The following is a 126,062-nucleotide window of genomic DNA, read 5'->3' as shown; positions in this document are numbered from 1 at the left end:
ATGATGGAAGACTGCTGCTCAATCATTTAGTGGTCACACACACACGCACACACGCACATGCACACACACACACACATTCCTTTCCTCTTTCTCCCTGTTATTTTTATCCCTTTGCCTTTTCCTTTGCTTGCTTCCTTTTCTTGAACATGTTTAATATTTTTCCTCTGAATGTTCCACAGCAGACGTCGTGATGCGTTTGACATTTTGACACTTTTTGTCTTATTTTCATCCTTTGTATGACTCACAGGAGAGCATTAAGAAGCACAGGAGTGAGGGTGAAGCTGCTAAATCAGAACCTTCACTTGCAGGTGAGCCCCAACAGCTTCATTCTGTCTTATCTGCTGCCCCCTGCTGGCACATTGTAGTCTGACACATAAGAGGAACAAGAGGAAAAGAATCTCTATTCTGTGTAAGTGTGCAGTCAAGGCATTTACTGGTGATATGGGAACACTAATGATAGGTCTCCCTCTCCCTCCATTAGCTACTAAAACTCTGTCACTCTGCCCTGAGACAAATCTCAGGTAAAATAAAGATCGAGGGTCGTTGCCAAATGCTCATCTAACTCTGGAGTAAATGGCACAGAAATGAATTTAACATCACCAGAGAGGCGTTGAAGCGAAGCAGCGATTGACTTCACATCTTCACTGCTTCAAATTGAGTTGTCCCTTTTTTTTGCCCTTATCATCTTAAGTGACATGTGTGTTATCTCCTTTGAGGGCTTTCAGTGCTTTTGTATTTGGTATTGTACTGCGTTGGATTGAATTGTGTTTCTGTGCTGTGTGTGTGTGTTTTGTGTGTGTGTGTGTGTGTGTGTGTGTGTGTGTCTCTGTGAAGAGTTGAAAGACCTGAGAGGAGCCATCCAAATGGATTTCGAGCTGTACCCCTCTTCTTTCTCCTCCTCATCCTCGTCTCCTTCCTTACTCCCTGTGAAAAACAGATTTGGGTTAGTATGTTTAATTATTTATCACACCGTAGGCTGGATTCATATCACTTCAATGATTTGCTCTTTAATTTGTGCATACCCACAAAGTGAATGAGAATGAGAAGTAATGCAAGATGAGTTCTTCTTTCAATTCTGACCTTATTCTCATTCTTTTTCCCTAGGACATCTGCAGGACTAAAGGCTCCTGACAAGACTCTGCGACCTCTGACCCCTACAGCAGACCTTCGACCTCATCCGCCTCCTCTGAGCCAGCCTAAACCCAGCCCTCCACCTGGTGCTCCTAAGACGTCTGCGTCAATCAGAAAACTCTCTGTTCGTTCGCTGGTGAGGAGTCGAGATCAGCAAGGAAGCGTAGCAGGTTCCACTGAACCGAGGGAAACACACGCACCTCTTAAGCACAGACTTGACACTGCTGGGCGTGGGAACACTCACCTCACCACTTCACTGTCACGCTATTCTGCAGAGCGAGAGGGTGATCTGAAGAACTCAGGGACTCAAACAAAGTCACCCATCCTCCAAGCCCATTTGTTCAACCCTTGCGAGACGATCGGGCTGAGCACAGATCGTGTTTGGTCACCACAGACAGAGACAAGAAGCAAGCATGTCTGCAGGTCTGAAAGTGCCGCTGTTATCTCCTCCTCCATTCCGGCTTTGAGCTCTCACTGCGATGCCGGTGGGAACATCAGCGACATTAGAACTGACAGCTCAGTGAGAACAACTGGAAGAGCAAAGACCCAAAATGAGCCACAGAGGAGTAATGGAAGTAGTTTAGTGACAGTGATCACACAGACAAACGCACTCACTTCTCCCACTCACACACTGGTGAAAGCATCACACATTTAAAACTACAACTAATGCTAAAAAATGTCACGGACTGAAGCGATGGGAGAATCTTCAAACATGCAGTCTTGAGTGTTTTTCGTCACACTCCAAACATACAAACGGACACAATGACAAACGTTACATCATCTCAGTATTTATCTCCGATGGGAACACGACTCTGGGAACTCTGTGTCAAGCAGAAACATTTTTTACAACTTCTATTTTCCGCTGTCAATACTTAATTACTATCATTGTGAAGATTCATTGAAATCTCATTTTGCAGCTTAGGGTATAATAGATCAAATGTGTTACTATTTTCACATTTCAGTGTCGTCTCTACACAATCAAATGTTTCTGTGATGCCACCTCATCTTAACTGTAAACAAACTGTCTTTCAGAAACTCTTTTTCTTTAGGCAATGCTGAACTGGGGATCTTCATCACTGTCCTCTATCCCCTCCTCCTCCTCCATTATCACCTCTCTGTCTGCTCTGTCTTTCTCACTGGCCTGGATGTAGTTATCCTCAATGAAACCATCATCATCCTCATACAACTCATTGTGTGTCCCTCCGATCCTTCGAACTCTGCCTGCCATCACATTGTCAGGAAAACAATGGAAGAGGCGGAACTTCACAGCCTGGGCAAAGGTGAGGCTGAGCCAACACACCAGCCTACCTGCTTAATTTTGACTTATTCAATCAGGGGGCTCTGAATTCAGCATTGTATTGTATTATCCTTAAATAAGTGAATTTTCTAAGCACAGCTGGATTTTTAACCTGACCAATGTACTTAAACAACAACATGATTCATGATTTACGCTTTCAACAACTAATTCTCAGAAGAAGTCATTAAAATGCACTAAAATTCTTGTCACAATGTGTTGCATTTGAGTTCAAAGACCAGCAAGTGGCGCTGTTGTCACATAGATGAACGTCCACGTTGGAAAGACTTGAATGTTAATGTCTGGTTTGCAGGTTTAATGATTAATGAGGAGTACATGCTGCCTTTCAAGACACACAAATAAAAGGTTTGCATTGTATTTGTTATCCACACTCCACTATGATGAAGAAAATCCGCCCACATGCCTGGTCCTGATCCCGTTGATTCGGCACCGGGACCGACAAGTGCGCCAGTGCATTTAGATTACTTCCGGCCACCGGGACCACGGTCAAAACCATCAGAGTGCCTGGTGCCCCCTGTAACTCCCCCTGAAACCTCGGGTTAGGGACTATATTCAACCCGGAACCAGTTTTGCGCGCGCGGGCGCTGGGAACGGACAACATGTTTTTGCTTTTAGACTATTTCCGGCCACCGGGACCAACGTCCGATATAACCAGCGTGTCTAGCGCCCCCTGTAACTCCCCCTGAAACCTCTGGTCTGGGCGCTGGGAACGGACAACACGTTTTTGCTTTTATACTATTTCCGGCCACCGGGACTACCGTCCGAAATAACCAGCGTGTATGGCGCCCCCTGGGTGCCCCCTGGGTTACAGGGGGTACGATATTAAACGCGGAACAGTTTTGCGCGCGCGGGCGCCAGGAACGTCACGGACAACACGTTTTTGCTTTTACATTATTTCCGGCCACCGGGACCAATGTCCGATGACCCCAGTGTCCCCCAGTCTGGCGTCCCTTGTAACTCCCCCTGAAACCTCTGGTTACAGGGGGGTTACAGGGGGGACGGTATTAAACCCGGAACCAGTTTTGCCAGGTTTAATACCATCATGGGATGCAGGGAAGGCTCCCATTTTCCTCATATATTCCGTAGTGGCCAAACAATCAGCCATCTGCCCCTGGGACTCCACCTGCACGTCCTTCATGCAGAGCGGCATTTCAGTAAACAGTAAATAGTCACACCACACGCCAGGCACGCCACATTTCTCATGCTTTAATTTACCTTTGGGAGACATTTGCTGAGCATCCACATTGCTTTCCCCACCCCTGTTCAGTCGCTGTATAGCTATCCACTGATAGCCTCTTAGCAGTTGAGCGGGAATAATTCTAATCCTTTGATCCGTGGAACACCCCAACAGCTGCTGTTGAGAGAAAACCTCATTTGCTCACTTTTTTCTTCCAAATTTTGCCAGCTGGGCCAGCCTCACTGTGCCACCCAGGGATCAGTAACCGTGAGATCAGTTTATCCCCTCTGGTTGGTGTAAAATTATCTTTGAACTTCACATTTTCCAACTTAAAGCTGGTCTGCCAACAATGCAGGAGTAAATTATTTCATTAGTTGTTTAAGGGCTTGGGGGGAAAGCTTTAACCACAGATGGCAGCAGGGATGGACAACATGATAGACAGGTTGGCCTAGTTGTACTCAGAGAGCCAGAGTGTGTGTCTGGACTGTTAAAGCCCTCCGTCACTGTTATGTGTGTGTGTGTGAAGCAAACTGGAGGCAACAACCTGCCTGTCATAATGTAAGGTAAAGATAAAAGGCAAGATAGATAGATAGATAGATAGATAGATAGATAGTATTATGATGTAATGACACAGATCTGCAGGCATGGTGAGCAAGCATTCTTCTCACAGAGCAGCTGCAGCATTCAGAAAGTGCCCATTGTGGTCACAGGCCAATTCAGTGTGTGAATGACGTTATCCTTAGGATCACAGAAACACCATTATGTTCACACTGACATCACTCAGCTCTTCACAACAGCAAGGCAATATGCAACCACCACTTACACACACACACACACTACCACTACCCATCCTATGTAGCACAGTCATTGTGTCCGTAGCTCAGCCCATTGTTTGTCTGGGGGCATTGCGGACAATGTCGCCAATCTCCTTCCAAACCATGATCCAACACTACTATTGTGAGCGGCCTTCTTTTTTTTCCACTTAACCAGACAAGACGGTGTTCCCATGTGATGGGTGTGGGGGTGTGGGGTTGCTGAGGTGTCCTCTGTCCTGCCTGGCACTGTGTTAGAGTGTGAAGAGGACACTGATTAGCAGGAAAGCAGTGTGTGATGCCAGTGTTGACAGCGTACAGTCACTGTGCTGATGGAGGCTGATGAAGCACGTGGATGAGATACAGATACATGATGTCAGGGTGCAGAATGATCTCCACCCATGGGACTCCCTTCTTCTTCGTCTTCTTCACTTTTGCTTCCTTGCTGCTTTGCTGTCTTGTGCTTGAAGACGGAACGCTGAGTTTCATCCTTGAGCTAAACATCACCAGCTGAATCTCTCCACTGGACACCAGGAGACAGAGTTTTGATGTTGGACTATCTTTGGTCGCTATGGACACCTTGTCTTCTACATGATGATGCAGCAGGACTACACAGCTGTGAGGTCGTGCGGGGATTCTTGCAACCTAAATATTGTAATGCTGTGATCAAGATGGGATGGGAATGGATGGACAACAAGATGTGGCATTCATGAACCACCAAGTGAGTAGTACGTTTTCACACATTTCTAAGCATTCCAGCATTATTCCATTGTTTGAACCCTTCATGAAGTGACTGTTAACCCAAATTATGTTCAAACTTACAAGGTCTCAGTTGGATTCTGCACTGGCTAACCTGTAACACCAGAAAAAGAGGAGGAGGAGGAGGCTCATCCGGACCACTGCCATGCCTGAGATGCAGCCGTTCTACCAGCAGCTCCACCCCCTCCGTCGCTCTCCGAGCTTCTACCTGGACCCCAACCTGATCCAGCGACACGTCCTGGAAGATCAGGTGGAGCTGTGGTGGTTCAGAGAGCCACGTCGCTCCCTGCTGTGCTACTGTGCCTCAGTGGCCCTTGTATTGGGACTCGGCCTCGGCGGCGTGGGCATCCTGTCCACCACCACCAGCCTGTCCGGGGAGTGGCGCCTTGGCGTGGGCACCACACTCTGCCTCTTGGCCCTCGTCATTCTGCTCAAGCAGCTCCTCAGCTCTGCCATCCAGGACATGAACTGCGTGTACAGTCGCCATCGCATCAACCAGCTGAAGAGCGGCGGGCAGGTTGACCCCGCCCTGATCCTGGTTGTGGGTTTGTCTTTGATGGTGTGTGGGGCTGCGCTGCTCTGCGTGGCCGTCATCAGCAGCAAGGACAAGCGAGGACAGGACAGCAGGGAAATGCTGCTGTCTGGCGTGGCCCTGATGGCTGCTGGGGGAATCATGGCGCTGGCTGTGCTGAGCTACAGCGGAGTAATCTACCTTAGGAACAGAAGAGAGGAGAGGAGGAGAGGGATGATGAGGAGGAGGAGGGCGAGGAGGCGAGGGACTCGAGCTGTGCGGGTGTTCAGCGTCTCAGACGGACACAGAGACTCGGTCAGGAGAGAGACGATCTCCTCCAGCAGGACGAGTCTCATCTGAACATAATGAGACGCACAGAGGAGGAATCACAGAGTTGCAGGGGGCGTGATTGATGCAGCTGCACAAATCAAAGCAATTCATTGAGGTGTAGAGAAAAGAGCTTACAACCCCATTTAAGACAAACATCTGACCTCTTCCTGTTGCCATGACTCTGGACATGACTGTTCCTGGATATTTGCAAGATATCTGCAGAAGAAGAGGAGACTGGAAGAGATGAAGACTCTTATCTCATCATGTTTATTGAAGGAGACATTATCAAAACATCCAAACAACCACTCAATTAGTGGCCACATCAAGTTAAATCATTAATGTCATGGAAATATATTTGTGTTCGTAAAATTTCTGTAATACAGAATGTGCAAAAATGAATTTACTCAAAGACCTTTATGCGTCACTGAGGTCATTTTAGATTCTAACTATACAAATGTTTGAATATTCCTCCCTGCTATCTTACACAAACACACTGAACTTCCTCTCTCACACACTGGTAAAGCATCACACATTTAAAACTACAACTTATATCGTTTACAAGCAGTAGAAATGTCACTGACTGAAGCGATGGGAGAATCTCCAAACATGCTGTCTCGAGTGTTTGGTCACACTCCAAACATACAAACGGACACAATGACAAACATTACATCATCACAGTATTTATCCCTGATGGGAACACGACTCTGGGAGCAGTAACTTTTTCAAAACTTCTATTTTTCAGCTGTTTATACTTAATTATGTTTTTGTTGAAATCTCATTTTAGGGTATGATAGAGCAAATGTGTCGTTTTAAGTAAATGTAGCTCTGAGACATTTTCACATTTCAGTGTCAACTCTACACAATCAAATGTTTCTGTGATGCCACCTCATCTTAACTGTAAACAAACTGTCTTTCAGAAACTCTCCCTTTTCTCTAGGCAATGCTGAACTCCAGATCTTCATCACTGTCCTCTATCCCCTCCTCCTCCTCCTCCATCACCACTGCTCTGTCTGCTCTGTCTTTCTCACTGGCCTGGATGTAGTTATCCTCAATGAAACCATCATCATCCTCATCCAAATCATTTTGCGTGCCTCCGATCCTTCGCACTCTGCCCGCAATCACATTGTCAGGGAAGGAGACTTCCTCCTGGCCATACTGGCTGAGCCCGTCGGCCTCTTGTAGCAGAGAGTGACGATAGCTGGCCAGGAAACGATGGAAGAGGCGGAACTTCACAGCCAGCACGAGAACCAGAGAAATGGTGACGGCTGTGGCGAGTCCTGCAGCCAGATAGGAAAATTGCGGGGCTTTTGCGTTTGTTGCTGTGTCGTCCACCACTGAGGAAAGACAAGGAAAGCTGCATGTGAGCAATAAGACATGAGATGTTTCCTGTAAATGAAGTGTTATAGAGATCAAAGTTCATCAAACACGCCTGGTTGTAAATAGCAAAGTGGCTGTAAATCTCCATCCCAGGGTGCAGAGTGCTGTTACTCACTTTGTTTTGAGGTTATGTTGCCGGTGGGGTAGTCTTCCTCAACCAGAAGGTGTCTGTGAGAGACCCTGTGTCCCCTCAAGTCAGACAAAGGAGCAGTGTGTGTCTCTCTGATGAAAAGCTCACACACAATAAACAAAACAAAAGCGACGCTGCCTCTCAACTGGCCCATTTTTTCGTCCTGGAGTGAAACATGAACAAACCAAAACAGGATTAGGATTAAAGGATTCAGTTTATAATTATAGTGCTGTGTGTTTTCCTTTGACTTTTAATGTAAATTATTACTCATGAGACATCTAGGGCTTACTTCTCTCAATGTCAAAGTCATTCTTGCATTTTGACTTAACTTAACTTAATTGTACTTAATTGCACTTTACACACATAACACTCAACTGTACTTTAACAGTAAGGCCTTGGGTCAAACTTTGGGGGGTGGGGGTCGTTAAGATTAAAAATCAGAGTCTTTGGTTAATGTCATCAGCATGTAATCTTGATTCACACATATGACCCTGAACCTTTGGTTTTGGGGAAATGACTCTTAGCTTTAGGAATCTGTGATCCCTCATCTGAAGCTTCAAGTCTAGGTTATTGTACTGAAACCCCAGGAATCCTTTTTTTTTTGCATTACACTATATTATTTTGTGAAGTTTGTATGTTCTATTCTATCATATATATAAATGTATTATTTATGTATCGAGAGAGTTAATAGAACACTCATCAAATTGTGTTGACAATGACACTTGCATGTCTTGAGCAATCTTCATTAAATGTTGACTTTATAACTCTGCATACACGTACATGTATTATAAACAGTAGATACATACAGAAAGGTCATTAATATGAATTTCATACTCTATATTTTGGTTCTAGTCACTACAACAGGTCAGCTGTTTCTAGGTCAACCACTGAACTCACATGACTACAGTAGATAGAATCCTGTCTCACCTCTATGAACAGGAACTCCTGGTAACTATTGTCTATGACATTACACGAACAACAAAAACACAAAGGAAAGACTTACCTGTCAGCTTCGGTGTTCTTAACAGTGCTGGTGAAGATCCTTTTAGTTCTGAAGTGAAAGCTGTGTTTGTCCTCTGCTCCTTCAGAGAAATAAGTGACTAACCGGGCAAAGGTGAGGCCGAGCCATCACACCAGCCTACCTGCACCAGGCCCTTAAGGCAGACATGTTAATGAGTAACAGGTTTGTCATACATTGATCCTCTTTTATTCGTTTGCTTCACTTTTTCAATCAAGCGGCTCTGAATGCAGCATTGATCCTTAAATAAGTCATTGTCAAATTGTATACGCACAGCTGGATTTTTAACGTGACAGTTTTACTTCGACAACAACATGATTCATGATTTACGGTTTCATTAACTATTTATCAGAAGAACTCTCAATTCTTGTCACATTTGTGCATTTCTGCTCAGGAACAGTAAGTGGCGCTGTTGTCACATTAGCCGTAGGATGAACGTCCACGTTGGAAAGAATTGTTCATGTCTTTACTGGTAAATTGATGAAACATTAGAGTACATGCTGCCTTTTAAGACACAAAGATAAAGGGTTTTTATTGTTTTCGTGATCAAGATTCAACTAAATCATGAATAGAATGGATGAATCAATCTGAAATTCTGTTTCCCTCAGGCTGATGACTCATAATTGCCGCTCCTGTCTGTCAGCCAGTGGGGGAGAAGCACTTTGGCTATGGCTTCAAGCTGCTGAGCAATTTAGATTTCTTAGTTGAGAGACGAATGAACCTCTCCATATCTTATTAATTCTCCACCATGGAGACCACCATGGGAATCAGATTGGACTCTATGGTTCAAGATGTTCCCTGTATAGAATGTTTCCATCCCAATTACTGTATGTTTGGCAGAAACACTTTTAATGGATAAAAGGTTTGTAGACATAGATGATGGAAATGGAAACCATCTGTAATATTTTACAAATGTCAGCAAAGTGCACTTTATTTGCACTTTAGCTGGGGAATTCTACGTTTTGAAAAGCAATTTGGACATTTGTAATATCAAAGCCCATGGAGAAGAAATGCCCTTTGGGAAAGAGAGAGAACAACAGCTTCAATAAACAGTGGCTCACCCTTCTTCATGAGAGAGGAAGAGGAAGAGGAAAGGGCATAAACCATCTGCTCTCATGCAGCAGTCTGGGTTGAACATGTAGATGAAGCTTACATCCTTTAACTAAATGGATCACATCTTGTTTGCCTTGTTTTCCATCAACACCAACGACTCCAGTAAGTTGTGTTGTGTTTTCACTTAACCTAAATGTTAAGATTTAACTTTAGGTATGAAGCCAATATGAATTACTTCCTCTCCAATAGATGAATACATAACTAGACACTGATTACTAATTAATTAATAATATACTGTTTGTTAAACACATTCCCCTCAGGTATTATATGCAAACAAATGCTAGAAAGGACAGAAGCCTTTAATCATTTGTTTCTATGGTGATAGCATGCAGGTTTACCATTATGTAGATCTAAATATAAAGAGAGAGGCGTGTGTATCCATGATTATCAGCACTTGCTTTCCTGCTTATGGTGAGTTTTGCATAGATAGAAAATAAAATAACAAAAAAATGTAGATGTTTGGATAAACATTTTATTGATGCTCTTTGAAGAAATGTGAGCAAAGGTCACATTCATAAAATGCATTGCACTTAAAAAGCTGCCATGAACGCCAAACCCATGACTGAATGCATGTATTCATTCATCATCATTCACATGGGAGTTATTGAACCATAAAGTCACTGAATTGCATGAAGCATTTGTCAAGAGCATAGAAGAAAGCAACACAGGCACCACAGGAACGTCACACCTCCAAAAAAACACATCAATACACCAGCAGGAGGCATTTTATAGAATTTGGAGTTAAATTAAAAATATTTTGTTTAACGAGGTCCTTTGTGTAGTCATTTTGAGAGACATCTTAGTAGTACAAATAGTGAAAATAATAATAAAAGTAGCAAATTGCAAGCAATAACAACATGAATACAAGACATTTTGAGTTATGAAAAACAAGGGCACTTGAGATCGTTGTCTTTGATGGACTTGACTCGTCACTGCTAACATGGTTCCAGGGCTTCAGCACAGTGGTTTGTGGTTGTCTCGAAAAACATCCATAAGTTGTATGCATCCATATTTTTACCCATATCCAACATATGGGTGAAAGGTGTCTTTGCGCTATAGGAGAAGCGGTTTGGTTCTTTGAGCAAGTGAGGGAGATTGTTTTTATCCCTCCTGCTGCATCCTCTCTCGTCTCACTACTGATCTAAGAGGTAGGCTGCTCCGACATGCTCAAAATCACCACAAATCCATCGCTCCCTGAGTTAAATAAAGCAGATGTGGCAAAAGAAGTCAACAGCCGCCAAACTCCACATGAGTGCACCCCAACCTGCTGCCAGCTGTCAAGACTGGAGCACAGCATGAGGTCTTGTTTCCTTATTGTCCTAGTGTATTCTTCTATCTTCTATCTCAACAAAACTTGCATTAAATAAAGTAATAATCTGTAACTTTTCTTGCATTGTAAAAGCTACTCCGGCCCAGTAGGTGGCAGCGGAGAAGTTTTTGTGCGGTAAACAAACAAATATATGGCAGAAAATGTTCAGGTGATGTCTGTGAGGGTCAAGAGTCTAAGCTGGACCCAAATGCAGCACATCATGAGGCAGGAGGCAGAGGTTTGGCACAATGAGAGATGCACATGCAGGCTGGCAGGTTATGGCGCCCCCTGACCCTGATCAATGCACAGGCTGGCTAACTGGCAAATCAACAGAGTGGCTGGCTGGCTGACTGCTACTGACAAACAGGCGGACAGGAACTGCCGAACAAGAAAATGGGGAGAGTAGACAAGCTGTAAGCTATAAAGGCATCTGTTGACGTCAGATGAGGAACAGGTGGCGGTCAACCAGGTGAACGCCATCTGCAATATGGAGAGAGCGCATCACGGAGACAACACACACACATACAGAGATACTATGGAGCTGCGACAAAATCCGAAGCGAGAGGAGACCCAGGAGTGCTCTTCCTCCCTGTCCACCAGGTGCAGATGGAGAAGACTAGATCCTGGTTGATTGGAGGATCTCCCAAGCGTCTTTATCCAACAACTGCCAGAAATGAAGATGGAGAAGGGCAAGTGTCCTCCCAACTCAGGGACAAACAGTTTGACATCCAACAGCTCCTGATTAAGGATGGAGCTTGTCATCAATAGAAGAGTGTTCCATGCAAGAAGTGCAGCTACCCTAACATCAGCACTGCACTGGGTCTGGCTGGATGAGGATTGTTTTGCTTTGTTTGCTCGTTCAAAACTTTATAGCTACAGAAAAGAACAGTTTTGAGTGACATCACTTTGCTGCGACAGGTGCATTTTGCATGGGATTATGGGAGTTGTTGTTCACCAAAGTGCTATTATTAATACCATCAGTGTATCAGTCACAAGACAAAAACAAAACAACAAAAACCCATCTAAACTAAGGACTATCTATTTCAAACTTCCTGTTAATGAAGCCAGCTAGGAGATACATTCCATTATTTAGCTGCCAGTGGCTGATGTTGCAGTTCTCACCAGCATCCAGCGGTGTCAGAGGATTGGGAATGTTTTTGCACAGAGATCAAGGGGTAAAACATAAGCGTCTTCACAGTATGATGAAAGGTCTGCAGGTCGGTGAGCAGCGCTGCAACACGGACCACTAGTTCAAAGTGTTCTTTGAAACAAGGCTGCCAATTAAACTGTGACCTCTGGACACTCATACTGCTGCTGGTGTTGCTGCTGGTTTCTTCACATTTCTGTACACAACACCTCCCAGCATCCTCCGCAGGACAGGTGACGCCGTGCGAGAGGTGATGTTGTCACTGTAGCTTATTCTGTCTTCATTATATGACTGTACATATGTACTTGTGTGGGTTGTGCGGTGTCCCATACATGGTTTAGTGTTAAATGGCAACGTCAGTGAGTGTTCCTCCCAGTGTCCCAACTGTCCTCTTGCAGTTGTACCCTGTTAACAGATCCAGATCGATCCCTTCACCTTTGACGCCTCTGGTCCCATGAAATAGAAATGTCTATTATGAAGGACTTTCCACTTTAACACCAGTGACAGCCGCTGTGAAACACCGCTGGAAAAGTCGTTCGGGCTCAGATGATTGGTTATCACAGTCCAGCTTCCTGCTCATGAAGTGTTTCTTGAATCCACGCGGGCCGACGGCACAGGCTGCTTCAACATGACTGGGTCCCTCGCTTGGATCTACAGCTGGAAAATAAACAAGACAATTATGATTCGATATCATATATAGCCTGATAACAGACCGCATTGGTGCGATTCCATTGTCAGATCTTCCACTCCCTTCACACACACACACACACACACACTAACCTGGGGCTCTGAGTGGCAGGCCGTTGTCAAGACGACTGGGTTTGGTGGTGATGAAGAGGTAACAGAGGACACACACAGTAATGAGGAAGGCTAGGAGGACCACTGCTGCTATGGACAGACCAATCAGAGCGCCAATACTGAAGAAGAGAGAAAAACAAGGACCATTTGAGGAATAAATAAATATCTGAAGAAGAACCGCAGTGTAACAGGTTGCAGGTTGCGCTTTAGCAATTGTTGCCAGAACTGTCAAAGTAAAGCAACAATAACAACAAACAACTCCTGGATGAGAATTCCTGCTATATGTCAGAAATGTGTGAATATAAATGAACAAAGTGACATTTGCTTTTGTATCTTGGGTTGATAAGGGTGTCAGTTGTTTGCTTTGTTACACCCCAGGGTGCCGTGGAAGATGTAAGGAAGCAATGTGATTAAATTTAAAGATTGTCTGTCACAGCTCTGATCACTGAGGGATTGGTCCCAGTGGTTATTTCAAGTCATTCATCAGGTGCAGCGCCTCACATGAATGAGCTGTCAACATGTGTCAATAACACAATGAGTTACAGCTGGAGTGATGTTTGATCAGACAACAACTTCAAAATAAAAGTTTAAAGGAATAAAGACATCAAAGTTCCCATAAACCACAATTTAACCGGCGAAAAAATCTAATTAAATAACATATATGTATTTAACTTACCTAAGCCACCACATGTATCCATATTCATAAGGGAAAAAGCTGTTGGGATCATCGCAGCAGTACTTGTAGTCGTTGAATCCGCAGCAGTAAACAGCAGCGGGGTCGTTCCCGGGTTTCGGACATGAGAACGCGGCCACGAACGCACCATCAGCGGTGGAGTAACCTGAGCAATCAGCGCTCATGCTGCCAAACACTGGTGCAATAACACACACATGCACACACACCACAGCCACACCTTTAGCCTGTCGTGGATCGTCTCATGCCGCGATGAGTCTGGGCCAGCAGCGTGTATGAGCGTACGTGTGTGTGCGCGTGGATGTGTGTGTTTCTGCGTTTCTCCTCCTACTGTGTGAGGGAATAAGCGCAGGAAGGCGAAAACTTTGGAGAGGAGCGAGTCCCTCTCTCTCCCTCTCTCTCTCTCTCTCTCTCTCTCTCTCTTTCTCACCCCCCCTCTCCCTCCCCCTCTCTCACTCTCACTCCCCCCCGCTCTCTCTCTCTCAGACTTTCCCTGTCCAGCATCTTTGGTAGGAATGAGGCTTTTATAGGGCCATGATGAGCCTCTTCTGTTGCGAGATTAGAGCCAATACCTCCAACAAGGCCAAACCAGCAGAGAAAAAGAACTTCTGGCTCAAGGATAACCTTTTGTTCTGAATTTAAAAATAGTAGCTGTCACCAGTGTCTCACTGTGCTGCTCCATACTTGGTAATACTTCATATAACTGGCATGATCTTTTGGCTCCAGATTGAATAACAACCCTATCAGCATCAGCATTGCTATGCAGATCTGCACCGAATCCCACCTATCGGATCCGGTTAACAAATCAACATATGTTAGCTGAGGTAATAACAAGAACCCTTCTGGGACGGATCGATCTTGGTTAAGATCACAATTAAAGATGATCATTAACCTGTAGCCGAAAGGAGGTCCAGAAATTTGACATAGGCAAATATGTACTTTAGGTTTATCACTTTAGTTGCCGTTAAGACAGATAAGACAGAATTCCCAATTTGCAGGCACTGGAAGTTCACAGTCAGACTCACCTGCCAACATCGGTACGTCTTCACTGAACCTGACAGATACATTCAGCAAAAAATATTGAAAACCAGCCGCCAGCCCACGGCCTGTGTAAAACATTAATGAAGCCTGTTGTTGCCTTGTTGTGGATAGATGAAGGATATTCATGCTTTTTGACCTCTTTATTGATTTTTTAGTCCTCCTGAAAGGAAAATCTGAGAAGAACCCTATTGCATTTCTCTTCATAACATTCATTGTATGCAAGACAAACATCTGAGCAACATATCTTAATAAGTCACATGCTTCTATTTTATGACATAAAGACCAATAAAATGTTTAACATTATTGTATCTTATATCTGAAATACAATTCATGGAATATCAAGGATCATTTCAGAGGACTGCAGCCTTTAAAAGTGTGTTTGTTAAACTATTCTCCTCCAAATATGTATCTTATATGAACTTTGTACCTGAAAATGATTGTGAGAAATCTCTGTTTATTTATCAGTGCAAGATTCTTTTATCTTTTGATTCTGTTGATTCTTTGGTGTATTGTTATTGATTCGGCTGTAATAAGGTCAACGGAAGCGCAGCCCCTGCAAGAAAAAGCTCATTACTTGCTCAGTTCCTCCGCAGGAGCTTGTGCAGCCAATTAAGAATAAAACAGCAGTCATCAGTGTCCATCAGTAAACGAATTGGAACTCTGCTTTGAAGTGCACACCTACTGATGCATATTTAAGTTATTTGTTCGGAAAGACAATAGCTAAAGGCTAATCTGTTTTCTCAGTCATAAGGTGAAAATAACATTTTAAAAGGAAGAGGAAGCTCCACAAATGCCAGTGTTTCCTCCCATCTTACAACTCAATGCAGAAATGAGAGTAAATCATATGCGTTTATGACAATAGCAGGATTTGTTTATCAAATTGAAAGTCCATTATGTCAATTCAAGTCTAATTATTGTGATATTACATGACATTTGTAAGCCATTATTGGAGTATACTCAAAGTACACATAATGTAAGCGTTCTAACTACTGATGTTTTAAAACCACAGACAGTACGCTCCTTGTAGTGAATCACTCTGCTTGGTATAACCCTCCATTTATGGGTCCTAATGGAAGTAAATGACACAAGAACAAGCTCTGTATAGCAGAGATGTGAAATCTCCTCTTATAAATGAATGGCATGGCAACCAAAATGTCAATGTCAGTGTGATCAAAGATTAAAGAATATGTGTCATGTCATTCTAATGAAATATTGGACATTGAGCTACATTTTACCTTTTAAAAATACAGGTTTTTTGCTGCTTTGCTGAAGTCATCATTACATGCCGATGGGAATACAAACATCATGTCCCTGTAGCCTCCTGCTGTGGGAATCTGATTTGGAAAAAATGATTTGCGCTCCTTAAAAAGGCCACATCACTTTCCACAAGGTATAAAGCTTCCTCAATGGCCAATCATTTCTAGTCATTTTGCATATATGTACCTAAATGTGTTATATGGCTTTGTACTACAGTGAGCATGAGGGCATGAAGAATTCTCATGAGACGGCTCTCTGACAAGACCAGAAGCTTCCATTAATAAGGCTTCCATTAATCAATACTATGATTGCAATGTCTGCTGTATACATTGAAACATAAAGGAACACATATAACATACACGGCATAGATTCGACCTTTGGTGTGGTTGGCCTCTTAAACACAGAGTGACCAAAAGGGCTCAAACCCTTGAGCTCCATAAAGTCAAATATCATCACTGCATGTGTGGAGATGGTCTTTGTGGATTCAGGATTATGCTTCATGGAAGTAGCAAATCAATAAAGTACTTCTGTCTGAAGGAGCGAGTTTGAGGATCACAGAGCTCATACTGTGTGCTAATTGGACCCAGGACAAAGGATGCAATAGTTTCCCAGCTGAGACAGAAAAACACAGTCATGGTGAATTGTTGATAAGAAAAGCAGGTTATTTGTGAGTGTAGCTGTATTGTGAATGTTCCCCTCAGATGACATGTGAAGGAATATGTTGTGGCACTCATCAGCTGATCTGTGGATGTTGAACACGTCTGTCCTTCTAAAATGAATGAGGAGCAAACTAGGCCTGACTGCTCGCTCTAATCCCAGATTATCTCTGCCAGTCCAATCCAGAAACAGGGAAAAATTGGCAGAAGAAAAGGGATTATTTGACAGTGGTGTGGATTGGTTGGGAGAGAGTCCACACATACAAACACACAATGATTCAACACATGACCTCTGTACCACACTCACGCAGGAGGAAATGCACATATGTGAGTGAGGTCATCCTCTATCTCTTGTTCATTCATGAAAGTGTTGACATGAGGCTGGAGGGATCACAGCCATGACCTCTGTGGTTCCCTACCCCCACACCTCAGTTCCTTGCTTTCCCTCCCCCCACTATCGCTCTCGCCCATCTATCATTCCTCTTCTATCAGCACGCAGAGCCATTGGTAAACATCCTCTATCACTGTGCTGAACCACATGACAGATTGCGGTGACCTCTCATGCTAGTTTGCATGCACCTCAGGGAGAGAAGAGCCACAACCCCACAATCATTTCAAATCCTTGGCTACACAGCACACTCCTCACTGTCTTATTATGCAGCAGAGTGTGAGGCCTCTCTCCTATATGATGCATTCCATTTCCCCCGAGTCGTTAATGAGACGTTAATGTACTGCGAAACACTTTGATTCCTCCTCCTAATGTTCTGTTCACACTCACAGGTTTCACAGTGGGGTTGTGAAGGCTTAGAATTGGCTTATCTTGGGTTCAAGACATTTCTCAGTGAGTCTATATCTCATATTGTGTTCTAACATGGAGAGCCAATAGAGCTAATAGAATGGTATGAAACACTGGGCTCCTGCAATCTATATAATAGCACCACCACAATAGCATTTGTGCCAATACTTCACAGCCACATCGAATTTACTCAACCTTCATCTATACAGGCTCATCTAATGTGAGCCTATACGTAAATACTCCATCCACTCTGGGTTTTGGATCTTGGTGTCGGTCTGTTTTTACACAATGGATCCAAGCAGGTTCAAGCTCTGCTCCTTTGTTACACGTGTGTTCTGCTCTTGGGTCCATTGTGTGATGTCACATTATGGATGAGGCCTAGTTATCCTCTATTTTCAGACCAGTTCTAACAATCTCTTTTGAAAATTGATTTATAGATATGGAGGTTGGGTAGTTGCATTACATCTACATACATCAATTTTCAACACAGTGAATTGCCTGTAACAACAGCAATTTCCACCTCCTGCAGATAACACTAAGGCAGGACATGAAATGGGGGGGGAATAATGGAAATCATTTATTTCCAAGATTTTCTGTTCCTGGCATCATTTCAGACTGATTCTACATGCGGTGGTCCACATCTTTTCCAGAAATCCTGCAGGACAGTCCTGGATTACACAGAAGCCTCACAGCAGATGTGGCATGTAGGATTACAATTAGAGTAATATCATCCATCATGTGAAAGCTTGTTATGTTAATATAATAGGAAAGCCTTGGGTTTTCCCCTCTGTGGCCCATGTGTCACTGTTGATGGAGATGAAAATAAGCTGTTTGTTCAAGTCACCTCCTGTCTTTTACAAGGACATCACCCCCTCCTCTTTTTAATTACAATAAATTGTTGTAGATTGATGTGACTATCTAACAAACACAATCAGGTTTGGTAAACCAGCCAACCCTGTCTGTAATCTCAGGGTACTTCAAATTTCAATACACAGTGGAGACAGTTGCTGTATTGAGGATGAGACAGTTTATTTTCCGCCAATGTTTTGTTTGTGTTTCAGACTGACAGGAAGCTATTCATCTATTCATTCTCTATACTTGCTTATCTGTTTCAGGTTCACAAGGGGTTGGAGCTCATCCAAACTAAGAGCTCACTGACATGGACATGGACAGGCTGTGTTTACAGTAAATTGTCTGCCAGGTTATGATTTTGCACTAGGTATGGATGTGACTGTGACAATAAGAGAGAAAGGAGAGCACACACCCACACACACACACACACATTGACACCCACTAAATGTTAGCTGTTGCATGCTCCCAAACTGGACCATGCATACACCAGTTTGAGGCTAAATCTTTAGTTTCATTCTCATGTGGTAGGTAGATCATTGGATTGCAGGTGGACGATGATTTTCCCTGAACAGAAACCAAAACCCTGTAGGTCAGGGGTCTTCAAAGTTTTTCAGGCCAAGGACCCCCAAACTGATGGAGAGATGGAGCAGGGACCCCCTACTGTATAAATTGTATAAAATTGTGTTTTAAATCAAACTGGGCCTGGTGCCATGCATAAACGTAGCTACCCTGTTATTGTGCATTCAATTCTAAGCTATTCAGTGACGTGCGTTGAGGTTCGTGGCTGGAGAGGCACTGACTCTTTCAAAATCAGATTTACAAATATATGAATTCAGCAAAGAGAGATGCGCTCTCTCAAATGCAACACATTCAACCACATCTAGATGAGGTGGTTGAATTGGCCCCAAACTTGCAGCAAATGATCTTAGTGCCATCTAGATGAGGTGGTTGAAATTCTGGAGCTTTAGTTCTTTCCTTGTCTAAGATATGGGCCTTTCACAAAAATGACCCATTTGGTCCATGGTTACTATGACATTTTTCCCGAATATGACCAATATCTAAATTTGCCCCAAACTTGCAGCAAATGATCCTAGTGCCATCTCGATGATGTGGTTGAGATCCTGGAGCTTTAGTTCTTTCCTTTCACAAAAATGACCCGTTTGGACTCCCTAGGGGGCCCCCTTTGAAGACCTCTGCTGTAGGTGCATGCGTTCCTCCAATGTCTCTGTTTGTCAATTTAGTTTGAGGTTTGCAGACTTCTAAAGCTTAGATTTGTGTATTATAACTAAATACCTTGTTTGCATAGCTTATTTCAGTCGAAAAACATATGCAGTAATCTACAGGCACAGGCATTTTCCTTTTCCTCCCTCTCCTCCTTGGATTAATTATCCTGTTTTATAACAGTCAGATGTCGGTATGACAGGTTTAACTCAACATCCCTATTCACGCACACACACACACACACACACACACACACACTGCTGAAGATGGAATCAAAGGTCCCTTTTATGCAATCCAAAACATCTTGCCACATATATGCGTCTTCATTAGATGCAATGAAATTAATGAAAATGGAATTATATTATCTTACAATTACATACATATTTTGCTTTCCCCACCATAGATAGATAGATAGATAGATAGATAGATAGATAGATAGATAGATAGATAGATAGATAGATAGATAGATAGATAGATAGATAGATAGATAGATAGATAGATAGGAATACCTCGTTTCACTCATTGTACTATTTTTTTCTCTTTTTTTTGGTGGTCTGGAACAATCCCATGTCCAATTGTTCAGAGAGCTCTCTAATCCAGTCTTAGATCTCAGTCGTGCAGTGGGGCCTAATAGGATCTGCAGTATTAACTCTGATGACAATACTACCAGCTGTCGCAGAGCCCCCTATTGGCCACTAACAGGAACGTGTCGGGGCAGAGAGGGAGAGAAGGAGAGGGAGAGAGAGACCAGTGCAGTGTGTCACTACTCGTCTGATGTGGAATAACCAAGGAACAACTCTGAAGAGGAACACAAACATCCCAGAGTTTTATTTTGGATGACTACCTTTGACCTCCTGCACTTTATTTTCCACTTCCCACTGCCAAACTTCTCTCTACAATTTCTACTTGCTACTTGCTACTACTAACAGTAGTTTTTTTTTCGCTTTTCTCTCCTCGTCTCGTCCATCTTTCCCAGCTCCTCTTTCATCTGTTCTGAGAGCTCATCTATCTCTCTCTCTGCCTGCTTTTTACAGTCCTGCTGCGTCTGCCAGCGTGCAGGCTCTTAGCTGTGAGCTGCAGCTCTATGGCTGAATAAAGGGTTTGGGGGGGCTGCTGTGGTGGTTTTCACTGAGGGGGTGCAAGTTGCAGTCAGGACCAGGACAAGCAGGAGGAGGAGGAGGAGGATGGCGGTGGCTCTGGATGAGGTGTGGGGGCGTGTGAAGAATGTCTGCAAGCAGAACGGACTGCTCATCCTGTCTGTGCTGGCCGTGGTCATTGGCTGCCTCTTGGGCTTCTTCCTCAGAGGCAAGCAGCTCTCCGAGCAGGTCAGTCTGCCTGGTGATGATGATAGTGTCAGATCCTTCCTCCGTGCTGTCTCCCGCACAAGTCTCCTGCTGTGACCCCCCCATCTGCTTCTTTAAAAGAAATTGATTCTGACACCCTGACTGCTGATACTTTAGATTACCCAATTCACTGTTCCCTGCATCTGCCACTTACCTCAGCTTCCTGTGCTCCACACACACACACAAATACACACACTCAAACACACACACACACGCGAACACTATCAAATAAATTCTGTCAAATAAAAGCATCCCCTAGCTAAGAAGAAGTAAAATGTGTTCTGGATGGAACAATTGAGGAACAGATCATGCTGATCTTCATCGAACTTCACTAAATGACTGATGTAGTGCACAGAACACTATTTTGCGTTTGTCATGGGAACAAACGCAACAAAGGCCTTTGCTGAGTGTTCAAGAGCTCAGAATCCCAATAGCCTTTCAGATGGAAGGAGATTGCTGTTGAAGAGATTAGTTGTCAATCACTCACAGCGACAGATTCAACAACATTCCAGTCATGCTGACTTATATAATTCACATGAGACAGAATGGGGAGTAGAATTGAATAAATGAAATGTAGAACAAATACCTTACAGTGATGATGAGAAAGTCCATGGACCATCACTGACACTTCAGCCTTAGTTGATCATAATTTACGTGAGATTAGCTCAAATTCAAGTAGTAAAAACAAAAGTTCATGTATTTTTCAACTGATCCTGATGTGCAATAACATCAGAAAAAATTACTAGTTTAGCTGCAGTCCAATCTAAATCCCCGTCAAAGGACCTGCCAATCAATGTGGCACCAATCAATTTAGCCCCTGGCAGTGCACACACACACTCATGTGTTGTTTATCTTCAGCAGTATCTTTTCTATGCAATTTATTCTCTCCTGCCTCCAGCTCCTATCATTTCACCTAGTCTCGCTTCGAATTGCTGTTTTCTTTTTTTTCTGAAACGCTGTGGTTTTATGGTCGTTCTTCCTCCTGGGTTTGTTGTGTGGGCATGTAAAGCTCATTCCAGACATCGCAGGCTATGTGACATTGACCGATACAAATAACTTAATTTGACTTTGTGGGCAGCGTGAAAGCACATCTGCACTAATGACTGGAACAGAATGTGAACAACAACACTGCAAGCAAACATGACCTTAAATGGAAAGTGATGTCTTTGTAGTAGCGCAGTAGTGCAGTAGTGAAGAACTGACAGCAATTACAAGAAGTCACTGTGTGTACCACATGTGTGAGAAACGTATTCCTCCTTAATATGAGCGTGTTCTGAGGTGTGAGGTGAGCGTGTGCTGAAGAGTGAGGTGAAGTGGAGGTAAGACGGGTGCAGAATCTGCAGTCTCACCTCAAAGATTTTGGCAACCTGCTGTTCATACTTTCAACCTTAAATTAGGGTATTGTGTATTCTGTTGATATATTCAGTGACACAATCTACTCCTTTACCTGAGAGGGTAAAATCATCACATGGTGGTGATGAATAATTTCCGTAGCAACTGGAAGGTGATGACAGCCGAGGTTGCACCGCAGTCGGGGATACGAGGCGTGAGCATAGACTGGCAGTGTGTGTGTGTGTGTGTGTGTGTGTGTGTGTGTGTGTGTGTGTGTGTGTGTGTGTGTGTGTGTGTGTGTGTGTGTGTGTGTGTGTGTGTGTGTGTGTGTGCGTGTGCGTGTGCGTGTGCGTGTGTTGCAATTGTTAAATGAAATTTCTGGCATACACTCACAGTGATGAGAGCCGACATGTTCCGACTGCTCTCTAACTCAGAAATACGGAATGATAATTGACCCTCTGGGAAGATCTATAGCACTTCATGTCAAGTAGTTAATTTCTTCTTGCACCAAAGATTACAGCCATATCTACTTCTGCTCTGATCAGAACCGAGGAGGCTTTTCAGATGTTCGACAAAATGTCCACAAGATGTTCAGTACAAACCCTCCATTATCTCCATTAGATCAAGCTGTTATTGGAAAAGGCACTCAGACCCCAGGACCATTTTGTTCTTGGTTGAATGACTTTTTTGACAATGTGTGCCTAAACAGAAAAGAAAAAATCTTGTTTCATCCCATATATATCAGTGTTTTATTTCATTTTTAAATTGCTCTCCATACTGAACCTGACTTTGTAGAATCTAAATCTGTCATTCCTTTCTATCAACGGCTTCTATCCACACAGGCCACTCCCACTTTCTGCCATGTAAGATTTTGCCTCAAGATGTAGGATGTCTTCTCCAAGTCCCTTTAACAAAATGGTCTAATGCTGTAACCACAACATGAAAAACAGACAATACTAAGAAATGGCTCAGAATAAGACGATTTGTTTGGTGGTTGGGTTTCCATATGGTTTGTGTCGTTTACTGGTTGTAAAATACTGATTGGTCCAGCTGTTGTTTATCCACAGACATTTGTGTGTGTGTGTTTGTGTGTGTTTGTGTGTGTACAAGTGCATGTGCATGGTGTGTGTTCCGTATGAGTGGTATTCAAATGAGGGAGAATTATCAACAATTAAGGCGTTTAGGCTTTGTGGGGAAAGTGTTTCCGGCTTTCTGCCTGTATTCATAGTTGTCTGTGTTTTTGTCTCTCTGCAGGAGGTGAAATACTTCCAATTTCCTGGAGAGCTGCTAATGAGGATGTTGAAAATGCTAATTTTGCCCCTTGTAGTATCCAGGTAAGAGCCTACATGACACACATGCATGACAACCACACTCACTGTTATTTCCTTATTTTGGTGAGTGTATCCTTCAGATACCTGCTTCTGAATCCTGTTATATTAGACCTCCAAAGATGGTTCAAACAGATTCAATAAAACAAGAATAAGAGAGACTTATCAAAGGATCAACAGTGGAGTGTCCTTGGAAAAAGTATGCATGTTAAGTGTTTATTGGTCATTTATGATTGACCCTCAGCGACTTCCACTGCTTGGTCCTTAATAAGAGCTCTGACAAGCATTGGTGCATATGAATGGATATATTCTCACCCACTGTGACCTGAAAGCATAAAGATTTTAAGATCTATTTGCAAGAACATGAGGTTGGTTACAGTTAAACAAAGATGAATAGCACGCTGCTTCACTGACTGCTTATGAATTCACCCCAAGGAAACATGTTACAGCAAAATGTAATGATTTATCTTGAAATATTCTGATTTGCGCATTACAGTTTTTGTGTAAATGTAATGCTTCAACCAGGAGTAGAATCGATGTTTTAACATGTATGTGTAACAGACTGTCAACAGCCTTTAGTTGTGACATGAGGTCAGCGATGTTCAAGATGTTCAAAAATCATGCAGAGGCATCGGTGATATGCAGGCTGATTTGTGCAAGAAGATACTTAGTAAAGACTGGATGAGAGGTTAATCCTGCCTCTTCCTCTTCAGTTCAGCGAGTTTTTCGGTTATCAACATCAGACGTGTAGTGACGCACTGGTCTGTCTCTGTCTCATGCTCAAGGTCTAATCAGGTTTCTTGGCACACCTGAAGCATAAAAAACAAAACACGCAGGCAACCAGACTAAACATGGCTGTTGTGGCAGGCAGGTTTTGAGTGCAGCAGTAAACCATCATCAGTCTGTTCCTGGTGTCTGTCTGTGACTAACACTCGACAACAATGGGTAATGAAGGCAGATGACTCTCTGACTCACTCACTCTCTCTGACTCTCTCTCTGACTCTCTCTCTCTCTCTCTCTCTCTCTCTCTCTCTCTCTCTCTCTCTCTCTCTCTCTCTCTCTCTACGCTACAGGGTACAGTAGAATTAAGGGGTCAAGGGGTGAAGATCCGTCGCAGCCCTATCGACTGCATGTCCACATGTCCCTACACCCCCCTCCCCACACACACACACACACCACCACCACCTGCCCAACAGCAGAAGCAGAAACCAGATTATCCAATGAACGTGTCATGCATAATCAATGCACCCTTCTCCACTCGCTGCCTTCTTATTTCATATATTGTTTCTGTTTTGAAATTGGAATCAGACTTTTCTGATTATTACAATGTAAACTATTTAACAGATGACTAAATATTGTCGATATTGTTGAGGCCGTTGCCTGAGTGCTTCTTCAGGTCAAAGGAGATGAGAAGTCTTAGAGATATGCAGCAAACATATGGACAATCCGGCCAGTATCTTAAGTGATCAGAGCTGACAGTTGGATCGGTCATCGTGGGATGTTATTCTCGACACTATGATCGTTAACAATGCATGAACACTACTCTCCTCATTTTCTGTCAGAGCAGCAAAGTGAAGATGAATAATTGGTATAGAGAATGAACACTGCGGCACAGATCTGGGTGGGTGCGATTTAGTAATAAGGTAATGTTTTGAGAAAAGCTTTGGTTTTGCTGAAGCATTTTAGCTTTTCTTTAGAACAGGAGCTCAAAATAATGATCTTTTTGAATCTTGTTTTTGCAGGTTGATATCTAGTCCTGACCTTTGTTTAATTGTTGCCTTCCTAAAGTGCACGGTTGTGATTTAATTGGTAGGCAGATAATTGCATTTATACGGTGGGCTTAAGGATACTTGGGCTACTATTAGATATTTGTCCTGAAGCTGAATGTGTAAGAGCACAGCTTTCTCTGAAATCAATCATTGACTAAAATCATTCATTCTTTATTCCAACTGTAGTAGGACTGATGCTTTGCTTCTTGAAATCACACAATTTGATTAATAAAAGATATAAAATTATCGAGGAAAAATGAGTAATACCACCTAGAAGTGATGATAAATAATTGGATAACAGCGATGTTTCAGGCAGACTTCTTTCTTTCATGGTATCAAAGGTGGTTTCATAATCTGAGAATTAGTCACATTGTCTATTAAAATGGAGGAAATGTCTCCCTGTGCTATCTGGTATCATTGTTTGCACCACACTGAACATAGACATGAGAAGTTTAAGGTTCAAGCCAACCTACATACGCACGGTTTGTTTCTTTGTTTATAGCAGGGGTGGGGAACCTCCGGCCCGCAAGACACTCTTTCGATGACGTCTTATAAATGATTATACTGTTATTATAAATGAAATGTAGCTAAGCTAATGTCAATGAAAAGGTTAATTAGTCTGACATTCCAACACACTTTCAATCATATTAAAAATGGCTTTTATCCACAAATAAACCCGATACCAAATGTGTTCTGTTATATTGTTACACCATGAAATGATTTGCACTTGTTTGACCTCCTTGAGCTTCTTTTCGCACCTATTGTACGCAGAAAACGTTGAAAGCCAAAGGAACATGACATGTAATATCACACAATGCTGTTTATTAACATATAGATTAATGTGGGTGTAGTTGCTCGGTGCTGCTCAAGCAACAATCACACTGTCAGTTCCTCATGACATGGTTGCCAAGGCTATAAGCCCGACCTGAGGAGCCTCCTCTTTTGTATCTAAAGAAGGGATTACTGTAATGCTCCTGCTCCACAAAGGTGCAGCCAGACCCCATATGGTTCCTAAACCCTTGGGGCAGATCTTCTGTACGTGTGTGCTTCCCTCACGATCTGTGCAGCCACACATGGCTCCTGTAATCCCATGAATCAGAGAGAGATTTCTGGCCCCATCCCTCTCTCTCCCTGTCTCTATGCTTTAAATGCCAACAAGGTTTATTTGCTTGTTCTGACTTATTATTGTGGCCAAGGTCTTTTAATCCAATTTGTATTGCATGAGACAACAGTAGGAAAATAGCAATTAGTCAATAGTTTAAAAGTTCAGTGATTGAGATCTTTTGACTTTTACCAGCCAGTATTAACTCTATGTGGCATTTGTGATCTGTTTTCATGATGCAGACACATATTTTATAGTTTTCCTCCACTCTGCTCTTACCAGCCTGATTGTCATTTGATCAGCGTCTGTGCAAGATTGTGTTTTTACCATCTGCCGGTGTGTTTACATCTGTTTTGCTTCAGCTTAACAGATGTCAGTACAATAACAGATATGCTTCATCAGTTTTCTTCTTTCGCTTGCAGCTTTGCCATTACTCTTCACTTTATATAACAAGAAAAAGAAAAAAGCTCCTTTTAGTAACAAGGAGAGGTCGATACGCGTCTTACAGCTAGAAGACTTTGTTGCATGGTTGCAGACTTTCTGTGTTGTCACTTCTTTGAAGGACTGTGGTACAATCATCAGCTTTACATTATGGCTATTCAAGAATTCTTTTTCAGACTAGTCCCTCCTTTTGACTGTCTTTGATGCGTTTCAGTGGTGTGTGTTGTGTTTTCATGCAGGAGCTCTTCTAATCCTCTGACTTGCTCTGAACAGTGCAGCAAACAAACCCCTTTGTTATCAATGCCGCAGCTGAAAGGTTCGATCGTCCAATATATCCAAGGGAGCACAAAGGTGTTGATCCATCATTCTTATTCCAGTCATAGCCAAACCCTTATACCTCCCAAAAAATAAGAAAATAAAAGGTCAAGCCCTGCTGAACATGGATTAAGGAGCTTGTCTGGGCAAGGGGGCAAACTGATAGATGGAATAAGACAACCAAGCAATCCACCTTAATGTATCTGACAGGGAGATTGCAGATCACAAAGGTCACTCTGCACACCTCGGGCAATCAAAGAGGTGATAACATTGTCGTTGGCTCTAGACAGGTCCCTGCTGGACAAATTCCACACATCTGATTGGAATCTTTTGAATGCACGCAGCAATTCAAATGACAAATACGCTTTGCATTCATTTGATGGGATTGGACAAAAATTTGAAAACTAGAAGAACAAATATTTAACATTTGCTTTGGACATAAAGCAAATGGTAAGCAGCAGCCATACATACATTCACGCAGGCAATCCTTCTATAGCTTTAAGGCTTCACCATTTTCCTGGCCTTTTAGATGTCAGCCATGGCTCCACATTAAGACTGGACCTTCAAGAATGCTCAAAGCCTTAAAAGGCCTGAGTGGTTTGAAGAAATCTGTAAATACAGAGTTTGTCTGAGTCTAAACAGTAACTGACTGAAGCTATAAGCTCCTACAGGTATAGCCAACATAAAGGAGGCACATAAACGGTATGTGTGCAGACGATGGAAGGTAATCACAGGTGGTAGTCTGTAGGCATGGCAGCTGTTGTCGTTCTTAGGAGGAGACATCTTCAGCCTGGTAGAGTGCTTTCGCTAAATGAAAGTGTTTCTGATTGGGATGACGATCAATCTTTGGAACAGTTTTGGAGATTTTAACCAGAGAAACATCATCCTCTACAACAAACAGTCATCTAAAAGCACAGTGGAACGGCACTCAAAGTCCAGGCTGGCCCTTACTGACGTGCATAGCAGCATGCAGCAGCTCATTGGTTGGTGTTAAGTGCTTTACTTAGATTACTTGCAGCTTTCCAGTTGACTGTAAAAAGACTGTTGAAGAGATATACTGTGTGAATCAGTGGCCTTTGGACAAAAGCTTTTCTCGCCCTCCGCCCAATCAGTCACTACATCTATTTCAGTTCTACTTGAGATCCTGACCTTTCATTCACAAGAACAGAGAAGTCCGTTTTTATTGCATTTTTGAACACTGAGACGGTTAATATAGAATTATATTTGCTCGTTGACATCATTAAAGTCTAATTTGATAATTATGGTTCAAGATATTTAGATGGGAGTGTACTGCATTTTTTAATGTATTTTTTATTCTGCTTGTGCTCATACTAATGTGTACTAAACATGTTGCTCCAAATAAAAGTTCTGCTCTCTGTGGTGCCCAGTTCTGAATGTACAATCATGGCAGTCAGGTAACAATTGTATTCTTAATAATGCATGCTGAGATACATTACATTACATTACATTACGATCATTTTCGCTTTTATCCAAAGCGACTTACAATAAGTGTGTTCAACAAAGGTAGATAAAAGAACTTCAGGTCACAAGAAATCGTAAGCGCATTTCCTTCCTAAACCAACAGCTAAGAGCATAACTAGAGCTAGAGTAGAAGTGCAATAAGTTAGGTTTGAGATGAGATAAAGCCGCACTCAACCGGGTGCAAATAGCCTTATGTGATAATTACAATGCAATATTCTGAGCTGATAAAGTGAACATAAGCAATCCATTTAAATGCAAATGGCCTTGCTCTTTATAATTGCAGTCAGTTCTCTTTGAGCTTTGAAATTCAGTTTTCCTTTAGATTGAAGAAAGTTGCAGATGTTTTCATTAACTTTCCATAAAAAAACAATGCATAGACGAACACAAAGAAAGACAGCCTGCTTTGAGATGCTGCTTTGATGGAGTAGTTTAATCACATCTGTGGGCGCTGCAACAGTACCTTAGATAAAAGACTTGTTTGAACAAAACCGAGGTCAGCAGAAACCTTCTAACAACCAGCTCCATAGAGAAATGCTTTACTGAGTTTGATGTGGCCTGAGCAGAACCCCGACAGAACCCTGACCGGGCTTGAAATTGTTATTTAACAGCTGGATGCATCCCGCAGCCATTTTCCATCTTTCCTGTTATGTGTTTTTCATACACTGTATAAGACTAAACTCAGTCAGTCCCAGAGCCTTACCGCATTTCACCTTAAAAAACCTTGACTATAATTTTTTGTTCCCTCCTTTCTCTCTGTTAGTTTAATGTCAGGCCTGGCAGCCCTGGACGCAAAGTGCTCCAGTCGCTTGGGCATCATGACAATCTCCTACTACCTCTGGACCACATTTGTCGCCGTCGTGGTTGGTATAGTCATGGTGTACATCATCCACCCGGGTGGTGCTGCTCAGAAAGAGGACTCTGGGGATGGAAAGAAGCCAATGACGAGCTCCGCCGATGCCCTGCTGGATCTCATCCGGTAAGAGTTTGCCAGTCAGTGCACACCAAGGCCGTTGGTTAACCTTTAATCATACTAGAACAAATGTTGAATAGTTTAATATTGATTCACAGAATGTGGTTTTGTATGTATGAGACTTGTATCGACAGTGTGTATGTGTGGTGCGGCACAGAGACACGACCTGCATGGATCCACCTTACATTTGTGTCAATTTATTACCCTATTTGCCCAAACTAATCAAAAAATAGAAGAATGAAGAGCTGTAAAGAAGAATAGAGAAGGCTCTTTGTAAATCTGAGGAACCGAAATAAGTGTCGGTTAAATTAAAGTTACATTATCCTTCCTCCTCCTGTTTGTACATGTAAGATAATAAAATAACTTCTGTTGTTGCAGAGGACCCTATTAAACGCTCCATAGGACCCAAATTAAAAGCGACTGTTTGATAACTGTGATAAATCAACTCATCTCACTCACTCACTGCATGCGCACTGATCTTGATGACTGAAGTGATTCAGGTCACGGCATTAAACCTGGAGCCTCGTGAGTTTGTGGGTTATTGTGTTAAGCTAATTAGTGCAGCTGCGGATATGAACCTGCTGTGACCTGCAGGGGGATGACGAAGGAACGAGAGTAACTGTGTCACTGTGACAGAAGGTCAGTGTGCTCAAGTCAGCAGGCAGCTTGTAATGAATGACTGAACGTGCTGGGACGGCCACTCCACTCCCAGAATGGCTGATATTATAATCACTGTTAATGAACAATGACCTAACATTAACACGCAAAAAAATTTTAGACATTAAAATAAATTTTGACATTTAATGTTTTTATAATTAATATATCTTTTCATAAAAACCTGCATTTGAACGTCAACTCATGAAATCAACTGATGTGGCACAGGCGAAGCTCTCTGAGTGTGTGTGTGTGTGTGTGAGTGTGTAGGTGAGTGTGTGTGTAGGTGTGCGTGTGTGAGTGTGTACGTGTGTGTGTTACAAGGCACAGCTGTGCTTTGGATTTATCTCACAAAGCTTCTTTAAAGACCTCATCTATCATGTCGCTGTACACCGGTGCAAATGTGCTGGAGGACTATAGTCGTGTGTGTGTGTGTGTGGGGGGGGGGGGGGGAATTCGTGCCCATTGCACGAATAGACATTTAGTGTAAACCTGCGTGTTGTGTCAAATAACAGGAACACCAGTCTGCACAACATGGAGTTGAAATAGCAATTGGGATAAAAAGCCATAGTGAGGATTTTGCACATTGTTGTAGATTTTTTCCCGTTTTTTTCTAGTTCTATACTCTTTTTCTGATTGCTTTGAGCTAAATCTGACTAATGTTTTTCTTCACCCCTGACCTTTTTCAGCCTTGTTTTGCTGTTTTCCACCCACTTCCATGCACCCTGTACTTGCTTCACTTTGACCTTGTGTTCTATGTGTACATCACAATAATGGCTTTATTGCTCTTCCATTTTTGTTGTTGATGTCCATCCCCTACAGCTACTCCTGGTAGGAAGAGCACTCAACCTTCATACATTATGATACTGTTAAAGTGGGCAATAATGGCTTTCATTGAAGCCTACCACCTTTGTGCTCACCAGCTTTTAGTCTAGTAGTTTCTTTAAAAGGTCTCTGTGTCTCTGAAGAACAACAGCACCCCAACATGCTGTATTCTATTTGCGGTGTCCTTTTTTGCTCAGTGCAAAATTGATGAATTTTGGCAAAAAGCAACCAATCTTAATGGATTATGTAGAGAAAGACAGGCAGACCTTTAAAGGGGCCTCTTTGGGACAATCTGAGAGCCAGAAAGGAAGTGGATTCTGATGACGCAGATGCAGATATTGATGCATGTGTTAGGGTTTGCGAACAAAATGAAGGAAATTCAATTCAAATCTTAACTTCAAGCTAAGAGAAATCCAGCAAGAGCATCCTCAGTTGCATGATTTCTCCTCCACCACAGTATTTACTATTAAAAATCCTTGAGCACTATAGGTCTACAGCCAAGCATTGTTATGTTGTTCCCACATATACTGACCTTGCGTCACAATACTCTCACTGTGTATTCCTCCTATCTGACTCTAACTACTCTTACAATTCTCTTTCCAGAAACATGTTTCCAGCCAACTTGGTTCAAGCTACTTTCCAACAGGTAAGCATGTAAATGTAAAGAAACAAGTATAAACAAACTAAAGATCAGCAGTTTGTGCTTTTGGGGCAACAATATCACTGCTCTCTCCTCCTTTTATGAATAAACACGACAAAAATAAGTGTTAAAGTACAGCAGTATAACTGTAAAAAGCAAGTCGAAGGCCTCTATTATTCTGGATCTGGGCTTTTCAATATGCTGGGTTGTGTTTTTATCTGTGTGTGTGTGTGTTATAAAGGGGACTTAGGTGCAGAGGATGATTCCAAAACTGAAGAGTTCCACTGCAAAAACATCTTGTTTTGAACTGTGCATCCATTCTACTGATGTGTTAAAAATTAAATGATGGTTCTCAATTCTTTCTCTTTATGCCAGGAAATCCTTTTGCTTCCTGTCTAAAATGTTTGGTCTTGGTCAAGGTGGAAACTCTGATGAGAGCTGTTGTCTCCATGTTTCCTTAGTTAGAAGTGAAAACCCTTTCAAATTAAATAACCTCAAAAATCTGATAATAAATAACAAGTACACACACACACAACTTGCCAGCACCTTCTAATTTGCCTGTTCACACCCTGTTGTGAATCCGCTGTTCTGTTCTGCTTTAGCTGATGTAAGTATCTTGCTGTGCTTTGCCTCTGAAGTATCGCACCCAGAGAATCCCAGAGCTCATTCCCAAACCGACATTGGCTCAGCTTTTGGATGAGACCACCACCCGCCGGCTCTACATCTACGGCGTCCAGGACGACAACGGCACGGACATCCAGAACTTCTCCCTGGACCTCACGCCGCCGCCTGACGTCATCATGAAAACGCGTCCGGGGACCAGCGAGGGCATGAACGTTCTGGGGATTGTCATTTTCTCCGCCACTATGGGTAGGCGGCTGGTTTAGAGTTCACACACCCACACAGGAACATGCGTCATGGACATAACAATGGCTGCCTAGTGCTGTATAGTTTTATTGTCTATTAGATATTGGAAACAAACTCCTGAGTCCTACAGCAACTTTTCTTCATGAATGTGTACATATTGGATTTTGTGTGTATGGATGGATCACTTCATAAAAAGTTCACAATAGAGGAAGCTAACTGGGTATTGTGACACAGAAAATATGTGAGATTGCAAAGAAGCTGAAGGACAGAATGCCTCATATATGTGTGTGATTTGTTCGTGGAATAAACCCATGATTGCATACATATGTGTTTTCTGCTTTACAGGGATAATGTTAGGGAGAATGGGGCCCAATGGCAGCGCTTTGGTCAACTTCTGCCAGAGCTTGAACGAGGCTGTTTTGAAGATTGTTGCCATCGTCATCTGGTAAAAACTGTATCCAATATTTATTAATAATACTAATAATAAAACATTTTCTCACACCCGAGGCACTACAGTAAAATCCCATTCTTGTTATTGTTAAGAGCGTGTGAGCAAATGATGATGAACAGCTTTACCTGCCTTTAAGAAGTAATGAATAGTCCTTCCTTCCTTCCTTCCTTCCTTCCTTCCTTCCCTCCATCCTCCCGTCTCAGGTACTTCCCCTTTGGGATTGTGTTCCTGGTTGCCGGCAAGATCTTGGAGATGGACGACCCCTCATCCATGGGGAAGAAGTTGGGCTTTTACGCCATCACAGTGGTCATGGGATTGGTGCTGCACGGTCTGTTTATCCTTCCGGCCATGTACTTCTTCATCACGAAGAAGAGCCCCATAGTTTACATCAGAGGCATCCTGCAGGCCCTCCTCATCTCCTTGGCAACCTCTTCTAGGTAAATCTCCAATCTTCAGCAGTCATTTTGAATTCGTTGGCATTCAAATTCCACAAGTTTAGCGACATCACAAACACATTAAAACAAATCTCTGCCTAGTCATTATTGAGAAAATAAGTTGCTTGTGTGTATTTGCTTTCTTAATTCTTAATTTTCCCTTTTTGGATTATACCAACATACATTTTGAATTATGTTATATGTAATTACAGTAATAGATTGAAATGCACAAGATATAACTTGTTTGTACAGATTTATCTTATGGGGACCAAATTACATTGAGTGCACAGGTCTAAAAGTTTAATTATCATCCATCCATTCTCAATAGCCTCTTAATGCAGGTGGTAAGGCTTATCCTTGCATTCATTGACAGAGGGGCAGGGTACAGCCTGGCTCGCTCACCAGTCTATCAAAGGATTAAGACCAAACAATAGAGTGCCGAGGTCAACGTTAAACTGCTCGTGCTAAAATGCAGTTGGAAGGGAAAAAAGAACCTTGAAAGAAAGCACACAAGGATACATTGTGACCTTAAACTCTACATTACGATATTCATTTCTCAACAATGATAATCCTTCAGCATCACTCCTGAGTCCTTGAGGGTGTTTGTGTGTACTGTAAGTGCCTGTGTGTGTGTGTGTGTGTGTGTGTGTGTGTGTGTGTGTGTGTGTGTGTGTGTGTGTGTGTGTGTCATTCCTAACCTGCATACGTAGTAAAAACATACTAATGGGTTTGTTTGTTTTTCAGTGTTATTTACTAAGGATATGTAGTTGGTTGCAGTGAGCACATTTGCTAAAACTTAGCAACTTGAAACATATCCCTGGATGTAATTAGTGAGATTTCATGAGTTCATAAATTCATATATGTAAAATAAATCCAATTAATCCCATTTCCAATTATGTAATCTACTTCTGCTACTCTGAGCAGGCTTTGATTTAACTCATTTGAACATTTGAAAGATAAATTTTATTTGCAGTATATTCTGTCTAAATCTGCCTGGTAACAGCACTTTATTGTCTCAGTGATAGGATATTATGTGCCATTGTCTCTAATTCCTCCTGCAGCTCTGCCACTCTGCCTATTACCTTCAAGTGCCTCCTTGAAAACAACCACATCGACAGGCGCATCATACGCTTCGTGCTGCCTGTGGGTGCCACCATCAACATGGACGGCACCGCACTCTACGAAGCTGTGGCGGCCATCTTCATCGCCCAAGTGAATAACTATGAGCTGGATTTTGGCCAGATCATCACCATCAGGTGGGGATGATGCATTTGCAACTGAAAAATGTAATGGAATTTCAGTGGAAAATCTAACTGAGAGCAAAACAAAACTAAAAAGTTGGTTTCATCTGCGGTCTTGACAATTTTATAGATTTATTAGTTCATTGCAGTGAGTCCACAAGCATATTGTCTATTTACAGTGGACTCCAGAGACTTAAGACAAAACACAAACAAATTTCAGTTGGTTCAAAATGGCGCAATAATAATAAATGTTTACTGTGCAACCTGAGCTTTAATCTGATGTCACACATGAAGCTTCATTATTTGTAAAAAAAATATATGGGATTTACTCGATAAACATACTGTATATGTAAATGTCAAACAGATTAAGCAGTTCAAGAGCTTCTCAGTCTGATCTGATTCCTGATAAATCAGTGTGGATGCTCATGGGACACAGACAAACAGACGGATGGATAGACAGGCAGACAGATGAACGGACAGGCCAACTCCATGACTCTCTCATCATATATAAATAAGTCAGGTTGGGAACATGGCCTGCCTCTCCCTGTAATAATAATAAGCAGACCTCTTGTTCCCCCTGACTCCCGCACCCCTCTCACCCACTCCCTTATAATAATCACTTGGCAGAAAAACACACATGACAAGTACTACTCACCCCACTTATCCTGTCAGAATATTAAACATTTTTCACTCTCTACATCCTGTTCCTGTGCCTTTCGGCTGCCAATCACATCTGCATGCCACTCTCACCCCTACTCCCACTCTCCTCCACATACTCAGGTTCCTGTGCCAATTTGTCACCTTGCAATTGCATGTCTGAGGCCTCAGACACAGAATCTGAACCCACCTGTCATTTGTGAAAGTGTGCTTGTGTGTTTTTTTCTAAAATCAAAGTGCTGTTGCGTCACACAACACAGGCACCATTTCCCTGAATGCAGTTCTACAGCTCACTTGTATAGGAATAACAAAGATAAAATATAATTTGCCTTGCATGTCGTGCTGCGTATAATTATGATATTTACCCATTTATTCTTTTCAGCATCACAGCCACTGCAGCTAGTATCGGTGCAGCTGGCATCCCGCAAGCAGGGCTGGTAACCATGGTGATTGTGCTGACCTCTGTGGGTTTGCCAACTGATGACATCTCTCTCATTATTGCTGTTGATTGGGCTTTGTAAGTAAACTTGGCATCATAAATAACAATAATGATAAAATAATGAATAAATAACAAGATAAATATGTACATATACAGCATATTCTATTGAACCCTTCGGAATCAATCAGTTTGAAGCGAATCATGTACATTACCTCCCATTCTTAACAACCCTAGAGTCAGAAATGATTACCTGTCTTGAGAAACAACGTGTAACATCTCTTCTTTTTTGCATCAAGGGATCGATTCAGGACAATGGTCAACGTGATGGGTGATGCATTGGCCACAGGGATAATGGCTCATATCTGCAGAAAAGATTTTGTCAAAGAGGGAGAGCAGGTGAGCGTATAAAAGCACCAGATCATTGGATCCAGTGTGGTGAAGCCTTTGCTTTCAGATGCGAAAGGAATTATGACAATTATTACAATGTCTATTTGCAGAGCAGTTTAAACAGGTTTATGCAAATGGAGCTGTGTGGCACTTCCGTTTGTGAAGTGTTCACTTATCACAGCGAGCCCACCGTCCCACAGCCCAGACGAGCCAAAAATCAGAACCAGCAAGCCAGCACATAACCATTACAGTTTCATTATCTGCCACCATTAAATAGGTCTACAAACAAAAATGATAATATAAATAAACAGTATGATTTACAATTACTTGCACTTGGGCTCATGAGAAGTTGTGCTTTCCTTAAAAGCAGAGCAGAACCAGCATGTGTTAGTCTGTAACTTAACATTTGAGAGTCACCATTCTTCTCTGTCATCAGGTGCCTCTGATCTGCGAGACTAAGCCCATGATAAGCATCCAGCAGATGATGACTTACCAGAACCAGAAAAACGGCTGCTACCAGCCCCCTCCATCAGGCAGGAAGCAGGACCTCCTCTCCCCAGACGTGGCTCGCCTCATGCAGCTGGAGGAAGGGGTCCGGCCAGCGGAGAAGAAGAAGCACTCCTCACACCACAAAAGAGAGCACAGGGATAAGGACCAGTGTTCTGTAGATATGAATGGACTGGAGACTAATGTATAAAAGACACGGCCTTGCCAATTGGCTTTAGAATGTCTACAGCTGCAGGGCCTGCAGGAGTGGAAGGCAGATGGTAGAGCTGCGGTATAAGCACACACATTTTCCCTGGAGGGAGGAGAGTGGATCAATGCAGACGACTCAGGAAGAAAAGACATTTTATAATCTAAATAATGACCCACACTTGTGTTTGTTTATGTGCGTATATATTTATCAGAGATGTGTAATTTGGCAGCAGCAGGGCCGGTGAGCTACGCTGGATGGAAGATCGTCCACATGTCAAGAACACACGGCACAGCAGAGCGTCAGATCTCTGAATGAGGTTTATCTAAAATTGTTCAATATCCTTGAGTCAGACAGAAGAGGACAATGAACTATAGTTAATATAATATTTAATTAAATCATTCATTTAAGGTTTCTATCACCCAGCAAGTGATGGAAGAAAAGTGGAAACATCCACTCAGATCTCTTTTTCTTAATTCTGATGTGATTATGACGATGATTTACATTTTTATTATGACATGGGTTGGGGTTTTTGTATATTTTGCTGTTTAGTCTCTTAAATTTCAGGCAAATGTGGCCTGGAATCCTCTGTTTTGAAGCTGTGAACATCAGCATCCTGCTTTTGGACATTGTTGCCCCCTGCGAAGGACAGAACAACTGATTCATTTTGGCATTTGTCAAAGACTGTCAAAAGAAAGAAAACACCAAATCTGACAAACCCCCCCAAAAAAACTAAATAATCCTATGCAGCTCTGGAGTCTCAGGAAAAAGTTTGAAGGATTTTCACCAAGAACACACAGGTCACATCAGTAGGTGGGTCAAACAAGGTGCCCCTGTCCTCAAATTACTTTTTGACACCATGGGTAATATGACACACCTTCTCTGGCATCACACTCAGACTGGTCATCCATCTTATCTCCTAATAATACTTCAAAAACTAACTAACAATATATTTTCAAAGAGGTCTTTCATATTCTGTCATTTTCTTTTCAAGTAATATGTTGTAATGATTGCACCTCTTTGAGAGTAATTGCTCATTTAATGCAGGGCTCAAGAGAATGGATGAGTGTTCGCCCTCTTATTGAGCAGTGGATTCATCTCAGGTTGTCTCCCCACTGTATTCCTTCTTTGCCTTAAATGACCAAAGGAGAAGTAAACAGGATCAGTGCATTACGGATGTACGGCGAAAGCAACTAAAGCAAACAACAGGCCACAAAGTTAAATAGGAACAACACAGGTCAACGGTCACATTGTAAACTCTGTCTATATGTATGCAATATATGTTGTACAAATATGTATTTCATATTCAAAAGTAAAAATGTAGATTTGACTACCGTGTGGGTGTGTCTGAAGACTTGCATTCTTTATTTGTTATCATTAAAATGACCTTTGTGATGTAGTTTTCAAAAAAATGTACCAAATCTCTTGTCAAAAACATAAAAAAATGGAAATTATCATAAATTTAAAAAGTGTGTGACACAGAAGAAGCAGTGAGAAAGAGCAAATGATTACATACGCCTGTCACGATTGGACATTTCCATACCTACGTACCGACATACTAAGTAAGTCGTCTTTTGTATGTATTCTTCTGAATGATAATCACACACATGAATCTCGGAGGTTTGACTCAGAAGCAGAGCCCATTATGCAAATTCACTGGAGAGACTGACGAGACTGAGAAGAGTTCTCAGGGCTTTCTAACCGGTATTCCCATTCTTAAGATTGCGTGTCATTAGTGTTTCTATTCTATTCCTATCAAAACACAATCCTCCATGTAATCAAGCATACTCTCTATACTCTTCTGTATACTCTCTCTATACTCTCTCTATACTCTCTGGCTCCAGAATGCCACTGGGACCAAACCCTGCTCATCCACCCAACATGTCAGGTACTGTGCTTTCCGAGATTGCAAAGATACTCAGTCCCCCCAGGAAATCACTGCAAATGTAATACTTTTTATTTATATCTGCAAAGTTTAAATGGATCTCCATGACAAACAAATAAGGGGATAAAATGGGAAATTATGTAGCATTGCAGAAAGACGCTGCATTTTGGTGAATTTGCATTGAAACCTGCAATCAAGAAATTGTGAAAAGCTGGATATTCACAATCTAAGCAAAATTTCAGAATTAACAGTTGAATGGTATAATATAGATAATAGTGTGACAGTGGTTGTGTAACATGCCTTATTGTCAACATGAAGGTCAATCCATGCCCCCACATTCGGAAATCAATTGAAGTCACTGCAGGTTTCTGTTAGTAATACACAACATTGACATTCAAATGATCCATGTTGGCTGTGGTTGTGGATGTAGGATAATGAGCAGGTTTTGCATGGAATAGGCGGAATGTGGAAGAATCTACTTTTCCCTACCTGTGTCATAATTGTGTGCGCGAGTTCAGCTGGGCATAGCAGAAAATGTCTACAGGCAACGTTCCCTCTAATTCCTCTAATCATGTGTCTGGGCATACACACAAGCTCCTTGAGCACACTGAGGACCACACAACATACGCGTAGCGTATGTGACACCTGTCACTCACTGAGTTACATTGCAAAATGGTACAGGAAAATAGGTTATTGGTGTAATTCATTTACAGTTTATGTTGAATTTGATTTTATGCGCAGCATAGATTTTCTTGTGCGCTGACAATGTGCGAGTGGTGCGCAATTGCGCACGCACGCAGCTTAGAGGGAACATTGTCTACAGGAAATAATTGCAAGCCCAGCCAATTGTCTGAAGACGAAAAATGTCAATAAAACCAAAGAACAAACATGACTGAATGTGTGTACAACCAAGACATTGGGACCACAGAGACAGAGGGTCAGAGCAAACTTTGACCTCACATCATTCAAAGTCATGAATAATCAGCACACAAGGCAGAGGCGATGCTGCTGCAGTGTGTATAGCTGGAAGAGGAGCAGCTGGCTACAAGCAAGCGTGGCTGCTCCTGGAAAAGGATTGAGGTTGCTGTGACCTGTGGATCTCTGTTGAAGATGAGATCCCGAGGTCAACCGGAGGTTTTAGTGGGAAATGGACACACAGTGCATGGAGGGCTTCATACACATGAGTCCTGCAACCATAGCAAGTATGGAGTCTAATAGCTGCGTGAGATTGAGTGTGTGATGAAGTTGGAGCTTTGTATAGGGGATTTATCCCCGAGACAAAGACACTGCAGGGCATTGGTCAGCACAAACCCAGCTGGCATGGTTTGAGTTTGAGAGAAATGCACGCACCCAGGACGTTTAGGGCTCAAAGCAATTTAAAGGTGAATTCTGGTATTTGTCGCGATCGTTCCATCACCTAGGAAACAGTCAGTTACATTTTGTGGAAGATGGAGAATTGAATGTTTTTTTTATATTGGAACGCAAACAGAAAACCAACTCACTGCCAATTTTTAATCTCTGTAATGAAAAATAATCTTCCAGTTTCTGCACAGTGACGTACGATTCTAATGTTTTCATCTTCAGTGTGTTAGCCTCTAATGATATTTTTGACATCCTCTATCTAACTGTTAGATGGAGGAGGCAATAATAACAAAAATATCAATGCTGTTAGATTCTAACAGTTGAGAATATGTTAATTACACTGCAGGGGAGGTTGTTAAACCTCACACGTACATTTGCATAAAAGCATCTGCCCAATGAATAACGTCAAGTGATAGGAGACCTTGAGTTACATTCATCCGAATTTTTTGCACATTTGAGTGATTCTGGATTCTGTGACTGGATTCTGAATGTAACTGTTTGGAGTGACTATAAACTCTTGGTTTATTTGAATTTTGAACATAAATCCTGTTATTTCAGTACATTTTCTAACCTGTAATTGTAGAGTAGTATGGTACACAGCATATACGGTGTACTTATACTCTCAGTGCAACGTATTTGAAGGATATTAAACGAATTATGGATGTCTTGTCAAAAGGAAAATATGGATCGCTGCTGGAAACGAAAATATTCTCCTTTCTTTTCCAACAGGGGGTCATTCTGTATTCTCCTCCACTCGCTGTCCTGTCTCACTATTTCCATTTATTCTGCTTATGTAATAAGCGCTTCTTTCAATAGTACAGGGAAACATCAAGTCTACTGATGTATGCATGCATGCACACTAACCGGCTGCACCTTATTTAGTTCCTCCTATAGTGTTAAGTCAGTAAATTCTGAACACCCTGGAGAAATCAGTATGCAGTGTGAAAGTGGTATAGTGCTGGAGGCTGTAGTCCTCTTATTCTGAATAGAGGTTGTTCCTTCGTTGATTTATGGGAGGTTGGACACACTTCTGCCTCTGCCCACACTCACATAAATATTTTCATTGAAGAAGCCGCAAAACATATCCTGCTGGAAAAACAGCCTAAACTGAATGAAATCTTTGAAAATGTCGTTTTTGCATCCGTTTAGAAACTTTGCTGTGAAGTGCGGCTGGAGAAAGTGCTTATGCAGCAGATAGGAGACACAGCTTCTGATGGTAGCACTTGAAATTTCAGCTCAGTAACCATGTACTATCTTGGTAAGAACAATACTTATTTGTTCTTTTTTTAAGCATGATATTGGGGCAAACATAGCGGTGTAGCAATGGAGAAAAACAGCTCAGGGTTATAATGGGGCAGACGGTTGTAATGACGTAATAATGGTGTCACATAGTTGCTAGAATGTCAAACGCAGGGAAATCACTTTTGCCCTTTTCCAACATTGTATAATTGGATGAATGTGAGGTCATTTTTAAGTGCTTTGGATACAAACGCTTAACAAGTACAGTCCACTCATCATTCATATTACCTGAGTGAGCCAACAATCTGTCTGTGTCAAGTGGAGATTATATCAATATAATAGAAGGAGAAATGGAAGAAGAGGAAAGTCTTGCATAAGGTATGTTTTGTTAAATATACAGGTATACGCCCTACGATAAAGATGATTTGAGATAATCCAGTCCTCCCTTTGAGAGGAAATGAAACTCAATAAATAACAATAAATCTGTTGTTGTCAGTTTTATTTCAGATTAGATCTCTATCGCTTAATCTTTACAAAATTATCAAAATAGCTCTCTTTCATCACAGGCTTTAGAAGACAGTCATTTCTTGGACAGAAAGCACAGGTGCACCATTTGACCACATTATATGAGTCATTATTAGTAAGTTTTAAGTTCAAAACATGTTTTAGAATATTTCCTGGATTCATTCTGTTGTTGTTGTGGTAAAAGACAGAATGCTTGTCTGACTTTAAAGGTGTGAAGCCTTGATCGAACAGTGTAAACAGTATATAGACAATGAGCCTCTATGCAGGGTGATCCATTATCAGCAGTAGATGAAATCTTTAGGTTTAGGCACTTAGATTAAAGTCTTCTTGTCAACATTCACACAGATTCTTGATTATAGCAGCATGTATACGCGAAGAGGAAGAATTAGGGTTTTTAACTAACACCTGCTGAATCCAGGGGCTCACAGTTTAGCCCTGCCTGGCGTCATCTGGAGGTCCTGCAGCTTCATAGCCATGCCCATGTTCCCAGAGATCTTCAGCTTCCCATTCATGAATGCCTGAGGAGAAAAAACAATCTTGAATGAATCACTTTTATTAAATTACAATAACTTTTGTCTTTCAAAGAAGCATTTTGCATGTCTGATGGACTGCATTTGATAATAATTCATTATCTACTCCTAACAGTCCTCTAGTTATGAACCTGAAGAACCCCTGCATCATTAATTGTAACCTTCAAATGTGAAAACATATGTCATCTACCTGTAAAAATGTAAACGTTTGGTAAAGATCCAGCGGGGATTAGTTTCACCTTAACAATATTAGAATCATAATGAAGTTGCAGCATGTAGGAGAGCAACCAGTACAATGAGCCTTGATCACATAACCCGAATTCAGATCAGTGGGTTTGATTTATAACTTTGAATATGAAATCCAATTCCCTGCTGGAAACAAAATTCTAATTAAAATTGACCAGCTAACAACTGATTCATTGGTAATGTCTTTAATTACACCTTTGTGTTGGGAGGAATTAGACATATTCCCTTTCTCAGCTACTTCAGTTTGTGTCCTACATTGTACTGATATTGCTTTATCTTGAGTTTTTCTTACATTTTACTTACTTACTTACTACTTACATTATATTAAACCATGAATGTCCAATTAGTTTGATCAAAAAATTATAATAAGTGTATTTATTGGGGCAAAATAAACTACAACAGATGAAACTAGGTCTGTAGCAGTGAAACCGATTACCAACTGCTATGTGCTGCTGTTAACTGGGCTGCCACTAAGGTATGTAATCTGATCTTTAAATCTCCTCTTCATTGGTTGTTTCACAGCAGTAAATTGGAAAAAGAGGGGAAAGATGATAAGAGTAAAAATCCAATGGGACTGATATGGAAAATCTACAATATCCCAAAGTGTACAAAGTTTTCTCATTTCGTTTCATGAGACAGGATCTCTGAACTGAGTACATTGCCTTGATTACAGTCTCCCCTGAGCTCTAAAACAAGCTTGATCAATACCTCCAACACAAATCTTTTTTCTGGCTAAGTGGGCATTTTTTCATCCACTTATCCCATCAGTCAAAATCAACAAATATTAATGGCAACTGACAACTTCTCACTCTCACTGAAAAAGACAGTGACAGAGCTGTAATAAAACAGCATCAATCATCAAGTTTAAACAATAGAAAGACTTGGTGGATGTATGCTCTATACTGAAACAAAGGCACTACCCAAAAGTAAACATCAAACCGACTTTGTGAGGTTCTACACACCGTTTGCGGGTTCATCTTTCCGGTCATCAAATCCAGGAGATCCTGGTCTGCCATGGCAATGGTGCAGTCGGCCTTTACACCTTTAAGAAAAACAAGAAAAAAAACATCTTTAATATTGCTTTATGATCACAGCACATCAAATGTATCCAGTATACTCCTTCTGCGCACAGTCAGAGATAAAAGCTGTGCTAAAAGGGGAGATGTGACCACTATAAAAGATCATTATATTCAGTAGGTATCAGACTAACTAACATTGATGACGTTAAATGCAGCTCAGCCAAAGAAAAGAAAGCACGGCAAAGAACACTTGAGATTTTCATGATTTTCCTCATGATGATCCATACGTGTTCAATTCTTAACTCTAGATCCAAAAGTTTCTTTCACCGTCATGCTGCTATTATGCCTCAGACCTGAAAACCATGAAACCAGCCTAACACTTTCGCCTTTGTTACAAGCAGTGTTCAACCAGGGACATTGACTTCCATAGCTCACAAGTACCTCTTTTTGCAGTAGATGTCCTTGCTGCTCTGATAAAGAAGCTAGGATTTAAGTGCCCGCATGTCATGGTCGTTTCATTCGTTTTCATCATTCAGTTTTTATCAGATTTCTGTACCCTTCTTTTGACCAATCAGAAATTATGAAATCATTTGTGTGGCTGGTATAAGTGGGTGTGGTTTGGAGCGGGAGTTGAAGGTTGAAGGAATATCAAATTGCTCTGGTTTATTCCAAAGCTGCATTGTGTTATTGGTTCCTGTGAGGCTAACACAAGAATAATAGACAATAATGTGAATCTGTTTTGACACCTACGTAAATTAAACAATCCAGGCAGGAGAAATTGTTAACTGTGGTGAATACTTTACCACAGCAATTACTAAACTTAAACATACAATGAACTCCTTTCACTCTTGAGAAGATGAGAAGAATCCAGGCTACCATATGGCTGCAGTCTGAAATGTTTTTGTAGAAATACAGCTGCAGTGTAACATCTCAACTTGTCAGATGGAAAAGCAATGGCAATCTTCCACAATAATGGCTTACATCCAGTAAACATCATGAGCCTAATCGAAACAGGTAGGTGGCTATTTGCCTGTGTATGCGTGTGTGTGTGTGAGTGTGTGAGAGAAGGAGATTTAAATCTTATAAGCGAGGACACAACCCTAATGAAAAGAGTGGGATTTGTATAAACAAACACACAAACATTGATTCCTTCCTCTCCCAGAAGAAGCCAGACCTTCTCTCCATCCTCCACACTTTCAGTGAGAACCCTGCGCTGGATTAGGTAATGAGCCAAAACATTCCAAGATTCTGGTCTGTCATGTACAAAGTTAAATTCATTTTAGATGCTGATGAATTTCAACGGTGTTCACGAGTTGCTGACAAGATTTTGTTGTCTTGTCGCTGTAGCGCCACTATCAGGTCGACTCGTGTTTGTGCACTCAAATTTAGAGGCAAACTGTGGCAAAATGATAAGAACTATCAAACAAACAAAGATATCACTTTTATACTGCTTGGCCCAGACATTCCACAGGTTATATTTTGTGACAAAGTCAAATTGTCTTCTCTTAAATGTCTAGCTCATAATGTTGTGGGGGTTTGACTGACAGAGACTGATTTGTTAGGCTTCACACTCCAAGATCTATAAATCTAATTAGATGTTGAACATGCGAGACTCCCCATTGATAAAGGCTTAAAATAACAACCATGGCCTCTGAAAAACAAAATTCATCCCAACACTCTCCTGATATGGTATCTGGCACATACCTGAATCAGTGGTGACACAACCGTTGCCATTTTTCACATCCACTGTCCAAACTGCTTTCTTCCCCTCTGGTCCGTCCTTCACTTCGAACGTAAACACTCCACGGATCTTGTTGACGAGCTGCTCTCCGCGCTGCAATCAACAACAGAGTGTCAGAGTGCAGTGAAAAGCTCCTCAACCTACAGCGGCACTAACTACTCATCTGTTACTGACTCACTATTGAACCTATTTCCCGTTAAGCAAGTTTGCTTCTTATTCCGAAATTTCCGTGGCTTCGTAATATAATAACAGCTTCGCTTGCTGTGTTTCAAAATATTCCCTGACTTAATTCTCCTTGCAGAGGTTTTGTCCCATTCTTTGCAGCTTTGCAAACTCGTGCACAGCTCAAATGAGGGAAAGATGATTTATATTGTTGTGGAGTAATGATCCGCCTCAAGTGCCGACTTTTGTGCCACTACATTATAAACTGTGTTGCACTTTTCCCCATATGTCTAAAAGCATGACAGCTCATTTACTATCAGTGCATAAGTATAAGTATAAACACTCAGTGAGCAGTTACATGGAAGGGGTATGAGGTACATTTTGTCTTTTGTTCACATTAGTCATTCACCTGCTCACCTGCAAAGGATGCTATTTCATATTAACAGATCAGCTTGATAAACAGTATTATCCTCGCTCCAAAGGACGAGGGATGTTAATCAATGTGCTCGGCAACTGCCTGTACTAACGCACTGACCCTGACAAATAAGAAGAATGAATGTTTTGATTAAAAAAGAGCCGTTTCCATCCCGGCAAAAGACTGAGAAAATGCAGTAATGTTTTGTTATTTTTTATACAAGTGAAGAGAATATGAGCGACCGTGGTGTTAAGACAGCCAGCATAAATGGTCCAAATGATTCAAATTAGGCGGTACTGCAATTACAAGATCCCGTGTGGCATCCGAGAGCAGAGGATAAAACAGGAAGGGCAATTAATATAATAGCTATGGACCATTCATCAGCTGTATAAAGGAAACACAGGCTTTATCCATAGGCTGAGTCCTATTTTGACCAATTAATGCAGACTTTTGATAAAAAAAAGTGATGTGTTAATGGTGGTGACTGTCCAAGGTAATTGGTGCTGCTTTACCTCCTCTAATTGTCTTTCAATCTCCTTGAAGACAGTGAAAGCTTTAAAGTCCTCCAGACTGCTGGCTGAGCTGGTGGGAAGTGCAACTACCTGGGATCTGTGGGAAGCAGGAAAAACGGTTCAAATTCACACATCAAAGTAAAACACTGTGCAAATGACCGCTACCAAACTACCAAAATAAGGTTCAGGGGTAATTCAGTTGCATGGGAAGCCTTGAAACTCTTCTGTGATGCTGAATAGAGTTGCAATAGAAAGAGAAAAAGGAAGTGTATGGGGGTGGGCGACTTCATAGGTAGTAGTATTCATGTAGCATTATATGACTGAGGAGTACCATTCAGACAAATTGACGTGTAACAATGATTTAGCCTATATGGAGTGGAGAGTGAAAAGGCGGATTGGTTGTCATGGAGCAGTGATGGGCATTTCTATCTTCAGCTCACATGCACTTACAGTACTTGCTGCCTTCCCTGTCAAACCCATGTCAGTCATATTATGTGGCATATGTCACCCTGGTAACATGGGGAGCACATGACGCATAACATGAGCACTCCCAAGTTAATAGAAAGCCAGAGATCCGGAGGAAAAACAAGACTGCGGCATGAATGAGTGTACCGGATTGTTTTTTTGATCCAGCCTAGTGAAATAACTGCAATTATTGCTCACCTGGCTTCCTGTGGGAATCCCAACCTGTAGAGAGCGACAACCGCAGCTCCTCCTAAGCCAATGTTGTGTTGCAGGCCAACTTTTGCCCCTGGGACCTGCCTGCTGCCCGCCTGTCCTCTGAGCTGCCAGCACAGCTCCGCACACTGGGCCAGACCTGAGCAGGCACACAGGGGGTAAAGAGAGAGTGGACAGGTTGGAGGTAAGGGGTATGGGGTCTGCACTGAAAAACTGAAAAAAAAAATGAATTCCCACAACAGCAGCGAGACATTGTAAAGTAAATTAACTGAGCAAATCCAAAAAACAACACGAGAGGTTCAGCTGCTGTGGAGGTTTTGCAATTTAAGCTTAGTTTTGTACAGAATAACAAGCCTCGCCCTTTTTCCATTTCATAGACAGAAGCACTTATGGGTTCTGTTTTGATGGCTTATGTTTCACTAACCTTGAAAAACAATGGGAATTGTGCTGTGATATTTTAGCTCACAGTAAAAACAAGATGGCTATATTCATCAATCCAGAATGAAGGCTTGATGGAAATTATATTGAAATTCCTGTTGGGCAAATGACATTTCAAGAACATCAAGGACATCAAAAGCATGTATTTCTTTATTGCTGTAATTTCCAAATCACAAATAGGCTGCAATTATTTGTAACCAGAGGATATGTGTTTGTCAGACAAACTCCAACATGTCATGCAAACATATCAAGTTAGTTGTTCAGTTCAAGTTCTTAAAACATGCGACTGCAGCTCCTTCATGTGTGTGATTATCCAGGTGAAATGTTGTAATACTTCATATCCTCGTTAATTTTACACAAAGGGGTGACACCTTGACTCCTTATCTGACAACTCACTTCCTAATCTTACCAGACCCGGCTCCTGTGCCAGCGTTACAGCTAAGCGTATCATCCCATCTGGTTAATGAGCTTTCCCATTTCCCCATTAACCCAATAAGCTCAAGGGCTCAGGGGTAAAGAGCTCTTTATGGTGTGTCTTTTACAGGGGGCAGGACACTTGTGAACTCCTCCGTTGAACTCTTAAGTGTTCAAGGCTCACAGGAAAATTCAGTTGGTTAAATCTTCTGTGAGAGTGTGACAGGTTGCCTCTGGAAATTCACACATTTCCCTGAGGAGTACATTAAACATAAGGCATTTGTGCTGACAAATGATTTCACACCTTTCAGAATTTTCAATTTAAGAAACATACTGTACAGGTCTGCTGTAAATAACCACAACCATCAAGTTGCTCATTAGTGAGCCTCCAAGGTCCTTGTATGTCACGTCAACACCTGACATTAACTAACTCCCACTTCCTCCCAGGAGAGGATTCCTATAGAAGCAGAACGATTAGGCGTGCATAACTCTCCTCACACTGTAACCGAGGGAAGAGGTCAGAGCTTTGCAACGGAGATTTAGAGCAACACGGTGGATCAGACGGAGCTTAGCTGACTGGGTCACTCACACACAGGAGACTCGGAGGAGAAAAACAGGTAACACGAATGGCGAGAGAGGGGAAGAAAACCAAAGAAAACTGATCAAACAAAGATAACTGTGATGGTGACAGAAAAAACGTTCATGTACTCAAGGCTGTCGGTTTCTGTGTGTGAATCTGAGAAATCGAAAGACACCTACAGTGGTGCATTATAAGGAAAACCTAGGCTGTTACTTTCTCTAACAGAGAATGAAGAATAAAATGTAGAGCTTGAGAAAAGTAATAGCGGGGCGGTAGCAGCATTTAAAGGAAACCAAAGTCCCAATCAACAGGCTTCTCACATGCACACTCCTCTCTACCTAGAATAGATGAAGAGCTGCTGGCTATTGCTATGAAAGAGATGCCCCCTAGTGGTCATTAGTATATATAAAAACCCATCCATCTGCAAGCGGAAGCAAAAGTTTATTTTGTCGAAGTCGTCATCTTACTGGTTGTAGAGTGAAATGTTACTGTGGCGTGTATGATTACTCTATTCATCATGCATGTATGACAATTGCCTCCTGAGAGGGTCTGACAGTCAACATATTCTGCATACCTGTGGCCCCCAGAGGATGTCCTTTAGAGATGAGACCACCACTGGGGTTGACAACAAACTTGCCCCCGTATGTGTTGTCCCCTCTGTCAATTAGTTCTCCTGCTTTACCTACAATGGTTGCAAAACACATACACTTACAGAGAGTATGATGTAACAACTGCAGATTGACATTACAACATCATGACAAGCTAAATCAGTAGCAATCTCAACCAAATCCTGAAAATTTTGACGCCAATTATACATTTATTGCCTATTCTATTAAACAGAAAAATATGCTGCAATATAGTGCAAGGAAATCCACTTATTGATTCTCAGATTTTCAAAGATAAACTCTCACCCTCTGGACACAGTCCTAGGGCCTCATATGTGATGAGCTCATTGGCAGAGAAGCAGTCATGCAGCTCGACCACACTGACATCGCTGGGCTTCAGACCTGCAGCCTCATAACACTTTTCAGCAGCAAGTTGAGACATGTCGTATCCCACCTGAAGGAAAGGAGTTAAAATTAATAAACAAAATGAATACATATCTAAAAATCATGATAAGTATTTTTGAATGTACACTCTGACATCTTCTCTATTGGGAAAATGTATGTGTCCAGATTCCATCTTACCATCTTAATACAGCTGTTTTCATCAAATGTGGTGGTGAGGTCTGTCACCATTTCCTGGGCAACAATCTCCACTGCCTGGCTCTCCAGAGAGTGAGTTCTGACAAAGTCCTCACTGGCCAAGACGGCAGCTCCAGCACCGTCTGATGTGGGGCTAATGAGAAAGCGAGAGCAGGACAAGCAGTGGTGGTGATGTCAGGCAATCCCATTGCAGTGAAAAGCAGTGAGGAGATAACTACTCTCACCGATCAGATTACATAAATATAAAAAATTAAAAAAATGTACAAACTGAAAAGCATGACTCATCAATTAATAGCACTAAATACTCTTTTGACACCAAGTCTGCACGTTTCTTTATTGCACTTGTTTGGGTGATATCTGGTTCTCGTTTTTCATGCTGTACTATAAGTGTTGCACAGTAATTTCCCTCGGGATAATAAACTTTCATCTTATCTTATCTTAAGTCGGATATTGAGAAACTTACCAGCACTGCAGAAGTGTGAGGAACTCAAACACCTTCCTTGACTTCATGACCTGCTCCAAACTGTACTCGTCCTGGAACTGGGAGTAACTGCATTCACATACACACAATCACATGCGCTTAAGAATTTAAACACTATTTGGGGACAGTCAACTCACTCTGCAACAATAGTGAACAATACAGTTTTTAATAGAGCTCAGTATCTTACGGGTTGTTGGTGGAATGCTTGTGGTTCTTCCAGGCAATTTTGGCAAAATGTTCTGGTTTAGTACCTGGATGAGATTCACACATTGACACAAATGTTCATTATGATATGCATACTAGATTTAAATTGCACATTTAAGACAAAGAACACCTTGTACACTATTCACCCATTTGCCACACATAGCACGTACCATATTTCTCCATGTGCTCCCTTCCAGCATTTCCAAACATCTGTGGTGCTGCTGGTGCTGCTACCATCCCATAGCGATTGATCATCACCTCCATGTGCTTGTCCATGGGATTGGTCCTATCCATATACTAAAAAGTAACAATGGAAATAGACAATGCATACATAAACATACAGACATAAATCCATTTTAATCGTAACAGGTCTTCCAATTAGGACCAAGGGGCCAATTAGGAATTGTATGGGGATTTGTATGGGGGTCTTATTCTGCTCACACCTCAGCTATCTGCTCCCCTGACTATGGTTAGTATAAGCAGTTACGGAAAATGCATGAGAAAAGCAGGTTCATTATTCTTTCTTTCCTTTTCGGTTCATTACAGGAAAAACTGTGTGCCTATCGAATATCTTTCTTTAAGTCAGAGCACCAACCTACAAGCAAACCAATGGCAGACAGCATTACAATAATCTTTATAATAAAATGAAAATCCAATATCCCTGCACCAACTTTGTGAGTTTGAGTTTGCAGAAACCCAATGAATTCAATTCTATGGCCATTTTTCCAACTTGAGTTTGTAGGGTTGCTGCTTTGCTGCATTTGGCACTCTGGAAGGGAGGAAATTCAAAGATTCCAGGTACAGGAACCCAATTTGCTGCAGTTAAGAGGGCTTTATTTATATGGATAGATCTTGTTAAAAATATTTATTAAACTAGCGTGTATGAGGTTCAGCGAGCCTTCATCAGGGTTACACCCGATAAGAATTTTAACTGCAGAAAATCCACGAGTGCCTGAGCCTGAAATCTTTCCTCTGACAACAAAGGGATGAGTTTATTATCAATTTCTGCTTCATATTACAGTTTTATACCTTTGACGACAAAGAGCCCCTCTCCATCTTCTCAAACCCAAGAGCAAGCACACAGTCGGCAACACCTGCAAAAAAAAGAGGATGAGAAGTGCACAGTCACATTTTCACTTTGAAGAGAAGAAAGACAAATGTTGAAAAAGATTTTCATGATCCACTATATCCAACAGCAATGTCCCTCTTTCAAAATGCCTCCCCCTTATGAAACATACACCTTGTGGATTTGCATTTCAAATTCAATGACTGAATATCAGCAACATCACTGTCTTGCCGTTAACCTGTAAAAACCCTGAAATAAAGAGACAAGTCAAGCTTTGTCCTTCTGGGCTGACTGACCTCCCTGCACCAGCTGCCGAGCCATGAAGAGAGCAGTGGAGCCTGTGGAGCAGTTGTTGTTGACATTGATAATGGGAATCCCAGTCAGGCCGAGGCTGTGGTAAATGGCCCTCTGCCCACAGGTGGAGTCCCCTGGTGGAGCAAAGAATGAGTAGAAACATTCTGTATTGTTTGTTTTGCTTTTCAGCAAGAAATATAATTAATATAAAACGTAGGCGAGTTGTTAGGGTGTACACACATTGCAAAATACACATTGTAAAATCAATTATGGCCTTTGAGTGGACCTGACATTACGTAACTTGAATATCACGGTACAAATCCAACATTGTATTGGTGAGTTAGGTGGCGTTTCTTACCATAGACATATCCAACACACGCTTGTTCAATGGCAGAATATGGGATTCCTGCATCTGCGAGGGCTTTTTGACCTTTAGACAAAAATGTAGACAAACACATTCGGTTGATTGATAAGTTCTGAGCCTATTCACTTTACAACATAATATCCTTCAAACTTAACACAGTGAAGTCTGCACTGAGTGAGTTACTTTTTTGTTTGTATTTTAAGAAGTTTCATAGAATACTTTTGCTGGGGACTTCTGGTTTAGCGAAACATGGGAGACAATGTATGTGTTGATGGCGCCCTCTGGAGGACCCTGCGGTTATTATTGTTATGGCGAAAATGGGAAAACGTCTAATGTTGTATTTTTTTTTAGATATTTTTACATTCCCCAAAAATGTAATGTAATCACATCCACAACGTTACACCTAAAGCATTTTTCATTTCAGGGAAAAGACAAAGGTCAGTTGTGTGATGTGGTGGGTACTGAAAACATTCAAAGCCACCATAGTTTACAGCCAGATAGTACATAATCACTGCATGTTTATATTAAATACTATAATTACTGAGCTCTAATTAAAGTAGTTGATGATTCATCCATAGAAACATTAAAGCCCTTGCTCACCTTCTTGCATGTTAGGGTCAGAGGCTCAATTCACAAGCATTCCCTTGGTATGACAGCATACCTGTTCATAATGTGTGATTATGTATGTAATAAAAAGCATTTATCACCTGCTTCTTTGGCCATATCAGGGTAGTCAAAGTTCTCTCTGGATCCAGGCTTCTCAAACTGCAAAGAAAGTCAAGAAAATCAAATACAATCAGGATGGTATTTCAAAAACTGTGTAACCTAATCAAATCTGTTGGTCTGTGTTCACTAATTTTGTTTTGAAATTGTGATTAGAGCTCTGGATTGTTTTCTTCCACATTCAAAAGTGTTGGATTCGAACCCGCAGCCTTCCTGTTGCGGTGTTGACATTTCTAATTATTATTTTGAAAAATAAAAAATAATTGATTGCATTGTTATGCTACGGTCCCTTTAAATGACGTCAGCTAACGGGGCCAGAGTGCAGAGGTGGATGATGACCCTTCACACAGTTAGTGTGGACCATGGAGTCTGAACTTTGATAAAGGAGACTTGGGGAAATTATCCGGGTATTAAAGCAGAGTTGTAGCTGCAACTTTAAAATCGAAAATTGACACAAACAAGAATTATTTACGCAACTCAAGATAATGTTAGCCTCTCATGTCGACAACATGGGACTGTCAGTACTGTGGCGGTTGTTGCACAGGTGTCAAAGCATAAAGTTGATATTTCTCTGTCTTTCTATTTGCATTTCGAAGTAAAGAATAAAATGATAATGTCTTTATGTGGGCTGCACAGCGGGACTACGGTGGTGTGTCCAGCAAATTCTGTGTTAGCTCAATGTGCTAGCCATAAAACTTCAGCTCCTTCATGTCCTCTTAAGGAATCAAAACATTGATTATTATATACAACTACATATTGTCACCTTCGTCATCCCCACGCCGATGACAAACACCCTGTCCTTCCTCTTGCCAGGTGCCATGGTTGCTAGTCTTCTGTGGGTGAACGTCCGGACAGCAGACAGCAGCAAACGCATTGAGACACTGGAGGATAACCCGACACAACAAAGATCGTCTATTACTGAAGAGATCGTCAATGTCTGAGATGATGTGTCACTCTGAGAGTTATAGACACACAATCCCCACCTGACTAACTTTGACTCCAGATCTATAGCCTATATATATATATAGTGCCCTGCTCATGTGAAATGGCAGGAGCATTAACCTAAAGCACATGATTTTGATGGTAGGGGAAACCCACATAGACACGGGGAGAACACGCATAGAACTCCACATACAAAGGAGCCAGCGTACACCACTCAAACACGAAAAGAAAGACCTCAACTCAATCTTTCACATTTCAAATTTATTGTGGTTGTGGCGCGAAAAAAGAAACCTCTTCATCTGTTGGCCCTGTTGATTTATCCAAGGTGTGTATACGGACAATCCAATGCTGTGGTTTACTGTCTTTTCTTGATGATCAACCAAACCAGCCTGCCTTAGTGTATGCAGCATCCTTACTGTTAGAAAATGGGCCCGTGGATATTTGGCTGTAGTGTTCACCGGCCCAGCTTGGAGGCTCATACGAGGACTTCAGCACTTGATGAACTTGTGTGTGACCTCATATATGCCCACCGACTCTTTGAGTTTCTCATCGTAGTCTGTCCAGTCCTGCATAGATGAATCAAAGATAAGGAGCCATCAACACTTTATTCTACATGAGGTGATACTGTGAGCGCGTGTTTAACAGTTCCACTGCACTTACGTTCTCTTGTAGGTTGATTTCAGGAAACGGTGTTCCAGATTCTGCTCCTTGTGCGGCGAACCCAGCCTGCATCGGGTTTGACAAAGAAGGACAGAGAGGGTCAAGCAGCACACACACACGCATGATCTACTATATTACATTGTATTATACTAGTCAGTGGCTCAGTCCATAGGGGCTCCATAGGGACTCAGCTTGGTAGAGGCTCAGCGGAGGGACGCGGGTTCGATTCCCAGCATGGACCAAGAAAGTGGACTCATTGCAGCTGGAGGGTTGCCAGTTTGCCTCCAGCGCACTGCCGAGTTGCCCTTGAGCAACGCACCGGATCCCCAAACTGACCCCTCTGTAATGCATGTGTGTGTGTGTTTTGTGATATGCAAGACATGCTAGACAAATTTCAGATGACGTGTTTGCATGTGATTTGACCCAATAAAAAAGTCTCTATTCTATTGTATTCTAGTAATAGAAAACACAACAGGTCCTAAGTGACTATAATCAGGCCTCATCAGATCCACTTTTACCATCTCACAAACAGTATGGTGAATGCTTCAAACTCTGTCAAATAAAGGTTCTCACTTGTGGTTGGAAGTCGATGGGCTCAAGACCTCGACACTCAAACTGCACCATCGTCTTAAAGCCATCACTGTCGTCAGCCTTTAACCCGGCACATAAACAAGACACACACCATTAGTCAATGTCAACAAGTATTAGGATTTTGATCTAAAAGATAATGCACAAAAGGCAAGCTTACATTATAAGGTGTGATTGTGTCACCAAGGATATCTGAAAGGACACAGTACAAACGTGTTATACCTCCAAAAAACCTTCAGAAAGTTACGACGATGAAACAAATATTAAGACGTACCGATTGAATTTTCCCTGGAACATAGTTTACACTTCTGCACCATGCTGGCACTGCCTCTTCCACCTTTTAGTGGCACGTTCTCCTAGTGAAACACATACAACACAAGCTATGTGAGTTGTTTGTGGGTGTTTGTGTGTGTGTGAGCTTTTAAAGATGATTCTGTCCTTACCATGAGAGTAACATACTGCCATTTATCTGGGATCTCTCCACAGTTCCCGCACTTCAGCTGAAACAAAAAGATTATTGTATATCATTGGTTGAGAGAAAGTCACAACTAGAACATGACTAATAGATAAGAAATATGAATATATATATATATATAAGGGCCACTGCATGTGTAAAAGGGTAATTCAAATACATATACTGTATCTTAAAGTTATTGTTACACGCACAATAACACAGCAGAGGCCTAAATACTGTCTTCACATTGCATAAACAACAAGTAAATTACTATTTGTTCAGTTTACAGATAGATTAAATGCTGCAAATCATCAAATATGAGAAGCTGGAACCATTTAGATTCAGAATTACTGAATAACTTTCACATCTGAGCAGTAAACAGCATAAACACATCATAAATTATAGCAAATATACAGTATAAATATAACGCAGCATGTCGAATAACATATATATGTAAAGGTTCGGCCAGTAAGACATAAAGCACTTCAACAGATTTAACCAAACAACGGTGGAAATTAGTTTAAGCGACTGTAGTTTGCTGCAGAATGTTAGGATCGCTGTCATCAGTGTACACATGTTCACTTATTTGACAACGGAGCAGTGGCGCGCCTGTTTGCGTGTTCAGTGATCAAGTTAATGAGACAGTGAAATGATAAAAATGAATGAAAACACGACAACAATTTAGAGAAATGTTGTTTAAAAGAGTGAACTGACATGCTAACTGACAGCCGTGGTACCTTCAGAAACCAGCGGAAGTCCTCATCCAGCGGTCTCACGTTGGTGACATTTTCCAGGGTGGCTTTAAACTGCAGCCCGAATTTCTGTCACGGTGAAGACAAGAGGAGACGTTTAAAGGCTCGCTTATTACCCCCAAAGACCCATTGTGTTCTCCACAATATGCAGCAGAGATACGTACCACCATTTTGAAACCTCCCCGCTGCTAACTTTCCCTGCTGCATTCAAGTGATCGATTTATGTTCCGGATTAAAATAGTTTAATAACTTAAAGCAATTCTGCCTTCGAGTTGTTACGAATAGCAACTTCTAATTGTGACACTACTTACATAGTAAAACATCTGCTATTAGCATTACGTCAGCCTTGTCTTTTTACACTCTATTTCAAGAATTGGGTCAAGCTTGAATGGCCTAGTTTCATATTTACGTCGGCACGCGAAGGGGCCATAGCTTCTGGAGGCATTGACGCCATCTAGCGGGGTAAAGGGGACACTACAGAGACAATACTCAGCGTCTTGGTGCACAAATGTTTATTTGCCCATCAACATCCTATGTGTAATATCAATGACTGAAACAACACACAACTCGGCTGCATCGGTTTATTATTGATCATTATAAGGAGCTGACATCGTCATTCTGTTATAAATCATCCAACACCCTCATGTGCTATTTCACAGCCATACAGTATAAATCCCATGGTACAAATCTTTCACTCAATTGCACTATACATGACAAATACAACACATGGAATACAAAATTGCTTGAACAGTTTTATTATAATCTAATGGAATACGCTTCATACTGTGGATATTTACTGTTCATGTTAACCTGAGGCAACATTGCAGAGGCATTATGGTGGGTTTTGGTGGTTCATGGCCACATTACTGGGATGACTGATATTGCTGTAGCGCTGATCACCTTCATCACAACTTCTGACCTAACCTAAAATAAAATGGCAACCTGAGTATACGCATTATTTTAATCAGCTGAGCCAAACCTTTGAGGAAGGTATTTATACTTCCACTCAAATTGGGGCATTAAATACATGCAAATAAAGCAAACCACTGAATGTCTGAGACAATACATACATTGCCATCCACAGCAAGAATTATTATTATTATTTTTTTAAATTGGGAGAGAAAATCTCAACACACCAACAGGAGAAATGTGTCCCAAGAAATGTAACTACACCCACAGCACTCCGGGCTGAGTTAGTATTGCAATACTTGTGTAAACCACCCAGCCTTTGGCTTCATTGGTCTGGTAGTATGTAAATACTATGAGGCAATCGATACGGTAAAATATGTAGTGTGGAATCAGTGTGGTGAACACGTGTGGTGAACAGACCCGTGTAACACATATTTAATACAGAGAGGGAACTTTGACCAGAGGAAAAAAAGGGTATGAAACACTCCCAAGATTGTCAACACACAGAGTGCAATCCTGGCTTGACCAAATTGTTTTTCTTGTAAAGACCCTCAGGTTGCCCCGGCAACAGGGGGTTCAAGTTTCATCAAACATAGAAAAAAAATAAAGGTTTCCCCTCTTTTATTATCAGCACTATCTTCCATGAAGCAGCAGGGGATACATTAAAACAAAATGTAATATGGGAGGAAAATGCAGGGGTGGGGGAGGGGTTGAGGTCAACATTTACCCATGATCTCCTTGCAAGTAAAGCAAAAGCCTGTCTTTTACCCTCCAGACAAAGGTCTAAATCAAGTTCAACAATTACAATGAAAGCAACCAATACCAAGAGTAGTCATAATAATAAAAGGCATTGCAATTCTTTTTGCATCTCTTGTTCTGTTGTTTTTTTTCTCCTCTTAAATACAGTGATGCCAACACGCATTATTTACAGTGCTACCCCTGCACCCCTCTCCGCCTTGTGAAGAGAGGTGTGGTGAGGTCAATGTGGTCGGCTGCTGGACTCGGAGGTCCGCCGTTGCCGTGGAGTGATGTGGCCGTTCATGCAGCCATTGTGCCGCTTGCCAAGTCCTCCGTTTAGAATGTCTTGAATGTGCTGGACTATCAAGTTGATGGCCACTAGAAGGGGAAGAGAGAGTCGACGGTGAAACACAGCACCTAAAAGAACACTTACTCAAAAGGACTGTATCAAGAGCATTCCCCACCTGAACAAGACAAACGCAATTTCACTGTACCAAGATTACCTTCAAGTATGATACCAGGCCTTACCAAGGTTATCTGCTCCTCGAGGAATAATCACATCAGCATACTTCTTTGTCTGGTGGAGATAAAGTCAAATGTAAATGGAAAATTACCAGCCTAAAAAAAAAGTCATAATTAGGGCTTTCATTAAAATGAATATCACAGCTGTGTAAGGTGGGAATGTCTCTTACGGGTAAACAGAATTCCTCAAAGGCTGGTTTCACAAACGTGATGTACTGTGTCAGCACTTGCTCCAGCTCTCTACCACGCTCACTGATGTCTCTGAGGACTGAAAGGCAGAGAAGAAAAATGTGTCAAGCAGAGAAGCCGCATCATCTTATAAGAGGGTAATGAGTCAACTATGCAAATCACTATTCAAAACACCTAAACCGCAACAGAATAGGTTTACGGCTCCAATCTGCATTAAAGGAGACGTACAGATCCTGTAAATACTAAAGATAAGGGTTTAATGTAGATAAGGGTTTAATGTATATGTAATACTGCATTTTATACGTCTCTCTTCACCAGCATTACAAAAAAGTTCAAATAAAATGGAGATCGAAACCAACAGCAGCATTTCAGAGGCGAGATGCGCCTCTTCAAATTATGAAACAGAATACTAATTTCTCAATTCATAATGGCTAAATGAACCCCACCTCGGCGTGACAGCCTGGTGTCTGGGTCTGTGTCGACAAACAGTTTCATCTGGAAGAGATCCCTGATATCCTGTGAATAGAACATCAGGATGCCCTCAAAAAGGACCACGTCGGCTGGATACACCGTCACAAACTCCTCCTTCCTGCAGGACAAAATTCCCCTCCCGTCAGTGTCTACATCGAAAGCATCTTGTTTCATCAAGTTGTAAACCAAATATGGGTATAGACCATCAAACTTGAATAGTTTTGCTATGGTTACATTTCTACAATGTAGTTTGGGGGACTCAGATGGGTGGAGGCTTGAAATCAGCTGCTCACCTGGAATGGGTGACAAAGTCATAAAGTGGAATTTGCACAGTCTTCCCCTGCAGTATCTGCCTGAGGGTTTGCATTATCAGCTCATTGTCAAAGGCATCTGTGGATAAGATGTGAGCAAACAGTTGTGATCCTCAAGCAATCAGACATTGCTCAACAACAGTTACACCAGTTTTACTTGAACCCATTGACACGTGGCAAAATCCGCACCGCTTAATATATTCAGAGAGCAAGTTTGAAGAGGAATCGCTTTCGAGTAGCAGGTGTTGGGTTCTGCCTCTGAGCCTTGGGACAGCTGCCTCAGAGGAAGGCCTGCTGACTGGGGGAGATTTAAAATCAGCTGAGAAAGGAAGTAAGCGTGGGGGGGGGGGGAGTTAAGACTGGTTCCAAATATGGATCCAATGTGCCTCTGCCAAAAGTGGTTTAGTAACAATTTCAGCAACGTGGCAGATAAGGGTGGTAGGGTGCATATGGTTGGCACAATTTGGAATATTTTACCAGGCAGGTGTGAGAACACAGCAAGTTAATGCATTTGAACTGAAGAACTGCCAATCAAGCACACCCACACTGCAAACCTACTTGTGTTGTAAATAATGTAATGTGAAAGTTACTTTCCTTGATGTCACTTCGGGGGCTATATTCCACACAATGCAAACTGTGCCACTGACTGTGCAATGCTGTGGGTACCTGGATGATCGAAGTTGAACTGCCCCTTCTGTGCTTTGGCCTTCTGCTCTGACGTGAGCACCTTGTAGAAGCTGTCCTGGCTGAGGATGGCCACCTGCCGCTGGTGGTGATCGATCTTATTCTGCCCCAGCAGCTCCATGATCTTCTCACATACTGAGGACTGCAGCAAGAATGACAAATCAAGAAAATTAATAAAAAATGAGAAGCTCCCCAGGACATTTCAAACTATGAACCTGGGCACCAGGAACACCTGAGAATTTGTAGCATCTTCTTTGATCAGTCAAAAGTGCCACATTTACATTTAGGTCATCAAGTTTGCCACCATGTTACAATGCGGTGGGTTTATCCAATCCCATTTGATTTCACCATCACAGCCCTCACTGGCCTTTGCTGACTGAAAGAAACTCATAACCAATGCTGACAGGACATTCTCCAGCAGCCTGAGGCCATGTTGCTTTTGTGGCCACAAAATTGTGCTACAATGAATTTGTGGGACCTGGCAGGATGCACCAATCTATCCACGCTGATATTCAGTTTTGAGCTCACCAGATTCATATTCGATTGGCATTTAGAGGCTTGAAACAGAAATGTTTTGTTTTAACTATTCCACCTTGTTCAGATCATCAATTTAGATTAATTTACTGATTAAAAAAACAACTCAATGTGACTGTTCTACTTTCTTCTATTTTTAAACTTCATGGACAGTGAACAGGCCCATACAGGCATTAGGCCAGAGAAAACACCTATGCAGTCTGGATGATGAAATTACAAACTAATGACTGCTGTCTGCAAAGCCTTGCACCAAGTTGGATGCAGCGTTTCACAAAAGGAGACAAATATTACATCAGGCGCACACGCCCCCAGACTTCGCGATTGACACGGAAAGTACAGGCAGACCTTTAAACCGAGACACCCTGGGAGGCTTTCACAAAGCAGGGTGGGTGCCAAGGTGCGGATCGAGATAGGAAGGGGGGCACAAAGTAAACCCATGGAGGCGTCTACAATACACGCGTGGAATCTGAGTCCAATGCCGACGATTTAAATGGCGTTTCGGTGCCAATTCTGGCATTTTAACCTTCGTCGTTTATGGAACCGGAACAAATAAATCATGACGTCCAGGAGAGACGACCTGCGTCTGCTCACTGGCATCAGAGCCGGCAAGTGCCGACGCGGTGACAAGTGACTCATTACTGCAAAAGGCTCGAGTAGAGAGCTAGGCGCGTACCTTGATTTAGAGAAATAAAAGATTAATTGTTTGAGGAAAATTACAAACTAGATATTCGTAAAAGTGTTGTATTCATTTCACTTGGAAAAATAAATTGGTGTTTTAATTGTATGCGAGGCATCGAGAACAAAGACGACCCCGGTACTGTGGCTTTAAATAAATCACATCCTGTTAGTCTTAAATGACATTTTCCCGCTAGCGCCGGCGTGGTACCACAAAAACAAAGAACATATACCATTAACACGAGCTGTGTGTAATGTTACAATAATAATGTATACTACCATAACGTTTAGTATCTGCAATATAACGAGCGAAAACCTCATTGGGTATTGTTTACAAACACTCGTTGCCTAGCCCGGAGGCTAGTTAGCATTAGCTATTGTCTGGCAAGCGGACACCACTGTTAGCATGTGATGGAATTTAGCTACACGGCTAAGCTAACATCAAAGAGCATGTACTCTCAAGAGCGTTTTAGCCAACTGACAACGCGTGTAACGGAAAATGGAGAATGGAACTACACGGAGCGACATTTCAGTACAGTGACAATAAGCGGAGAGACATAAAGGTAAGTTTGAAATGCCGTTGACGGTTATCTGGGTGGTTCACAGATGGTGTCGCTGTCATTAGGACGCTGAAGCCACGCGGTCAACTAGCATCCGGCTGCCGAGTGTCTCCTACGTGATTTAGCTCTAAATATAGCCATGACAATTCCCAAAAATGGCCGGGTTATCTAGCTATGGTTCCGACCTTCCCACTGGCGGTGCCTCCGGACACACCGATGAGAAAGGGCTGCCGAATAACGGTGGTGTTCTCGTCCCGGTCCCTTAGATGTGTCTCGTTGTCTCCGGCCATACTTGCAAAGTGGAGCTTGAGAGATGCTGAGCTGGAAGATCACTACCCGGCAGCTCCGCCCACATTCGCAACGTTTATCTTCAGAAAGGCGTATTTGTTGATTTGTTAATTTTATATTACTAATTTCTCGCACATTAGCTTTATTACACACTCTAGTGATACCTCCTATGACTATTCGTTTGGAAAGGTTATATTGTTTAGTGGATTTTAAGATTGACAGAGGGAATATCCAATCATATGTGACATTGACGGACCGTTCCAGTTATTTGACCCGCCTATTGCTGAGCTGCAGCAAAGTAATGTAGGTTAACTAAACAAAATATCTAACGGAAGGCTTTCTACTATATTTATATATGTTAATCCACGAACCGTAATCATTGTGAAGGAGGCTGTTTAAGGTAGGTGCATTTAGAAACAAAACAACAAGGAAATATTACTGTATTTATCTGGCGGACGAAACACTTCTTTCTCTTTCTCTACTTCGAAGTTATTTATTTATGTTTACGAAGAGTTGCATTGTGTCAACCCAGATATCTTCCATATTTTGCATCTGTAGTCTAATCTGGGAGCGTCGCAGCCTTTAAAATATGCCACAAAGTGTTGCCGTGTATAGACGGCTGCGGTCGGCTGCTCTCCCCCTGGCCGCGGCGGTCCGATGCGTCTCCTCGGGCTCCGTGAACGTCACAGCCCCGCTGAACTTCTGGGCTGGGAAGCGACAGACGAGTGAAGAGAAACGCCACAAGGAAAACGTCTACGAACCCTCAACAGGCAAGTCTCAAACTTTAATGGTGACATTTGAAAAGAAAGGTTTTATTTTTTATTTTTTGGCATTCCTGACAGCTCACGTAATGTGGACTTTGATCGCCGTGTAAAACGCCTGTGTGTGATGTGGCTACCATGTCATGTGTTTCTGTCCTTAAGGACGACATCAGTGTATTGTTTGTGGTTGTGTAACAGTGAGTTGTGGTTGATAAGGCAGAGAGAAAGTACTGCAACATTTATTGAGGTCATTAGCAACATCAGGTCTGTTTGTATCCTCAAATATTAAGTTTGCTGTCCCAAAGGACATTACAGGGTCAGTTCAGGCGGTCCAGGGGTGAGACAGTCAGCGAGACCTCAGTCAGCCCGTTTTGCAATAGCAGGGGTATACAACAAAGCAGAAGCAATACAGGAAGATACATGATACATATGCCACTAATGTGTCACGGCTTATAGGTGGCATGTTGTTAAATATCAAACCTGCTTTAAGAATTCCGTTTGTCTGTTTGACAGCCAGTCCAACTGGGTCGTACTATATTGTGAATTCTAGATCTGCTTGACATTTGAACACACATCATGTCTGGCATAACTTTACTTTAACCAAAAGGCTTTCCAGCAGGTCCAGATTGTCCAGGACTCCGCTGCCATGTTTGTCTAGATAACACAGCTCTTCATGGCCAAACTTTATTCTTAACTCCATGTCAGAGGGGTGAGGTCATGACACAGGGGAGTGTTTTTCTGTTCCACACTGAAACAAGGCTTTGTTATCAAGGCCCAGACAGGTTGTTATCTGGAATCAGTTATCTTAGCATTTGAAAACTGCACATTTTAGTTTGTCTGTTCAAAGCCTTTTACTTTTTATGTATACAAGCTTTTGTGTGTATGCATTCTATGTCCTCTCTATGTTTACCAATTGTATCTTGTACTATTATGGTCTTCAATTGTTTTTCTAGTTATTATCTTTACAATTGTATTTCTATTTTACCATAACTAATGTAGGAATTTCAATGAGCAGCCATTTGGCTACAGGCAAACTCAGCTAACCTTGAGGCTAAAACTGCCTCTGGGATGATTTCATCCTATCATTAATGTCATCATTGCCTGTAGCCTCATTGCCGTAATAGATTCTTCTCTCTCACGATACTGAATGATTACACAATCCTAAACAATCCACCACAAGAAAGTCACACGGCTTTGCTCGATACAAAATGATGAAACCTGCAGTATTTCTGTTTTAGCTGCGTATGTGGCTGTTGCGGTCATCGTACGTTTTGCTTTGCAGGGCGTGTCCTGTGCCAGTTGGAGCCATGTGGAGCTTTGGCGGTTGAGCAGGCTGTGAAAAGTGCCAAGTTGGCCTTTGGCTATTGGAGCAAGATGTCAGGGATGGAGAGGGCAAGGCTCATGATAGAGGCGGCCCGCATCATCGAGGTGTGGCAATGTTTTACACAGAGTTGCTGCAAAGTATTTTGCGTAGCACTTACATGCATTAATGCATTATTACGTTAATAATAGCCCCCACCCAGATTAATTGGACTTCATGACGTGTCAGTTTCCTTGTTGTTTTGTGCATTTATTGTTGTTTAAGGTTTACTGGCACGCCTAAGTGGAACAGAGCAGTCGTGTTCTTAGTCACACATGCGGTTTATTTGGTTTGACAAGACAAAATTTCTGCAGGGAAAACCATGTGTACACAGACAGCTAGCTTGGAATTTAGAAAGTATTGGGTGAACCCTCCTGATACACAGTCCCAAATGTATGTTGTATGTAACACGTTGCCCCCACGTTGTTATTGACAGAACAGGAGAGAGGAGATAGCTGAAATGGAGGTCGTCAACAATGGGAAATCCATCACAGAAGCCCGTCTGGATGTGGACTCTGCCAGATTGTGCATAGAATACTTTGCCGGTCTGGCAAGCACCCTGGCAGGTTAGTGTTTAACATCCCCCCATGTGTTTAGACTCTACGTATCTACATCTGCTTATGGTCATTAGATACACTGATTTAAAACTGATTCAGTGCTTAATAGAGGGGGAAACTAACACAGGTGTTTGCAATTAGTTTGGCTGATTGGACTTCTGGCACCTCAAGCCTGTGGTGATTGATTGATTGACATTTCTTCTTTATGTTATCATAAATTCCTGTTGTCAGTGTTATACTCATCTTTTTTTTGACTGTTTTGATGTCCAGGCCAGCATGTGCAGTTGCCCGGTGGTTCCTTTGCTTACACACGGAGGGAGCCCCTCGGCGTCTGTGTGGGCATCGGAGCTTGGAATTACCCTTTCCAGATCGCTGCCTGGAAATCGGCTCCAGCCCTGGCCTGTGGTAGGAGACCTATTAAAGCATTAAAGAGAGCGGTTTGTTAAATAAATGATAGAAACTGGATAATGTATGTAGTGCTGTCTAATCACCCAGAAAACCAAATGTAAAGATGTCTGCTGTCAAACGTTTTTCCCTCCCTCCTCCCTACCTCTTTCACTTATTGATAAGAAGAGAAGAAAACAATCCATTGCTAACTGTGAGTTATCTCTTTTGATTCGTCAAATTCAGGTAACTCCATGGTTTTCAAGCCCTCCCCGGTGACTCCTGTGACAGCTGTCATGTTGGCAGAGATCTACGCCAAAGCCGGCGCTCCAGAGGGGCTCTTCAATGTGGTGCAGGGCGGCCAGGAGACGGGCAGTTTACTGTGCCACCACCCCGATGTGGCTAAAGTGTCCTTCACCGGCAGCGTCCCTACAGGCAAGAAGGTCAGTATTACACATGAGAAGATGAAATAAAAAGTATAAATGTGTGTGTTTATATGTTCAGTATAAGGATGCAATGTAGCTGTATCTTCACTCTTTACTTCATTCAGTCCAGCTTTTATGTGGGAGTGACACGTTTTGGAGAGAGAATGCAAACTATTGTAAGAGAACACAAGCATGCAAAAGTGTCTCACATAGACATTCCTCTTTTGACCACTAGAGGGCTTCATATGATCGGAAACTGCAACCTTGACGATTTAGATGTGCAGACTGGTAATGATAATGATGTCAGCCTCGTTGATGACCCTGGCAACACAAAGCAAATCAATGTTGGTAGCAGCTGATAACAACCCAGGCATCTTTTCAGTCCCTTTTCTTTGTTTCTTTGCTGAAAATCCTTCCGGTTGACTTTTACTTTGCCCTATAGATTATGGAGATGGCATCTAAGGGGGTGAAGCCTGTGACTTTGGAGCTTGGGGGGAAGTCTCCTCTGCTCGTCTTTGAGGACAGTGATCTGCAGAATGCTGTGAGTGGAGCTCTCATGGCCAACTTCCTGTCTCAAGGCCAGGTATGTGTGTGTGTGTGTGTGTGTGTGTGTATGTGAGAACTGAAAATACATCCAGTCCGTAAATGGAACACACATATTATCCTAATGTCAGTGATTGCTAATTCCTAAATCCAACACAGGTCTGTAGCAACGGCACAAGAGTCTTTGTGCAGAAGAATATTCTCCCTGAGTTTTTGGAGGAGGTGGTTCGGAGGACCCGGGCGATTGAGATCGGGGACCCACTGCTAGAGAGCACCCGGATGGGAGCACTGGTCAACCGGCCGCACCTTGACAAAGTCCTAGGCTTTGTGGATCAGGCAAAAAAAGAGGTATGACACAGCAGAATGATCTGTTTTGCTTGTGCACAGCATTTAAAAAGACACCTCACCCAGATAATTACTGCTTTGATTCTAGGGAGCTACAGTCTTATGTGGAGGTGAACCTTTTGTTCCGTCAGATCCTAAACTCGGGGATGGATATTACATGAGTCCGTGTGTCCTGGGTAAGCCTTTCATACAATCATCCATTCATTAAAGGTCTTCATATATAACAACATAGGTGTTACTCACATTTTCCTCCGTTCATCCTTTAACCCCCACAGGTGACTGCACAGATGAGATGACCTGTGTGAAGGAGGAGATCTTTGGTCCCGTCATGTCTGTGTTGTCTTTTGAAACAGAAGAGGAGGTGCTGCAGAGAGCAAATGACTCCGCCTTGGGTTTGGCTGCAGGGGTTTTCACCAGGTAGACGTTTATTCAAGCAATTCATTTATATCTAAAGTGGAAGATACACACACAAAACAAAGGCAGTGTGGCGTTTCTGTCCGTAGGGATGTGAAACGAGCACATCGTGTGGTTGAACACCTCAAGGCCGGTTCCTGTTTCATCAACAACTACAACATTACGCCAGTGGAGGTGCCGTTTGGAGGCTTCAAAATGTCAGGTACAGTCTGTCAAATTTGATCCGACACACGAGTTCAATCGTCTTGTTCCCGAAGCAGATTAGAAAGAGGGTAATTTAAAGTAAATTTGTAATCTCTGCATTTGCCAGGCATAGGTCGGGAGAACGGGCAGGTGACGGTTGAATACTACTCCCAGCTGAAGAGTGTGTACGTGGAGATGGGAGACGTGGACAGCCTCTTCTAACTGATCCATATGAAGATGGAAATGTACCTCACACAGACACCAGGATAACATCTCAATGAACCAATATAAGCTCAAAGTAGTCCTTCCTTACCACTACTACGTTTTGGGACATTTTCTGAATGTGCCTTTATTTCCTCATCACAAAGCTTTGCTAACTAAGTGAATAGTAATGGAAATTCCATATCTGAATTGAAGCAATGAAAGGACGATTGCATAGTGATACATGTTGCACTATATCTACTTTGCCTCGGTTAATATTTTCTACATCATGTACTCTGTGTCAAAAATTGTATTTTTACAACGATGTACAAAAAAACGAGATGTTTACAAACCAAGTTTTATTTCTTGAACAATGCAAATACATTTTATGATGCCATAACAAAAGTTTCTTAGCCCTTACGAGTGAAAGATATATTAAATTTGTCTCAATTCTAAACTTTCAGACTCTGGCTATAACGATCAAAGGCATCTGTGTCTTATCTAACACGATGTAAACATGTCATAACAATAACCGGGGAAAAACCCAGCTCACTTTTTGGTTGATGTCTTAAACACAGTTAGTAGGATGTCGTGTCTAACGTCTTCTTGTCTTGGCCTGTCTTTTGGCAGCAACCTTCATCTATGACAGAAATGATAATACCAGCCGTGTTCAACTTTAACAACATTTATTCTTTTCCTTCGTGTAAATCACTCAGCTGTGATCATGCTTTGACTATAATTGTACCTTTGCCACAGGTCTTCTGGGTTTTTTGAACTGTGACTCAGACTCTGTGTAAAGCAGTCAATAGAGAATCACTGGTTTTCACGTTGTTACACATTACATTGATGATAGTAATAATTGATGGTTTAAAGATGTATATCAAGTCAAACTGAGCTGGATGCAGCTTCTCCAGTGTTTGACACAGTAGCAGCACATTTACTTACCATCTTCAGAGGGTAGAGCCTCTTTGTCAGTCATGCTCTGACAAGGAACCTGGACAAGGAATGTGTGTTTTAGAGGGTTAAACCAGTGAATGAAAGTAAAACGCACATCTGTATCATTCCTGCGCCTTCATGTATCTGACTCATCACCTGATCTGGAGGGTTGCTGTGGGAATCTTGCTTGGTCTCCCTGTGCTGGGTTCCTTCCTGGAGCTTCTCCATCCTGCGTTGCTCTACTGACACACCCACTCGCAGCTTATGGAAGTCTGTCTCCACCTCACCCACTCCTAAGTGCACAGCCACGCCCTCAAAGAACAGGCTGTCACATTGGCCCTCCTTGAAGCCTGGCGGTTCATACTCAGCCGGGGTGACTTTGAAAGGAAAGCAGCAGTTGTTTTGACTTTCATCATAGTTTGAAATCGCTTTTTTATTTTTGTAATTCGAAGCAGTAATGAGAATGTATCTTACAGTCGTCGTAATAGTAGAGCTTCATGGAGAGGTACACCTTTTCGGGGAGGGCATCCAGGTTCTGCATCAACAGAAAGAGCTTCCTGATCAGCAGCACCGTGGCCTTCCTGGTGTCCTCCATGGTGATCTGATCATCCGCTCTCTTGGTCCTGTGGTAAATATTCATGGCGGATATAAAGCCACAAACTCACTGACCTGTAGATGAACCCCATCTGACCCCTGGATGCAAAGGTTCACCTGAGTATGTCCATCTGGGGTCCCACCTCGGTGTACTTGAATTTAAACTGATAGGACTCAATAATGCACTGGAAAGAGGGAAAAGGAAATGTAAGCGTCTCTAATGTCGGTCGAGGTAAATACTGGACAAAATGCAAAACCCGAGTACCTCTGTTCATTACCTTTACATCAAATTTTGCATATTATTTGCATTTTAAATGACTTACATTAGCCTCATCTGGATTAGTGTAGACCTACATTGGAGTAAGACATTTAAAATATTAAGACCAGCCAGAAGACAATAACACTAAGAAACAAAACTCCATCAATATCCCAACAAGCATTAAAAATTCATTCAGAACCTCAGGAAGACAATTTTCATCGACAGTGTTCATGAGCATGTATAACTCTATTGTTTTATAATAAAAAAGGGTTTGTTGTTTGATTTACTTACTCCAATAAACACAATCTGGAGCTGTGAAAGGAGCAAAATAGAATAATAGTTTAAGTAGTGGCAGAGGTAATGAAAGACAATAAACTGAAGGTTCTCAAGAAAGCATCAACTTACATAACGCCTCTCCAATGCCTCAAAGCATCCCATCATCCTGGAAAGAGTCATATTTAGTTTCGTATTGCTTCTGACAATAGCTGAATATGTCAATAACCTTTAGATGCATGATGCTGTGTTCTGGCAGCATCATTCTAACATTCTAACATGCTTACCACTTCACTAGTTTGCAGGCACCTGGAGTGTTACAGTCCTCACGCAAAACTTTGAGACACAAATCTGATGGAATGACAAAGGAAACTTTTGCAATAAGGGTTTTACAAATGAAAATACTTAGCTATTATAATCACATTAGTTTTCTGGAACTAGTTGCACTGTTGGTAAGGTCTGCAGTTATTTCTTCCAGCTTCTTGAAGGTTAGAATTTGCTTGTTAGAAAATTACTTATTATACATGTTCTATATGGCTTTAGAGTAAATGTGATTTCAACCAGATGAAAATTATTGTATGTATATTAATAAGGAAAACAAAGTGATCATCAATAGTTACGCAAGTCAATGAGAATGATTGTATGTCTGACTTGTTCCTTCACTTTACACTTCACACGATGTCTTACACACACACACACACACACGGCATGAGATCAAACCTTCCAGGTATCTGGATCTGTAGGCCTCCTCTGGGAAAATACCCCTCAGGTAGGTGATGGAGGACACGGCGATGGCCATCATCCTCTTCACAAACACGAGCGACTCTCCCTCCGTCTTCAGATCATTCACGAACAACCCCGTCCACTTCAAGTGCAATATAATTACAACTTACACCAAACTGTGCATCATAAATTGATAAAAATGTAAATACGTGTATGTAAGTGAACTGGAACAAATGTAAACGGAGCGCATGTGTAGACTGTTCAAACCTGGGTCGTGTCCTCCTTGTTCTTCTTGATACATAACTTGCTAGCGGCCATTTTCTCCTGTTCTCTGTTAGTAACAACTACATTAGCTTAAACAGAATAGAGGCAAATATTAAATCTTTTATTAATCGCAACTTTTACCACAATGTTTACTCTTTATTTCAATACCGTATCAGCCGTTTATCCCGCACTGGAAGCTAGTTTCAAACATGTAGTTTCTAATAAAGTTACAAACATAATCAATAAAATTAGTTATTTTGTTGTCTGACCTTGAGTTTTGTTTCCTGCTGATTTAAGGACCTTTGACAAAGTAGGTATCGAACATGGCTGCCTGCCTGCCTGCCCAGGTGCTCTAAGTTCGACCATTTCAACTTAAAAAGTAATTAAACTGCATGTTCTACACATGAAACAGCCTGGATGTAATATTTATTAATATTTGTTATCTTATTAGTAAAAATTGTGTGCTTTTCCCCCACCAAACGGAAGTCATGAAGAGATATTTACGGTATTCAGGCTGTGAAAAGAAAGTCCTTTCCTGCTAGTGAAATGAGTCAAAATTCACAAATGATCAATAAGATGATTTTTGGAGTAAATTTCTCTTGCATTGTGTCATATTTATATATTTTTTATTTTCATACAACATGTTTGCTGGAGAAAAAACAAAACACATCTTTATGAGGTGATGTTTGTTAGTTCGTTCAGATGAAATGTTTTTGGTACATATCCAAAACTTCTTGGCCCTTTTTCATCGAACAACAAGGAATAAGGTAAAAGGACAAAACCATGACTTAGCTCTGTTAAACAGTGAAAACAGCACACACACAACAGCAACATTACATAAGAATATCATTTGGTCATAAGTGCACTATTTACTCCACAGGGGATACAACACATGGACTGTGAGCTAAAAAAACAAAACAAAAACCACTCATCCACAGGCACTTAAATATTGTCAACTGGAACTGAACTCTCTAAACTTGAACTCCTACAGCAGGCAGCAGACTCCGGCCCTGGCTTTACTACTGCTTGGAGAAGAAATCTTTACTCTTCTGGATGTCGGGCTTGATGGTGTCGCTTCCTGGCTTCCAGCCGGCGGGGCAGACTGAAAAGATAAGCCAACGGTGAGTCCTACTCCAGCAGATGGAACAGTGGAGACATAGAGCCTCTGTTGCTTTGTGTTCAAATCAGCTTATGCAGCAAAACGTTGGTGTTGACATGTATTTGTTTTGGACATAAGAATTTCACTATGCCAAACTAAGCTTCATTAACAGCCTTTGAATCAAAAGCTATTTCACTTCACCTCTACAGCTATATTTGACCGATAATTTAAAAATAAGCTTAGCCCCAATAGGACCAATCTTTGATCCCAACCATAGCTTTCTAGTCTTTGCCCTTGCTGGGGACATTGGCACAAAGTAGTCTCTTTGGAAGCATATACTTTATGTGACAGTCATTTGGTTTAATTATAAGCATAGTCACATTTAGTTCATGAGCCATTACCTCATTATACTGTTTACAATGGATTTTAAATGTTGCAAAAGAGATGGCCACACTATTTCAACAAGCATTTGTTTATAGCAGACTCTATAACATTGCGGTCTTGCGTCATTGCATTTAATGGAGTGTCATATATTTGCATTGTCAGCGGGTGGCAGCAGAAGCTTACCTTCTCCGTTTTTGTCGGTGAACTGAAAGGCTTGGACCAAACGAAGGGTCTCTTCAACCGAGCGCCCGACCGGGAGGTCATTGATGGTGATCTGCCTCAGGATGCCGTTTCCGTCAATGATGAACAGACCCCTGAAATAAGAGTGAATGAGGAGCTCACAAATGTCCAAAGGCATACAGGATTACATGTTATTCAGACAGACAGAGGATTAAGAGTTGAGTGAGAGCAGTAACATTATAGTATATACTCACTTCCTGTAATGTGTTTATTGTGGCACTTTAATGATAGGTGTAGCTTTACGCAACCCACTGCACCATCGCGCCCAGGGCGCAGAAAGGCAGCAGACTTGACACTGGCTCCATTGTTTCTAATCTTTATGAAAGCTTACCGTAACACACTTCCACATCATTTAACCCACCTGTAAGCGATGCCTTCATCCTCCTTCAGCACACCATAATCTGTGGAGATACAGCGCCGTGTGTCAGATACCAGGGGAATCTTCATGGCACCCAGGCCGCCCTGCTTGCGTGGTGTGTTGGTCCTTTGACGGCAGAAAAATAAATATTTGAGGCGACAGCATTAAAACCAACAAAGTCTTAGCATAGATGTTTACAATCCCTGTAGCTACCATGCAAAATGGGAGAAGTGCGAGTCCACTGAAGCGGCGATGACTTCACAGTTGATCTTCCTGAAATCGTCAGCAGCGTCACTGAAGGCGATGATCTCAGTTGGGCACACGAAGGTGAAGTCCAGTGGATAGAAAAAAAAGACAACGTACTTCCCTGCACAAAGGTAAAAAAGAAAAGAACATAGGTGACCGTCATGTGATGATGAAGCCATGGAAAAGAATATTTAATTAACGTTCCCATGTTTGTTAGTAAAGATGCTAACCAGTCAATGCAAACACAAAGCAGTAAAATACAGTCTGGGTGAACAAATAAACTCTACCTCTGTAATCTGACAGCTTGACGTCCTGGAACTGTCCATCTGGCATCACTGCTTTGGCTTTGAAGTCGGGGGCCAGCTTCCCAATTTGTGCCTTTCCTGCTGCCATCTTCAGTCTGAGTGGTTTTCAAAAGCAGGAAACAGTGTCATCACTTAACACTCAAAAATCATTTGCTTTCATAAATCAACCACAAGCCTTCCTCATTTACAAGACAAGGAAATGTGTCTGTGTTAAATGAAATATCACCACTGCTGCACAACAGTGATAGTGCCCATCATCCTCCAAAGCCAAATTACTTTGCTCTGCCTCTTAAAATAAGCGCTTGGATTAATTATTGTCTAATTCAGTGATTAATTTAAGAATAATGACTTGACAATCTACAAAAAAAAGCAATCAAGCAAGTTCTTTATTATTGATTTATAAGTTATAAGTCCTATATTGATTAAAAATGCCACATGTGTCTGATTTATACTGTTGATGAGACTAAATAACCAATCGTAAGGGTGTCAATATCTTATAATTGATAAGTACTTTGAACTCTTTATTATCCAATAGAAAGTATTTTCGTGCAAAATACAAACATTACATCACACCCTCGAAATGTAAACACACGATGTAATATTGTGAAACATGATTATTTGGATGCCTGAAAAAGGTAATATTACAGGAATATCAAATGTAAGGTTTCCTCTCAATACAAACCCGTTACTATTTTAACCTCTACATAGTTTCCACACAATCAGACTGAAGTGAAACTAATTCTTCTCACTTTATATGCACAGGTGTTTCCGCGTATTTATTGCTATAATATACGGTTATGTTCCTTGTGCAAATGCCCACATTCACTTCCTCGGCTAAACGCAACTATAACCGACCTGAGAACGACAATGTGGAACATGTTTACTTTACCTATGCTGTTGTCTATGCGTGGAAGCTTTACATTGTCAAAAATGCACCGAAAATGGAGTAGCGGTTAGCAGTTCAACCCATTCAGAAAAAGCACTTGTTGAACTTAAATCCAACTCTATAACATCTTTGACGCACAAATTCAGCGAACTACAGACCAATGTCAAAGCCGCACGCTAGTTAAACTTGAAAAAATACGATACAATTACAGAAATCATAATTAAATGTATTTTGTGACACATACCTCAGCTTTGATTGACACACACCAGAGATTTCAGCAGAGAAGAGTGGCGAGCTTGTTGGTTTGTCTGTGGCATTTATACCCCGACTCAAATCTCGCGATAACACGTTCTCGAGCGCGCGGTCACAGCCCACATGAGTCCGGTTTTCCAACATAGAGCATGACTCTGCAATTTTACTACAGGCTTTTGGTGTCTGTCTGTCATGTGCTTACGAAACGAGGAAAATGAGACGCAAAATTATCACATAACTTCATTAACAGTGTCCCAAAGTTAAGTTTATATACCATTTTAACAATCCCAGTCTCATTATTTGATCCATTCTGACTATTGTATTACAGAGCAAAATATACACAAGTTTTTACACTTGATACTGCATCAATCGTCCAAAAGAGCAACATGTTAATAGTTTTTTTAAGCACCCAGGGGGTACAACTCCTAATCCAAGCAAACATCTCTGCAAAGGTCATGGCGTCACAAGGTTTCAAATCAAATGACTGAACCTCTGTTGGCATGGTTTCCTATTCATGCTCAGACTGATTTTAAACATAATCCTTCCTGTGTATAAAGTATTAGACCATCTTGCACCACTGTAAACCTTCATCTCAGCAGGTAGGTATGTTAGGTATGCCCAGAAGGAACTGAGATCAAATCCTCATGAATTAGAGGTTAAGGTGCTCCAGTTTAGTCGAGATTAATCACAGTTTGAAAATATTATGACCATTTAGGCTTATGCCAAGTTTAGGTTAAGCGCATTAGTTATCATCTTATCTGATATAGGGCTATAAGAATACATTTAACTCCTTACTAATTCACCTTAAAGCACAGACAGAAGCATACAGCACCACTGCAGCACCATCATTGTATTGGTGTATGTAAAGAATATGATTATGTGAAGAGTGTCTATAATGAATCCCTTCATTACGTCTATTGCCACCCTCATACTTGCTTGTCATAATGACTGTGCTTCATTTATGTATTCAGTGATGTGTTTGCAATCCTCCCTGCTCAGGCTGCTTCCTACTAACATGCCTCTGATGCCATGAGTGCAAAGTCTTCATGGAGTTGCACAATGATGAAAGTGACGCAATATGATGGTTTTGATTGTCTTGAGAACTTTTAAGACCTGATTTTCCATGCTAAGAATGGAGATTGCAGTTGAAATCTAGATTAACAGTATAATTTCTGCTATTCTATGCACTTTCAAAATGTTGCTCATTTTTAGATTAACCTGTATTTTATAGGATGGAAAGGTATTGTCTTACCTACTTTATTGTTCTGTTTAAACTGGAAATGTGCAGAAGGAAGGTCTTGCTATAATTCATGTTTCCTGGAATGTAATTTAATAGCTTATAGAGTTTTCCCGTTAAGCGTCTTGGGGTGGAGCACTGTTGCAACATTTTGGACTTTTCCCATATCCTGCAGTGGATAAGTTTGTCTCACTTCCTCCTCTGGGCTGTGATATTTACTTAATGACTAGGCTGAGTAGAAGCAGCCATTGTCCATGTGTATGACAGGGGTTGACATTGCCATTTAAAAAACACAAGTAAATATACATTTTAATCCATGACTGGTTCAGATTTGAGCTTTTTAATGGCTTTGTGGGTTTTAGAAAAAATAATAAATGAGACTGTTCTAATCTTTGTTTTCCAGATCTAGACAGTTGTATAAATAATACATATTCTTCTATTTAAAATGTCTTTAAATTGTCTTATTCCTTATATAAAGGGCTTATTTGCGCGGTGGGTTATTGGGGCTGCTATCTACTCGATAGGCCTCTCTACTTTTTTCTGCTGTCACCAAGTGATGTTTGAATGCTGTTGCCATGGGCACCTCATCAAGGGCCAGATAAGAGGGGAACACACAATAACCTCCTGTTAGATGCACCACAGTGGGCTATAGTGATCAAACGTTGCCCGTGTTCATCTCCTGATTCACAATACGCCCTTAATTAGTGCATCTGGTCTCTCGCTGAGTCCAAGGCAACTGGATGTTTGAAGGGCACAGACATGTATTTTCTAAAAACTAAAAAGACTACAACCCCCCTTAAAACAGAAACTGTTGTGCATTGATGGTGAACGTTATGCCTGAATGTACTTGCTGGGGAAGTGAGGAGTGTGTTAAATGCTGTTTTTGTTTGTACAGTCTGTTTTTGCTGTTGAACAGAAATGCAGAGTCCATGTGTGACGATGTGAAATGAACCCTGAGGTGAATTGGAGACTGGAACACAGTCATGTAAATGCAAATGGTCTTGAAGAAAACATGTTCAGTTTTCACATTGGATGTACCTCTGATGTTTACCTGTTGCTTCTATGAATACGTGCAAGGTAATAGTCCTGTAAAAACTGAAATATACACCCGTTATCTTCAATTGTCAGTGTTGTGATGTAGATTTGTGCATTTAGCAGATCTTTATAGAAGTTTCCTCAAAACGTGGACTGGTACCATCACAGATTCACTTCACCTGGTGTGTATTTTAAGGCGTTTCTTGACTTGTGTGTGTCGTTAGGTTCGATTGGGAAAATGGCTCAGTGAGAGTAATGTCTGGGGAAGCTGTGTGTATGATCATCTCAGCGTGAGGTTGATTGGATGCCAGGTCCCAACTTGTCTTGACTGGATAGTGACACAACTGAGTCTGCAGGAGAAGGTCAGAGGGGAGCCAGACAATCAGCGTCCATCACAGCAGGAAATGACAGCAACAGGTTTGTGTGTTTCAGCAAATACACACAATGGACAGACACACACACACAACAGACCTCTTCAGGGCTGTTTGTTTTGTCTTTTATCTGAGTGAAGGATCTAAGGAACAACAAAGATGAAATGAGTCTGTAGTACACACTAATGTTATTGCTGACAAAAATGGTAGATTTCTCATAGTGGTACAAGGTGTTACTGGTAAAACTCTACACGCCCAATTTTGATGGCATTGAATTCCCCAATAGATTAGATGGTTGGTTGACCCTTAGAGACTGTGTCTGTCCCTCAGTCAAAAAGTTCTTATTCTGTTTTCAGGTACACAATTCATACTTTAGAATAGATTATTTTCTTATATATTATTCTTTCAACTCATGTGTTGCTTCCTCTGACAATTTAAGCATTCTAATATCTGACCTTGCATTATTACTATTGGATATTCAACTATACACACACAAATCCTCTCCTCCCCTCTGGAGGTTTAAACCATTATTACTGGCAGATAAAATATTCAGTGACATGATCTTGAACTCAATAGATGGGTTTCTTCCTTAAAAAAAAAAAACGCTTCTATCCCAGGTTCACTGCTCTGGGAGTTACTGGAAGCATTCCTAAGAGGTCAAATTATCTCCCTTTCCTCTTACTCCCAGACTCCAAGGACTCTCAGCTGCCATCGCCTCCCTCCACCAACAGTGTGCATCTGATCCCTCCCCAGAACTTCTTAAGACACACACATATCAACAGAAACTGCCATATACATAAACATAAGAAGAGGAGAGAAGAGCATAGTATTAAACGAAACAAACTTCAGTGTGCAATTGTTAAAATGTACTTAAATAATAATAATTAATACATGGCTAAATAAATACTGTGTCTTTAAGAAGTTCTCCCGCGCTGGTTTACTTACCCGGAAGTCGACCGGAAAAACGTAGCATATTTCGCGCCAAATTGAAACAACGGAGCAGTCAGCGCGAGCGCAGGAGGAAACATTTGTTGCACTCCTCTTTTAACCTTTCATTCTGTGTGTTTTCCTCTCGTTTAAGGTAAAAACAAGTGGTTTCTTCGGAACATACAGTCGGACTTGTTGATATTTTAAGGCTCCTAAATAAAAATGTGTTCCCTTTCAGTGCGACAGTAACATGGAGGAGGCGAACAAGCTGATCGGTGCCGGTAAGAAGTACCTGGTTCTGGGGAAGGCGGTGGAGGCGGTGGACGTTCTGCAGGACGCCTGCGGCCTGCTGTGAGTCAACACGTGACCTCCTCACACACTAAAGCCTTCTGACTGATCTAATGACGCAATGGGAGACATGTTAATGCAGAACTAAAGAGAAGAAAAGTGATCAATTTGAGCAATGCAAATCAATTAAGATATCATAACGATTAGTTTTGATACAATAATATAATTTATTTGCATATTTATGATTGCCTAAATATTACATCAGGTTTTCAATTAGTAGATGCTTAAACCCATGGATTTGAAATACAAAAATAAACTCCAAGAACATAAAGTTGAAGTGTGGAACTCCTTTTGGTCGAAATGTTAGATTGTATTAAATGAGTAAGGTTATTATGGTGTTTTATTTACAATAGAATACATAAATGTATTGAGGGATACTTTCCTTTTCTGTTTCAGGGCTAAAAAGTATGGAGACACAGCAGATGAGTGTGGAGAAGCTTTCTTCTGGTGTGGGAAAGCACTGCTGGATTTGGCAAGGTGAGCGGGTCTTAATTCAGTATCTGTATCCTCTGCAGTCCACAGTCGGAATCAATCTGGACTCTGTTATGTCTTCAAGTTTGTAACAATTCCTATTTCTAATTTCTAACAACTCTTGTAGGATGGAGAACTCGGTCCTGGGCAACGCTCTGGAAGGAGTCCCTGAAGAGGAGGAAGATGAAGAGAAACCCAAAGACCCCAACATTGAGAGCACAGAAAACATTGATGGTGAGGATTTTAAGTGTAAAGTGGTCACAGGAAGCAACATGTTGGACTTTTACAGAAGTTTCACAACTCCACTGTGCTGATTTCCTCCCGCAGAGAAGACGAGGGACGAGCTGAGGGAACAAGTGTACGACGCCATGGCGGAGAAGAAGGAGAAAGAGGCGGAAAATGGCGAAGAGGGTCAGAGCGACGATCCAAAGAAGGAGGATGAGGAAAAAGCAAAGAACGGCAAGGGGGAGGACAAAGCTGACGACAAAGATTGTAATAAGGAAGATGGAGCTGATGAGAAGAAAAGCGACGTGGACAAAAGTAAATCAACAGAAAAAGGAAAGAAGGCTGAGGATGAGGAGTCTGCTGATAAGGATAAAGAATCAACAGACAAGCCGGAGGAAGCTGAAGGTGATCGTCTCTCTATCTTCATTTGTAGGAGTCACTTTGGTGGCCGGGACCTTTTGAAACATTGAGTTTTGTCTATTTTAGGTGATGAAGAGGAGGGAGATGACGATGCAGAGATGGAGGAAGAGGAGGAGGGTGATGCAGAAGGGAAAGATGAAGGGGAAGGCACCTCAGACAAGGTACTTCAATCAGTTAAAGTGCTCCGTAAAATGTTCTGGCTGAGGAATCGATGGATTAAAGTTGGTTTGTTTTCATCAGGACGAAGATGAGGAAGTGGGCAACCTGCAGCTGGCCTGGGAGATGCTGGAGCTGGCTAAAGTAATCTACAAAAGGTGTGTATCTGTGCGTGTGTGTTAAGCTTGGCTGTGTGACTGAGGTGTTGCATCAACTGATCGTTATGTTTTAACAGGAAGGAGACGAAGGACGAGCAGCTCATGGCGGCTCAGGCTCACCTCAAACTGGGCGAAATCTCCACGGAATCAGGTATGACATCATTCAGCGCCAGGTCTCTGATCTCAATCTTTCATTAGACTTTTGGATCTTTTCTTTTCCCCAATTCAAGTCTTCGCCTCCTCTTCCTCAGGGAATTACCCCCAGGCGCTGGAGGACCTGCAGGAGTGTCTGAAGCTGCAGCTGAAGCACCTGGGCTCCGACAGCCGCCTGCTGGCCGAGACCCAGTATCAGCTGGGCCTCACCTACAGCCTGGACTGCCAGTTCAGCCAGGCCATCGACGCGTTCCACAGCTCCATCGACAACATCAAGAGCAGGCTGGGTGAGCGGGGGAAGGGGAGGAGGAGGAGAGAAGTTGGAGGGCGATTTGTAGAGTGAAATGGAAAAGATGAGTCGTCAAGTGGGATTGTGTGTGTGTGTGACCTTAAAGGCAACCTTTCAAATGACAGAATTGCCCAAATTGAGGGAGTATTACAAAGTGAAGTATGGACATTTTTAAGAATCCAAGTTTCTATTTCCTTCGAGTTCATAACAGATCTGGAATCCTCCTTTTCTCCCCAGAAAAGCTCCAGAAGGTGATCGATAAGGCCGAGGGGCCGGACGCTCTGCCCAGCGAGAGGAAGGAGATGGAGGAGCTGCAGGCTCTGCTGCCAGAGATCCAGGAGAAGGTGGAGGATGCCACAGCAGGCCTGAAGACGGCCACGGCCGACGCCGAGGCTGTGAAGGAGGTCCTGGTGAGTGATGAGGTTCTCAGATTTATAACAAACAATTTCAGCCTCGATGCGTTTGCGATTCGCCCGGCTTGTGCAATGAGTGATTTTAACAATTGTTTCTCAGTAAGGAACGGTTAAAGATTTTTGTTTGGTTTTAATTCTCTGTTAGGATGGAGTCGCCTCGTCGGCAGCGCTTTCTGCTTCCACTGTCCAAACTGGAGAAAAACCTGCAGTAAGTAGAACCTTAAGTACTTTGCATTTCTCCTTTTTGGCTGGTCACTGAGGTCATGTTTTGTTCCTCTCGTCCCAGGTAAAAGACTCATCCACTATCAGCATCAAGTCCGACTCCAAGGCTCCGGTCTCTGATATCTCCCACCTGGTCAGAAAGAAGGTGAGGGAAGCTTGTTGAAGTTGAACGGGGTGCAATATTACATGATGTTTTAACAGAAACGGTTAGAAATGAATCGCTGAATGAACGCACGTGTCCGTCTGGTTTTAGAGGAGACCAGAGGAGAGTCCAGTGAAGCAGGGCGTGTCCAAAAAGGTGAAGCAGGACACCGACAACACTACCGCCGTGGATGAGCCTCAGGCCAACGGAGATGAGGCTCCAAACAGTATGGAAGTTGAGAGATAAACATTAACGTGAGTGAAATTCATTCCAGATCATCTTTTATTGATCTTTACAAGTTTGATTCTTGGTGTTGGTGGAGTGGCTATTTTGATCTCTGCACAGAAATGAAGCCCAATCTTAAAAAATGCATTTACAGTATTGGATAAGATATTAAATGTCACGTCTGAGTAAACTTCTGGATGTGATTTCTCCCTCAGACGGCGAATTTGGATCCCGTCCTGGTTGTTCTGTCTCCACCAACGTGCCGAGCCCTTTACTGAAGCCACTCCTTTGCTGTTGTAAATACGTTTTCCAGTGTCTGTATTATTGCTGTTTGTGCACTTATAGCCTATGAGATTCAATAAAAAAATGTAATTTGGTACACCTGAGTTGTTGACCTCATATTGATGATTAATGATCAATGTTTGTGATTTCACGATCGAGGATCAAGAGCCCAAAATCACAACTCCCTTAGTCTTAAGGGGATTAACCATCAAAACTTAAGATACCTTTTGAGCAAATGTGGGCAGGGGTTGGCAAACTTTTTTGCTACACTACAATTAGTTCATTGGCAAGAAAGCTTTAACATTGTTGTACATTTCGTGCACAAACTGATCTTTCCCTTGTAGCTTCACATTCAGCTCACTCAGCCAATCTTTGTTGCTCAGCTCAGGAAAATCACCTTTCGCGATTGGTTAATCTCCCCTTTGAGCTCCCACACTTGTAGACAGACACTTTCCCTAAATTTAACCAGCAGACATTTGAATGGTAAAGCATCTCCTGGTGATCAGCATCTGTTTCCTCAAGGAACTTAAAAACGGACAATGCTGAAGTCCCCTCACTGTGGACGAGCTTTACAACTGGCTTCACTACATGATCAAGCCACAACAACGATTTGCACAGGGCTTCCTGACGGATTATGCGAAGTAAGAAAATAACATCCAGCTCAGGATTTTCATCTTATCCTGGATCCGCTTGAGCAAACCTGTATTTTTCCCTGTTAAATTCGGCGATCCGTCCATATTGGTACCAATATTCGATGGGCCGCATTAAAAAGCGCAATGGGCCGCATGTGGCCTGCGGGCCGTAGTTTGCCCACCCGAGGCAAGTCTAATTACAATTTAAATTAAACAAGAAATTCACCTATTCAGGGTACAAAACTGAACTTTTCTCAATGGTTCCTGTATAAAGGCCATATTCTGAAGCGGTGAGTGTATGCATGGTGTTTTAGCAGCTACAACCCTGTCCTCCATAAAGTAAACATGGAAGCACAAAGTTATTAGAATACTCCTACACCGCAATGTTTGAGTTGTAATCCATCATCTTGCCACTCAAGCTAATTAGAAATACACGTCGACATGTTCTAAAAAGCAATTGACAAAAGAACAAACACACCACAGCAGCCAGACTCGTATTCAAACATATCAGCTTGTCAGGAACCAATTTTTATTAATATCATTAATAATGTGTCATCAGCATCATCAATGAAATGAGTTAGTCTGTTTTAAAGCAGAATCAAGTGTGCATTCATTGCCCTTCTTTTCTTGATGAACACTTCAGTTCCACAAAGCGAGGAAGAAAAAGGAAGAGGGGGGAGGACAAAGAGGGCAGGGACTGCAGTGAAGGAGGAAACGCAGGGAAAATGACGTCTGGCAGAGCAGGAATCTCCCCCTTCACTGGGATATGATTGGTTTTTCCCTTGTGCAAGAACGACAACAAAAAAAATCAAAAAAAACAAAAAATAATCGAAATGGTGCTCTAAAAACGAAGATGAGAGGAAGAGGGGTTTGCTTGCTGGGATGTGGTTGTTGGCTGTTATTCATTTTTTTTTTTTTTTGTTCCATAAAGCCACGTTAGGATTTGACGCAGTCGTCGTCATCGGAGGTCTGGCTGCTGCTACTGGTTTCGGACTCGGATCCTTCCTCCACGTGCGCCTCCGCCACACTCCTCCAGGGGGTGAAGTGGAGGGTCACGCCCCGCGCCCTCGGGAGAACCCCGTTCCTCTGCACGCCGTTCCTCTTCAGCTGCCGAGAGAACAAAAACAACAACGTGTTACTGATGTGATATACGTAGAGACGGAGCCCCCTGGTGTTTAATCTGCTTTCCTCTGGGAAGAAAGAACACAAGGTTAAACACCAAAACAGGGACAAAAACATTTAGTGCGTCCATCAAAAATATAAACGCAACACGTGTCAATTTTGAAGACAGGGTTCAAGGTGATAAATGTAAATTAGTTCCTGAAATAAGATTCATTAAGCACTTATGTATTGATTTCAGGTGAGTGGGGACACATCTGAGTCACAGGTTCGCCAATTCCATTCCATCAATATTCCACAGGTTGCTTGAAACCTGTGGAATATTCTGCCATTCCTCCTTAATAACTGTACCAAGTTGTTTGATGTTGGTGGTGACTGGAACACGGCGTATGCAAAGTCGCAAATGTCAAGAGCATCCAAACATGCTGAATGGTTGCCATGTCTGGTGAGGATGCAGGTCATGGCAGAACTGGGACATTTTCAGCTTGGAGGAATTGTGCACAGATACTTCCACCCTGCATTGATGCTGACACATGAGGTGATGGTGGTGGATGAACAGCAGCAAGACCGCTACATCTGTGAATTTAAATTGCCGTGTTGGCTGCTCATACTATAACCCCACCACTAAGAGCAACTCTGTTCACAACGTTGGTATTAGCAGACCGCTCACCCACACACACTACCTGCCATCTGCCCAGTAAGGCTGAAACCGCGATTCACCGGTGGAGAGGATCGTTCTCCAGCGAGCCAGCCGCCGCGGAAGGTGAGCACTCGCCCACTCACATCGATTGTGATGCTGGACTGCAGACTGCGAGCTCTCAGATGAACTTCCTTGAGGCGGTTTCTGACAGTTTGTGCAGAGATTCGGTTGTGTAAACCAACTGCACACTATCATATGAAGAAAGTCAGGTGTGGCGGTTCTGGGCTGGTGTTGCTACACGGGGTCTGGAGCCTGTTGACTCAACTTCCAAAATCTCTGAAATGACGCTGGGGTCGGCTTATGATGGAGAAATGAACCGCCATGACTCTGATAACAGCTCTACAAGACATTCCTACAGTCTGCATACCAACTGTACCACCTCTTGAGGCATCTGAGGCATGATGATGAACAACAAAACTCTTTCAAGGTGACATTAATCAACCCCATCATCAACACCTGTGTAGAGGCTCTTAATCAGCCTCCTGATATGCCACACCTGTGCAGGAGATCGTTGAGCGCAAGGAACCAATCTTGAAGGTCTTATATCTTTAAACAAACTGAAAATGGCAGCAAAGATAAAAGGTGTTGCGTTTATATTTGTGCTCAGTGTGTATCTGACGCTCACCTGTTCTGTTTTAGTCTGGAACTCTCTCAGCTCGTCCTCTGTCAGAGGCAAAAAGTTGTCATCATTTTCTGGGTATTCCTGCCAGCCCATGGCCTTCAGCAACCTGGAAAGGCGAGGACATTTTCTGCTTAGTTCACTTTGTGTGTGTCTGTGTGTGTTTGTAATGTGTGTACATTGAGCTGCTGGCCATACCTGTGCTCTGCCTCCAGAGAGCTGGACAGGTGTTCAGTGTCTGAGTCACTGAGGGAGTAGGACAGCCCGTTCTCGTGGCAGACTTCCTCACTGTATGCTTTGGGCTCTGGGGTGCTGCTTTCACCCTGACGCAGACAGAAAACACTTTCACACACAAGAAGCAAACAGCCGATCTCCCGTTTCTTCTCATCGCACTGCGCTTGTTCACTCCACAACCGCCCGCCTACCTCTCCCGACGTTCCGGGGCTGCTGCTGGTCGTGAGTTCACCGGTGCCCTCGTCCTTCAGAGCTCGCAGGAACTCGCTCTTGCGGTCGGGACCACGGCGCATCAGCTTCAGCCTCGACGGGGCAATATCGATGGGAGGAGTCGTGCTGGAAGGGTGCTGGAGTCACAGCAGTGAGGGGAGAGAGCGGACAAAAGGACTCAGTCTTCATCTTGTTTTATTTAAAAGGTGGTGAGCAGAATGTTCATTTGAGTTAGTTTAGTTGAGTTTCAAATTTAATAGTCACAAGTTCTAGTATATCGGTAAGGCGGTTTTGGTTTTTGCTGATTCTTACAGAGAATACCAACATCAACAAAAAGTAATACTTCAGTGGAAACAAGTTAACATTTTAAGCCCCAATCATCCTATATTTGTAACGTTTCCTGCTGTAAAATGCGGAGGAGGTTCAATACGTTTAACAAAGAATAACGTTTTCTATATGAATATGCTTCTGATAAGATAAAATCATACAAAACAATACAAAAAAGAAAAACAGTGCTATGTTGGGCAGAGGTCAGAGCCTGTTTGCAACATTCATGGGAACAGGTGAGAGACTCATCTCAGCACACGTAATGACTATGTTGAGATAAAGCTGTCATTTACTCTCACAGGCACGTGTCATATATACCGAGCAACGAGTGCTGCAGTGGACTGTTACTCCTTTGCTTGCTTTGCACTTCAGTAACACGTCAGTAAGATACATTATTAAAAGCCTATTCAGGTTTGAGGCGAGGAGCAATGTTTTCATAGCACGGCTCCTCTCCGCTCTCACCTCTTTCGGGGCAGTGTGCGGCGCTGCACTAGCTGGGGTGCTGGGTTTGGCTGCAGAGACGGGGCTGGTGAAGACTGAATCTCGGCCCGGCATGTGAAGGCCAGACTTGGTGATCTCTCTTCCACTGGATTTCCACTGGGTGCTCTGGGAAACGAGGAGGGATGCGTCTCAATCATGCTTTCTCTTTGTCTGCCGACTGAAATCGAGGCAAGCTGCTGAAATACGGAAGGCTGTGGCAGTGAATCGTACCTTGGTCGGGGCCACGGCGGGCTTTGGGACCAGGTTCTTGTAGACACTGGAGCCCACTATGGGAACTTTGCTGCCGTTGGTGGGTAGGGCACCAGCGGTGGCAAAGCCTGCAGAGAACGCTGTGCTGGGGTCTTCCTTGGAAACTTTCTTGATAACCAGCATTTTGGACACCATTTGTTTGCCACTAGGGGGATTCTCTGCAACACAAGAGAATCAGTGCCACGTCAGACTGAGCTGAGCAGAGTTTGACTCCAGAGAATCACCACAATGCTTTATCCAACTGGGTTTGATTTAAGGGGCTCCAACATGTGGCAGCCAAGGGAACATGTGCCAGAACAAAGTAAACACCCGCATCGTAGTTTTGACTAGGTGACGTTTACATTAAACCTGGATAGATTAAGACCTGGAAGATTTCTTTAACGTTTTTCTTAAAAAAGCATTTGCCAAGCATGTTTACATCTGAACTGTAGGGCCGATTGTGCAAAAGAGAATTGTCTTCTTCATGGATTCTGCAAACAGCGTGCACGCTTGTATCAATGCGTGGCCTACAGATAACCCAAGAATGTTACCATGGTGACAGGCATCCACACCAAGGATAGACCTTGATTGTCATCTAACGGTGATAGGAATATTTTGTGCATCTATGAACAAATACAAGTATTTTTTGTGTTCCTTCTTCCAACAGGCTTCTATGACTTTTCTAGGATTACTATGACCGTATCAAACCCTGCTTTCATTTCGATCCAGTAATTAAGTCCTTATCAAGAGCTGGTCTCAGAGTGAATAGCTGCTTTATCTCGACTTACCCCAGACCCCTGCGTGAGGAGCCACCGCTCGCATCAGAGTCCCAGGCTTTCCAGTTGTTTCAGGGTTGAGGGAAGGCTAAGGAGACACACGCTCATTGTCAGGATTAAACACATTTGCATTCTGAGCCAAATTCATCGCAATGGCTCGAGTAGCTTCAGCATATTTTCCTCCAGCAGAGCTTTGTCATTTCAAACTATGTCAAGGTCAAGTGACAAGACTCCAGAAAGAATTCTACTCACAAAGTCCTCTTCCACAAACTTCAGCTTGTCGTCCTTGCGTTCCTCGTTGGGGAACTTGTCCTGGTACGAGGTGACCTTGCGGGGATGAAAGTTGCCATTGCGCTGCCGGTGCCCCACCTGCCTGTCCCTGTCGCCTCCCCCCCGTTTGGGGTGGCGTCCCTGGTGGTGGTGGCCGTCCTGGACACCTCGCGGAGCTCCGTGCCAGCTGGGAGTGTCCTTCCAACATGATCCTCCTGCCAGCCCGCCGTGTCCTCCTTTGGCCACACCCGAATCGACCGAGTCATGCCTCAGGAGAAGAGAGGGCTGCTGCCATCCATCACCTCCAGAGAGTAACACATAAACAAAAAGAATTGAACTGAAGCTGTAAATTCTGCTTTGGCAGATCAATCACCAAAGATTCCTGTGAGCAGAGGACTAAGACGAAAACATCCGTAATTCTTTAAAACCCCTCTTACTGCTGAGCAGCGGCAAACAGCAGCCAGTCAGCTCACAGTCAGACTGGCCAAGGCATGAAATTAAAGATGTCCCATTGTCCCAGGAGCAGTAAAAATAGCATCTGGGACACAAAGTGAGGAGCAAGGAATCATGAACATGTGTCCTATTCCACAAATTCCTCGTTCTGTCAATTCCATTACAGAACAGAACCGCAAACGAAAAAACAGATGAATCTCTCAAAATTCTATTGACATAATCCCATTCAGATGATCCAGTCAAGATCGCCTAAATCAGCCAGGTTATAGTTAATGACTCGCCACAGACGGTAGGCTTGGTAAGGTTATGGAACAATGGATGTCACGTTTATGACAGTTGTGGGACATTGAGGGAAACGATGACTCTCGATCCCTGAGCCTGGCTCCTGAATGACTGCTGGTGTTAGGCTGTCCCTGCATTAGGAATTTACATTTAAGTGTCTGTGGCTCCACTGTCTGGTCCGACATTAGGACTCGATGTCTTTCCAGTATGGAAACATGAAGCTGATGGGAGGCGACTATAGAATATACATACGTCTACTGATGTACCTGACTGATTCTGTATTATAACAGACCTGTTTCAGCAGTTAACATGAATTCATATGGCTCACAAGTACCTTCTTTTAAAATAGACGTTAATGTACAGCAGAGTATGTGTGTTAATCTCTAATCTGTCACCCGAGCCGTACCCTAATGTATCAAAACATGATGAAGAGGAAAAAGAAAAGCCAAGTGGTAGCCTCCATTACCACCTCGTCCACTTTGGTGGTCTAAATTGCATCTTCACTCATTTGGGGACATCTCCAAAGGATGAATGGGGATGGTGACTCATTAGAAATGAAAAGGCTATTCTTACATTAAAGAGAACACACTGTTCTTTGTAGGGTTGTTGTGTAAAAAGCCCTGCACACCCACAAAAACATATTGGCTTCCACCTTGCTCAGGCTGCGCTGCACTCCAGGTCCATGTTGGAAGTTTGTCCTTAGATTTCCAGCCGTTTCTTATCACGTGAGGTGCAAATTTCAATTGTGACTACGACACAAAAAACACTGTTCAGCCTAGCACAGACCCTGTTGATGATGTTGTCCCATAGGTTTGAAGAAAAGGAGTATAAAAGTGTCTAGGATGGTCCAGACCCTTCCTAAGGAGAGGTGTGTGTGTGTAAGTTTGCAGGGCCTTGAGCCAGCAAAGAGGCACATCCAACAGACTCTGAACAACACACCTGTGGTTAGTCTGTCAGGGCCTTTGATAAAACACAATGTCAACAGAAAACCCCAGATCAAAAAGGAAACCTGAACACCAAATGAAATGGAACCACACAGTCCTGTACATCTGGCTCGTATGTGAAAGGCACCAGAAGAACAGCCCAGGACCAAACTCTACCTACACAGCCTGGCACTACAAACAGCACTGTGTGTTAACGGGTCTGTGAACTGTACAATGGTGAAGCCACACAAACAAAACTATAATCATTTCCCAAGGGCTCAGGATTCTTCCTCCACCTGTTTTGTTCTGTTTTCCCCGTGTCTCCTCTTTTTTCCTCTTGCCACAGCCTATGATCACCCTGTAAAAACTGTGCCTATGACATCATACTAGCAACACTGATGTCATTTGAGTCTTGATGTCATCTTTGCCGCTGTCACTCTGTTTGTTCTCCCTTTGCCTTAAGCCACACGTACATCACGCATCCTTGCTCTCATCGTTTTCATTCATTTTCCTTTGCATCTTGTTTTCTTTTTGTCCCTCCTGTATGTATAAACTAATCTCAAAGATTGTCCCATAACTGGATGCTCATTGTAATGCCGAATGCTTTCTTCAACAACAACATTCAGCAAATAGAGAGCAACAGGGGAAACGATTACTGACCAGGGAGCGGGGATGGAACGCCTCTTATCTGCAACACACCATTACATCAACGGGCAGAAAAGTTTAATTTAGGGAACAAATGACCGCTATTACACTCTCACTGCAGAGGGAGCATCGCCGTTTCCCATAACTACAAGTAAAGAAGCCCTTCGGATGAACGAACAGTTTTTAACTTGATAAATCTAGGGGATCATTTTAATTTGACTTTACATCAAAGAGGAAAACACAAATGTATTCTTCATTCTTCACACATCCTGCTGTCACCGTGTTGACAGTTGAACCACTAACCATGAAGCATTGAGCGAACACTGATTGTTCACCTTCGTCTGCCCTTGTTAATCATGTTCTCACAGTCGCTTCCCTTCAAGCAATCCAACAAACAGGGCCACCTGTTGTGCAGCGTTACCTGCTGGAGCGCGCAGGGAGCCGTTGTTGAAGAAACCATCAGAGGAGTTGTGGCGGCGGCGGCTTACTGGGGTTCTGCCGTCTCTGTGATGGTGGGGTTCGCCTTGTTTCTCAAGGTTGGCGGCAGGGGACTAGAGGGCAGAAAGGGGACCCACGTTAATCACAAGGGGTAAAGGCGCTCTGCACAGAGGTGATCAAAAAGATTTATATATGCCTCCTCTAAGGTGAACTGGTGTCATAAAACATAAACCACCACCTTTAAACCGCTTTTTCCGTGGCGTTCTTATTTTCTTTGCAAGGACAACGTAGAGAAATTAGATGGGGTCACCTTCTCTACTTTCTCTCACTGTGTTTTAAGGTGTTATTTTGCTTATTCTTTCACAAAATGTGTCACCTACTCTATATTAGATGATTTGGTTTCACAACTAAATAGCAATAGAACCGTGGATAAGGGTCACAATACTAAAATAATACTTAACACAAAAGTTTGGAAAGAAGACAAGAAAGAAATCTTAATAGGTAAAGATATCCACATAAATTCTTAACTTATGATTCAATCCATTGTAAAATCAAGCAGTGAATATTGACAAATGCCTCATTTTGACAGTATTGGCAAATACTCATGTGCCTTTAAAAAGCCTTTAAGACTCTGTCAATATTAGTACAAGTAGACTTCTATAAACTTGTGTGAACTGCAAGTGTTTAAACTCTGCAAGTAGAGAAAAGAATAAAAAGAGCATTTCATATGTGACACTGGGAATTAATACTGGCATCGTTTAAAAACATTTGGTGGAGATGCTTCCCTCCTTTTGACACTAGTCAATAGTGTAGCACTACACTATATGATGGCACTGCCTGTAATCTATTACATTCAGCTGGAGGAAATTGCATCACTTAATTGTATTGCTAACTTTAAGACCATCATAATGCTGGGATAAAGCTTAAGTGCTGCCTCGTTAAAGCTTCATCCCAGTATTATGATATGCAGGAATATAGTCGCCTATCATGTTGTCAATATTACACTGATATATGTCAGAGCTCCACCCTCCATTCTCATCATCTCTGCCTTTAACAATCTTCATTCTCCCATCATCATTCTTTTCTGAGAGCGATTACAGTGTCCACGTGACACACACACACACACACACACACACACACACACACACACACACACACACACACACACACACACACACACACACACACACACACACACACACACACACACACACACACACACACACACACACACACACACACACACACACACACACACACACACACACACACACACACACACACACACTAAAGGGTTAGTGCTGTTGATCTGACAGGAATGGGTTCGAGCCGTCTCTTCCATAAACACATTGCACAGATACAGTACACACACAAACACACACAAACCTTGGCAGGCTGGGGCGTGGAGAAGTTAAGCCAGGCAGGGACAAAGTCATGCTGCGCCATTTAGGTCCAGTGTTTCCGGTCAGTGGATCGAGGCATCAAACCTCATGGCCAGGATCTTTATGAAACAAAAAAGTGCAATAACAATAATGGCATTTTTAACATTGAGACGCTGCTACATCCAGTATACAAACATCAATCTTGAACGGGCAATTAAAGCAGAACTATAAATATCAACTGTCACATCGTCTTCAAACGTTTCTCTCTCACTGTGTGAAGTTCTCTAAGGAAACAGACCAAACGAGTCCTATTCTTAGCAGAAACACAACAAAGCTTAATGTGATACAGCTGTGCCTGTGAAGTCAAACGTCTGGATGGATAATCTCTAGTATTACTGTCCAGCTTGTGTATGTGATGAAATGATGTAGCCCATCGTGTCGTGAGTCAGGTTATCACCCCCTGTATGGTGCTGTGCATTACGGTGTGTATGAAGTGGGGAGTTAAAAACTGCTCCCCTCAAATTGTTGATGTATCGCCGGTGATGCGATTACTACAGCAACTCATTTCCCAGCTATTGTGTTTATGCATGTCCACGCCAAGTCAGTCAGGTGGAGCTTTCTCATTACCCCAGAGTCTGTGGCTCTGAAGTCCTCTGCCTCCTCTCTCGTTCCGGCTGGGCTCGGTTCCTCAGGCCCGCTGGCACTGATCACAGAGTGTGTGCACCGACAGACAGGGAGCAGCACACCACCGACCCCCTGTCCACCTCTGCCAGGACAACGTAACCCCTCTTCCCAGAGGCAGATCCCCTTGTCCAGGATGAAACACTGGGAGATGGGTCAAAAGTTTGCTGAAATGATCTGGAATGGTAATCCAGACAGGAGTCCGAGCGGGGAGCCGATTCCGAAGCCGAGGTGAGGAGGTCTACGAGGATTAAGTGTTTCCTTTTGGAGCTAGATTCCTTTCAAAGCTCCTGTGCTGCGGGCGTCTCAGGTGAATTTCAAGCGCTACTGTTCCGACAGAGTCCAGGTAACGTATTCCTGGGGCAGATTGAATTCTTCAACAATGTATTTGAACCATTTGCTCTTATTCGTCACGAGTGAGATGCAAAACCTGATTGGGCAAAATGCTGATTGGCAAAACGGAGAGATTGAGAGGCGATTTGTCCAAATGGCGAGGCAGAGCCAGGTTGTCTATTATTATGAAGAAGCAGGCAGTGGAAGTAGTCTGCCCTGGAGCATGGAGAGCAATCTGTGTCGCGGTTCCACTGACACCAGATGGGAGGAAAAGATGCCAGCCGTTCCTCCTGCCACACTGTGTGCCAGTACGGGGTTTTCTTTGACTTGCCTTTCACCGAATCATTGTAAAGTGTACCGAAATGCACGCAGAAAAATGAGAATGAGTTCAGAGACAGTCTTTTAGCTGCGATGGGCGTTACTGAAAACCACTGCTCACCCCGTCAAAGACTGTCCGAGTTTAAAGAAAATAACGCTCCAAGGTTCAAAGTCACATGACAATGAAGGAAGTAAAACCTGATGTTACATTGCCGTCATTTTTAGTCTTGATCATTAAAATTGGGATGCTACAGAACGATGCATTATAATGTCGTTTTTCTGGTCATAAGTTGTACTTTCACATTTGCTATAAACCCATTGAATTATCTGAGTTTGTCTGATCGAAACAGAAACAAACTCTGATTTCATAGATGACTACACTCCAAAGCCAAACCAAAACGTCCCAAAAAACAAAAAGGTCTTCGTGTCATATAATGCACAAGGCGGATATTTCCATACAGGGAGCCTCAATTAGGGACTCAATCACCCGAAAATCAACTTCTTCTTCTTGGGGGAAAAGAATGTAGGTTGAAACTCAGCATGCACCCAGCATCTGTCAAGACGCTCCTTCCTTCCTTCCTTCCTTCCAGAGAGATTTTTTTCGTAGTCAAGCAGCTCCAGAGAAGCTACGCTTGTTATCCGTCTTCTTGTTGAGGATCAATTGATGTCTGCACAGGAACTGTCAGGACCTGCAGCAAATAAAAGACAATTATGCGTCATATTTAAGAAAAATAGAGCAAAATTCATTCAAATAACAATGTCAAAAAAGGTCAAAGCAAGGAATTGATCAGCAGCATACACCACATTTTTTAATTCATATTTCTACAGGGGAGCACATAAGTATTGCTGCACAAAGTTGAAACACACTCCTTTCCTCCTCCTGTGGAAAAACAAACTTCCGTTTTCACAAGATAGCGAGAACTGCTTTAAAAGCCTCAAACACTTTTGGGGTTTGAGGTATAAAATCATGACTTGGTTGAGAATCTCAAGATCGGCCTGTGCTTTTAGAAAACTCTATGAATAAAATATGTATTCCTGTTCAAAACAAAAATAAACGTAGACGTGAACACAACCTTGGCCAAAACTGCATCTCAAGACAACTCGAACAGAGGCAGTGTGCGTGTGTAAGATCTTCTGTGTTGGACCAAACAGAAAATTATGTATTCTATTCTGTATTTAACTTAATACATATTACCGCCATTTCATACTTCATTAATAAACCCATCTTGTGTATAGCAGCTGTTCAGCCTGACATAAACCCTTCATTCAAAAAATAAAATAAATACCCTAACGAGGATTAGTGAACTTATTCGCACTGAACTATGAGGTAAGAGCTCGACATCAATGAGTAATGTGCAGCAGTGTGAAACAAGGCTGAGCTGAATGGCAGAATTTGTTATTTAATATATCTATTTATACCGTGAAGAGATTTAGAAGGAGACAGTAGCGGGAAATCCATACGGACATTCAGAATAACTACAAGCTACTAACACTGCAGCAACTCCACACACACACACGCGCACGCACGCTGCACTACGCTAAATAGCTACCGAGCCAAGTAATGTTATTGATTAACCTACACTTGCATCGTTTAAGAAGCAACTAAGTCGCATTGGTTGTTAACAATTCAACAACAAACCGCCCCGCGACATTCTCACATCTGTCCCAACTCCGTTCAACGCTTGTGCTAGCTAAGTTGCTTAGTTAAGGGTTAGCAATTGTTAGCTAATAGCTGGCTTAACTGGACCGCGAAAAGTGGTAGCTAGTTAAAGATAATTACCGAGGTTAGGCGGCTTAACTGTGCAAAACACGTTTAATACGCTGGGCGTGGATAGAAGTGTCCATAAATGCAGCTGTCACGAAATTACAATAGAGATAAACAGACCTGGTTTCGTTGGAACAACACAGTTTCAAAATGGCTACCTTAGCAGCGGCAGCACACATTCATCAGCCTGCTAAATGCTAACTTGCTAAGTGGTGTCTTTTAATGACGACTCCGCGTTCCTTCAGCTGGAAAAGACACGCTAGTTGTGATTCGAATGTAAATGAAAGTGTAAACATTCACCTGGAGATTCCAGCGTCTCTGAATTATAATTCCCTTGAATCGAGCGGCTACTTATGTTTGTTTGGGTTTTCGCAGCGCTTTACCACTGGCGCTGCCTCTGAGGGATTCGAACAGGCTCAGCAGAGTTACGTTCAAGTTTATCTTGTGATTATGCAACTCGTGGGGTTCCGTAGTGCTATTGAAGTCAGAATAATGAATTATGACAGCGTTTGCGGTGAATTACTTTATCTTAACAAAAACTAAAACGTCCATATAATGAGCCGCTACAAGAAACTGTTGTATGTTTTAGTCATAACCTCAAAGTCAGTAGACGTAGTAGTGCGTTTACTAAATGTTTTCGGTCTTGAATGCATTTTTGTGCCCCCCGCCTCCGTTAGTCAAACTAATCGATATCAGAACCAGCTAATGCGTGTTTTTAGTTTCATTCAACAGTTTGTATATGTTTTAATAAGGTAAATATAAAATGGTATGTTTTAGCACGAAAGTGTCTGTTGTGAGTGCCAATATTGTTTATTATATGATAATGGAAAAATGGTATCCCCATGCTCTGCAAATAATCTCCCAGATTGTAAAATTTTAATTTACAAATTCAAATATCTTGTGGAGTCAACAACGAATAAAGGGTAAAATATCTTTGTCATTGTCTTGGCATTCAGTTACACCAGAAGAAGTTTTCATTTAGGTTTTCCTTAATTGGGGTTTATGTGTTGGCTTTTTTTGCTTTGTTTTTTGCTTTCTTAATTTGCACATTTTTGTTTGTTATTATGTTTTAACTGTAAGTTTTTTATGGAGTTATTTTAATGGCATTACAATTGAATAAAGTTCGGTTAAAAAATAGAAAAAAAAAGAAGAGTCGAGACAGGCGTTTAATCGAGCACCGATTTAATGTCAGCTAGCAAACGTCCTCTAGTTTGATGGACGTTTACTTTACAACCTGTAACTGTGTTATTGGTCGAAACTTTGTAAAAGCAGTTGAATGACAAACAATTAAAAGGTAACGTCAAGTACAGTTTATGTGCTTATTGCAGTAGATTAGCTCTGTGTTGCATCAGGCTGCATGTGGATGATGGCGCTTATTCTAGAACAGTAAACATTACAACCATTCCTCCGTGTGTATGGGAACTAATCTCCAACAAAAGACTATAAACTGTCATCTGTTGTTTGATCTAATACTATTCTGTGACATTTTGCCATTTCAGAGTGAGAATGATTCCCCTCTTAGCATGTGGAAGACGCATCATATCTAAGGTAAGACCAACAACATTCTACACTGTGAGTATTGATCTGTCCAGCTTGCTCACTGATTTATTTACTTATTTTTGCTGAATATTTGTAACTTTTTTTCTTCAAAAAGCATCTGGCATTACAATGAGCATGCAACCATTTTTTCAGATTATTTTATACATACAGATGGGAAGAAAAGAAAAATAAACAAAACAATTACGGCAAATGGAGAACAAACCAACCGCAGCCAGCAAACGCATGTCAAAATGACAAGACAGTGTAACCGTGGAGAGTGCAATGACATCAGTGTAGCTCGTATGGTTTTTATAGGCTCAGATTTTACAGGATGACAGCATTCCAACGTACCAGAAGTTGCAATACGCATCATGGGCTGTGACAAGAGGAAAAGGGGAGAGTCCCAGGAGGGAAAAAGAAAACAAAACAAAGGGGGAGAAATCCCAGGCATCCCTGGCAGGTCCCCCTGCTGTAGTGTGTTTGTTTGGACACTGGCCTGCGGGGATGAGTATAATTATCTCACCCAGCTGATACATTTGTTTTCCGACGCTAAATTGCTTCAATGCCGCAAATAAGTATTCAAATTCAACCCTGTCAAAGGCCTTTACTGCGTCCAGGAAAATTACAATCTGGTGAAATGTCAGAGTGAGTGGAGTGAATAATATTTAAGAGGGTGTGAGTGTTGGAAAAACAGTTGGCAACCCTTAATGAAGCTGTTTTGTTGGTCCATATGAGCCACAGGCGATTGGAAGCTCAAGTTAGAGTGGGGGGGAGGTCTAAATCCCTTAGTCTAAAGGTGCCAGTTTAACAATACATTTCTTAAAGAACTCTATAGGAAGACCATCAGGACTCGCTGATTGAATACAGTGGAAGCATAATTGTGATTTCTGTCATTTTAGGGTCCAGTATGGAGATGCCTTCAGGAGATACGCAGAACTCCAAATTATTCCAAGAAAGCACAGCAGCAAGTATACGCTCGCATCTCCCCAGCGCCCGTGAGCTGGCTCGCCTCAGGTCTGGGCCACAGGTGTGTTCACAGCACTTCAGAGGAACAGGGAAGCAGACACAGCAAGGAGAGCTTCAGCTTGAAGGCTCTCACCCAGGCTCCCAAACCAGCTCTGCTCGTTGGTCTATCAGGGCTCATCCCTTTCCTGTCTGCTCCTCTCCTAATGGCTGCCACACAGACTTTTTACCCTGAAGTTGCCTTTGCACATATGGTATACGGGGCCTGTATGGTGTCCTTCTTCGGAGGGGCTCGGTGGGGCTTCGCTATCCCCGACGGTAGTCCTGCTCCACCTGACTGGATGAACCTGGGCAACAGCGTGGTGCCGTCTCTCGTGGCGTGGCTGGCTTTGCTCTGCAGAGATAATGTTGCGGAGGGAGCCCTGGTAGTGATCATGGGACTGGGTCTGTCTCTGCACTATGATCTGAACCTGCTGCCAGGCTACCCCGCTTGGTTCAAAGCCATGAGAACTGTCATCACTCTGGTCGCTACCTTCTCACTGGTGGCGACACTGATGCTGAAGAAATTCTGCCCTGAGAAAAAGATCAAGGAGCATCTGAACTGACTTAAGAACAGTGTGTAGCTGGAGACACACAGACTTGATACAAATGTAAAAAAACTGTAAGGATAAGAGAAGATGTGTTAGTCTGAGTTCTCATTGTAGATGAACTGAATGTTATCTATGAAACGGTATCATTTATAATTTCCACAGACCACATGGAAACTGAATAAAAATAAGTTGCATGTTTTCACTAAAATGTGTCCCTCCTTAGTATCTGTAGAGAAATATTACAAGGCCACTCGGGTACAGCGCAGATGTTTACATGCAGATACATGCACAACTTCTGGTCAAACCACAGTGAAGGGACATTCTTAAAGGAGCAGGTTTGCTTGTAATAGACTTATTAAAATGTTAAACAACTTCCCCACAACTCTCTTACCTTTTGTCAGCCCAGTCTGATATTGATATTTTTTTATTTTATCTAAAAAATAACTTGCATGGTCAAATCATGAACTGAATCAGAGGGTCAGCTATATATTAAGGCAAAGAATAGTTGATTTAAACTGATTTATGCTGTGATAAACTGTATTCTGCACATAACTATAGAACTGCTAATGAGGTAAATAGGTGCAATTTTATTATCTTGACCTAAAAAAAGTTTATTTCAAACCCAAAGTGCATAAAAGTCTTTTGCCATTTCTGACAAACAGTCATTAAATGTAATTCTTTTCTATAATAATGTAGTATGTCTTTGTTAAGGGGATAAACAATCAATGAAGGGAAATACGACCACAACAGCTGCTGTACAAAGGACAAAGTTACTGGAAATTTCTAAACATGTTTTAATAATTCTGTCGTTTAACCGCCGAGGTTGAATACAGAAATGTGCACGTAAATACAGAAATGTATAAGTGAATGAATATAAACTTTAGTCATTTCAGCTGCCACCAATGAGTGAAATGAACAAAACATTCTTTGCTTGCTTCAGTTCAAGCATAAATAGCGATTTATATTTACAATATCATACATACAACGGAACATTATCAGTCAGTAAAGAATGACTGACAGCTACTCTGACAGCAGTTATTTGCTGTTTTACTTGATAATAACTTACGGAAAAAACATATTCCAAGAGACCCATGATGAAACCAATCATTTGGTTTCCATGTTGAAAAGGCTCAAGTGGTTAGTTTGGTCTCCAAACAGCACTGCAGACAGGGAGAGATTCAACTAAAAGATTCACGTTGGAGCTAAAACGGAAGGTCACAGACGTTACAGGTGACTTGACCTAAAAGAATAGAGAAAAAAAAATCCTCATCACAACAAAAGCTTTGTCTTCAAATACAAAAAGTCGTTTCTGTGCCTTTTGTCTCTCCTATTCTTGTACGGCAATGGAGAGAAATGAAAGGCAAGAGACAGATGGATCAGGTAACAGTTTGCACAGAGTGTTGGCAGATTTCCAGCTGTAGATCTGTCATTTTCTCATGCTCAATGTAAATGAAATGCATGTAAAACTCAAAGGGTAAATGAAGGAAAAACAACGGTCTAAGACAAGAGGGTGCAGCAGCTTTTCCTCCGTTATATCAAATGAGACTGATATGACTGAGACTGAAATGTGCATCAGATATGAGTGGGATGACCTCATCAACTTTCAAATGTGAAATAATGGGTGAATACTCTCCATTCAAACGCTGATATGTACATTCACAGTATAAATCCGAATAGTCCCATCTGTCAGAGCACAGCCAGGCCGCCGTCACAGCGGCTGGTGATCATATTGCCGACCTCGGTCCAGGTGTCCAAGTGAGGGTCGTAGATCTCGACGGAGTCCACCGTCACCGGCGCGGAGAAGTCTCTGCTGGAGGCGCGGCCCCCGACGGCATACAGCAGCCCGTTCACCGCCGATACCGACACCCCCGCCCGTGGAGTGGACATGGATGCCACCTCCACCCATTTCTCCTGTGGAAAACCGAGGCAAGGAGGGAGGAGACGAGGTGAATGTCAGGACCAGGATATGTTACGGATACAAGATGTTGACCGAACAAAGCTCTTACCTGCTCGGGACAGTACTTCTCCACCGTCTCCAGTGAGCCCAGGGCCTCGTTCCAGCCACCCACGGCGTAAACGCAGTTATTGAGGCAGGCGACACCCACGTAGGCTCGACATGTGACCATCACGGGCAGGGCGCTCCAGCGGCGAGAGATGGGGTCGTACACCTCAGCCGATCGCAGCTCCATTCCTTCGTCACTGATCCCTCCAATCACATAAATGAACCCTGGAAAGAGACAAATGGATTCAGTTCAAAGCAACTTTAGATGCTGAGAGGTAGTAAACACAACCAAGATGGCGATTCAGTGGCATTTATAACTGTCATTCTTTCTCTCTGTGCTGAAACTGTCACATGGGAAATGTGATGTGATACTTCAGAGGATGCTTTTAGCACTTTCTTGTACAAAAATGAGGAACCAACCTTGTAGCTCACAGCAGCCAAAGTAGTATCTGGGCACAGCCATACTGCCGATGACCTCCCACTTGTTCTCTTCGGGGTCATAGCGCTCCATGGTTTTCCCAATCTCTGATCCAATCCAACCACCTGCAGGAGAAATAAATCATAAATAAAATGTATTAGTCTTGTTATTATCATTTGACAAATAAAGTTGGAGGTCACTTGAATTTGCCTCATCGAATATTCATTATTATTATTATATTATTGTTATTAATTATTTCATGTATTTTAATTTCGTCTTCAAATAAACAGGAGTAGACAAATGATTCACTTCATGTCTGTGTCCCGTGCTTCCACAGGTAAAAGTCAAGTTGCTTTGTCATGTAACATGAAACTAAGTAAATATTAGTGTGTGCACAGTGACAGGCAAAGCTTTGTGGAAAGACTCTGTATGTAAAGACTGTATGCATGTATTTGACTCTTACCCAGAGCGTAGAGAGCCCCGTGACAGGGGCAGACGCCGACTCCACAGCGAGGGAAATTCAGAGATGCAACAGCAGCCCACTGCTTGGTCACGGGGTCGTACCTCTCTGTGCAGTCAAAAATCATTGAGTCTTTCTCCCCTATTAAAAAAACAGAAAATCAATCAGTGGCAAAACTGGCAATCATCGTTTTTTTGCACAATCTCAGCGCATTCGGCTCTCTCACCTCCCACTACATAGATCATGCCCTCCAGCACGGCGACCCCCAACCCGCTGCGGGCCTGATGCAGGGACGACACGGTGGTCCAATACTGGTTGAAGGTGTCAAATCGCTCCACGCAGCTCAAAGCCCTGCTGTCGCTCCAGCGGCCGCCCTGCAGCCGAGTGTAGCCTCCTGCCACGGGGGGGGGGGGGGGGAAACAGGCAAATTATTTCAAAATAAAGGATTTAAATGTTCTTAACATGGATGAAGGGGAAAATATTAAAAACACCACTTTAATATAATGCAGTCCAATGCAACACCTCCACTGACAACGAGCTCAAGAAAATGCCGATTTCAGACAGATGGAAAAATTACAAGGCGGTTGCATTGGAGAGCATCAGATTTTACAGGTGTACCTAATAAATTGGTAAGGCTACAGCACCTATGGCATAGAGGTATTTCCTTGCTTTTCGTCTAGGTCTCATCTTGGCTGGTTGTAACTGACTGTACATCTTATTTTCTTTGGGAGACTTTGAGACCTCTGTGTATTCCTTCAGCAGGGTCTGCAGCGCCACTCGAAGGCTAAAATCCGAGATGCCTTGTAAGAGAAAACAAAGATATTTTACTAAGTATTATGTTATCAATCATCAAGCCATGTTTTTTAATATAAGAGGAATCCAAATGTTGACATCCTCCTCACTTTCTATGTACTTGAAGAGTCTCTGTGGCGAAAGGAGAGGGAAGCGGACCGGATCCAACACCTCTACCACGTGTTTCTTCCTCTTTGCCACATCATGGAGAACCCAGTCCATGGCTACAGTGAAGACCTGGTACTCATCCTCAATTCTCAGCTCCTCGCTTCGTAGCAGTTTCACCACCTGATCATTTGTCAGGCCCCTGAACTCATCGGTAACACACACCTAAGGGACGTGATTGAAGGAAGTAGCTCAGTTCGGTTCAGTATAAGCATTTTAATAAATAAATGACAATTCAGCAACTTACTAACTTTAATGGCTTCATACCTCAAGAAAGTGCACATGGATGTAGTTCTCAGTGAACTCAAGCATGTCTATGCAGGCAATCTGCTCCAGGAACTGAAAGATGCCCACACAGTTGGAGGGGTCCATCTGACTCTTGAGGAACTCCCCACAGATGGACACCACCTCACTCAGCTGTAACATGTCTGCTGCCACCATCAGCTCCTGAACATTCTCCACAGTCACACTGATCATGCCTGATGGGGAAAGGGGAAACACTTTACTTCAGATAACATAATAACATAAGAGCATACAGAGCTTGGGATTAACTTTACATGATTTTAATTATATTTAATCAGACAATGGAAGAATACAACGAGGTAAGCTAGAACATGCAATGCTTAAGATAAAAATGCAAATCTGATTTTAGCAAGTCTGGGTGTGGAAAGGACAGATGGATCAGCTTTATGCATCAGTGAGAACCTGTATATATGAAATCCAGCAGGACCTCAAAGACATCCGCCTCCACTCCCAGGATATGCACCTCCTCTTTATCAGCCTCCCTCATCCCCCCAGAGAACAAAGCTGAGAAATATGGGCTGCTGGCAGCAAGCACCAGCCTATGGACCCTGAAGACCCGTCCTCCGACCCTCAGCCCCACATCGCAGAGGTCAGCGCGGAGACGCATTTTGTTCATCTGAGCAAGGATGAGTCTGGCATAGCGGTCGGAGGCCAGGAGAGCCTGCTCAGAGGACAGAGTTGCCATGGCACCAGCTGCAGCATCACCACCACCACAACTGGCAGACGTTGAGACAGATGTGGAGGACATGGCAGCTGGGACAGGACCTCTGTGCTAGCATGGAGGGCATCAGTCCCAAAAACCCTCCTCCTCACGGTGTCAACAGACCTGAGACTCATAAACATCAAAACTGAGTCACTGGTAGACAAATCGGTGATAAAACAGCATGCAAAACTGTGACTGTGACTGTGAGATACTAGGATGCTAAACTATACATTTTGAAATTGGTAACTGGCTTGCTTCTCTCACGCACTTGTACCCTCAAATGTGGGGAGGGTATAGGTCTCTGTTGATATTATGTGGTACGTAAACACACCAGCCGTCGCAAAACGAGTTCCCACGTTACCTAATGACTCCGGCTAAGGTGCGTCGATGGATAGGATTTCAACGAAAAGGGAGAATAAGGCATTCACGCGGACAACTATATGATCTAGTTCTTTTCAATTATCTTTACATTCAGCAGTTTTTGTCAATGTGCGTTGTTATAATAAGGTTTATAAAAACATTTGAATGCAACAATTAGCCACCAAAATAGAAGTCGTTTTAAATGTTTACCGACATATTCAGGCTTTCGTCACTGGTCAACACAGGCACTCATTACGACATAACACCATAATCGTTAGCAGCTAACCAGAGTGGAATCAACCTCTTCTTTAAGATTCATACGTCAGATAGACCACCCATTGAATCTCTGCTCAGATTATTTATTCACCTAGCATTACGCATGACCTCATAAGTTACATTAGAGTTTGTTGTTAGTTGCGTCTTACCCATAAGTTTACTGATGAGGATGCAGGTAACTTCCGCTACCCTGCAGACTGTCAATCCTTTTTCGGAATCGACTGTTTTGGTCTGAGATCATCTCTAGTCAAAACTAAACAATTATCGATATATTTCCTGTAACGTCTTTATTGTCATTTCTGTATTTTGAATTCTTTTTTTCTGTTCTGTATTTAGTTTGGGTCTGTACAGGTAATGGGACATAATATTAGGATGTATTGCTTTATTTATTTCGTTTGTTCTGTCTGCTCACGCTGTCAAGGCAAAGCTACAGTAGGTCGTTGTAGCTAACATGTAACGCCAGGTGGCAGTGTTGTTTTTGAAGCAAATGCAAAACAAACGAAATTCTTGACAACAAACACAAATAAACCCCTTTAAAACAAATTATCACCGTCCTATAACAATGTCAGCTTACAAAGTAATACCGGATGTATTCTCAAATGTATTTCCTATATATTTCCTGTGCATACTATACGACTACTACATTCACAAACAATCGTTCTATGTGGTTTTCAATGGCTGCTTACGCTTATGAATTTTATGAATGACTCCTGACTCATAAACATGAAGAAATAACCTTGAGCAGATACTGAATTTGTAAGGATTATTTGAAGTACATCAAGTGTAAACAGAGCAAATCAAATGTTCAAAGAGGAACATTTGTTAAATTTCTTTGTATTTTGTTTTGTTATTTGAACCTAAGCAATCTTGTTTCTATGATTCTTTCATATCTGACTAGTGTGACTCTTTTTTCCCTATTCCTTATTTTCTTTTGTACTTCTGATGTCCACCAGCGAGCATTTCCTAAGGGGTAATATTGTGAAGGAAAACATGCTGTTTAGTCAAGATATTAACTAATAGTAAATGTAATGCAAATTTGGAAACCTTATACTCTTATAATCTTCGTTTAATAAAGCAGCCATGTCTTAACCTAATCTTGTTTTTCAAGAATGTTCAGTGTGTCAGTCACTAAACAACCAATGAAGCCAATGAAAGTGTGAGGTGGCACCAAACATGGCCAATTAGATTTCAACAGTAGCCAGCGCCACTTTAGTTACACCCATGCTTGGGTTGCCCTCATGTTGCTCTGTATTGTTCTGAATTTCCAGTGTGTCGTGTCTCCAGAGAGAACGTCTAACATTGCCTGTATCTGTGCTGAACTGTCAGCTCATTTGACTGTTATTAAGCCAATATATAGAAAGGTTTGCATGGAATCCCTGTCATTTATGCTTTGTTTTCACAAACAAACATAGGTGGAGGGTACATTTTGCATAATAAAATCTTGACTTGAATATGGTAATGCTACTTGTCTGTGACTGCTTTGATTTTATGAGCCAAATATAATTGAGGAACTGAAACTACATTAATGATTAATTATAATTCACCATTGCTTTGGTCTGTATTGAATGTTATATAATGCGTTATCCTCTTACTGTAAATACAATTTTAATTTAACATTCTTATCTTGTCTACATAGCTATCAGAAAACATAAAACCTAAAAATATGGAAGAGGAACATTATACCTCTCATAAAAATGGCTTCTTGTTTCAATAGAAGCATGATTAACACACAAGCCTGAGACTTGTTAATCACATTATTTTTAGCAGCTGTGAAGTGATCCGAGCTGTTTTGCAATTCAAGAGACTCATTGGTGTTTCATTGAAGCGTGACAACAGCTATTCAATCACCAGATGATATGCGCTTGTGAGGGACACTGCTAAAAGAACTTGTGTTTTCTAAAGTCCAACATGTTCAAATATCAGTCAATTCATATGAAAAGAAACTGGATTGAAAAGACAACAAATGGACATTGTGAGTCCTGATTCACTGTTCAACGCTGTAACTGTTTTATAGCCATCGTCTTCATTAGTAGAGTTAGAGAACAGATTGGCAGTTTGATAAAAAACACTTTAAATGAATGAATCAAACAATTTTCATGTATGATTCCTTTTGTTTCACTACTATGAGTCTTTGAGAGTTGGATTTGTTATATGAAGGGTTTTCTTTTTCCTTTGTCTTTTGTTCTTTATGCTGCTGTCTGGGCAGGTGTCTCTTGTAAAACAGGTTTTAATAAGTAGGTGAGGTGCAGAAATGTTTTGAATGTGAACTGTAACACAGAATCTTTGTTTTTTCAGGCATGACTCTTCTCTCAGTTTTCCCTTTCTACCCTGTTAGCAATCTTATTGCCTTTCCTGAATATAATGATCATAATAACCATGTCTCTTCATTGTGATGATGTAATGTTTGACTCCCTATGATGACTTTCTGCTCATCATTTGTTCAACACAATCACCACTTAGTCCAACATACAGAGACAGACAGGTAGGAAAACATCATGCCATGAAACGGATTTTAAGAATACATTTTGAAGCAGTGATAATCATTTCTGGAATCTTGCTGACTTACACAAAGCAAATCAGGTAGAAACTGTTGTGAGACGCCCCTGTGTTTTGACTGCATAGACCACAGTGTACTATAAACATGACAAGTGTAGAGTGTTGTATGGGTATACAATATACAATATTTATTGAAATACATTAAAGTTGCAACTATCATTTCCTCTAAACAACTGAGTAGATGCTGGCATATGAGACTACATCCTTACCTGATATGACTTGTGAACTGCTTAACACTTTCTTGGCTTAGCTCTCTATGCGTCCATACCTAATTGGTTTGTGATTTGAACCCTGAAGCTTTTCTGCCATCTGTATTGGAGCTGATGACTCTCAGCCTTATGCAAAATTGGTTTGCTGGCCTTGAGCCTAGTGGTCCTATTTAATCTTTGTGAGAGCTGTACTCCTGCAATGAGATTGTCTTGAGTGCTCGAGGGAAGCCGAGGTCCTTCATTTATTACAGCTGAAATCATTAGTGAGGATTTTTCCTGGGGGAACACATTGTAATACAGTATGTCACAGGTTAAACTCGGGGTGGGGGGGAATCAAAAAAGCTGATGGATATGTATCGGAGAGAATTTAAGTTCACATTTTAAAGTTTTGTTTGTGACAGACTTCTCTACCTGTACCAAGGAGGTGTGATCATCTTCCATCCCTGCCTAAGATGATCCCTGCAAACTTGATTTGGTTGTGATTTTGGATCTGGCACCACTCGTGAAAGGTTTGCCAGCAAACAGTAGGATGATGTTATCCTCTTATAAGAGCTGGCTCAGTGTGACGTCTCATCTCAGGGAGAGCTGAACACTTTACTCCAATCACTTTTAGCAGAGGTCACACTGAGAGCCAATAAATTATCACTTTACGTTACGAATCATCCCTGCATCTGCAAGAAGTAAGGCCACAGACACATGAAACGCTGATCAAATTGCACAACATTCTCAATCTTTCAATACTTATAATGAATGTGAGCAGTTATTTTGAAGAAACATTCTGAAGAATGGAAAAGCTTGCAGTCTTATTTCCTATTCTGTTTTGATTCTTGTTTATTTGTCAGTTATTGCACTCATGCTAAATGAATTTGGATTTAAAGTAGTAAGGGTGTCATTTTTAAATGTAAAATGGCCCACAGTGAATAAACAAAAACACTGTTCAGGTGGTAATTATCTATGCAGGACTGTTAGATTACTTTATCAAAGAAAATTCCATTACTTTCACAGATTACATCATGATATATTGGCCTATAGAAGTGTTCAAGGCCTGCAACTGTAAAATGTGTTTTTGTTTTTAATGTGAGAACACGGTCCAATAAAGCTAGAGGAGACCGGTAGCAGAACTAAATCTTGGACCATGCACAGCTCCATTCAGTAGGTATTTCAGGTATTTTGTTAAGAGTTATGTTGGTTATGGGGCGGCGTAGCTACGACTTGGAACGGTTGTCTATGGACTGGAAGGTTCCTGGTTTGTTTCCGGGCTCCTCCGAGAGAGCCTTTTCAAGTAAGTAAGTAAGTAAGTACAGTCTATTTACTCCATTAAAGGCCAGCAAAGATACTAAAGGCTTGACTGTCTCAAGGAAAAATAAGAAATATCCACATTACTGAAACATTTTTGATGTGCATCATTTAGCATAATACCCTCAGGCTTGGAAACAATTTCCATCTTTTCCATGACCTCAGCAACTCAGTGAAAGATCAAACTATAATACAGGATTTTTAACCTGTAAACATAATGCAACAGGGCTAAATGCACTCTATAATTAGAATTACAATGTAAAATGTAAAATGTAGAGATAGGTAGATAGATGGATTGGATCAGTGGGTTGATTTACATACATTCATACACTCAAACATAACATGCTTCCCTTCATACATTCATAATATTGACGCATAAACACATGATGAGGAACCCTTTCCTATTAAACTGGTATCGAGAGAGTAACTGTGAATGTTAAATGGTTCAGTCCATAGCCTACATGCTGCTTGGCAGGCAACAGGATCTCTTGCTTTCCGCCCATAAGCCTTCTATAATGTGCGCTAGTAAAAAAGGGAGAAAAAAAATCCCTCACTTATCGATTCTGCCTCCAACATAGCAACTGGCTGGTGATTGGCTAACGCGCGGCACGTTCTCGGTCTCCGATTGGTGGACCCGTGAGCGTGAAGACGCTGGAATCGGACGGAGACAGAGGGGAGGAGACACGCCATTGGCTGTGAGCAAACTGAAAGCAAAAACCTCGCTTTCCTAAAGCCTGCGAGACAGTTGACGGTGTTTATGTTTTAGGCGTGACTTCAAAGGTAATTCGTCCTCCAGCCTCCAGCCAGGAATTAGTTAAATAGAGAAGTATATAGTAAAAAAATGATTACGAGTTGAAACTTCTACGACAGAGCTGTGCTGACATAGGAGTTGAGAAGGAATTTGTTTATATGTGTGTGTGACGTGGGGGGCAGGGTTTTTACACAGAATAGAACTTAAAATCCAGATGCAGAGAGTGATGGAAAGTAGGTGTTTCATGTTGAAGGGAATGTGTCAAAGGTCGATTTAGTCACATCCAGCGTTTATTTTCTCTTTAGTCTGTTTGCTGGAGTTAGGGAATTATAGTTTCCTGTCAATCTTTTCTCGTCTGTCTCAATCTTCCCCCACTGTAACACATACATGCACACACACACACACACACACACACACACACACGCATACAGAGACAGACAGCCTGAGGGTGACTCAGCGCTGGTACAGGCTGTCCTATCTATCTCCTCTGCATCTGGTCCATCCGAGCAGACCATGCATGCTGTCGACCGGCTCTCGATGCTGACACAGTTAAGATGGAGTAATCCGTGGCCTGGAACCCCCCCTCCCCTCCCCAGAACATCCCTGCACTCTGCACCTCATTAATCCCTGCCTAACTCAGACCTTATGTGATCGTTGAAAGAGGCCACCTGTTGTTCTAGTCATGGAAGGACAATGGTGGTGTCAGGCTGGGTCAGCATCATCATCATCAGCTGCTAAAAGGCCCACTATATGGCAAGATTTACTTTGTCAGATATCAATGTCTACTTTATAGAAGTTGGTGCTGTCATAGACAGCATTGGTCCTAAATTCTAACAGATAAGTTGCATTTGTTTCACCCTAACCTTTGTGAACTTCCAAAATTGCTTTGTTCCAAAATCTTCTTGGTCAAGTTTTTTTTGGGACTCATTTTTCATGTTAAGTGACTCAACATGGCAGGCAGACCAAGGTGGGGATGGGCTCCTCACATCCGGCTATTGTCTTTATGGCTTCCTTTCTCTTCCATCTGTCCACAGTGTGTCCTTCAGTGCCCTCATCCAGTCTGCCTCATCTGATTTCTCTGCTAACCAAAGGATGAGCTCACTGGACTACTGTGGCTACACTACAGGCCCAGGGTAAGAGTTAGGTGTCACTCTGTACTTTGGATATTGTATTATTTGGGATATTATCCTACCTGTGACATGAAAATCAGAAGAGAAATGTGACAAAAACTTAACTCGTACAATAAGGTGAATCAACACTCAAGCATTTGGGGCTTTGAACCCAAACAGAAATACATTCAAATAGGAATAGGAGCCCTTTTGCCTTCGTGCAACTGTTATTTTAGAATCTGTGGTTAACGTCGCTTCATTACTTGTTTTTCTAATTGCCATTTTGCACAGTATACACTATGTAATAAGAAACAAGAGTACAAAAAGTTGACAAAACCCTCATCAGTTTATTGTCTATCAGCAAGAAAAAGGTCAGGATCTCACATTGCTTAGCTTCACCCAAGGAGTTTCCTCATTCCTCCAGTGGAGTTTCTTTTTTATAAAGAGGCTAAATCACCTTCCTTCCATGAGCAAACCTCAGAAATACATTTTACAGTTTCTCTGTACAGAGTATCTATTGTCCTCAAACTTGAAAAATGTGCCAAGTTCAACATGGATTCCTTTCCCCTTAAGCTATGTAGGCTGCATGTCATGAAAAACATTCATAGCTCGAGCAATGCCACGGTTCAAGTAATGGAGGCAGGATACTTCCGGACCTCTGGCAGTTCACACAAACACAGGAGGCCACATCATACCGACACCACCAAAGAGAGTGCATTTTTGTGGCAAATGTCAACCTCTCATAACAGCATCACCTTCACCACCATCATCATCATCATACATTGCAACAATAGAAATACTGTTGGATTGCACTTTCTTCAAGCTTTCATCTTGTGGCATGTTTATAGAAAAAATATATATATAGAATACAAAAAGCTTATACTTCTTTGAGTAACAGAATATAACATACAGTACTTCAGATTATGTTTTGATCAGCACATCAGCAGGTGTACATAAATTGCCCTCCCCTTGCCCAAATGCAATTACCGGACTAAACAGGAACATGTTTTTTGCTCACTATTAAGTGCTTTGGTCAATGGATATAACATTGATTATGTTTGTACAACGGTATTCTACAGGATGTTAATGCTACATAACTATCCACTGTATATGAATATCTGTTAAGGAAGGGGCAAATTGTCAAGATGCACCATGACTTTTCATATATTCACATGTTGCTTTTAGTTAAACCTGTATGACAGACTCAGCCTGTTTACAGCACCACGTTTTCCACATAAATGCACTAAATAGTAACCCAATATATGTATTCCTCATATATTGTATAACTGAACAGTTTAATTAGGAAATTGGACATCTCTAGGTGTAGCACCTGATGTCAGTGAGCATTTTTCTGGTCATCAACATCCCTGGCAAGAAGGTGTCCATTAAACAAATGGCAATAAATGAAGTACAAAACATCTTTTCAAAGGTGAAACAGTCTCATCAAAAACAAAAGTTCAAGCTGACATTCAAGTTCCGGTCCCACTTCAATCTGTGAAATCCCATTCACAAAAACTGATGGAATCACTGTAGTGCAAAATTTTACACATTGCACCTTAATGCAGTCGTTCTCGCAGGATACAGTAAACACGTCCTCATGTCTCTCTGTGGGGTTACATTTCTGGTGCTGCAGGTGGGAGTCCTGCTGTGTGTTTTGGAGTCTGTAAGAGTTTCTGTTCCTCTGTGTTTTGAGAGGGTGTGCCTGGAGCTTTGGCGTGAACTGGGTGCGACAGCCGAACATCCAATGCATCATTGTGTTGCGCTAAGGAGTTCAGGCGATAGTGCAGGACGAGATCTTTCAGTGAGCAGTGCACATCATAGGGCTCAGCAAAGCCGTATCCATGCGGTGTGCTGTAGATCATGCAGTGCTTCACTTCTTCATTCACACTGAAATGAATCGGAGAAGAAAAATTACTTTGTGCTCTTGGTTGGACCAGGTTAGATTCTTCTCAAAATATACACTCCCGTTTGTCAGATAAAGCTTTTCTGAATGTTGTACTCACACAACTGAGCAGGCGTAGCATCCCTGTTTGCTGCTCTCTCGGATCAGGAATGTTCCAGGAGCTTTGCCTTGAAGCATCTCCTCAGCCTGAGTCCGGCTCAGTTCACCCACGAACCAGTTCCCCTCGTCCTGGTGCGGCAAGTTCTTCTCATCACCTTTCAAAACGTAGGTGCTGAAAAGACAACAATGTCCATGTTACTTTTTTCCATTTTGACGTTGCATCTCAAATCCGGTCTTCGACAAAGAATTGTGGTAGTTGACGACTTACTCATCAAGGCTGTCACTCTGTATCCCCAGCCAATCATTTATACGTTTCTGCCGTACGCCTTTGTGATTTAGCCAGCTGCAGCCCAATACAAGCATAGCAGGAGAGACAGAAAAGGGGTGCAAAGGGTCGTTAGTTGGGTTAAGTTTGAAAATTATACATAACAGAGCAGCTATGTTTCTTGCTTTGCAAGCTTGCAAAGATTTACCCCATTAACCAAAAGCTAGCTTAATTGCTCTAGCTCTGACAATATACTGGCACTACTCACTTGAGATACTGGTCTCTGATGTTGCGCAGCTGAATGAGGTCAGGCCGCAAGCTGTTGATCTTCCTGTCTGTGTCTCTGTAGTCCTCCACCTGGGTTCTCAGGTCTTCCTCCAGATGGACTTTGCTGTCATAGATCTCCCCCAGACGGCACTTCAACTTCTCATAATTTATCAGGAAGCTAAAAGGGTTGATAAATGTTGCATTAATGAAGGAACATATGCTACAACTGCATGCATAAAGTACTTCTATAATTAAACATTTACATGCAGGACATTTTTTGGCCTGTGTTAATTACCTCTCTAGATCTTTCTCGGCTCCCTCAGACAGATTGTTCCTCTCAAACTCTTCTCCATAGCGCTCCTGTTCACGACATTGCTCCTCAAAGATCAACATCGTCTCATTGAAGGCCTCAATTGCCGTTCTCTTCATCTGGATCTCCTGAATCACAGAGAGGAGCACAAATCAGGATGATGCAAGAGCCTACTTGAATACAAATTTACAAGTTGACATTTGTCTCGGCACACTTCACTTCATGAAGTTGTTTTTTACCTGGGAGGTCTTAGAAAAGGCTTCGTAAAGATGGTCAAACTCCTTAGATTTCTGTTGATATCGATTGTGGACCTCCTTGAGCTTTCTTCCAGCAACGTCGACACTGTCCTCGTTCACCTAATGTGAAACGTCAAAGCAAATATTTGTCTCAACAATCTTTTTCTACGTAACACAATCTTTTTCATCGTGTTTCACGTACACATGTTTATTCGAGGAACTGAGATTCACTAACCTGCTCGAAACGGGAGACAGGATGGTTTAGCATCAGGTCTAGTGTGGCGTTGTATTCCACTAAAGGATGATGCTGATAGTGCCAAATGAGCTCTACTACAGAAGTGAAGGTCAGCGGGTCGGAGAAGCCATACTTTCCATCCCGGTGGTAAATCTTGATCAGCTTATTGTGGCCATCCTTCCTGGGAGGGCGAAGCAAGCAGGAAAGAACAAAATTACATAACTGCATATTAAACAGAATGCTAGAATGTTGCTGTTGTTTGCGGTAGCGCTCTGATGGGAATGGGTCCATCTGTCTTCCTTCTGCTTACCTTAATGTCAGTGTAAAGTCTCCTTGCAGCTTTGTGGATGCATCCCGCACCAGGAAGGATCCATCAGGTGTGTCGCGGAGCTTCTCGTTCACCTCATCCCTGAGGGGAAATTAACAGACAACAGCTCAAACTTAGCGAACCAGGAAGTTCAACAATGAAACAATGCATATTTAGCAAACATGGTGGCTGATATGGGTATGACATATGTACTTTACCTGGTTATGTCACCCCAGTACCATTCAGCATCCTGTAGTGAATATGCAGGTTGCGGAAGGCAGTTGCTGTTCATGGTGGAAGACACTGACTTTGCTGACCTGGGAGGCAGAGCTGAGAGCGAGAACAAAGGAAAAAGATCAGGATGGCCATTCTTATAAAGAGCTCTATCTGCACTTCCATAGCATCGATCTGTTGGAAGAGCTCTCAAGTGAAGTTATGTAAACATAACCCCTTGTGTGTGTGTGTGTGTGTGTGGGGGGGGGGGGGATGTACAGGATGTGTGAATTAGACTATTTTGTTTTCTCAACCAACCCCGAACCCCAAGTGTGCCTACGTGCGTGCACACACACACAGTCACATGCACACACAGTCACATAGTCACACACACACACACACACACACACACACACACACACACACACACACACACACACACACACACACACACACACACACACACACACACACACACACACACACACAGTCACACCCTTGCTTGATGGGGCCTGTCAAGATCTCTAGACAAGCCCGGGCATGTTTCCATCAGATCACTTGACAAATCATTACCAAGATCTTAAGTGTGGTCAGCACTGAAAATGAGCTGTGACAGCAAGTCATTTCTCAGGAAAATTGCTTGACATCTTTGAAAGATATTTCCCTTTGATATTCCAAATATTTACCCCTATTTCCAAGCATTCAACTCCCAGAAACAAACTAGTTTCATGTCACACCACCCCTCCCATTTTACAAGCCTTGCACTCTTTAACATCCCCATAAAGTTTCCATCAACCTTAACTTAAAAACTGACTCTGCCCGGAAGACTAAGCGTTTTCCTAAAAATGAAAAAGGAGGGCAAACCGCATCAAGCAGAGGTGAAGGGCGATATATTTCACTCCAGGACAAAAGTGCCTTTCACTAGGCAGTTAGGGAGAATACAAGAGCACCCTCAGAGAGGAGAAAATGTGGGTTTCTCCCTCCATCCGCTCTCCTCTTTTTCTGACCTTAAAATAAACAAAAGGCAGGTGCAGCAGCACAGGAGGAAAAGCTGGAGCTCCTAAAGTCAGCAAAAAAAAAAATCAAATGTGCACTCCTTCCCTTTCAGTCAACTGCCAAAAAACCTCCACTGGGTTCCAAAACTCACATGCGCATAAGAGCACACATAAGAGTATGCAATAACGAAAAGACTGTAACAACACTGATCACGCCTTAGTCTGTGTGTATCCAACCCAATCCCAAATTAGGAATTATAATCACAACATCCCTACAATAGAGATAGACGATGGAATACACAGCAGCATTGATATCTCATTATGTTTCCCATGGCGTGCGAGTTAATAATAAACTCATTAACATAGATGACATTCTTATGACAGTACAATAAAGCAAATTGTACATGTATAAAGTAATCCTTCGTGAGTTGTCATGAGACGAGCTGTCTGGTCTGGTTGCCTCTAGATTACTTTCAAAGCCAGCACACAAATTAACCACGGCCGGCTGCAGAGGAGAACAAAGCGCTCGTTTCATGCGGCGCTCATTATAAAGCACCCTCAACAATATTCCTCTCCAAATGCATTCTCTGGGTTGACATTAACATTTAGCATACGTCCGCTCGGTTTTGTTCGGGAATGAGACGCGTCTACGTCCAAGTTTGACAAATGTGCTAGGACAAAAGAAAAGGAGGTAAGCCACTGCGCCTGGTCCAGCTAAAGGTATTACGTAATTGACAAGTGAATTGCGCTATGCATGCCTGGGCAAAGCCATAAGGGGAGCGCAGAGCCGCGGATCGGGTCATTATAACGTTTTATTAACACCTGCACAACATTTGTCACAATGTCAACATTAGTCCAGCTTTATTAAATGATATGACGCCAACAAAAGAAGAAAGGATCAGATGAATAAGAGCCCTTCTGACCCTCCCGCAGAACAGACAATGAGAAGCTTTAACCCTACCTGGTGGTGCTTGATCCATTTCGATGTAGAATAAACCCTCGGGAGGATTAACCATTCCGGTTTCAAAAAAGTAGTCCAGGTTGGTGGTGTTATTTTTACAAGTTAAAAAAAAAAGCACGTTTCTATTGCAGCGAATCTAGCTGGGTTAGGCTATTGAATGCAGCCTTAAACGTTCCTACAAAACGCCTCGATTCTGCCTCCATTAAAATTCCAATTTTCCGCTTGTAATGTCTCGACATAGACACTTTAAGTGTATGTTTTACGGAGAAGTAGATTGTCCGTCCGAGCCTTCATGATGTGCGCTGCAGCTCGACTTTACTTCATCTCGGAAGTGAAGCTACTTTAAAGGGCTGGTTGACATCATCTTGGAACGGTCCACCCAATAGGGGCTTGTCTTTCTTCACGCGAGATATTAGCACGTCAAACACACGGAAATGGCTTAGTTTTACACGTTTCCGTTGTATCTACCTCAATAATTGCGAGCTGTAAGTGCAAGATAATGTTTTGTTTGGTGAATTTATCTGCAGATACTCGGCGTCGCCCCCGACATGTGACACCCTATCGTAATGGTACATTCCAGACCTTTTCATTCAAGTCTCATCAAGCTGCACTGTAACAGCTGAAAAATCATTTTCAGCGCATGAATGGAAAAGAAAAAAGATAATAGACCTTTTCAGTATTCGCAGTATTCTATTAAAAATGATGTCATTTGTGTCCTTTTGTCTTTCAGTATTTTATAAGGCAAGGGATTAAGGCTGACTCTACCACCATATTGATGCCTGGAGTCACTGGTGACTGCAAAGATTGCAATAAAATGACATCATGCTGTAGATTTTTATCATATTAAATTCTTCGGCAGTTTGGCCTCCGATGAGCATAGGTCTGCCTTTTTTGAGTCCGAGCAGTGTCATGCAAGCACCTAGTTGGACATTGTGTGTTCTATTCTGGTTGAGCTTGTCATACCTATCCAGTAGCTAAATGGCTACTTGAGTGTCACCACTTGGAATAATTGCTGTACTGGGATCTTCCTCTTAATGATTCTATAGGCAATGGCAGATGTATTACACATGCATCAATGAAATAAATAGTAGCACAGAGTATCTGTTATGTTAGGATGAGTCATTTCTACTATTTCTACTTTCATATTACTAAGAAATGAGCGTTTGCATCTCCTTATATGTTCATGCTGGATGAATACACATATTCTTATTTGGATCATGACACAGAACGGCATTGTGCTGTAATTTAAACAACCAGGGCCTCTTCTACCAGCTCAAAGTGGCTGCAGGGAGAGTGAAACAAGGCTTGTATGGTCAGAGGTCTGTCTCTGTTGGTGTCCAGGCGTTTATGGCCGGTCCCCTTTTGACCCAAGGACAGAGAATCGGGGAGGAAATTGCCTTCAGCATTCCTTTTTCTCATCAGTAAGGCGATTCTTTCCTGTGTCAAGTCAGTGCCCATGAAACTTCCTAAACTAACGAAGTTGATCAGGTTGAAAATGGCAGCTGTGGTTTTTGCTCACAGTCACTCATGGACATGCATTTGCATGTGTGTGGATAGTTCAAGCAAACATAAACACCGACTACACGTATTTTTAGAAGTAAATTAACTCCCTCTCATTTGCATGGTGTGTACAGATGCTGACTAATTTGCTTAATGGTAGTTGATTGAATGTTAGCAGGTTTTTTTCTGAGGGAATAGATCCACCATTTGACAGGTATGTAATTGTGTGGGTGTGCACACCTAATGGGTGAATGCACTCACATGTGTGTAATTTGCATGTGTGGTGGGTGCATATGCCATGTGTTAGTGTGGCTGTGTGTTTGTCATGCGTTCTTACTTTAAGAAGCCTTGAAGCCTGTCACGGCATGTCACTTGGTTGCTACCCATCCCCCTTGATGTCAGAAGAGAACAGAATTTGCCCCCTTAACTTCTAGGTCTGACCTCTGTGACACAATTCAATACTACCACACTCTGCAACGACAACGGCATCAGGGCGCCAGACACAGGCATGATGAGGATGCGTCTGGTCTCTGAGCATGGATTTGGGATATGTTTCCTCTACAATACGTATTACAACATGCCCAAGTATTTTATTAATGGTGTTATGTCTGTGTGTATGTGTATACCCTCCCAATGTTTTGTGTTTAAAGTTAAGATTTAGGGTGGGTCAACCTGCGGGATAAACCTTTAGGCTCTGCACCCCAGATCTAGGCAGTCCTGATGGGATCAGTGAAGGCTAATCATAAGATTAACAGGATAGGCTGATACTGCAAGCCTGCCAGCTGCCTTCTAGCAGATGTGACTCATCGTGATAGCCACCACCGCATTATGCCACTGTACTGCATGAACACTGAGAAGGCCTGCATGAGTTTTTAATCGATACAACATTCCTGAGAGCTTAATGTAGATGTCAAATCTAATTCTGTAAGTTTTTCATTTCTTGCATTTATCTTACAAATAACTCAGAATGAGTGCAAAAAAGGGTTCATTCTTTCAGTCACCATCATTGCAAGCCACAACTCATAACAATAAATGTCACAGACCTTTTGAACCTACAGTACAATACAGTACATGGAAGCAGAAAGTCACAGGATTGATTTTGTGTGCCAAGAGGTTATTAGGTCAGTGTGGTGTGTATTGTTCATACATTCTGTGGTTAAATTGTGGTAACTGTATCATGCCAGAGAATTCAACAGTGTTAAGTCACAATAACCTACATTCGACTGAATGGAATAATCTCCTATCTTTCCATAGTTACGCTTGTTTAGACTTAGTTCACTAATGGTGTCAAGGCAGTGCATTCATACTTCCTGAATGTAGCTCAAATTTTATCTGATTTTGTTTTGATTGTTGTCTATCAAAAAAGACTCAAAGAACACAGAGAAACCATGTCAGGGATTTGTTCCGTTTACCAGTTTTGGTATCTGTGTCATGGTCTCGCATTGTAGCCCTGGGTGAATTGCACATCTCCCAAATCTGCTGTACTGTAATGCGCTGTTATTCACAACCATTGAAGGGATGCATAATGGTCTTGGCAGGGTGTTCGACATTCACCATGGAGAGACTGTGGGGTTTCCCTGATCGTTGGCCAGAACCAGCACACAAAGCATGCATTAGTCCTGCCAGAGGCAACTCAACTGTGGGCAGAGTGTAGGGTGGCTATGGTCTGGCCCCCAGGACCCTGCCATTGTGGAAATGTAAGTGGGGACAGTGTCTGAACGGCTTGAGTTGGAACAGAAAACTTTGGATGACCAAAAGTATGAGCTTCAAATAGCTGGGCCCTGGGAAACATAGCTTGTTCTTTTAAGGAGGTCAAAGAGAAGCCAAAGAGAGAGAGAGAAAACTGAAAACCAATGTTTGGTGGAGAGAATGTCAAATTGGAGGCTACTGTTACTATAGACATCAGCAAAAGTGACATACCATTTTTCCAAACTCCACAGTGTCCGTCTGTCTTTCTCTGTCTGTCGTCTAGCACTCTGTCTCTCTGTCCCCTGCATTTGTTCAGCGCCCGGGCCGTCATACTCACCACTCATCTCTCACCCCATTCTGCCACAGCCTAATCTTACTAACAGAGGTGACAACTGAGGTACTCGTGGCATGGCCCCACATAACATTTACCAGCTGAGTGTCTGAGTTATGCTGAAGATGATGATCCTGTGGTATCAAAGGCCTCTGCTTCTACAGACCTGTCTACATAAGTGATCTGCCAAACCTGAAAATATGCCACTGAGATGCTTTTTTGTGTTGTTGTTGTGAAGTCTTATACTGTATCCCTTTCAAAAAATTAAAATATATCTCAGTTGTTCTAGAAACAAAGACTGTATTGTTCCTTGTGCATTGTGACCAAATAGGTTCACAAATTTAGAATACATTTTGTAATCACCCAACCTGCACATTTAAATCAGCCAGACTTCTGTGATGTAACTTGTCAATTATGCATGTGTGCTGTGTCAGTGAGCAAAGGGTTCCTGGCTTGGAGCTCAGTGAAGTTAAGCTAGTAACCACTCTCTCTCTCTCTCTCTCTCTCTCTCTCTCTCTCTCTCTCTCTCTCCACACACACACACACACACACACACACACACACACACACACACACACACACACACACACACACACACTAATGCACATACACAATCCCAGGCTTTCATGCAAAGCAAAATCGAGAAGCTCGGACCTCTTTCAAGCTCCTTGGCAGTTACCCCCTTTATATAAAAGGACACTACTTTCTCCTCAGCTACACAGTCATCACATCAGCACTATAACTCTATTAGGCACAGCTCCAGGACACACTAAGCAACCCATAGCCCACAATGGCATCATTGTCAGTGGAGATGGAGCTATTGTCGGCTATGCTACAGGATTTATTCCCCTCCTCCCATATTGTGACCATCACCTCTGACCTCAGCTGCCATCTCACATGCTCTGTCACGGAGAGCTTGTGAGGCTTTATGCCTTCCAGGTCTTAAATGCTCCTTTACAGACCCAGAGCTGCTAAGTGGCTTCTCTCTACAGCACCGGTGCTGGGGAAGATTCAGGTTAGTGTCAGGAGGAAGAGAGTGAGGGGAGAACGGAGTGGTGGTTGGACTGATTGACCCTCGGAAAAGGTCAGTTGGAAGGCATGAGAGGAGAGGAGCAGGCTAAATGGCTCTTTTCTCTCCTTTTTCTCCCCCTGGCCAGAACAGAGACTCTGTATGGTTATTTATGAGTGTGTGGGAGAGTGAGAGGGGCTGCACCGAAACCCACCAGTCTTTGTTGAGAGGGCTGTGCTGAGGTGCCTGTCATTGGTTCGGTTCTGTCATATATACATGCACATGCATGCTCCAGCTCCAACACTATTAAGAACCCCTCCCAAGGCTACAAGGACAGAGGAGAGGACTCTGTTGCGAGGCAGATTTTGAAAATGAGGTGTGCTTCACACAATAGCTGTCAGCAGTTTGATATATCCCTCTCAGCCATCTAACCTCCTTGAAACTTCCAGAGACTGGAGGCGAGTAGAGGTGCTGAGCTAAAGCTGAGCTATCATATTCTGATATGAGTCCAGGTGTCGCCTTGGATTTTGGTTTGTCATGTGTTATAGTAGCTCTCGTTGAAAGGCATTGTATGCTCAAACTAACTAAAAGTAACAGTTATTGACTCTGTCTTATATCAAGATTGCTGATTAATATATTACATCTCAGTTACAGACACTTCTAGTTAAGATTAGATTGGTTTAGTTACTTTAAAAAGAGCATATTATATATTTAATAAAACAATTACAGTCTTGACCAAAATTATGTTACATCATTTACAATTGCTATTCTGTGTTAAAAATCATTAAATTAGTTTGATTAATTATTCAGTATTAGTGACTCACTTCAAAACTGTATACAGCACTGAAAATGCACAAGCACATTCAGACCAATTGTATTCATAAATGAGGTGAAGTATTACCACGAGTCACATTTCTTCATAAGTTTGATATTTTACCGCAGAAATTAGACATGTCGTCTCACAATTGCCTCAAATTACAGTTCACACCACTTCATTGGTCTGTCAGTGTAACACATCACTTTTCCTGACAAAGTTAAATTAAGCCTGACTTTCACACTGAAGTCAAATGGTCATGATGTCATGGTTTGAGGACAGAATGACTCGGTTTGTCTGTTGACTGAGAAGGCCTATTCTTGCATGTTTGGGTGGGAGCGTAGCATATAATTGCAGAGCGGGATAGCATGAGGGGATGGGGGAGGGAGAGAGTTAGCACGCAACATGAGTTTTGGCCCACAGTCGCTGGTGTGGGTGCCAAACTTGTCTAGAGGGCTGCTGTGTATATCTGTGTGCAAGGCTAGTGCTGCTCTGCCTAGAGGCTTGCACTCTTCCAAGACCGATCTTTCATTTGCACACACTGAATAGCTTAGGGGAGCCCAAGGCAGTTTGGACTGGGGATAGATCTGGCTTTTTGGACTTTTTAGGGGGTGTTGGGTGTTTGCCTGGTCAGTTGTGTGTATGTGTGTGCATATTGGAAAGTGTGGGTCTTTTCTGGGTGTCCTTTCTTAATAAAAAATCATTCCATTGTTTAGCTGTCAAGTCAGTTGTTAGGGAGCAACCAAACCACTGTACACGTGTTGTAGCCATAGAGGATTACACTGATCCAAAAATCCAACAGTAAAAGAAAAGAATGGAAAGCTTTGTCGGTCTTTTCATATCCTCTCAGTGGGAGGTAGAAGGCAAGACCTCCAAAACTAGGGTAGTAGTGGTGGGTGTTAATGGGGGGTGTGAGGGGAATAGCACTCAACTGCCAACCAGATGGACAACCAAGCCCTGTGTATTTAGAGAGATCATATGGGATAAAGTTGTAAAGACAGATTGACATTTTGCTGACAAACCAAACCACCCATATCTTATAAGCAAGCTGCCCTCTTCCCTCCTGTTTACATACAGGCGCTAACATACAAGCACATGCATACTTAAAGTGGCATTTGCTTACATAGGTCTTAAGGAAGTTATTTCAGTATATACTGAGCACTCGGCGAGGAGCCACAACAATAAGAGGATAGGACAAAAGAATCTAGGATTACACAACTCCTGCACAAACAATAGGCACATCAGCGACATGTGTAAACGAGACAACCTTGAGTACTTTGGAGAGAAAGTAAACTCGTTTTCTCTGTCTAGAATTGGGATTTACCCCTGTGCTTTATGAGCAGAGGTTGATATGCATGTCCAGGAAGGTTAAGGCTGTATTTGACTTTATTTTCATCCCTTATTTTCTGTAGTAACATAATTCGACTACTTGTAAATACATATCAGCTCTTATCTAAAGTAAGGCTTTACTGCTTTTGTCTTTATATCAATATAGTTCATGTTTTCAACAAACTGAATGAACTCTTGAGGATTTATGACGCACACAACTCACAACCCCTACACACAACTCATTTGCATTTTTAACACAGCTTGTGTCAAGACGAGGTGTTCCAAAATACTGATTACATTTGTTGTCATAACTTCAAGTAAATTACTGTCATATTTCCATTTCGCACCTACTGTGTGGCTTTTACGTCAGTCTCTGTAAAAGAGATTCTGTGGAAGGGATGACTGTACAGTAAAACTGCTGAGTAGAGAGGCGGAATTTGTCATGGTGACCTAAGAAAATGACCCCCAAATCTTTTTTTTTATCTCATTTGATTCTTGCGGTCTATTGTAATTATCAAAACCTGTTGCTGCTTTTTCTTAGTAGAAATTATATCAGTAAGAATAGATGAAATAATACTAATAATACACAATTTAGAACCAGGCACCAAAAAACAAAAAATTACTTCCAGCATAAAAATCAATGTTTAGGATGAAGTAATTTAATACAAACAAAATGAGATTTAAAACTTACTGACAAAAATAAAAACTGTCATCAGTCAGTTTGCAAGTAATCATTCTGCACAAACTAAACAAAATGTTTATCATTATGTCAGTATTATAGGTTTATGACTTCACGTCCTGTGTGCATTGTTCATGGTCGGACATCACTTCACCATCATTATGCTGGCCTGTGCACGTGTCTGCATGGAGACAAAGCGGTGTGAAGAGAATGACTCAATCATTTTCCCCATGTTCCCCTTATAGCCCCTTATAGAGTCTGACCGGATTATCTACATGTACATAAGCCACATATGTACATGTACATAAGCCACATATGTACATAATCCACACATGTACATGTCAGTCGCATCCACAAGTGTGTGGATGTGAAGATATTGGTTAGTTTGATTAATCATATCATCAATACAAGTGATTACATTTCTTATATCATGATGGTTAAGGCTAGACATTCATTAAATCTCTTTTGTTCTTGTTTCCTCACTCTTCCTGTATTAACCTGATGGCCCCCTGGAGTCAAGACAAAGATGAGCTTAGTAAGTGGATTCAATCCTGTTCAGCCATCTAACGAGGATAGAGTACACTAGGTGGCCATTTGAAGGTCATAGGCCTCTTAAGCTGGTATGATCACCTTTGTTGTATAATTATGTCTGTCGGACAAGGTTGACCTTTATCAACACTGGGCGTTTCTTAAGTTAAACAGATCACTAACAGCCTGTGCTTTACCTTTAACTGCGGAGACGTGTTAGTGTAATACGGTGTTCTGTGAGACTGACTGGTGGATGAATGGACAGGTAGGCAGACAGGAAGGGAAGCACGTATACACTCAACAGTTGTAACAAAGGAATCCTCAAACTCATCACATGCTCATGAAGATAGTTTATGTTCCATGTCAACCGGGCTCAGTTTGATTACACTCATCGTGCTCAAATTTATGTTGCCCACAAAGATTCTTGCTAGTGCTATTTCGGTAAAGGCCTCTGCTTGGTCTTGTCTGTACCGATTCAGCTCTCTAGCTCTGTTTTGCACACTCTCTTTCACCCTCTCTCCACACACACACACACACACACACACACACACACACACACACACGCGCGCACACACGCACACACACACCTCCCTTTCTCTGTCTTTCCCTCCCTACCGCTCTAGCCACATTGCCACACTCAGTTTTCCATGGTCTCTCATTCCCGGGTGCTTTGCAAAACCAAGTAAATGAGCGACACAATCCGGAAATAGTGTTCCAGCCGGAGATGGTGGGAAGGAAAATCCCTTGACTAGTGCTCGGAGGAGGATTTGAGACAGAGAGAGAAACGGTACAGCCATTCACACATAAGACAAGACTTCTCTGCCTCTGTCCTAAACTCACATCTACCTTCTTCTAGGGCTTCACTGCTCAAGTGCCAGCGTTTTTCAAAGCAGCTTTTCTCTTTATATTGAGGTTCAGTGTGCCAACCCAACAGCATTAAGAGACAGTGTTGGGACATGGTAGTAGAGTTGAACTTATCTTTAGCCTGCAAGGTCAAAGGTCAGTATTACAAAAAGCCAGATGTCTCTGAGTAGGTTGGTGTGTAGGAGAGGAGCACAAGGCGCTGGATAAATGTTGTCGGGGTTGGCTTGGGGGTGGGGTGGAGTTGGGAGTGTGAGGAGTTAGATGGGGGGGTGAAGACAGGAGGTGTGGTACCAGGTTAAAAGCAGGGTCAACTCTATAAGCAGGTTGTTATCTGGATACTTCTGCACAGCTGCCAATCACCATCATGTGTCATCATACCACAGCAAAACCAACGACCTGTCTCAGCTTTAAGGAGGGATCAGCGAGAGATTCAGTAACTGCGATCCTCATGCTCGGGAAATGTCCCCCCCACCCTCCTGAAAACCTGTGACATGGTCTTTTGGTCAGGGTGGTAAAATGTTCCTCCTTCATTTTCCAAGGATGTGGTTAAATCCCAGCCGAAAAGCCAGGCATTTATGACAATCTCACGTCACTGGGCAGTTCAGATCACTGTATAATTAATCTCCACTGTCATTTAAAAATGTGAATATTCTTTTGTTGGCTAAATAATCTCTTGAGACCCTGTCACAGATCTTCAGCTGTTTCACATAGGTCCTGTTAAATTTGTAACAAATGCACTGTTCACTTTTTACAAGGGGAGGATAGTCTGCGTGAGTATGTCTCACTATAACAGTCAGTAACATGAGATGGGGAACCACACAACCGCCAAATCAGTAAAATGGGAACCCAGAGTCACTGTAATTTGGGAGAGAGCTGGTTAACCACTCCTCATAATGGATGGTGTTTCTGTTTAGCCTAAGGCGTTGGAGCTGAGGTCATATGCAAACAAGGCAGTGCCTGGGCTTCGACTTGAAGTATGTTTTGCTCCATATTTGATCAGATTCCTGGAACTTATCATAAATGTAAAATAAGAACCTTGTGAAATATGTTCTCAACTGGCACCATGGGGTCTATAATTGAACTATAAAGTTTGACTCCTTCAAACTACCACAGCCCTCATCCATTAATACAAAACAGACTTCAACCAAAATTATTTTCTGTTAATTTTCATAGTACGGCATTGACATATAATAAGACTTTCTTGTCTGTCTATACCAAACCAGGCCCATCTAACCATATTTACTCACGACTGTGCAAAATATTTCAAACAATTACTATTGGCTGTTCTTGCCGCTTACAGTTGCAAGGAAAAGGTAAACTCTTGCTTGGATTTCTGCTTTGCATATTCATAAAATCTGGAAGGAGTTTTCCTGCAGACCTGAGTGTCCATCAATCCCCAGTAAGACAACTCCAGTGTAAATATGAATATTAGCATTGTTGCTTCTCCCTTCCAGGAGTTGGTGTCTTGCAAAGATAATTCCGACAGCAAAACGTGCAATGTGGAAGTAGATGAAAACAGTGACATTAAATGGCCTCTACAACTCTCTGAATCTTCATATGTTTACTCTACTGAACAAAAAAGCTGTTCATGGAAGCACAAAACCACAGTTTTTCAAGAATTGCACATGCTCATGTTTGCAAAGGACCACCTGGCTGTTCCACAACACTTCTGGGACAATGTTCTGTGGACAGATGAGACAAAAGTTGAACTCTCTGGCAGAAATGCACAATGCTATGTTTGGAAGAAAAAAGGCATTGTACACCAACAACAAAACCACATCCCAACTGTGGAGCATGGTTTCTGGTTTTTGCTCCTTCAGGGCCTGGACAGCTTGCAGTCAGTCACCCAGGGAACGTTGGATTTTTAAACATTAGACTGGAGCATATCAGCTTAGCGGTCACCACCTTAAGCTTAATAGAAGTTTAATAATGCAAGGAGATGATACAGATAAAACAGATTAAATACAGATCAAACAGAATGGTTTAAAAAAGAAGAACAGAGGAAGAACATTCATGTATTGGCCACGTCAGAGAGATACAATAGAGCTACAGTGGTATGACCCGAAGAGGTCGGAGGTCAGGCATTTTGACGAACTGGAACAGTATTTATGGAGGAATGGGTTCCTTTACCAAACTCTTTATGTGCACATCTACACAAAAAGCTGTATTTTAAAGCTGTAAAGATTAGAAACCTTAACATGTCAACTATCCCAACCTTACAGGCACACAAAATATATTAAGAGAATTTGGGAGATGACACCTGTTCACACCCACACAGCCTTGAGAAGAACAGATCCAATTAGCAACAAGTGAAAACACCTGTGTGGCTCCTCTGTGGGTGTGTAAGTCCTTTGAATATTACCTTTGTATGTCACATGATAGGGCTATAATGAATATATACCTGCTACTACTTTTAAATTAGGCCATAACTCCCATATACTTTGTCCAGATTGTCCTGTTTACTGGAAATATCTCAGTAGGAATAAAGATCAGCTTGCTTAAACATCCAGTTTGAATAAAATGTGCACTCTACTGTTTATTGACCAGTAGAGTCAGTACATAATAATGTATCCAACAATATTGTTAACAATATAGCAGCTATATTCAGCAATAACTATTAAAACAGAGAGCCTAGAATTTCAGATTAGATCTTACATCTCAATAATGACTATAACACTCTGTGACCATTTATACCACAAGCTCACTTTGCCCTAATTGGCCTCAACCCAGATGTTTCTGCTTCCTTCTCTCTTTCCACACAACACATCAGCATGTACACCATCACCCGTGGCAACACATTAACCATAAACACTTGTATTTTGTTTGTTTTGGTTCTGTTACAGTTCTGAGTCCACTGTCATGATGTGTTTTATTGTGTGAATGGCCCTTTAAAGGATGACATCATTCTCTTCGCTTCTTTTTTCCCAGCACATTTCTCTGTGTTCAGCCTTTTCTGCCCAGA

General features: G+C 42.2%; 15 protein-coding genes across 23 annotated transcripts in view; 6 read left to right on the top strand and 9 right to left on the bottom strand.

Moving 5' to 3' along the window:
* The window catches only part of ccdc24 (coiled-coil domain containing 24), a 12,201-nt gene extending 10,777 nt beyond the window's left edge, over positions 1–1,424 (top strand). The window contains exons 7-10 of the mRNA XM_076144752.1: positions 248–308; positions 482–521; positions 1,105–1,267; positions 1,407–1,424. Of these exons, the coding sequence (XP_076000867.1) occupies positions 248–308; positions 482–521; positions 1,105–1,267; positions 1,407–1,424 (282 nt within the window). The remainder of the gene's footprint in view (positions 1–247; positions 309–481; positions 522–1,104; positions 1,268–1,406) is intronic.
* Positions 1,425–5,339: 3,915 nt separating this feature from the next.
* tmem125b (transmembrane protein 125b) lies at positions 5,340–6,065 on the top strand. The gene has a single exon (XM_076145015.1). The coding sequence runs from the start codon at positions 5,340–5,342 to the stop codon at positions 6,063–6,065; it is 726 nt and encodes a 241-aa protein (XP_076001130.1).
* A 6,536-nt stretch (positions 6,066–12,601) lies between these two features.
* LOC142993927 (protein shisa-like-2A) lies at positions 12,602–13,785 on the bottom strand. Its single transcript, XM_076144484.1, has 3 exons — positions 13,604–13,785; positions 12,910–13,046; positions 12,602–12,786 (listed from the first exon to the last, which is right to left on the bottom strand). Exons 1-3 carry the CDS (start codon positions 13,783–13,785, stop codon positions 12,602–12,604), a joined length of 504 nt encoding a protein of 167 aa, XP_076000599.1.
* A 6,840-nt stretch (positions 13,786–20,625) lies between these two features.
* On the top strand, positions 20,626–36,815 carry slc1a7a (solute carrier family 1 member 7a). The gene is made up of 11 exons (XM_076144894.1): positions 20,626–20,766; positions 23,371–23,450; positions 29,314–29,529; positions 31,606–31,648; positions 32,281–32,512; positions 32,855–32,954; positions 33,164–33,397; positions 34,456–34,650; positions 35,675–35,809; positions 36,028–36,127; positions 36,555–36,815. The coding sequence occupies exons 1-11, from the start codon at positions 20,626–20,628 to the stop codon at positions 36,813–36,815; spliced, it is 1,737 nt and encodes a 578-aa protein (XP_076001009.1).
* Positions 36,816–41,780: 4,965 nt separating this feature from the next.
* Positions 41,781–53,809, bottom strand: scp2a (sterol carrier protein 2a). Its single transcript, XM_076144712.1, has 16 exons — positions 53,659–53,809; positions 52,880–52,937; positions 52,167–52,238; positions 51,811–51,942; positions 51,478–51,542; positions 50,619–50,745; positions 50,432–50,495; positions 50,227–50,313; positions 49,746–49,896; positions 49,470–49,617; positions 49,133–49,240; positions 47,112–47,265; positions 46,449–46,545; positions 45,323–45,452; positions 43,562–43,641; positions 41,781–42,341 (listed from the first exon to the last, which is right to left on the bottom strand). Exons 1-16 carry the CDS (start codon positions 53,767–53,769, stop codon positions 42,246–42,248), a joined length of 1,680 nt encoding a protein of 559 aa, XP_076000827.1. The 5' UTR covers positions 53,770–53,809; the 3' UTR covers positions 41,781–42,245.
* A 272-nt stretch (positions 53,810–54,081) lies between these two features.
* Positions 54,082–56,688, bottom strand: czib (CXXC motif containing zinc binding protein). Its single transcript, XM_076144713.1, has 8 exons — positions 56,456–56,688; positions 56,277–56,360; positions 55,529–55,585; positions 55,360–55,441; positions 55,246–55,277; positions 55,071–55,148; positions 54,498–54,563; positions 54,082–54,403 (listed from the first exon to the last, which is right to left on the bottom strand). The coding sequence occupies exons 1-8, from the start codon at positions 56,459–56,461 to the stop codon at positions 54,326–54,328; spliced, it is 483 nt and encodes a 160-aa protein (XP_076000828.1). The 5' UTR covers positions 56,462–56,688; the 3' UTR covers positions 54,082–54,325.
* A 170-nt stretch (positions 56,689–56,858) lies between these two features.
* On the bottom strand, positions 56,859–62,219 carry uck2b (uridine-cytidine kinase 2b). 2 transcript variants are annotated; one of them, XM_076145091.1, is made up of 7 exons: positions 62,070–62,219; positions 60,098–60,257; positions 59,414–59,510; positions 59,096–59,238; positions 58,631–58,728; positions 58,467–58,515; positions 56,859–58,316 (listed from the first exon to the last, which is right to left on the bottom strand). In XM_076145091.1, the coding sequence occupies exons 1-7, from the start codon at positions 62,172–62,174 to the stop codon at positions 58,180–58,182; spliced, it is 789 nt and encodes a 262-aa protein (XP_076001206.1). In that variant the 5' UTR covers positions 62,175–62,219; the 3' UTR covers positions 56,859–58,179. The 2 variants fall into 2 exon arrangements, with proteins under 2 accessions (XP_076001206.1, XP_076001207.1); XM_076145092.1 differs by having other exon boundaries at positions 58,197–58,316; positions 58,442–58,515.
* A 181-nt stretch (positions 62,220–62,400) lies between these two features.
* Positions 62,401–67,802, top strand: aldh9a1b (aldehyde dehydrogenase 9 family, member A1b). Of its 2 annotated transcripts, none has more exons than XM_076145086.1 (12): positions 62,401–62,572; positions 62,705–62,942; positions 64,216–64,361; positions 64,730–64,859; positions 65,121–65,255; positions 65,481–65,677; positions 66,102–66,242; positions 66,362–66,550; positions 66,636–66,723; positions 66,823–66,964; positions 67,051–67,163; positions 67,272–67,802. In XM_076145086.1, the coding sequence occupies exons 2-12, from the start codon at positions 62,762–62,764 to the stop codon at positions 67,364–67,366; spliced, it is 1,557 nt and encodes a 518-aa protein (XP_076001201.1). In that variant the 5' UTR covers positions 62,401–62,572; positions 62,705–62,761; the 3' UTR covers positions 67,367–67,802. The 2 variants fall into 2 exon arrangements, with proteins under 2 accessions (XP_076001201.1, XP_076001200.1); XM_076145085.1 differs by having other exon boundaries at positions 62,403–62,572; positions 62,731–62,942.
* A 93-nt stretch (positions 67,803–67,895) lies between these two features.
* On the bottom strand, positions 67,896–71,007 carry zte38 (zebrafish testis-expressed 38). Of its 3 annotated transcripts, none has more exons than XM_076145090.1 (12): positions 70,398–71,007; positions 70,128–70,306; positions 69,695–69,758; positions 69,540–69,576; positions 69,426–69,446; positions 69,199–69,225; positions 68,993–69,060; positions 68,756–68,904; positions 68,429–68,658; positions 68,291–68,342; positions 68,091–68,134; positions 67,896–67,985 (listed from the first exon to the last, which is right to left on the bottom strand). In XM_076145090.1, the coding sequence occupies exons 2-12, from the start codon at positions 70,207–70,209 to the stop codon at positions 67,941–67,943; spliced, it is 819 nt and encodes a 272-aa protein (XP_076001205.1). In that variant the 5' UTR covers positions 70,210–70,306; positions 70,398–71,007; the 3' UTR covers positions 67,896–67,940. The 3 variants fall into 3 exon arrangements, with proteins under 3 accessions (XP_076001205.1, XP_076001202.1, XP_076001203.1); XM_076145087.1 differs by having other exon boundaries at positions 70,128–70,272; XM_076145088.1 differs by having other exon boundaries at positions 68,291–68,339; positions 68,438–68,658; positions 70,128–70,272.
* A 143-nt stretch (positions 71,008–71,150) lies between these two features.
* On the bottom strand, positions 71,151–74,224 carry prdx1 (peroxiredoxin 1). The gene is made up of 6 exons (XM_076145093.1): positions 74,157–74,224; positions 73,009–73,121; positions 72,689–72,842; positions 72,479–72,601; positions 72,061–72,191; positions 71,151–71,496 (listed from the first exon to the last, which is right to left on the bottom strand). The coding sequence occupies exons 2-6, from the start codon at positions 73,112–73,114 to the stop codon at positions 71,414–71,416; spliced, it is 597 nt and encodes a 198-aa protein (XP_076001208.1). The 5' UTR covers positions 73,115–73,121; positions 74,157–74,224; the 3' UTR covers positions 71,151–71,413.
* A 3,563-nt stretch (positions 74,225–77,787) lies between these two features.
* LOC142994176 (histone-binding protein N1/N2-like) lies at positions 77,788–81,316 on the top strand. The gene is made up of 14 exons (XM_076144895.1): positions 77,788–77,888; positions 77,973–78,085; positions 78,479–78,559; positions 78,681–78,787; positions 78,881–79,183; positions 79,265–79,359; positions 79,439–79,512; positions 79,590–79,663; positions 79,764–79,952; positions 80,192–80,364; positions 80,513–80,575; positions 80,654–80,734; positions 80,843–80,985; positions 81,172–81,316. Exons 2-13 carry the CDS (start codon positions 77,985–77,987, stop codon positions 80,975–80,977), a joined length of 1,476 nt encoding a protein of 491 aa, XP_076001010.1. The 5' UTR covers positions 77,788–77,888; positions 77,973–77,984; the 3' UTR covers positions 80,978–80,985; positions 81,172–81,316.
* Positions 81,317–82,377: 1,061 nt separating this feature from the next.
* Positions 82,378–94,504, bottom strand: gpbp1l1 (GC-rich promoter binding protein 1-like 1). 3 transcript variants are annotated; one of them, XM_076144670.1, is made up of 12 exons: positions 94,375–94,504; positions 91,605–92,998; positions 90,982–91,096; positions 89,579–89,708; positions 86,837–87,156; positions 86,597–86,672; positions 85,791–85,987; positions 85,542–85,685; positions 84,734–84,889; positions 84,507–84,631; positions 84,315–84,417; positions 82,378–82,977 (listed from the first exon to the last, which is right to left on the bottom strand). In XM_076144670.1, exons 3-12 carry the CDS (start codon positions 91,039–91,041, stop codon positions 82,807–82,809), a joined length of 1,482 nt encoding a protein of 493 aa, XP_076000785.1. In that variant the 5' UTR covers positions 91,042–91,096; positions 91,605–92,998; positions 94,375–94,504; the 3' UTR covers positions 82,378–82,806. The 3 variants fall into 3 exon arrangements, with proteins under 3 accessions (XP_076000785.1, XP_076000786.1, XP_076000787.1); XM_076144671.1 differs by lacking the exon at positions 94,375–94,504 and adding an exon at positions 94,195–94,251; XM_076144672.1 differs by lacking the exon at positions 94,375–94,504 and adding an exon at positions 94,090–94,114.
* A 723-nt stretch (positions 94,505–95,227) lies between these two features.
* On the top strand, positions 95,228–97,815 carry LOC142994220 (transmembrane protein 69-like). Its single transcript, XM_076144963.1, has 3 exons — positions 95,228–95,368; positions 95,574–95,622; positions 96,513–97,815. The coding sequence occupies exons 2-3, from the start codon at positions 95,581–95,583 to the stop codon at positions 97,179–97,181; spliced, it is 711 nt and encodes a 236-aa protein (XP_076001078.1). The 5' UTR covers positions 95,228–95,368; positions 95,574–95,580; the 3' UTR covers positions 97,182–97,815.
* A 106-nt stretch (positions 97,816–97,921) lies between these two features.
* Positions 97,922–102,872, bottom strand: ipp (intracisternal A particle-promoted polypeptide). Of its 2 annotated transcripts, XM_076144961.1 has the most exons (10): positions 102,795–102,872; positions 101,709–102,132; positions 101,271–101,482; positions 100,949–101,168; positions 100,691–100,846; positions 100,273–100,440; positions 100,050–100,187; positions 99,589–99,711; positions 99,173–99,393; positions 97,922–99,077 (listed from the first exon to the last, which is right to left on the bottom strand). In XM_076144961.1, the coding sequence occupies exons 2-10, from the start codon at positions 102,052–102,054 to the stop codon at positions 98,853–98,855; spliced, it is 1,809 nt and encodes a 602-aa protein (XP_076001076.1). In that variant the 5' UTR covers positions 102,055–102,132; positions 102,795–102,872; the 3' UTR covers positions 97,922–98,852. The 2 variants fall into 2 exon arrangements, with proteins under 2 accessions (XP_076001076.1, XP_076001077.1); XM_076144962.1 differs by lacking the exon at positions 102,795–102,872 and having other exon boundaries at positions 101,734–101,824.
* A 6,021-nt stretch (positions 102,873–108,893) lies between these two features.
* Positions 108,894–114,682, bottom strand: LOC142994287 (phosphatidylinositol 3-kinase regulatory subunit gamma-like). 2 transcript variants are annotated; one of them, XM_076145043.1, is made up of 10 exons: positions 114,358–114,682; positions 112,407–112,518; positions 112,192–112,290; positions 111,882–112,062; positions 111,650–111,766; positions 111,396–111,538; positions 111,102–111,278; positions 110,837–110,911; positions 110,570–110,740; positions 108,894–110,453 (listed from the first exon to the last, which is right to left on the bottom strand). In XM_076145043.1, the coding sequence occupies exons 1-10, from the start codon at positions 114,410–114,412 to the stop codon at positions 110,180–110,182; spliced, it is 1,404 nt and encodes a 467-aa protein (XP_076001158.1). In that variant the 5' UTR covers positions 114,413–114,682; the 3' UTR covers positions 108,894–110,179. The 2 variants fall into 2 exon arrangements, with proteins under 2 accessions (XP_076001158.1, XP_076001159.1); XM_076145044.1 differs by lacking the exon at positions 110,837–110,911.
* Between the last annotated feature and the right edge of the window lie 11,380 nt (positions 114,683–126,062).

This window comes from Genypterus blacodes, unplaced genomic scaffold (assembly GCF_046128005.1).
Source record: "Genypterus blacodes isolate CSIRO-AG114 ecotype Tasmania unplaced genomic scaffold, CSIRO-AGI_Gbla_v1 ptg000029l_1, whole genome shotgun sequence".
Taxonomy (NCBI): Eukaryota; Metazoa; Chordata; class Actinopteri; order Ophidiiformes; family Ophidiidae; genus Genypterus; species Genypterus blacodes.
Note: the sequence above shows the minus strand (reverse complement) of the source record. Positions and strands in the feature narration are given on the sequence as shown.

Excerpts from the sequence above, each read along its gene's own strand:
- tmem125b (XM_076145015.1), top strand. The coding sequence starts at position 5,340 with ATGCCTGAGATGCAGCCGTTCTACCAGCAGCTCCACCCCCTCCGTCGC.
- LOC142993927 (XM_076144484.1), bottom strand. The coding sequence starts at position 13,785 with ATGAGCGCTGATTGCTCAGGTTACTCCACCGCTGATGGTGCGTTCGTG. Across the intron at positions 13,047-13,603 it reads GGATACATGTGGTGGCTTAG|TATTGGCGCTCTGATTGGTC; the intron begins GTAAGTTAAATA and ends TCTCTTCTTCAG. Across the intron at positions 12,787-12,909 it reads CCTGCCACTCAGAGCCCCAG|CTGTAGATCCAAGCGAGGGA; the intron begins GTTAGTGTGTGT and ends TTTATTTTCCAG.
- slc1a7a (XM_076144894.1), top strand. The coding sequence starts at position 20,626 with ATGGCGGTGGCTCTGGATGAGGTGTGGGGGCGTGTGAAGAATGTCTGC. Across the intron at positions 32,513-32,854 it reads CATTTTCTCCGCCACTATGG|GGATAATGTTAGGGAGAATG; the intron begins GTAGGCGGCTGG and ends TCTGCTTTACAG. Across the intron at positions 36,128-36,554 it reads TTGTCAAAGAGGGAGAGCAG|GTGCCTCTGATCTGCGAGAC; the intron begins GTGAGCGTATAA and ends CTCTGTCATCAG.
- scp2a (XM_076144712.1), bottom strand. The coding sequence starts at position 53,769 with ATGCGTTTGCTGCTGTCTGCTGTCCGGACGTTCACCCACAGAAGACTA. Across the intron at positions 51,943-52,166 it reads GTGTGTTGGATATGTCTATG|GGGACTCCACCTGTGGGCAG; the intron begins GTAAGAAACGCC and ends TTGCTCCACCAG. Across the intron at positions 46,546-47,111 it reads GGATTCCCACAGGAAGCCAG|ATCCCAGGTAGTTGCACTTC; the intron begins GTGAGCAATAAT and ends TGCTTCCCACAG.
- czib (XM_076144713.1), bottom strand. Across the intron at positions 55,586-56,276 it reads ACTTCCGCTGGTTTCTGAAG|CTGAAGTGCGGGAACTGTGG; the intron begins GTACCACGGCTG and ends TTTTTGTTTCAG. Across the intron at positions 55,278-55,359 it reads TTCCAGGGAAAATTCAATCG|ATATCCTTGGTGACACAATC; the intron begins GTACGTCTTAAT and ends GTGTCCTTTCAG.
- uck2b (XM_076145091.1), bottom strand. The coding sequence starts at position 62,174 with ATGGCCGGAGACAACGAGACACATCTAAGGGACCGGGACGAGAACACC. Across the intron at positions 60,258-62,069 it reads GAGGCACCGCCAGTGGGAAG|TCCTCAGTATGTGAGAAGAT; the intron begins GTCGGAACCATA and ends TTCTTGCTGCAG. Across the intron at positions 59,511-60,097 it reads GTTCAACTTCGATCATCCAG|ATGCCTTTGACAATGAGCTG; the intron begins GTACCCACAGCA and ends TCTTATCCACAG.
- aldh9a1b (XM_076145086.1), top strand. The coding sequence starts at position 62,762 with ATGCCACAAAGTGTTGCCGTGTATAGACGGCTGCGGTCGGCTGCTCTC. Across the intron at positions 66,551-66,635 it reads TGGATCAGGCAAAAAAAGAG|GGAGCTACAGTCTTATGTGG; the intron begins GTATGACACAGC and ends CTTTGATTCTAG. Across the intron at positions 66,965-67,050 it reads GCTGCAGGGGTTTTCACCAG|GGATGTGAAACGAGCACATC; the intron begins GTAGACGTTTAT and ends TTCTGTCCGTAG.
- zte38 (XM_076145087.1), bottom strand. The coding sequence starts at position 70,448 with ATGGCCGCTAGCAAGTTATGTATCAAGAAGAACAAGGAGGACACGACC. Across the intron at positions 69,759-70,127 it reads CAGATCCAGATACCTGGAAG|ATTTGTGTCTCAAAGTTTTG; the intron begins GTTTGATCTCAT and ends TCATTCCATCAG. Across the intron at positions 69,447-69,539 it reads AGGCATTGGAGAGGCGTTAT|CTCCAGATTGTGTTTATTGG; the intron begins GTAAGTTGATGC and ends CTCCTTTCACAG.
- prdx1 (XM_076145093.1), bottom strand. The coding sequence starts at position 73,114 with ATGGCAGCAGGAAAGGCACAAATTGGGAAGCTGGCCCCCGACTTCAAA. Across the intron at positions 72,843-73,008 it reads CAAGCTGTCAGATTACAGAG|GGAAGTACGTTGTCTTTTTT; the intron begins GTAGAGTTTATT and ends ACCTTTGTGCAG. Across the intron at positions 72,192-72,478 it reads GATGAAGGCATCGCTTACAG|GGGTCTGTTCATCATTGACG; the intron begins GTGGGTTAAATG and ends CTCTTATTTCAG.
- LOC142994176 (XM_076144895.1), top strand. The coding sequence starts at position 77,985 with ATGGAGGAGGCGAACAAGCTGATCGGTGCCGGTAAGAAGTACCTGGTT. Across the intron at positions 78,086-78,478 it reads CAGGACGCCTGCGGCCTGCT|GGCTAAAAAGTATGGAGACA; the intron begins GTGAGTCAACAC and ends TTTCTGTTTCAG. Across the intron at positions 78,560-78,680 it reads GCACTGCTGGATTTGGCAAG|GATGGAGAACTCGGTCCTGG; the intron begins GTGAGCGGGTCT and ends CAACTCTTGTAG.
- gpbp1l1 (XM_076144670.1), bottom strand. The coding sequence starts at position 91,041 with ATGGCGCAGCATGACTTTGTCCCTGCCTGGCTTAACTTCTCCACGCCC. Across the intron at positions 87,157-89,578 it reads CTCCCTGCGCGCTCCAGCAG|GTGATGGATGGCAGCAGCCC; the intron begins GTAACGCTGCAC and ends TACTCTCTGGAG. Across the intron at positions 86,673-86,836 it reads AGTTTGTGGAAGAGGACTTT|CCTTCCCTCAACCCTGAAAC; the intron begins GTGAGTAGAATT and ends GTGTCTCCTTAG.
- LOC142994220 (XM_076144963.1), top strand. The coding sequence starts at position 95,581 with ATGATTCCCCTCTTAGCATGTGGAAGACGCATCATATCTAAG. Across the intron at positions 95,623-96,512 it reads GAAGACGCATCATATCTAAG|GGTCCAGTATGGAGATGCCT; the intron begins GTAAGACCAACA and ends CTGTCATTTTAG.
- ipp (XM_076144961.1), bottom strand. The coding sequence starts at position 102,054 with ATGTCCTCCACATCTGTCTCAACGTCTGCCAGTTGTGGTGGTGGTGAT. Across the intron at positions 100,188-100,272 it reads CATGATCTATGTAGTGGGAG|GGGAGAAAGACTCAATGATT; the intron begins GTGAGAGAGCCG and ends TTTTTTTAATAG. Across the intron at positions 99,078-99,172 it reads AGAAGTACTGTCCCGAGCAG|GAGAAATGGGTGGAGGTGGC; the intron begins GTAAGAGCTTTG and ends GGTTTTCCACAG.
- LOC142994287 (XM_076145043.1), bottom strand. The coding sequence starts at position 114,412 with ATGGTTAATCCTCCCGAGGGTTTATTCTACATCGAAATGGATCAAGCA. Across the intron at positions 111,279-111,395 it reads GCCGAGAAAGATCTAGAGAG|CTTCCTGATAAATTATGAGA; the intron begins GTAATTAACACA and ends CAACCCTTTTAG. Across the intron at positions 110,912-111,101 it reads ATCAGAGACCAGTATCTCAA|CTGGCTAAATCACAAAGGCG; the intron begins GTGAGTAGTGCC and ends ATTGGGCTGCAG.